Below are 144179 nucleotides of genomic sequence, written 5' to 3' on the forward strand. Positions count from 1 at the left end.
CACTGCCACTGCTGCTAGGAACGGTATGTTCATCCTGGCATCTGGCTTGTTTATTGAAAAGTGCGCAAATTAATGCCTTGCGCGTGTTGTAGGCGAGCGTGTGAGCCTCGCACCCCTGGAATCAAGTTCCCACTCCAATCGCGTGTGGAAATTCCCACGCAGCAGGCATACAGGTGCGCTGACGTACTTGCTTGTGTAAGTGGCCGCGCGCCCCTGAAATACACGTACTTAGGCCAATGGCGCGTACGCGCACTTTTGGCCAATTACACGCGATGAAATACACGTACATAGGCCAATGGCGTGTACGCGCACTTTTGGCCAATTACACGCGATGACACTCTGACGTGCAGTATTTCCACGTGTGCTCCGTCTTCACGTGCTGAGTGGGGAACGCCCGTGCGGATCACGTCAGACGCGCTTACGCGATGAGGGACTCTGGTCCAATAGAATCGCGTATGCGTGCTGACGCACTTACGCGCTAAGGGCCTTTCCTCGGATTTCACGCTGACGTGCAGGAATTTCACGTGCCAAATCACTCCGTATCAAGCTGGCCACCCGAAAACACACGGAACACCACGCTCCTGCCCCGAAGGCCGAGTTACTGCCCCCCCAGTGCCCTGAGCAGCCTCCCACGTGCTATCTGCTGCTGCCTGCCTGCCTGCCTGCCTGCTGCCACCGTGCCCTGCCATTTGGTGCCTGCACATCAGCCATCTGCAGGGGTCCACTTGCTGTGTCCACCCCTGCTGGAACTGAAGACTCCCAACTGGGATTACATCGCTCCACAGCCCAGCCCCAGGACCCAGTTGCCCACCCACACCTGCCTCTGGGGTTGCCATGTCGGGCACTTCTACATCTGGCACCAGTGGCAACCCCAGGCCAGAGGGGCAGAGGGGCACCAGCTTCACTGCCACCGAAGTTGGTGTCCTGGTGGAGCATGTCCTGGGGCAGTATGATGCCCTCTTTGGATCGTCCCGCGCCAGCAAGGAAGGACGGGAGAGGATCTGGGCCGACTGTGTGGTTGCCATCAACGCGGAGGGGGTGGCAACCCGCAACGTCTTGAAGATCAAGAAGCGCTGGGAGGACTTGAGGTCCAGGACCCTTGTGAAGGCCCGGCGCCTCGTGGAGGGGGGCCGGGGCCACATGAGTTCCATCCAGAAGAGGGTCCTGGAACGCGTACGCCCAGCGCTCCACGCCCAGATCCTTGAGAGGGAGACCCGTCTGGAGTTGAGCGGTAAGTGTCCAAGCATCACTGTGTGAGACAGGGCATGTTGCGGTGTGCTGGTTCTATGATACTTGCCTGTATGTGTGCCATGGGCCATGTATGCATGTATGTGTGCTGGGACATCATGGTAATGCATGTGCGACCAGTGATGTGTGACCCACATGGTTGTTGCATGTGTTGAAATGCGGCATGGGGAGCACTATGCAGATTTGGGACATGAGAGCATGCCAGTCTCTGTACCTGGACATGGATGGGGGTGAAGGATGGGTGCTGATGCCAGGTACATATATGGTAGCCATGTCTGTGTGCCTGACCTGCATGTCTGTGACTTGTGCATGCCATGGATGCATGACTCATGTGTGTGACAATGCACAGATTCAGTGACGCACCCAACTTACCCTTGTTTTGCCTGTGTTCGGTGTGATTGGGGCCAGATGGATGTGACTGAGGTGAAGTGTGTGCATGTGATATGCATGAGCCATGATGCATGTGAGTTACATATCATTGAATGTTTCAAGAGTCAATTGGACATGCATGGAAATGTGCATGGCATGCACCATGCCTGTTACTGTGTGTGTTTTGCCTGGACTGACCAATGTGTTGTGGAGGGACATGATGGAAGTGTACTTTGACAGGGGTGCTCATCTGCTATTGCTTCCTGTCTAGGGGACCATTGTACAGTAGCCTGATGCTTGTGTCCTTTGTCTCCCTCTACGCAGCGGCTAGTGAAGAAGAGGGCGGAGACGGCGCTGTGGAGCAAGGCGGCGGGGATGCCCCCACGGCTGCAGCGGAAGGGGTGGGTGAGCCCCCACAGGGGCCTGCTACGGCGGGAGACGGTGAGGAGCCATCCAGGTTGGTGGTTTGCACAGAGGAGGAGGAGGCCGACACTGGTGCACACATGGGGCCTGGTGGGAGCATCCCTGCTGGTGCAAGTGGTGCAGTCCAGGGCCAGGGGCAGGAGGCAGCACAGGTCACCGTGGAGGTGCCTGTGCATGTCGCTGTCCCTGACCCTGTGAGTGCACCACCATGCACCAGCAGGGATGCCCCGTCCCAGGCCCGTCCGCAGGTAGAGGGGATGTCCATGTCAACTGACTCCCCTCCACCTGCGGCCGTGGGAACCCCTGGCCGCGTGGAGCAGGTCCTGATTGGGGTCGCGATGCGCACGGCTGTGATTCGTGATGCCGTGCGTGCTTCCCGGGAGGAGCACGCACGTCATCACGAAGTGCACCGTGCCGACGTGGCCCAATTGGGATCGGCCATGTTCGGGGGGTTCCTGCATGTGTTGGCCAATCTGACGGCCCTCTGCTCCTCTGTGCAGGCTATCCACCGGTCGTTCTCCTTGCCGTCTTCCGGCCCAGATGCCACCATGGCCCCCTGTGGACCTGCCCCGACCAATGCAGCGAGCTCGGTGGGGATCCCATCCCTGCCGCAGTTGGGAGTCGGAGGTCCAGCAGGGGTGGACGACACAGCAAGTGGACCCCAGCAGATGGAAGATGTGCCGGCATCATCGGGCAGGGCACGTGCACGACGGCGTCGGTGGTTACCATCAGCCTGGATGCCGTCGTGCTGGCAGAGGCAGTGGCGTCGGAGGCAGCAGCGGGCTCGACGTGGGAGGCATCATGGCTCAGGGCCATCAAGATCGGAGGGGCAGGCATCGGCCGGAGGGCAGGGCAACCCTGGCATGGCAGTGTGTTCCGTGTGGGAGGAGTTTGGCCAGCGGATAGGTGCGGAGCGGCAGCGGGCGGAAGAGGAGCGGCTCGCCATGGCCAGGGCGGAGATCTCCATGCATCAGGCATTGAGGCGGGCTGAGTGCCTCGAGGAGGCTCGCAGGGAATTTGGTGAGCACATGGGGTTGTCCCTGCGAGACCTCGGGGCCAGGACTGAGTCCCGCCTCCAGGACATTGACATGGAGTTCGAGGATGCCCTGGCCAGCATCACCAAGTGAGCCGCAGGACTAGCCCGCTGCCTTTGTATATAGTTTTTTAGTTAGTTAGTGCTAGGTTTCCTTTATTTCTTTTTATTATTTTGGACCGCTTGGACAATGGCCACTTCTTTGTACATATTTTTTTAATTAGTTAGTATTAGGTTTCATTAGTGGTGTTGGGCTCATGGACCCTTGAACAATCCTGTATATATTGTTATTTTTTGGGAGGTACATTTTTTTACTTTCATATTGTTTACACCATGTCGTAATGGTTTTTCTTTCATTTCATACTACATGTGTTTACTTTGGACAAAATCTATTGCATTCACTATGTGGGTGCATGCAATCCTTGCCTGGGTGTTTGTGCTGGGTATGCTGGCCATTACTGCCATTATTGTGTATCGTCAGGACCAGGGGCCAGGGGGACATGGGTGGGGGCATGGTGGAGGGTGCCCCTGGTGGATGGGGGGTGGGGGGTGGTGGGAGACATGGGTGGGGGCCTGGTGGAGGGTGTCCCTGGTGGATGGGGGGTGGGGGTGGTGGGAGACATGGGTTGGACATGGGTGGGGGCCTGCTGGCAGGTTCCCCACAGTGCTGGGGGTGGGGGTGGTGGGAGACATGGGTGGGGGCCTGGTGGAGGGTGTCCCTGGTGGATGGGGGTTGGGGGTGGTGGGAGACATGGGTTGGACATGGGTGGGGGCCTGCTGGCAGGTTCCCCACAGTGCTGGGGGTGGGGGTGGTGGGAGACATGGGTGGGGGCCTGGTGGAGGGTGTCCCTGGTGGATGGGGGGTGGGGGGTGGTGGGAGACATGGGTGGGGGCCTGGTGGAGGGTGTCCCTGGTGGATGGGGGTTGGGGGTGGTGGGAGACATGGGTTGGACATGGGTGGGGGCCTGCTGGCAGGTTCCCCACAGTGCTGGGGGTGGGGGTGGTGGGAGACATGGGTGGGGGCCTGGTGGAGGGTGTACAGGTAATGCCTGGGAGCACACAGCCATTTCGCGTGTGCAACTTCACGCGCACCCCTGCAATCCACGTACCCGGCCATATCGCGTGTGGAACTTCACGCGCACCCCTGGAATCCACGTAGCCGGCCATATCGCGTGTGGAACTTCCCGCGCACCCCTGGAATCCACGTAGCCGGCCATATCGCGTGTGGAACTTCCCGCGCACCCCTGCAATCCACGTACCCTGCCATATCGCGTGTGGAACTTCACGCGCACCCCTGGAATCCACGTAGCCGGACATATCGCGTGTGCAACTTCCCGCGCACCCCTGAAATCCACGTAGCCGGCCATTTCGCGTGTGGAACTTCCCGCGCACCCCTGTAATCCACGTAGCCGGCCTTTTCGCGTGTGCAACTTCCCGCGCACCCCTGCAATCCACGTACCCTGCCATATCACGTGTGGAACTTCCCGCGCACCCCTGGAATCCACGTAGCCGGCCATATCGCATGTGCAACTTCCCGCGCACCCCTGAAATCCACGTAGCCGGCCTTTTCGCGTGTGCTACTTCCCTCGCACCCCTGTAATCCACGTACCCTGCCATATCGCGTGTGGAACTTCCCGCGCACCCCTGTAATCCACGTAGCCGGCCATATCGCGTGTGCAACTTCCCGCGCACCCCTGAAATCCACGTAGCCGGCCTTTTCGCGTGTGCTACTTCCCTCGCACCCCTGTAATCCACGTACCCGGCCATATCGCGTGTGGAACTTCCCGCGCACCCCTGCAATCCACGTACCCGGCCATATCGCGTGTGGAACTTCACGCGCACCCCTGGAATCCACGTAGCCGGCCATATCGCGTGTGGAACTTCCCGCGCACCCCTGGAATCCACGTAGCCGGCCATTTCGCGTGTGGAACTTCCCGCGCACCCCTGTAATCCACGTAGCCGGCCTTTTCGCGTGTGCAACTTCCCGCGCACCCCTGCAATCCACGTACCCTGCCATATCGCGTGTGGAACTTCCCGCACACCCCTGGAATCCACGTAGCCGGCCATATCGTGTGTGCAACTTCCCGCGCACCCCTGAAATCCACGTAGCCGGCCTTTTCGCGTGTGCTACTTCCCTCGCACCCCTGTAATCCACGTACCCTGCCATATCGCGTGTGGAACTTCCCGCGCACCCCTGTAATCCACGTAGCCGGCCATATCGCGTGTGCAACTTCCCGCGCACCCCTGAAATCCACGTAGCCGGCCTTTTCGCGTGTGCTACTTCCCTCGCACCCCTGTAATCCACGTACCCTGCCATATCGCGTGTGGAACTTCCCGCGCACCCCTGTAATCCACGTAGCCGGCCATATCGCGTGTGGAACTTCCCGCGCACCCCTGTAATCCACGTACCCGGCCATATCGCGTGTGCAACTTCCCGCGCACCCCTGAAATCCACGTAGCCGGCCTTTTCGCGTGTGCTACTTCCCTCGCACCCCTGTAATCCACGTACCCTGCCATATCGCGTGTGGAACTTCCCGCGCACCCCTGTAATCCACGTAGCCGGCCATATCGCGTGTGGAACTTCCCGCGCACCCCTGAAATCCACGTACCCGGCCATATCGCGTGTGCAATTTACCGCGCACCCCGGTATGCACGCACACGTTTATTTTTTCTCTCTGCGCGTGTGTGTGTTTGTGGGTACCCCTTTGTACGTCTTTTGTCCTGGAGGGCCACAGTATTGGACATTGATCATGTCTGTATATAGGTGCTATTTGTTGGCGCACCTTTTAGCGCACATTTCTTGCAGGCGCAGAGACGCTACCGCCTGCTTTCTTGTGGCGGTCGTGTTTGTGCCTGTTTGTGCCTGTGCGCTGCTTTGAGCGTGCGCTTTTTTGCCCTATTCTATTCCATGAATACGTGTTGTATGCGAGCGTGTGGGCGTTCCGCGCACTTGCCTCCTAAACTTTCCCCGTGCCGCCCACATTCTTCCCCATTGCGAGTGTTGTGCCCCATTTTATTCCCCATTCCGAGTGTCCCGCCCTGTGTCCCGCCTACTTTAGAGCTGTGCGCTGCGCTCGGAGTGATGGCGCAGTGGCCGTGGCGCACGACGTTGGTTGACCTGTGCGCCGGCCTGCGCCGCGCGTTTTTTCCGCGCACGTCCTCTGCTTTTCTTGCGCAGGGACTTCCATGAATCGACGTGCGCTGGTTTCCCTGCGCTTTGCGCTGATTTTCGGCGCAGCGCACGTATTGGCCCCTCTGCGCCGGGATTTTCGGGGAAATTTATTCCATGAATCGGCCTGTGTATGTTCTTTTTTTGTAACTAAATGTCTTTTCTTAATGTGAAAACATTATTTTATTAATGCATTTCACAATAGACAATACACAAAATTACATTGCCTAAATCCCTTTTTGATATTTAATTAAAGTGTAATATTACAACATTGAAAGTTACAGATGCATGTTACATAGATCCTGGAATGCACTCAAGACTGCGCCAAATGCCTCACACTACAACGTAGGTGTGAAGGTAGCTGTGAGACAACAGCACCAACTCATACGTCTAAATAGCAAGGCATCCGTTTCTATCAGAGACAAATTCCCTAAAATTAGGGAATTGCCTGGTGATGCGTTACCAACATTATGGATTTTTGGTGCAGGGTACAATATTGACATTCTCGGATGTCAAACATTCTAATAATCATACTTCTCGTTTGTAAAAAATAACTCTAATATCTCATCAAAAATGCTTACAGTTGTAGTGAACTTGCGAATGGTTGCTAGATAGTGTCTTGGAGCACTGTATGTAACATCATTATTGTGTTTTTTCTTTATCATAATCCCTTCTATTCAAAATCACCCTTGTCTGATTCTCTGTTGACAATTGTGTGATTTACTTGTAACTGTGGCAACACCATCACGTGTGTTCCAGTCACATTATCACGTAAGTATTTTATGTAAAATAGTGGGGACTAAGGATGGTAGACTTGCATATATCATGACATATTGCACATGAACAAAAAAAGAGCAGTCTTCCATTTCTTTTTTTGGGGGGGGCAGGGAGGCAGGAGCGTGGGGGTTGGGGAGATAGGGGCATTTCCTTTTAAAAGGCATCCCTCATTCTTTGATACACTATCGTGACGAACCTTCGAGCTCCACATGGCTTGAAAGTACACATGCAATTCTTGCCATTAATGTAGAGTCGTGTAGGGCAATGATGTGCATGTTATTTATGGGATGCAATGTGACACGCCGGTGCTTTGTTAAGGGGAAAAATAGAACACCAGCGAACGAACGAAGCCTGCACGTGTTCGGGAACTCTTGCAGTGCATATCCTCCAAAAATGATAAGGCATGACCAATAGATTTGGAGCTGACAGCAGGGGCGTTGCTAGGGGGGGGCTAAGGGGGCTGTAGCCCCTGATCTTTTGGTTGTAGCCCCGGATAGAATCTCAGGAGCTACAGCCAAAAGACCAGCTAGCCCCCAGTCCCAACAGTTCCGACATCAGCTTAGCCCCGGGTCTTTTCCAGACCTAGCAACTCCCCTGGCTGACAGCCTCGTGACTGCCTGGATCAGTAAACATCCAAATAAGGCAATGTGACAATACAATACCCCATTAGAAAAAAATGATGTATGTAGTTGACTCACACCTGCATGGCATGTTTTGAAATCATCACACGTCCTTTAGTGGTACGTTTCCCTCGCCCAAAGGACGTGATTCGAGGACCATATTAATCCATTCCATTGCTTTCAAATCCAAGCGAATATCTCCATATCACCTGATCGCCCCCATTACTGTCTATTAAATTGCAATTCACAGTTTCCCACATTCGCCAGTAAATGCTGCCATAAAATGCATTTGAAAGTGACGTGCCTTATATACAGGCATTGCAATGCATTATTAAAACCAGTTCTATCAACGCTGCAAAATCTTCAGTCTCATTAACTTCTGCCTCAAGGGTGTGTTCAAATTATTTTATGAAATATGTCTACAGTTACGCTGGTGAATTTATGCCAGTAGAATTAAGCAATTAAAAACGAGCAACTTGCACAATGTTTACTTTTTGAGGACACAGTGATCTGAAAGTTAAAAGAAGCCAGACAAGGCAGGAGCGTTGTTTACCATTCGAGACACAGCGTGAGTCCTTTCGACGGGGCAACAGCTACTGTAAATGCTATTGGATGGCCTCGCGAAGCTGGGTAATAGACGCGCTCTATAATCAATATCACACAGTGATGAGTTTTTCTGGCATTCTAGAAAGGATGCGGTGTTCCCAATATCCATTCTTTGTTTTTTTTTAGCTTTTGTTTTTTATTCTGCATGCTCATCTCATCCCACCAACACACGGTTTTACAGTGGCAAAAAAGGAGGAACAAACATGATGTGTCCTTTTTACACCTAGGAAATGAACAAACGGTGTCTAACCTCGAAAAGCCACATTTTCGGTCAATTTGCCCCAAAACTGTTACTTTTTAATTTACTTTCCTCCCTGGTAGCGTGAGGAAGATTAAAATGCTGGTGAGTTGGCACTGTGTACACTCTACTTTCTACGTAAACGTAAGCTCATTTAAAGAATGACTATTGCTTTGTGTTGACGTATTTGCCATTTAAGCACACATACAGTGCAACCCGCACAATACAATATTTACAAATGTAAAATATATAATAAAAATAACTTAAAACACATGAGTATTCCTAAAAAAGCATCAACCATTAAATAACCCTTCGGTTTTCCTGTCTCAGCTTGTCAGTGTTGATATTCATAGGTAATATGATAGTGAAAAAACGATGTCATTACATCTTGAGGACCAACAAATACATTCCGCATGGCCACACTTACATATTGTATACTTTGGGAGACAGGGCTCATTTTCAGTATAGTCCTGTAAAGTGGAACAAAGAAATAAAACGTGTTTTAGGCATATTTTCATATTGGAACAAAATGTACAGCCATCCCGTGCAGCTGTCCCATTCCTCAGTAACCACTCTAAAGGGTAAAATGCCCAGATGCAGTAGAGACAGCACCCACAAGGACGTAGAATCAAATCTAGAGTTTGTCTAAAACCAAAGTCCTGCTCGATCATAAGAAAGTTATTTAATAAAGCGTTATCTGGATTTATCATTATCCCTGATTGAGGTAACCCAAGATGTTTAAATACTGCTTTTACATGTTAAACCCAGGGTAAACTTGCCCCACATTGATTTAACACCCTCTATCATGCCTTCCCTATATTTGATCAGTGATGAGCAAGACCATTATAATGTCCAGAATGAAGGTCGTTTATATTAAATGAATTCTGAAATGCCAACCCAAGACAACTTCAAATACATTACTGAAGTAGGGCATTTAATGGTAGGCCAAGATTCCAGTTTAGCAATGTGTTCTTTGTTGTTTCCAGTAGGCGCCATGTACCATGGACCCACATTTCTGCTCTGCATAGCAATGCTGGCCAGCCCTTCATTGTAAAGACTTCATTGTATGCAATTCTAAAGTCAGAGCAATAGTGCCATTCCCAAAGGCAGACATAAAGCCATTAAGCACAGAGGAACACCTTTTGAGTGAAATAGTACCTTTGTTAATACGGTAATTCCAATGTCGACATTTCGAGAAGTCCAATCTCAAATTATCAAAAAAGACCACCTTGTCAATGCATTCATTGTTGATGGCAAGACGTGATAAGCTCAGTTAAATCGTGCAGATCTTCTGGGAGTGGGCAAAAGACCCACTTGGATAGACAGGAATTGAAATGATACCGAGTTACCATTGTGTATTGAAATGTCATTCATTGTTTTTTTATAACATTCCTAATACCATACCTGAGTTTGGTTTCTACGAGTGGATCCAGGATTCAAACTTGTGTTGCCCTGCATGGTCTTGGCGTTGCCCCTGTGCTATCCTACGCTCACATTTAGCGGCCGATTCATGCAATTATCCTTGTTTAACAGATGGGGATTTGCGGGCAGAAAGGCGCACAAATGCCCGTTTTTTGGCGCAGAAATTCCATAAATCAGCCCCATAGTGTATTTGTAAAGAACAACAATCATCTGTGAGCAAATTTCTCACATGATCAAAACAACCAATTTTTTAAAAGAATTGCTAAAGAGTGCTTCCAAAAAAATGAGTGCCCATTTAACTATTTGGTATATTATATCTACAACAATGATTATCTATTGTCACAACCTATATCCATATAAATGCTTTCTATATTTCTATTATATGAAAACAAGACACACTGGTTTTGGCTAAAGCTTTTGAGAAGATATTTGTGCAGGTGCTCACAACATAATAGAAGCCACAAAAGTGAAATTGTGAACCTTTTATTTTATTTTTTTCAGACAAATGTAGATGAATTATAAGCCGGAAAAAGGCTTCTTTTCCTTCCTGAAGAACTGTCTGACATTATACAAAAAGACAGTGAAACACGTGTCGAAGGCACATGAATAAGGGCACATGACTGTTTATTTTTTAAAACAAATAACAAATAAAAAACCACGGACAAATTAAGCAAACTTGATTTTCTCTCCTTATTACTATAATAATAAAGTGTGCTGAGGGCGCAATCTAGTAGGTTTCGTCCTTTCAAAGGACCACTTATTGATTGTGAGCAAGGGAGCTTGCCACATGGAAGCGATACATATAGATTGAAAATATTTGTTCAGGTTGTATGGAAGAAAGAGCAGATTATAGCAAGCATGAAAACATTGGAGATGGACAATGGGTTCCTGGCTCGACGGAAGAAACTTTACAAAAATGAAAAGATGTACAGATAGATCCACTTAAACAACCGTCTCCTCTAACCCTCTTATGGGCAATGCTGCATGGGCATCCCACAAGCGAGGCAGGGTAACTGCTGTTACCATCGGCAGCTGGGAGAGGGGCAGCCCCAACCCCCCGCGCCTGCTCCTCTCCTTCCCCCCAGCTACGGAGACACGCAGTCTCGGCAGCACAAAACAGCAAACAGCAAGGTGCTAAAGTGCCACAAGGAAACAACCATCAGCCAGGGCCCAGGTTCAAAGATCTGCCCCCACCAGGGGGTCAGACAGTCAGCTATCCGGCCAGGGGCTGCGACAACAGCGGCCCCCATCACATACACAACAAAGACCCAGGGCCTCCCTGGGTCCTATAAATGAGAGCAGCATGCTCAGAGTAAACACAATGGCCCTCATTACGACCTTGGCGGAGAACCATGGTGCTATTTGCACCATGGTCCATGGCGCTAAGCTGCCAACTCCGCCATGGTGGTTGGCGGACTTACCACCCCATTCCGACCTTGGCGGGGCGGTAAGTCCCCAATCCCCATTTACCCTTCCCCATTCCCATTTTTGCCCCATAGGGCATAATGGGAGTGGGGAAGGCGTTAATTACGCCACCGTAAATTACGGTGGCGTAATTAACAACAAGGTCCCTTAGCGCCATGGATTTTAACGCCTGCAAAAAGCAGGCGTTAAAATCACCATGGCGCTACGGGAACTCGTACTCAGGCGGTAAGGGTCGGCGAAGTTTACGCCGGCGTAAACCCCTTTCCGCCTGGGTCGTAATGAGGGCCAATCTGTTTGTGGACCCTGAACGGGGACCCAAGCAAACAGGAGGTTCACTGTTTACTCAGTGTCTTCCAAAAATATAAAAATACCTCAAGGAAGGATATTTGCCAGAAGCCTGGAGTTTCAAAATCAAATCACTCACCAAACCACACTTGCATATCCGGCTAGGCAGAGAGGTGAAACAAGACCTGGAAACATGAGGAAAATTCCTCAGAGATTTCAACGGGGTTTTACTTTGGCGAACGCCTCTAAATACCCGGTCAAACAGGGTCCTATACACCGACGCAGCTGGGAGCAAGGGGTTTGGAGCCATACTAGACTCTGAATGGGTGGCAGGACACTGGCCCAATTCATGGCAAACAGCAGGGTGGACAAGAAACATCACCCTACTAGAAATATTCCCCATCTGGCTAACATTACACATCTGGGGCAGGCGACTAGCGAATATGGAACTTTTGATCTGGTGCGATAACATGGCTGTAGTGGGATCCATAAACAGAAGGTCTACAAAATGCCCTCTAGTACTAAAAGTACTACGAGCCATTACAACAGTCACACTACAAGTAAACGTTGTACTCAAAGCGAAGCACATTTCAGGGGCAGATAATAACATTGCTGATGCCTTATCTCGTTTCCAGTGGACAAGATTCAGAGAGCTAGCGCCGCACGCCCAAGAACAGATGACGCCAATATCAGCAGAATGCTGGACAATAATGGGAAGACAAGAATAATGTCATCAACGCCAACGCCAGAGAGCACAGGCCGGGATGCCCAACGAAAACCAGGCACCTCCAAAACGGGTGCCAACAACACATTGGCATCAACGCCAGCACCAGAGATTGCAGGCCGGGATGACCAATACAAAGCAGGGACCTCTAAAACGGGTGCCAACAATACATTGGCATCAACGCCTGCGCCAGAGAGCCCAGGCCGGGATGCCCAACGAGAATCAGGCACATCAACAACGGGTGCCAACAACCTCACAGGCTTCCTAACAGAGATGGCAGAGAGGGCGGTGACAAGCACCACTGCAACGCAGTACAGTAAGTGTTTGCAAACAGTATTTAAGGCCACAGGTGTAAACCACGTAGAATTCATAACGATTAAAGATATAGAAGTATTTTTAAAATGGGCCCGGGAACAAGGTTTCAAAAGGGATTGGGCAAAAAGACACCTGGTGGCAATTTCATACTTTACAAAAATTCGGTGCGATTCAGACCCCACCCAGAACGCCCTCATCTCTTACGCATTGAAGGGATGGGGAAGAATAGAGGGTCCACAAGTGGACACCCGCCGACCCCTTGATTTCAGCAAACTGGTGCAGATAGCAAGCCATTTGGAAGCCATATGTTGGCACCCATACAAGATAACGTTATTTAAAACAGCTTTTTTCCTAGCCTACTTCGGGGCTTTCCGGGTGGGGGAACTCATCGCTTCCAGCACCAAGGCCACAAACGGCCTGGGTGTCATGGAAATCAGGGTGAGGCAAGAGAGTGTTAACATAGAAATGCAACAGTCGAAAACGGGTGCGAAAAGAACCATCAATATTTGTTGCATCGACGAGGCAACAAACTGCCCAGTTTGTATCACCAACCTCTATTACGCGCAACGACCCAAAGTAGGGGGGAGCTTTTTACCAATTTAAAGGAGTGCTGATAAAAGTAATCAGCAGAGCAGGGTGGGATCCCAAACAATTCGGCACTCACTCCTTCAGGATAGGTGCAGCCACTGCAGCCTGGCAAGGAGGTTTAGCACCGCAACTACTGAAAAACATAGGGGGATGGAAGTCAGACTGTTATAAAAGATATATCAGACCAAAATTGATATAGCCTTCCGCCCAAAATGTTTCCTTTCTTTTCCCCTCCTCCCACCACCACAGAAAATACAGGTGAATCGAGGACCACACTACGATCAGCATGGATAGTTGGCCACTCTTTCGTTTTCAGGACAGGCAGATGGGCTGAAGAGACCAAAGAAGGGCCCCCGTTCAGAAACACCATTATTTTATGGTGGGGGTACAGAGGCCTACGCTGGGATGATGTCCACGAAACACTAGCAGAACTGGTGGCATACAGGGACCCCCCAGAATTCCTGATCATCCATCTAGGGGGCAACGATCTAGTTAACACAGCTAGACGCATCCTATGCAAAGAAATCTGCTCCTCCCTAGCAGGCATTTCACACAACTGGAGGGGGGCGGAAATATACTTCTCAGCCATCTTACCAAGAAAGATATGGCTAGGGGCCAACTGCTACAAATCTATAGACATATCTAGAAGAAAACTGAACAGGACGATAGAGAGATTCTGTATGACAAGAGGACCGGGTTTCATAAAACACCCAGCCATTACACTAGGCAACCCAGACCTTTTTCTCCATGACGGCACCCATCTGTCTAACCAGGGCATAGAGCATTTCTTTCGGGAAATCAATACAACGCTTGCTCACAGGGGCTGTCTGTAGGGCATACTCTTGGGGGAACACGGTCAGCCAGGAACCTGCCTGTGTGTAGCGGCACGGGTCCGAGGGGGTAACCTCAGGACCCGGTGCCCAAAAGTATGATACCATCATGATATGTGATATTGTTATTGTCATAACCCATATCTGTACAATACAATCCTACAGGCTTTTTATTGCCAACACTTGAAACAAGTTGTGAGCCTATCATTATGGGTGAAGGTTTGGGGTTCGGCCATTACTAATGCATGCATATGGGTTCAGCAGTTATGGGCAATGCTGCATGGGCATCCCACAAACGAGGCAGGGTAACTGCTGTTACCATCGGCAGCTGGGAGAGGGGCAGCACCAACCCCACGCGCCTGCTCCTCTCCTTCCCCCCAGCTACAGAGACATGCAGTCTCGGCAGCACAAAAGCCACGGAAGGGTAAGGTGCGAACAGTCATCGCACCATTCCTCCAAACAGCAAGGTGCTAAAGCGCCACAAGGAAACAACCATCAGGCAGGGCCCAGGTTCAAAGATCTGCCCACACCAGGGGGTCAGACAGTCGGCTATCCGGCCGGGGGCTGCGATAACAGCGGCCCCCATCACATACACAACAAAGACCCAGGGCCTCCCTGGGTCCTATAAATGAGAGCAGCATGCTCAGAGTAAACACAATCTGTTTGTGGACCCTGAACGGGGACCCAAGCAAACAGGAGGTTCAATGTTTACTCAGTATCTTCCAAATCTTCTTGCTTCTTTACCACAGAACCCACCCACCCTACAAAAGGGGAGAAGAACAAAAAGAAGTACAAGGCACTGTACGGTGCCCACAACAAGTCGTGGGACACAAGAAGGCGGCACGGGTACGAGGGGGTAACCTCAGGACCCGGTGCCCAAAAGTATGATCCCATCATGATATGTGATATTGTTATTGTCATAACCCATAACTGTACAATAAAATCCTACAGCCTTTTTATTGCCAACACTTGAAACAAGTTGTGAGCCTATCATTATGGGTGAGGGTTTGGGGTTCCGCCATTACTAATGCATGCATATGGGTTCAGCAGTTATGAGGAGAAGGAATCCTCTAGAAATTAAAAATGCCCAACAGTGGTGAAGGCAGAAAGTTTTAAGGACATCTTAAATACGGACTGCTTCCGTTACAAAAGGTGAAAACTACACTGGGAATTCTGTTCATAGATTGAACAGTATTATTTTAAAATAGGGTGTAGTCAAAATATATTATTACATGCATTGCAGGGTCTGCGGGTGCAGCCCTGTATTTATGGTTAAGTTGCTCAACACAAAGGAAGAGCAGTTTTTGGGTGGCTTATATCGTTTTTGCTGTTCAATGAATCCTCAAACTGCAAAAAAAGTATACAGCCAGAAAAAAAATATAGATGGGATGCAAACATTTGGAAATTTGGATCGCAAACTTAATAACAAACTTGTGTGAGGAGAAGTGGCCTGGTCCTGACAGCATGCTTTTGCAAATTTGGTGTTAATCCACATGTAAGATTTTTTTTAAATGGGCAAAACGTAGGTACAAAAATTAGTGATATTTCCATTTGGTCTGCAGACTTACTGATTTGATGTCCGCGGACGCTTCTGAGCCAATCAGGGATCGGTGTGAACATTCGTAGACATTGTATGTGCCCACTGATAACGTGAGGTGCATCAAAACATTGGAAAAGGATGCCATGTTGAATTTGGTAACTGTGACTGTAGTCCACGAACATTACGGTAAACTCATATTCAAAAATACAACATTACACTTGTCAACAGATGAAACTATCTCTGGGGATGCGAAGGTGATAAGGATGGAATATACCCAGAAAAAGAACGGAAATGGTGTCAGCTGTTCAGGGACATTGCTGTGATGTTTTCGAATTTGACAAATCTTGGAGGACATCCATTCATATTTCTGCATTGCAGGGTCGATGAGGAGAAGTTTTTGGATGGCTTATAACTTTGGTGCCTTTAAACCAAACGGCACAACATTTTGCAATTAAATTATTGACCCAACTTTGAATGCTTTTGAAAGGCTTGTTGCTGGTTTGCAAAGGTGGGTCAAAATTGGAGGGCGGGTCCCAACATGTTTGGACAGCTTAGTCATTTGGTGCCGTTTGATGAATCTGCAAAAAGGTTTGCAAACATGTTATAGACCCAACTTTCAATGTTTTTGCACAGTGTAGTGGGATTTTGTCAAGAGGAGGCCAAATTAGAGGGTTGTCCCAAATGTTTTAGATGCCTTATAACTTTGGTGCCACCTGACGAATCTGCACAAAAATGTGGCAATTGATTATAGACCCAACTTTGAATGTTTGCACAACGTTTGAAGGGAAACAATATCGGAATAAGCTTGAATGGGAAAAAATTATTCTGCTTGAAGCTACATCCCAAAGTGCTGGACAGATCCGCAGGAAACTTGTGCGAGGAGCATTGGCAAGATCCCGAAAAGCATGCTTTTGCAACTCTGTCCTGTGTTTTATTTTTTGGAAAGTTCAAAATGTAGGTACAAAGAATAGAGATATTATAACTTTGGTGCTTGAGGCATAGCCTTCAGCCATGCCCCAGACAATCTAGCCACTGTCCCTGGCCACCAGGGATAGGCAATGGGGTTAAAGTGGGCATGGCCACCAGTGACTGTCTATGTGGTAACATTTTCAAAATCGGGATAGGCTTGAATGTGAAAAGACATCTCTATTGGCTACAGTCCGAAGTGCTAGACGGGTTTTCAGCAAACTTGAACAAACATCAGCATGGACCTGACAGCATGATTTTTCAAATCTGCTCTGTGTTTTATTTTTTCCAAAGTGTCCAAATGTATGTACATAAAATAGTGATATAACTTTGGGGTCTGGCCAGTGCGCCTGGCCCTCGGCAAGGACAAATGTCTACTCTGATTTGCTTATTGGGTCCTGTGGCATGACCAAAGCCCATGCCCCCATTGATTGTGAAGACTGCCCAAGGCTGCAAGCCATGATCACTGGCCATTGGTCACATTATGGGGCTATAGTGGACACTGGACCAGGATGCCGGCTAGGTGCAGTGGATAACAAGGTGGTCTGGTGGGACTGGGGTCATGATTGAGCCTCATGCTCTTGTAATTTCAACCATTACTTGCCTCCTCAGCATGCACTGCTGAAAATGACACACATCATTATGAGCTGCAGAAATATGTTTGTTAAAGGAAGTTTATCGTCCATGTTAAAAGAGGAATTATTAATAACGTGTATACTTTGCTGCAACATCATGAAACATTTTCACTTATACAAACCGTTGAAATTCAGTGAACAAAATTTGTTAAAGGGATGTTATGGTTAAATTGCACTAATACAAATCTGTGAAATTCACTGAAAAAACTTTGCTAAAACCGAAAAACCAAATAATTCACTAGGTATGGTAAGCTAGGCAACCATAACTTGTGCCACCACCATGCAATGCTAGGACTAACACGCAGGACATCAAAGATGACATCACCAATGGCATAGTTGATGACATCACAATTGCATCACTAATGACACCACTCCTCTGTAACAATCCTGATGAAAGGTCCCAACAAGGCGTTTTCTTTAGAGTGTTGCTAGAAACATATAAAGGGTAATCAGTAGACCACTCATGAACTTCCCCTTGTATCACCAAATGTACTTAGTGAACTAGAAATCCACAAGTTATGGTTGCATAGTTTACCATAACTGGCACATTTCTTTGTTTTTTTTTATTTTACCTTGCAAACACAATGTCCCTTTAACATGTTTTATTCAATGAATAATTAATACACAGCAAAATATAGCAAGTGCTTACTAATGAGTAATACAGTAAACACATGTGCAGCAACATTTCAGTAACTCAGAACAAATAGTTATTGTACAAACTTGACATCATTACTTGCTCTGGGACGATAATATACAGAATATGTGATTCATCAGGGAGTCCCACTTAGTTGTGTCTACTGTGCACAGTTCAAACCTCCAATGATTCCCTTTAATGCTTGTCTGTTATAACATTTATATTTCCCAACTGTGAAATGTGCCACTGACACCAAGTCTGGACCAGCAAAACCAGAGTAGAGGTCCCAGTTATACTTAGGAAATTAATACAAATTTTAATAATGACAATAAAGGTTTGTATTGTAATGAAACATGTAGGTTACACGAAAAACCTTCCACACGAAACGTGTTTAAATTGCATACAAAAAATGCAGCAATGAAAATGAAGCACAAAGACATTAGTAACATGCCTGAAGTTTATAATAAAAGCATAGTAAATCAGCACCGAAAAACCAATCAGTAAATGACACCAGATGTGCAACAACACCCACTGAAATGTTCAACGTGTATTTAAAAAATAAGACATACAAAGAACTAGAATCCGGTAAAAAAGTTACACCTCAAGCCACAATTATGTGCTGGCTCAGCACCTATTTATTTTCTGTGTGCTAAGTTTACTCAAACAGTTGGGTAGATGTCAAAAAATATGCTTCTATCCCACAAAGAAGGATACATAATATTAAGCCAAACAAGTACAAGGAGAGCCTACTCAGGTTTTGGGTATCAGGGGGCAGTCAACTCTTAGGGTCTAGATTTCTTCAGGGCAAACAAAGATATAGGGGGTCATTATGACCCTGGAGGTAGCCATGCTGCTATTTGTGGCATGGCTACCCCCATTCCGTGTACCGGGTCCAGGTTCCTGGAATGGGGAAATACCAGGCCATTCAGACATTGGAGGGCCCAGTAAAAACAGGTGTCCTTAGTGGATGCCGCGAGGAGACCTCATAATGAGGCGTTAGGGGGTTAACAGGGCCGGCAGCTCTACTGGCCCCTTTAACCCCCTACCACCAGGGTCATAATGATGACCCCCCATAGTCAAGACCGTCAAATGCCTGTGTGTGGTGTCTACTGGTGAAAGTTATGAGGTAACATGCAAGTACAATGGAACCCCATAACACAGTCAATTCGAAGTGAAGCAAAAAAGTAACCAAGGTAAACTTAATCATACCTATTTGTGTGTGAGACAATTCCGCAATCTGCAGAAGACATTCCAATTTCATAGAAAACTCCATCCAATAGCCAGTGCCCAGCAAATCACAATGGAATGGTCTAAAACAAATGTGACCCAACAATTAGGTCTGCTTACATGTTAGAAGTATAAACAACAAACACATGCAAATAAGATAGATCCTACGGGAGGATAAAAAGAACTGACATAATTCAAACAAAGAGGCTTGAGCGGTGCGAACACCGGATTTAATTTGCCAAGCGGCTTGTTCAATGAGGTGAATTTGTAAGGTGGGAAGCTGAGAAAGCCAAATAGACAATTGGCAAACATGAGTTCTGAGTGGAATTGCAAATAGCCCCAGTGCACGCTGAAATCCTGTGGTCAACAAGACCTTGCTGGAAAGTTACCTGAATGGATGGTGGGGATGCAAAATGCTGCTCACTCAATGTGCAGGATCTCAAACCCGATGGTGTGAGAGTGATGTCAAGGTGCAGCCATATTAAAGATGAAAGCTCAAGTCACATGAATAGGTCTCTCAAACGAGGCAATATGCAAAGTGAAATAAGCAGCTAACTTGTCGAGGTAAACAGATGAAAAATCACATATGTAAGTGGAAGTTGTGAGGAGAGTTGTGGAGTCTGCAGGAGTCTCTACAGTTTACAGTCTTTCTACTCTGCCTACTACCACCCGAGTGTGGGAGGACTTAAAAACTCCCCACCTGAGCAAAGCTCTGAGCGGAGTTGTGAGGAGAGTTGTGGAGTCTGCAGGAGTCTCTACAGTTTACAGTCTTTCTACTCTGCCTAATACCACCAGAGTGTGGGAGGACTTAAAAACTCCACACCTGAGCGAAGCGGTGAGCAGAGTTGTGAGGAGAGTTGTGGAGTCTGCAGGAGTCTCTACAGTTTACAGTCTTTCTACTCTGCCTACTACCACCAGAGTGTGGGAGGACTTAAAAACTCCACACCTGAGCGAAGCGGTGAGCGGAGTTGTGAGGAGAGTTGTGGAGTCTGCAGGAGTCTCTACAGTTTACAGTCTTTCTACTCTGCCTACTACCACCAGAGTGTGGGAGGACTTAAAAACTCCACACCTGAGCGAAGCGGTGAGCGGAGTTGTGAGGAGAGTTGTGGAGTATGCAGGAGTCCGCGGGATCCGCGAGGATAAAGTGAGGAATGGACTCAAACGAAAAATCATCAAGGCAAGCTCCGCTCTTACAGACGCAAATGGTAAGAAAGGACCGACCACAAGCACAATCTGAGGCTACTGTGATAGCTACAGCTACAGCTTCAGACGCAGCTACAGACGGAGACATGGACACGGACTTAGATATGGACCATGACCTGAGTCCCCGTCGTCTCAGGAGCACCAAACACACCAAAAGCACCCAAAACATCAAAAACGCAAATGCAACCGTGAGATGGAAGGCACGCACCTCGAAGGACTGCCATAGCGAACTCAGCAGTTTAGGGGAGCCCCTAAAGAATCTGCTTAAGAATCCACCTTCGGGAATGCTAACGGCGGACGAGGACGAAATCAAAACACAACAACAAAGAAACCGAAGCCTCGTCCAGCGAAATTTCACAGAAAGCCACAAAGGAAGCACTGGGGCTCAAACCAACTCACCGGACCTGACACAGGAGGCGGACGACCTGGCTTGCAGCGCGCAGCTAACCACCGACATGGCGAGCGGGTTTCCAACAGCGGCGGCCGGAGGGCGGCTCCTGTCGGACCCTGAGCGGCGCGGCACGTCTGTCTGGGACGCCAGCGGGGGGCCAGGTGGGGGGCCAGGTGCAGCGGTCCTCGCGGCACAGGCAGCACCAAGCACCCCGAGAGGTGTGTCGACGCTGGTGCCGTCGGCTGCCGGCTCAGCTCCCAGGTGGGCGGGCCGGCCCCTTGCGAAGGCATCAGCCCCCTTGATGCTGCGCTGCAGGAAGGCGGAGGACAAAGCGAAAGCTGGCGAGAGAGTGCGACACAGCCCGGGGAGCTGGCCAAAGCAGGCCCGACCACTGACGGGTCCCAGCAAAGTGAGAGGACCAGGACGAGCACCATCGCAATAGTGCATGGGGACCCTGGCACGTGCTATGAGCCACTCAAGTCCCTACCTGAAAAATGCAGTAAAACAGCAAGGCAAAAGCCGGCTAGTGGAACAGAAGTAAATACTAAAGGGTCACACGCCGCAATAATCGAGGAAAGTGACGATGCCTTTGTAACTGATGAGGACGCATCGAACGAAGAGAAAAACTCAGAGTCGGGTTCAGACCCGGAAGCCAAACAGTTGCTGACAAATGAGAAAACAAAAAATATAGACAAACCCATGAAAAAAAGAAAGGTTCAAGCAGCCACGATAACGTCAAAATCACAAAAAAATAAAAAACTAGCCGCAATCAGGCAGCAAAAACCTTTGAAAAGAAGCGCGGTGCACCCAAAATGGCTCCCCACACCGCTAATGTCGGGCACCTTAAAGGCCTTCTTTTGTGGACATCAGAAAAGAAAGCTAGACACGGAAGCAGAACTGTCCGACGCTGAAATTTTAGAAGCTGTGCAGGACATCACGCCAGTCAGCAAAGCCCGCAAAACTGACCTGCCATCTGGAAAAGTAGTGTCCCCATCGACAAGCAAACCCCACCTATCCCAAAAACCACCAGGTATTGGGGACAATGCAGAGCATAACCAAGCACAAAAGACATCACTTTGCTAGAGGCCCCTTTAGGAAAGCAAAGGTATGGAGGGAAACAAGCTGAAGAGAACACTGCAGCAAAAAATACAACAGCACACACAGAACAGGATCAGTCAAGAGAAAGCAACAAATCCACACAAGAGGAGGAAAGAGATAGACAAGGCAATTCATCAATCGTAGAGAGGCACCCAGCAACACAGGCGGACCGCCCAAAAGCCCGTCAGAGAGAGGACCATCGGCTGGAATGGACCAAAATTCATATGAACAGGAGCCAAGACTCTTTGACCCCGGCTAGACGAGGAGCTGAGGACATAAACAACCATCTAGGGCAAAGCAATAGAGGACCCTCGAAAACGAATAACTCAGAAAATGACCAACCTGGAATGCATCCAAAGGACTATATACCGATGGAGGGGTCCCGAAACGCCGGAAGAGTAGAGCCATCGATTCCATCATCGAAATCCAGACGCCTCAGTGAAACACCTTCACTAATCTTAAAAGAAGCAACACCTAAAAACCCAGACATGGTTACTGTCATGTCAGCTATTACGATTGCCCTAGCCCCCTTCTGTAAATTGTATGAGGCGATAAAAGAAGGAGTATACGACAACATGGCTATCTTAGCAAACCTAACAACAAAAATGACTTACATTGAAGGTTATATCACTGCCCTTGAAGAAAGAAACAACAACCAACAAAAATGCTGGGAGAACAAAGTAGAAGATCTGAAAAAAGAACTTAAGAAACTAGTAGACTCACTGCAAGCGGAAAAGAAAAGGCAAATGGGAACAGACCAAATGCAACGGAACCAAATTGAGATCAGAGAAAGGTTGAAAGAATTGGATCTACTACAGGAGGCAAAAGGAAACACCAATGAGAAATCCAGGGACACTCCAACTACCAGTGCCCCGTCGATAGTAAAACCGGGAGAACCAAGTCTCCTAGATACAAGCAACCCAAGGGCACTTAGAACAGCAGTCAATGACCCGGAGTGTACACCTTCACGAACACTGAGCGGAGGTATCCATAAATCGAAGAAGCTTCACCCAAAGACCGCGACCCAAGACAAGGAAGGCCTTGAATTTGTGGGACCAATGAAAAGGAAACCCAACAGCACGGCCTCCCCAAAATCAATGGAAGAGTTTTGGAAAGATTCAGTCTTGATGAACCTCTCGCAACACTGGGATGATAACCCTGGGGACAAAGATCAGGAGGGGTTCATTGTTGAAGAGGTGGAGGAAAAAAAAACCTCAGTCCTAGAACACCGGGTAAGCAGAAAAGAAGCGGGGGAAGAACACGAAAACATGGAAGATACAAGCCCTAAAAAGTGTAAAGACCAAACCGCTAAGACAAATGAAATTAAGACATGCTACGGTAGTATAACACACGGCATAGTGGACAAGTACAGATCGAGAAGAAAAGAAACTCCAGAGCTCAGAAGAGCGGTCAAAACCGTAAGCAGACATCAGAGCAAAGACATAAGAACTGACGAAGTGGAACGCGTCTTTTAAATTGAACAAACAAAAAGAATTAAAGACTACATAGTCTTGAACAGGAGAACTATTCTAGAAATAATAAGCAAAACAACGACGTTAAAAAGCATCAAGTCGGAAGACATCAAACTAGTGGAGCCTTACCACAGAGGTAACACAGCAAAGGCATATCTCCACATAAAGGTGGTTGGAATTCAATACATAAACCCCATTGCAGGCAGTGAACTGGAGAAAAGCGGTTTCACATTATCAGAAATAAAAACCATAACCAACACCGAAGAAAAAAGGAGCAAGGAAAAACCCAGAGGAGAACAAACACAGCGATACTTATCTAGAACAGAAGAGCGATATAAATCAAACCGCCTGGGAAAGAGTGGCGGGAAAAGAGGTATCCCAGCCCATCAAGACACAGATATCAGGAAGACCTGGAGCAACGGCATAGCCACTGCACCAGCACAATTGAAAACAGGAAGATCGGCGAATTTAGCGAAAAAACAGAGAAAGAAAGAGTCATGAAGGACCAGCAAAAGTACAACACTCAGTCTAACCCAGAGGAGACGAAAAGGGTAAGAAACCGAAGCCCAAGAAGATCCACACGCAGGAAAGCATCAGAGGCAAACGAAGAGAGAAACTGGGACCAAACAAAGGTCCCCTCAAAACCACAAGGTCCATGGGCATGGTTAAAATCAAACCTGAACCCGAACTTTCGGAGATAGCAGCGAACTACAAGCCCGGCACAATCGCACACAGGATCGGTGAACATAATGATTGATGCAGGTGCTGAACGATTAACCCTAGGCTCATGGAACACGCGAGGGCACGCTCACCTGACAACGGTGAGTGACGTAGACCTAACCAGTATGGACAGTGTGTGTCTCCAAGAGACATGGCTGCTAGAGACACCGACCCTAGATGGATTTGAAGTAGAAATATCACCTGCCACAAAAGGCCTTCTGGGTCGCCCATCTTCAGGGTTGTTGACAGCCATAAAAATGAGCTCCGGCTTCTCCTCGCCAAAGAAAATAATGGAATCCTATGAGATGCTGGTGATACTTACATCCTGGAGCAAACAATCCACAATGGGGGAACAGGAAGATATTAGCCAACTAGTAATAATAAATACATATTGGAACCCCCAACGGACCAACACAAAAACATACTGTGTGAAAATGGGGGAAACAATAGACTGGATTTACACGGAGTTTGAAACTGACATCATCCTGTGTGGCGATTTGAACGCGGATTGTGGTGAATCCCATTCGATCATAAAAGACAAGGCCCCACAAGGAAACGCAACTAAACGGGGCAAGGCCTGGAAGTCGGTGACCAAGCCGAGAAATGTATACAACATCGAATCTCTATTCCCCAACCAAGCAAACATCCCTACATGGAAAAATCTGAACGCCAAAGCCACCTTGGATTACATCTACGCTTCCCAAGGCCTCCTGACAAGGATCCTGGAATTTAAAGTCCAAAGAACCTCGCACAGTGACCATAACCTCCTGAGGTGCGCATGGAAAGGTAATCACCCGGTTAATCCAACATACAAGTTGCAAGTGGAGGTAAATAACCAGCAAACGCGTATACGTCTAACGGAAGCAGACATCATAAAGATAACCAGGAACTATAGTAAGACCACGGAAGAAGACGACCCAGTGGGGGGGGCTGAGCGTCCAAATTATCTACCAATGCTGCTCCCTTTCAGAAGACCAGTCACTGGAAAACAAAGACAGGCAGTTTGTCCGAAACATATCTACGACAAACAGATAGTCGAAAAGAGGAAAACAGTCCGGAAATTGAAGGGGTTTGCAAAGAAAAGGAACACCAAAGAAGCATGGGAGCAGTGGCAAAAGGAACTAAAATCCTACAAACACTGGCTAAAACATCACAAATTCCAACTCTATCAGCAAGACGCCGAGCAAATGATGAGCGCTCTCAACATAAAAAAGGCTAGTGATTTTTGGGCACTGATTAAAACAACGAACTCGAACATGGCTACAGAAATGGCAAACTCAGTGTCAGAGGAAAAATGGATGTCGTACCTAACGGCCCAATTTGACCTACCGCAAGAGGAAGTACTGGAGGAGGGAAAAGAGGCCACGACAGAATGGGTTGAAGTATCAAATGTAGAGGAAATCGAAAACGCCATTCTTAAATTAAAAACTTCAAGAGCCCCGGGTCCGGATGGGCTGACCAATATCGACTTGAAAAAATCACCAAAAGCATGGGCATACGTGATCAGCAAAATTTTCACCCATTGTAAGAACACTAAGATGATTCCCAAAACGTGGCAGAAGGCGATAATTGTCCCCATCTATAAGAAATGGGGCAGAGACGACCCAGAAAGCTACAGGCCGATAGCCGACATCGTGGGGAAGATATTTGCATCCCAGCTACTAGTCCATCTTCGAAACTGGGCCAAAACCGCTCAATGCTATGACACCTTCCAAACAGGCTTTCAAAAAAACAGAAGCACTTCAATAAACATCTTACTAATCAACATCCTAAAGGCCAAAGTGAGAGAAGGAGCCCCAAAAGTGTACCTTACATTTGTAGACCTGTCGAAAGCCTTCGACAAAATCGAGAGGGCAAAACTGTGGGCTAAGCTAAAACTCTGGGACTGTCCACCGCCAATTCTGAACCCGATAAAAGCCCTGCATGCAGACACGAAAATCAGGGTGAAACTGAACAAACAAGGAGGCCTGTCTAAGGAGATCCCGGTAAAGCGAGGCGTCAAACAAGGATGCCCCTTAGCTCCGGCCTTGTTTATCGCTTTTCTAGGGGACTATCAAACTGACAAAGAACAAATCAGAGCCTTTCCACCTAAAATCGGAAATGGTCAAATATCGCGATTACTATATGCAGATGATGTAATTATCATCGACCAGACCCAAATCGGACTCCAACGCAGACTAACTAACTTGGTGAAATACATAGAATTGAACCATCTAGAAATTAATACAGCAAAAACAAAAATGCTAGTATTAGAAAAAACTACAAAGAAATCGATGGGACCGCCAAAATGCTTTCTGAACAAAACAAAAATTGAGGTTGTGAACGAGTTCAAATACCTGGGGGTGATTATAGACGGATCGGCCAGAGATAAAGCAATGCAAGAGCATCTATGGACCAAGGTCAGAACACTAACAGCACAGACAAGAGCGGTCGATAGGAAATTTGGCAAATTCTCCATGCTGCCGGCCATTAACTTCTATAAAGGGAAGGTGGTCCCAGCGATCATTTATGGCATGGAAGCATCATTAAACATTCCAAGAACTGTGTGGCAGAAGTTGGAAAGTCATGTTTGGAAGTCGGTTTTGGGTCTACCATGCTCAACCTCCATGCCTGCGATTAGGCGAGAACTGGGCCTTGTTTCCCTAGCTTCACTGGTAGACCAAAGCAAAATGAGGTTATGGAGAAAAATCCTAATGACGGACTCACTACCAATCTTCAAAATCATCGCAGAAGAACTCAAGACTGGCTCATGCAAGGCTTTCAAGAACTGGGCGGCAAGCCTCCAAAGCATTCTAATAGAAATAGCCTGCACAGAGGAAGATCTGATATCCAACCCAGACCGGGTTAAACTAAAAATGGAATGGAGAGACTGGATCGAAACAACCAAAAAACCAGTGCCAACAAACTACTGGCCCACCTCCCACCAACATTTAATGAAGTGAAAAAAATGCAAAATTACCTCCTGAAATTTCCGAACAAAGCGATGCGAAACATGATCCTGAGGGCCAGACTCAACTTGCTGAGGACAAAGGAAATTCTAGCCATACGTAATCAGGCAACAGACAACAGCTGTCGGCTATGTAAGAACATTGACCAAGTGGAAGCCTTGAAACATTTGACCCTGCAATGCCCGAATACCAAACAAGGCAGAGTCACATATCTCCAACCTCGTCTGCAATGTGCAACGCTGGTAGAAGAAGAGGTGCTGTGGCACAGACTAATTTCAGGAGAGACAACACGTTGGTCCCTGTCATTGGTGAAGCTAATAGAAACAGCCTTTAAGAGGATAAACCAGACAGGCACCATTGAGACGGCATCCGAAAACCAGGGAATAGCTTGATCTTAACCCGATTACCGAAGAGGGAGACGCCTCCTGCAGCTAAACAAAAAAAAAAAAAAGGAATATAACCAGATAGGATCAAAGGACTCCAGAGTCAATAGTTCATTTCCGCACTTTGGGACTCCTTAAGTTGGGAAAAACCCTTGTAAAAATTGAAAATTTATTTTTTAATTAAAATTCAAGTAAAAAAAAAAAAAAAAAAAAATATGTAAGTGGAACCTTTCCCCAAGGAAACAATGTCTCACAAGTGGTTAAAGAGACTCCGTAAGAATACGGAAAGTGTCAAATTGGGGTAAAAAGTTTAACTAACTGGGATGTCCACCAGGAAAGTGTGTGCCCGGTCTAGGAGACTGGTGCACACTACTCAACCCAAAAGGCCAAAAAGATAGCGGCTCATAGGAAGGCTGACCATTGAATGTCCCATCATCTGATGATCATAATATTAGCTTGGATGCTAGAATCATCCTTGAAGGAATAATTGTGCCTAATTCTGAGGAACTGCCATAAGTTAAGTTCTCTCTTAAAGCTCTTGGGTGTTGACTGATGAACCATAGGGTGATGTTCCTATCTGTCACCTCCCTTTAAAGATGGGTGTAAAATCTACCATTGACATGCATGATCAAAAGGTCTAGAAAGTTAATCTCTTTTCTATCCAGGAGGTGGGTGAACTGTATGCTAGTATTGCTGTTGTTTAACCAATCAATGAATAGCTAGAGTTCTTCCACAATTCCATGCCATATAAACAAGCCATCGTCAATATACCTCTTCCAGTTTTTAATGCTGGGCAAAAAGGATTTTTGAAAAAGATATATTTGTTTTCAAATTCAACCATGTAAAGGTTTGCAAGGCAGGGGACAAAGGCTACCCACATAACAATGCCTTTTTTCTGTATGTACAGGTCATTTCCAAAATTGAAAATGTCATCTCAGTACGATGCAGAGCAACTCCACCAGAAAATTGGTGGGCACTCCATGAGGGACCAGAAGCAGATTTAGTTTATTTTCAATTACTCAAATAGCGTCTTCCTGTGGGATATTGGTATATAACAAGGTAATGTCACAAGTGAAAAACATTGCACAGTGGTTGTTGTACTCCATACCTTCCAGGAGTTTGATCGTAGCAGTGTTGTCTTTTAAATATGATATGGAATCTGCTACCAGCGGTTGCAGGATCGTGTCTATATATTTTCTGCATGTCTCAGGAATAGAGCAGCATAGAGAAACAATGGGACGCCTTGGGAGATTGCGCATGATTCTGTGAATTTTAGGCAGCACATACCACACCAGATTATATACATCATTTGGTGTGAGGAACATGGCCTTCTTTTGGGTGAAGAAACCCTTGTCAAAGCTGGCAGTGCAGAGATCCTGTAACCGTGTCAAAATGGTCTCTGTAGGATCTACCCCTATTAATGAATTGTTGTCAGAGTTGTTAATTAAAGTTTTGACCATATGAGTGTATTTTGAAATATCCGAAATGACAATCCCTCCTCCTTTATCAGCAGGTTTTATTACAATGGAGTGCTTTTCCCAAAATTGTTTAAGTGGCTTACTTTCCTGGATGCTCATGTTTTTATAGCTACATTGGGAGCTCTTGGCAATGATATCCGGGAGGTCTTGAAGGATCATCTTTTCAAATGTAAGAATTGTGGGTGGTTTCTTAGTCAAAATGAGCAAATGCTGATGGTGGTCTAAATGCAACATACACCAGATCGTGAGTCTCTTGCCTTTTGGGAAAGAAGGCAGCTAGCCTACTTTGCCTAAAAAACCATGTAGTTCCAATTCCACAGAGTCCCTATAGACTCTTTGTGTAGGGACAAGGCTTAACCCTCATGAAAGAGCACGGATTTGGGCTTTCGTGATGTTAATGGAGTTATACATTGAAAATCAGAAGATCTAACAAGGATAATTCCTCTGGTTTGTGCTGATTCTGCTGATCTCGGTTGGATGGGCGGCATCCGTGAGATTGACCTCTCCCAAAAAAGGCCATTTGGAGGTCTCTGGTTGGTACTGAGTAGTGGCGTCACGTCTTTCTTCGTTGGAGGAACTGATGTATCCGAAAAAGAAACCCACTTACATCTGGGACCTTTCAGAGGTCTTGATGCCTGATCAAAATTGAATGCCGGATGCTTGTAGTCTGGTAGAAGATAAAGTTAGCAATGTCCGTCTTAAGCTTATTCAGTTTTTGTGTAGATTGAAGTAGCTTAAATGTGTTTTGTATGTCAGGCTTGTTCATGTACCTACACTTTTCATTACAATTAAAACGTTTATTACCACTATTAAATTTCATTGCCAGAACATGTGTATTCATTTTCTAAGTGTAACAGGGACCTCCACTCTGGTTATTATTTATTTTGTTCCCACTCTTTAGGTCCCTGTTTACTAAATAGGTGCATGTGGGATGCCTCCTTTGCATGTTTTGTACCAATTGTGTACTATACATAAACATGGAATTGGGATCCTTTAGGGTCTCAGCCTTGATGCTACCCTGCAAAATTTCCCATTTATCACTGGTGAATGAGAGTTGACTCACTCTATCTGAACAGAATGAGTTCCAGATAGTGTATTTATGCATACATTACAGAACAGTTAGTATTTACTTATTACAAAACAGTCATTACACTTCTGTTGCATATTAATTGTACATTACTTTTTGTATTAAACAGTAGAACAAGGTGGTCCAGAAGGCCCCTAAGAACAACCAGCGCTAATGCCAATAGTTATGAATATAAAAGGCAGCGTTCAACATGAATTTTTGAGGGTACCTAGACCAAGTGCCCTCAGTAAGAAACAAGGTGAATATAATCAGTGAACTGTGCCAATTTACAATAATACATCAACCAGTTGAGTTATATTTTTAATTCCATTCCACAGCCTGACACGTGTTTCGAGCAGAGCTCTTCTTCAAAGGCTGTGCATCAAATTACAATTTAAAACCATTAATATGTTGACCATTATATACGCATCATACCAATTGGGCAAACACATAGGGGTTGAAAAGTGGAAAGTTGGCCAAAATCATAAATGTATGATACATAACAGCATTGTTTAGATCATTACAGTGTTACATAATCAGTATGATTGGATAACCATAATTGATAAAGAGAAAATAAAAATTGGATAATAAATTACCGTTTCCAAAAGACATCCATCCGGTTCCGAAACCAATAAGAAGGATGACAAAACAACATCATAAGAAAATAAGTGCGGTGCGGTGACTAAGCAACCCTGGATGATAAAATTGGCTGAATTACCAATAATAATTAAATTATCAAGGTATAATTACCGTTGATGCTTGTCGAAGGCGAATAATCTGTGCAACAAGAATTAGTGTCCAAAGTCACAATTATTGCAAAGTACCATGATGTTTCCAAAATTAATGTGACAAAAACCGAAATCCAAGATTAGCAATATATTGCACTTACCAATAGTACGGTTAATTCTAGGGAACAATTCCAGGACTAGACAGGATTAAATTAAATATAACAATAATTATTAAAGCTCATAGCCCATTATAAGAGTTTTTAATTTTTCGCAACACATTATTTAATGGAAGTGAAAGAATTACCTTAATGTAAATTGCAATTGCAATGACTAATTGTAGTAGACCGCAAAGATCGCAATGGAGGGGGGAATGTTGCCCACGAAGATACAATATCTCAGCCAATTCAAGGTAGCCACGATAATCCGATGTCAGTTGACAATTGAGCAATTAGCAGAAAAAAACAGAGAGTCAAAGCACGGAATTAGGTGAATGAATAGTAAACGAACATGATTAAGTATCAGGGGCCGTGTCGAAGGAACAGCATCTCACTTACCAGCCTTCCGGCAACAACTGTATCCAAGGGAGAGTGCGCGCGTGCGAGATGCAGCTGGTGTAATTAAACAAGAAATCAAGGACACGAAAGCAAGACTGTAACGAACCATCCAGCGGCAGCCATGTTGGGTGAGGAAACCGTTGGCTGCCAATCAATTCTCGATGGAGACAAAATAATACGCCTATATTGGCAGTCGAACCTACACGCAATTACATATAGTATTGACGTTGTATTATGAATTAGAAATAACGCACTAAAGTTGACATGCATCCTGGTTGTGTAATCTGCCGCACACACTTGTTGACAAATCACGACACATAAATCACGGTAAAGTTACCTCCCATTAACATATGGCATTAAAAACAAGGTAATGGTGTGTAGCCATCCACGGTGTCATCTGCACTAGCAAATTGTGAAATGCAGATGGAAACATGAAAAAACAGAAATTGTCTAAAATACAAGTTGAATCATAAAAAAACGTGAAATTCATGATCAGAATTTAATCCACAAATGACCAATCTATGTTTACAGATAAGCGTTGCTTCCAGTTGTCTGAGTCTGAGTTTTATATTGCGACCTCTTTTAGAAGGACGAATCTGAGCCAAACCAATAAATCTTAAATCCTTGAAATCATCCAATTGATGTGGAGTCTGCCAATGCAGTGCCAAAGGATATTTAGCATCCTGTTTGTTCAAAGAGGCCAAATGTTCGCGAATCCGAATTTTAAGAGGCCTGTTGGTACTCCCAATATAGAATAGTCCACACACACAAATGATACAGTACACTACAAACTTTGCATTGCAGTTAATAAATGAATTAATGACATGCTTGCCTGTGGACCCAAAATCTAAAGATTCAGACTCAAATGTATATGAACACATATTGCAACTCCCGCATTTGTGAAAACCATTAAGCCGCCCTTGGTCTAACCATGTTTTAGCAATCAGTGCTTGTGCCATAAAAGACGGGCATAAAAGATTTTTAAGAGTGGGGGCTCTACTGAATACTATTGATGGATGTGAATCCAATAGTTTAGTTAGATCATTGTCGAGATGGAGCAAGTGCCAATGACGTTTGAGTATAGCATACACATCATTACTATCACTATTGTACCGAGTGATCAGTCTAATTTTGTTAAAAGGCATATTAGCTGAAGATGATCTAGTTTTAGGTTTAAGTAAATTGCCTCTCTCCATACTAGACACTTCACGTTCAACCTTGGTGAGCAGATTTGGTTGATACCCACGTTGTACAAATTGATCATGTATAAATGATTTTTCCGCATCAAAGTCAGCATTGAGAGAACAATTCCTTTTTGCTCGAATATATTCTCCTTTCAGAATATTATTAATAACAGAACGTTTATGAGAGCTGGATGAATGTAAAACTGCATTAACCGAAGTGGGTTTGAGAAAAGTTTTAGTGATAAAACCAGTAGGAGACACAGAGACGTTTAAATCAAGAAAGTCTACAGAATCATTAGAGTAGTGATGTATAAATTGCAAACCCCTGTTGTTAAGATTCAAAAAATTAACAAACTCGCTTAGTTCTTGTTCATTACCAGTCCAAATCATGAAAACATCATCAATGTATCTCTTCCAAAGATGTATAAATTGAAAAAAATCCTTGTTCTGAAACACATACTGTTCTTCAAATTGGTGCATGAATATATTCGCCACAGATGGAGCAAAACTAGTTCCCATGGCAATCCCAATCAGTTGTTGGTAATATGTATCATTAAAAAGGAAAACATTGTTTTGCAGAGCACAGAAAAGAAATTCTTTGATCATTTCAATATGAAGATGATACGATGCTGATTTGTGTCGGAAAATATAAGTAATACTGTCAATTGCTTTCTGATGATCAATAGAAGTGTATAGAGATTTAACATCGAGTGTGACCAATAATACTTCACTGATATATGGCAATTGTGCAAGGATGTCAAGAATATGCATGGTATCACGTATATATGTAGGTGTGGAGTGAACCAGTGGTGAGATGCATTCATTAACATAGATTGAGATTGGTTCCAAAATTCCATTCGTGGATTAAATTCTGATCATGAATTTAACGTTTTTTTATGATTCAACTTGTATTTTAGACAATTTCTGTTTTTTCATGTTTCCATCTGCATTTCACAATTTGCTAGTGCAGATGACACCGTGGATGGCTACACACCATTACCTTGTTTTTAATGCCATATGTTAATGGGAGGTAACTTTACCGTGATTTATGTGTCGTGATGAGTCAACAAGTGTGTGCGGCAGATTACACAACCAGGATGCATGTCAACTTTAGTGCGTTATTTCTAATTCATAATACAACGTCAATACTATATGTAATTGCGTGTAGGTTCGACTGCCAATATAGGCGTATTATTTTGTCTCCATCGAGAATTGATTGGGAGCCAACGGTTTCCTCACCCAACATGGCTGCCGCTGGATGGTTCGTTACGGTCTTGCTTTCGTGTCCTTGATTTCTTGTTTAACTACACCAGCTGCATCTCGCGCGCGCGCACTCTCCCTTGGATACAGTTGTTGCTGGAAGGCTGGTAAGTGAGATGCTGTTCCTTCGACACGGTCCCTGATACTTAATCATGTTCGTTTACTATTCATTCACCTAATTCCGTGCTTTGGCTCTCTGTTTTTTTCTGCTAATTGCTCAATTGTCAACTGACATCGGATTATCGTGGCTACCTTGAATTGGCTGATATATTGTATCTTCGTGGGCAACATTCCCCCCTCCATTGCGATCTTTGCGGTCTACTACAATTAGTCATTGCAATTGCAATTTACATTAAGGTAATTCTTTCACTTCCATTAAATAATGTGTTGCGAAAAATTAAAAACTCTTAAAATGGGCTATGAGCTTTAATAATTATTGTTATATTTAATTTAATCCTGTCTAGTCCTGGAATTGTTCCCTAGAATTAACCGTACTATTGGTAAGTGCAATATATTGCTAATCTTGGATTTCGGTTTTTGTCACATTAATTTTGGAAACATCATGGTACTTTGCAATAATTGTGACTTTGGACACTAATTCTTTTTGCACAGATTATTCGCCTTCGACAAGCATCAACGGTAATTATACCTTGATAATTTAATTATTATTGGTAATTCAGCCAATTTTATCATCCAGGGTTGCTTAGTCACCGCACCGCACTTATTTTCTTATGATGTTGTTTTGTCATCCTTCTTATTGGTTTCGGAACCGGATGGATGTCTTTTGGAAACGGTAATTTATTATCCAATTTTTATTTTCTCTTTATCAATTATGGTTATCCAATCATACTGATTATGTAACACTGTAATGATCTAAACAATGCTGTTATGTATCATACATTAATGATTTTCGCCAACTTTCCACTTTTCAACCCCTATGTGTTTGCCCAATTGGTATGATGCGTATATAATGGTCAACATATTAATGGTTTTAAATTGTAATTTGATGCACAGCCTTTGAAGAAGAGCTCTGCTCGAAACACGTGTCAGGCTGTGGAATGGAATTAAAAATATAACTCAACTGGTTGATGTATTATTGTAAATTGGCGCAGTTCACTGATTATATTCACCTTGTTACTTTTTGTATTAGTATGACACCTTATTAAATATCAGATGTCCTCTTTAAGATATACTATTTGATGATTGTATACCCTCATTTGGAGTATTGATCGCATTTTATTTATTAATAGTTTGCTTGTTAGGCGCTTATACAGCAACTAAAACACGGTTTCAAAGCGCCCACAGAGCAAAGGGAGGGAGCAAGTGAGTGAAACACAATAACACAATATTAAAAGTAGAGGAGGAGAAAAGGGAAAAAAAGACAAACCTACTATGCCTTGTGAGTATTCAGAACGTGCAAGTGCAAAAAGGAAGATGGTAGAGGGGGTAGGTGCTGGGGCGTCTTGGCTCATGGGTAAGGCACAGATGAAGTGTGTATATTTTGAGTGCTATATGGCCGGAACTGCGTTAGGTCTAAGTGCGGGCCTCTGGGGCGGAAGTTGTGCCGAGGCAAGTACTGAGTGTAGACAGGAGCTGGGGCGATTGGGTGTGGGAGGTCTGGGACCCGAGGATGCATATGGCCCAGGACACCAATCACAGCAATTGTGAGATTAGTAGACGAGAGAAGAAGGGCTTAGGAGGAAAAGAGGAAAGACTTGAGTCGCTTCCAGAATTTAAGAAAGTCCTGCTCATTTCGTAGTGGGAGAGGGAGGCTTTTCCATAAGAGGGAGCCAGCTAAGGAAAGTGATTGCCCACCTTTGGCAAAACGCTTTACACACAATGAGTTGGTGTCAGAGGAACGTAGTGTTCTAGAGGGACAGTATTTAGAGAGCTAAAGTTGAAGATAGGGTGATCCCCGGGCCCAGACAGCCTTGTGGATTATGCAGAAGGATTTGAATTTAATCTGTGTTGCAACTGGGAGCCAGTGAAGACTTTTTAGGGCAGGAGAGATGTGGTCCCCGTGCTTATGGACAAAGATAGATCTTGCTGCCCTATTCTGGATAGACTAGAGAGATCACAGAGTGGAAGAAGGTAGATTCAGGAGGAGGCTTTTGCAATAGTCAAAACTAGAGAGAACCAAGGATTGGGTAACATTGATCCTCTGGGGGAGGTGGGGGAGGTGAGAAAAGAGAGAATTCCTTTGAGAAGGAAGAGCTGAAAGTGGGTCTTCTTGGCAGTGTCCTGAGTGTGAGTGTGAGGGAGGAAGGAGAGTGAGGAGCAGGCTCGGACTGGCCTACAGTGCAATAGGCCCATGGGCGAACAAAAAGTGTAAAAAGCTGGTGTGGGACAGTTTTTTTTGGTCAAAGTGGGCCACATTTTTGGCCAATGTGGGCCAATTTGATGAGCTACTTCAGTATGTGTTTAGTAGTTTTGACCCGTTTACTGAATAAATATTCTTTAAAATGCACAATTTGCATCACATTTAATTAAAATAACTCCCCCTTGGGTGCTATTCAAACAGTGTCACAAAAGAAATGAATTGCCATTTGCAAGTGGGCCACTTTTTCATTAGTGCCCAAGACAGTTTTGTGGCCCAGTCTGACCCTGGAGAGGAGTCAAAGATGACTCCAATGTTTCTGGCTTCAGACAAAGGAGCAGGGGGAGAGCCCAAAGATGAAGGCCAGAGTGAAGGGAAGAAGGAGAGAGCAGGGCTCCCAATGCGAAGTATCTCAGTTTGACAGGCGCTGAGGCAGAGATTGTTGGAAGTGTACGAAGACTGGATGGAAGATAGGCAGTCAGGGATGATGGAAGGTGTGAGAGGGTCAGCAGGAAGTTTGAAAAAGAGTTATGTGTCATCTGTATAACAGTGGAAGTTGGAGAAGAAGGAGGAGATGAGGCGTGCAAGCAGAGCAAGAAAGATGTTAAAGATCCAAGGGGAGAGGATAGAACCCTGGGGGACACCACAGGTGGAGAAGGAAGTAGGAGAGGAAAAAGTGCCCATGATGAGTTGGGAAGAGCGGTCAGAAAGGAAGGTTGTCAGCCAGTCCCGTGCTCGTTCCGAGATATGAAGGATATCGTGGAGCCTTTGCATGAGGATGGAATGGTTGACTGTGTCAAAGGCAGCGGAGAGGTCACTTAGGCCACTGTTCACTTAGGCCAGTCTGTCAACTTTAGCTGACAGAGGCTTGTTTGATAACTTGTATTTGAATAACATATTATGTTCTGTTTCCTTATAGAAATGGTAAGTGAGATTCACTAGAAACCAATATGCCAGTAAATGGAAAAGTATCAATGGTCAAATAAAACAAAACTGAAAGAATGTGGTGGCATGCATTTGTTTTGTTATTATGCATATGGAATGTTAATATTGGTGATATGTGCATTATTATTATTATTATTATTATTATTATTATTATTATTATTATTATTATTATTATTATTATTATTACTATTATTATGATTATTATCATCAGCTTCTGCTTATAATTCATTGTAATTATTGTTACACAGCAGCAATTTTAGAACTGTTAGGTTTATTGTTGTTGATACTACTATTAGTAGTAGTATTAGTGATCATAATAGTAGTAATATTAGTTGCTGTAAGCTGAGTGATCGATTAGTGCCTATGGTAAATAACTGAAGGATCAGAGTCCATGTTTGAGGAATTACCAGTCGGAGGCAACTTGAAAATTGAGGTATAATTCAGATTTTTAATATGTGCTCGCTTTTTCACACCTCCATGTATTTAAACATTTCCAAGTTGTATTTCTTTATATGCCCTTCTGATTGTTCATTGATTCCCATTTTCCAAACATGGTGCACATCCAAAACAAAAATTAAATAAAGCAAGGACAAAAAAACATATTTGTGATACAAAATTCGTACAACTCTTTAAATATATACATATATATATATATATATATATATATATATATATATAGATATATATATATATATATATTGTGAAGTTCATTTTCCAACACGCCTGCAAACCCTGAGTCACTAAATCACCAGATCATTCTCACATATGCTTATTCTATCTCTTAATCCATTTCCATGAGACAACCCCAGCATGTATTTTTCTTTTATAGAAAATGTATCTAAAATAATCAGAAAAGGCAGTTACTGCAACCACTCATCAAACATTCTCAGGCATCAGGATTTCACTCCTTTTGCTGACCAGGGAACATGTGAACGTTTTTGAGGGATTGGATGTGCTCATATGTTTATTTATTTAACTCCATGTGCTCCTATGTGAATAACTAACTTGCACATAAAATGATAATTGGAACCATTACACTTCCACACTCAAAGTTCCTATACATTTTGCAGCCAATGCACGTTCATACATTTCCAACAAGCCTAATAACATACACCCTCAAACAGATATCGAGTGAGCAATGTATGCTCAAATACAACACACATATTTTACAGCGAGGGATAGCAAAAACAGCAATTTATCATAACACCAACTTTCTAGCACAAATATTGGTATTACATAAACATTGCACCACTAGTGCAAGTGCAATTAGCACCATGACAAGGATTGCCACAGTATTTAAAACACGTGAAAGCGTATTAAGATCAGCATATGAAGGGAAAAGGGAGAAAGGGAGAGAGAGAGAGAGAGAGAGAGAGAGAGAGAGAGAGAGAGAGAGAGAGAGAGAGAGAGAGAGAGAGAGAGAAGGAAATGGAGGTTAGAGATAGAGAGAGGAGAGTAGAGAGAGAAAACTTAGGGGGTGGAAAGAAGAGCAGTAGAACAGCCCAATAAGTTCAGGGAGAAGGAGGGTGAAAAAGGCGAGGAGGAGCTTTTGTGTGGAGAGTAGTTTTGGAGCCAAACATTGAGTGTGGGAAGAATTGGAGTTTCTGGGAACTGTGAGACCCATACAAAATCCGAAAAGGAGTCTGGTAGAGAAGGATATGCCCTTTTGGCCCTGTGTCAGAACCAGGAAAGTTATAGACAGAAGGGTTTACCTGGCAGTGATGTTTCACAATACAATTCTTTTGGGGATTGGGATGCGTGAGGGTATGGAGTTGGAAGTGTGCATGCTGGCATAGCCAAGACTTAGGGGGCATCTTAGATTGTCCACTCCAACTCACTCAAGAGGTGGCCAATTTATTTTCAAACAAATCAGAGAAAGCATATTCCCTGGTTGCCACAAAGGGTTCATAACGTGATAGATGTGATCCCTGGGTGGCGGGTACAGTTTTTTGCACATTATCCGGGAGGCAAAAGGCACAGCATGTATAATACTCTTGAGCCATCTTCAAAAAATCAGGGCAGACCATGACTTATTCAGGGACTTCCCCAATCCTTCCCTTCTGACCTGGGCTTGTCTATGGTACATCCTGACAATGTCTGACAGATTCTTTTTGGGAGCCACTAATCAACCTTAGTCGTCTCCCCACAGGGAGTCATCATGTAATCGACAACCATATATATATATATATATATATGTTATGTGACTTGTAATGAAATGATAGAGTATTGTGAATAATGACAGCCTTAAATATGCTTGTCGGCATACTCTCCGCTCACCCATTATGCAGAAACTAACAACCTACTCAACCCCACTCAATCTGGTTTCCGACCGCACCATGGAACTGAAACAATGCTCCCATGGCCCTGTTCCCTCTGCATTCCCCCGCCTACCTCCAACATTGTCAAAAGCCTTGGCTGTGCAATGGACTCAGGCCTAACCCTGTCCCACCAGATCGATAATGTATCCAAATCCTGTCACTACCACCTCAGACTCCTGAGACACGTCTTGCCTTACCTCACCTACCCCAACAGACTGGCTGCCATTATGTCTGTTGTCATCTCCAGACTAGGCAATGCGAACCCCATTTATCTGGGTGCACCATCCTACAAACATAACAAACTGCAAAGAGTGCACAACGCAGACACCAGACTCCTTCTTGCACTGGGACGAAGGGACAGCATGTCACCTGCTCTCCACACCCTTCACTGGCTCCCAATTGGACAAAGGGCCACTTTCAAAATCCTAAGCATCATCCACCGAGCAGTACACAAGACCTGTCCGACATACCTACAAGAAAAGATTATACACTACTGCCCATAACCCCCCCCCAAAGATTTAGCTTGGCCCACATACTTATGATTCCTGCATCCAATTCAACAAGGATTAGAGGGTCATCCTTCTCTACCTTGGCGCCAACACTGTGGATCTCCCCAAGAGATGAAATCCTCTGTCATACTGCCAAATCCGCAGCACCGCACCGCTGCACTCCCAAGCAAAATCTGCCTCACCAATTGCAATTGAGACTGGGCCTGCCCTTAGCAAATTTACCCATCTGGATTTAATTTGCAAAACCAAAAGTCGCCGGACTCCCTGGTCATTCAACCATGATCTGCCACCACTTGTCATGCTCTAGCAACCCGGATTCTACCCATAGAGTCACTTCTGCAGAGCCTGATTGCTCAATAGCAATGACAAGAACAAAACTGTATCATATAATATCCCAATATGCACCCAACTACCTAACCCAAAATACCCACAGTGACCCTGAAAATGGGCCCTCCAAGTACAATTACAAAGTGTCACAAAAGGACCACCCATGGCCATATACCCATCCACTTATGGCCACTGTCCTGTGATAATCAGCACTAACCTGAAACAAAACATCATTGCAGAATTTCCCAAGAACCGTCCAACAACCCATCTCAAAATCCCTACAGGGACCCAACCTGAAACAAAACATCACAGTAGAATATACCAAGAAGCAGACAACAACCCACCAAAAAATCCTGTAAAGGACCCTGAAAATGATCCTCCAAGTCCAACCACAGAGCGTCTCGGAAATGACTGCCCATCCAAATAATTGATCTTACCCTCACTGGCCAGGAGCCACCCGCCAATAACCACAGACAGTCATTTATACCATTATGCTCACTATTCGCTTTAAATCAACAAACAATAGAACGCAGCTACATCCCTCAAACAATTCAGCCTAGCTGCACACATACCTACATCGCTCATAAAACACCTCAAAAGTCTGGTAGAATGCAGCTATACCCCACGAAAAAAAACAGCCTTGCGGCACACATATTCTCCCACACATGCCTCACAGCAGCGAGAATGCAGACTCCGAAACCACCCTCCTTGCTGCATACATTACACTCATCTCTCAAATCTACTGCACCACACTTAGCAATAGAATGCAGGCAACCTGCAAAAACCACTCCATTTGCACACATGCCAAGAGCACCCAAGCACTATATGCTACACTACTCTTTCAACTGAAATGGACAGTGGTCCCCAAGGGCTTTCAATCAACAGTGCTTTGAGATAATAGAAAGGGTACATAAAGTGCTATACAAATACACTATAACATAACATAACATAACATAACATATGAGAACATGTTTGCTTACAGATTATTTTTGCATGGTCATGTAATTCAGTGGTGCACAAAATGTGGACTACTGGCCAGATTCAACCCTTCTGGGCAGGATGTATGATTACTCTCTGAAACCTTGATGTTTCACAGTGTATTCTAATTGTTTGTATTCAAAACTCTTGTTAGCAAAACAATTTGGGGATTATTTTCACACAAAATCATTGCAGTAAAAAATATTAAACAACTCCTTCAAAGGGCTGTAATATGGTTAATGTGATGATAGTTAAATCATCCAGTTGTTACAAATACTACCTGTTTTAACAATTGTCACATTACAGGATTGAGGGTATGTATTTCCAGTGGTGTTGAAAGAAGTACCTCCATCAGTAGTAAGTGCCTTATTGTGAAATACCACCAACAGAAATCTCCAATTTTACTGTAGAAGATCCTCTGAAGATGTGTACCTTTACTGCAAAAAGGTTAAATATGGGACAGATTCAAATTTCTTCCAGAAAAAATGGTATCACCAGTCCTGATTATGTAGCAATTCAATTCCAGTATATTTTTTTATTTTTTATTTTTTAGTTTATTTAGGTGTTTGATTTTACAGAAAAGAAACTTTACACATTCTAACTATTAAAACATATTACAACAAAATTGTCCTCCTCTGAAATTCATAACCATTGTCATTTTTGGCCACTGATCAATATCAGTTGCCCAGTATGAAGTACCCCAGTCTTGGACTTATTTCCTTCAATCCAAGAGAAAATCTCTTTCAGAAGCATAACCAAGGCCCAGGTCATGGAAATCTGTTCTTCCTGCGTTAACGTCATCCACCAGAAAGGTCAGCTGTCATCGATCAGTCTACCCAGGATATTGGTCCTTATGTCTCTTAAGTGTGGGCAAAATAGTATCGGATTCCTTCACATCTTTTTTTAAGCACATTCTGCATGATGTATTGCACTCCCTGTCACCTACTCTTGGTCTTGGTATTTGTTTTGTGAGGAACAGATCTAGACGAAAGTGCATGAATTGTGCTCTGAAATGATGGTTGTGGAATTTCTGCAGGTATTTTGGTAGCGTGATCAGTTGCCTGGCTTCTTGTAAGGGCTTTCCGTAAAGTTTGTAGGTTTGTCTCTCTTGCTGTGTGTTGATCCAATCTTGCATGCTCAGCTTTCGTTTAGTTCCATATGGATTATTCATCAAGCAATTTTCTGTTTTTTGCAAGTCTGCCAAAATTGCCTAGCAGTTTTCTTTTCCAAGTTCTCCTGTAGGGCTTTGCTTAGCACCGCAAAAACCACCCAGAGGTTTAGGCAGTACACACTTGTGGTATAAGGAAAGAGATTTCCACACCACTATTGTGTATAGCCACCACTTTTCCCACCAAATGTCAGGATCCTGCATTTATTTGGGTTGATTTTAAGTCCATTCTTTAACACACAATCTTGCAGAGTTACGCTGTCTTTGTAAACCTATGGGTGTTTGGCCCATTAGCATGACATCGTCCGCATACAGCAGTCTTCCAATGAATTTGTTGGCAAGTTTCTCAGGGGGAAGCATCTGATATTGACCAAGACTTTCTTTAAATCTGAAATGAACAAATTGAACAGCTCAGGTGCAAGGGGGCAACCTTGTTTGAGACCTTTGCTATTTCCTGTCTAGCCTGAACATTAAAGTTGTTCCTCTCTAAAGATCTTTTACAGAGTCTCTGACATCGCTGGGGCATCCCCATCTCTCTAATTTCTTCCAGAGCTTAGTTTGGCTTATGGAGTCAAAGGCTTGTGCCAAGTCGATGAATGCCATTTAGGTTTTTGCCTCTTTTTCTCTCTCTGCAAAAGCCTTTTGGATGTTAATCAGGAACACATTGAGGGTATTGCTGACACCCTTGACAAAACATGCTTGCCATACGCCCCGATGTCCGGAGGAGATGCTCAATATTGACAAAGCTTTTATAATCAATGATGCAGCAATTAGGTTGATAGTTCTTGGGGTCTAGCCTGTCCCCCTTCTTGTCGATCCAGTCCAACACTAAAGATTTCCATCACAACGGAACTTGTCTAGCCTTTTTCATATGGGCAAAAGGTTTGTGTAAGAATGTGGCCATAACTCTGTTTTCTTTTTTTTTAAGTATGGCATTTGTCATCCTATCAGGGCCCGGGTCTATAGGGTTGCTAGCATGTTTTAACAGTTCCAAGATATCTACGTTGTCCGTAGCAAAGCTCCAAGGGATGTTATGCAGTGGTGCGTCTCGACTATGGTCCTCTTCCTTGCACTCGAAGAGCAGAGCAAAGTGGTCTACCCATTTAAGTGGCTGCTACCGCATTTGTAATTAGGACATCCTGCGAGGCACGCATTGAGTTGATTATTTGCCAAATTTCCCCAGTCTTTTTAGATGCGGTCTTGGTTAGCATCGCTTCAGAATCTAACTGAAGCATCATCTTTTTAAGTGAAAATACCCAGGTCCGATGTTGCTTAAGCATCTTAATAATCAGCTGGGCTTCCACTGTTCCCTCCTTTTTATGTTTATGAATGATATAATGCAGAGTCTTTTTTCTTATAGCCAACTCCAGGTCGTATTTGTGGCAGTAGAAAATGGTATTCTTGTCACTTAAGTTCTTTTGTTCCACAAAATCCATCAACATGATGGAGTAGTTAATGGGTTGCTCCACTAGTTCTTTGTTTGCATGTTCTATTCGGTATCTTAATCTGATGGTCAGAGAGTTGATTCTTTCCTGGTCCATGATCAACCTATTTCTTGCAGGTGTTACTCCTAGCTCACCCGGGTGGAGCTCCTTTCGGTGTTTACTCAGCGAAGAACAGGTACGTTTCATCAGGTTATGGTCACTCATAGTCATGTCCATCCCTTCCAGCCGACTTACTAAGGGTATCCTGTTTCGGGATATAAAGATGTGAGATTTTCCCTTCCCTTCGTCCTTTCTATGTAATATGAGCTGTAATGTCACTCTCAGTGTGACCATTATGTTGATATTTCTCAGGGCAATGATATGTCGCCAATCCAGGCCTCTTTTTGTCGATGTGCCCGCCGATTTATATGCATTCTGAATGAGCATATGGCTTTGGTTGAAGCAATGAATGTTCAGGTCTCCAATGCCGATGAACCAGGGATCTTGTCACCGCTCTGTCTGCCGATCAAGTGTGTCTGTTATGGTGTCCGGAAAATGCCTGGTTTCAGGTACTTCAGGATTCCAGCATACAGTAAAGACTGTCAGAATCCTCTGCCTTGCCCCTCTAGTGTTATCACCTGAATATAGGGGTTTGGGTTTTCTATTAACAATGGTGTAAAGTTAATCTTGTTTTTTATATCCATTAGTAAACCTGAACTAGCCTTGCCTTTTATCCTTTTATTGCCGGATTTAGATAGATAGTGTAACCTTCAAGTACAGGAGTATGCTGCAACCACATTTCTTGGAGGAAGATTATGTTGAATGATTCAAAGTGTATTTCGCCAGGGCTAAACAGATGGGGAAAGCCATGTGTGTTCCAACTACCGAAAACAAGCTTTTTGCGAGTGATGGGTTCATGGCGCTATGACTTACTGATTTTGTCCGCCAGCATCCCTGCCAGCCATTTCCAGTTTTCTTAATCTCCCTTCTGGTTCTTTACAGTTAAGCCAGCCTTAAATTCTGTCACTTTCCTGTAGCTCCCACTGTGATTGACATTTTTGGAAGGTTGGTCTTGTTGAGGTCTTGTCGCCTGTCATCCTCCTTCAAAGCTTTATCTCTGGATCCCCAAGTTACCCGGCTTTCATTTAAAGCATCCTGTGACAATACAATTGGATTCTCAATGATCATCAGGTCAAAGCCCATAGGTAACAAACGAGGGAACTCTTCCAATAGGAATTGTTTGACTAATGGTGAAGCAAGGTAGATGATCACCTTACCTAAACTCTCCTCCCCTGGAAACTCAATAATGTCCAGGTCATAAATTGTCAGCAATCTTAAACTATGCACATGATGGAATAATCACAGGACGTTTGCTTGATTCAAGATCAAGCCATCTTTCAGGTGTTATACTCTTTCCAGAAGCAGGCTATTCCTTGCTTGGTAATCTAACTGTACTGTGGGCTTATATTCCACTGCACTGAACCCCCTCTTAATCAATTGAACTGCTTATCTGTTAACCCTGTCACTAGTAGGTTGCAAAGAATGGGGTAAGTGGGTGGCTTGCAGGGAGCATTGCAGGGGGAAATCTTAACTAAATCGCTATCTACCCGAAAAGTAATATTGCGCCCATTTATTTGTGCTTTGTGTATGTTATATTAGAAGGTCAAACGAAGTGTATTCTATCACTTTACAGTGTTATTCCCACCCCATTGGTGATTGCTGCCCAATATTAAATGTGTGTGATTTTAGTTGGATTTTCAAAATAAATAAATATTGTATTACCACCCACCGGCCTGGTTCTTGGTCCATTGTGGCCCAGGGTATTTGTAAAAGGGGGTGTGAGATGGGTTGGGTGCCATCTCAATTTGAATTCTTCGTAAAATAAAGTAAAAGTGTTTTAATTGTGCGCTACAGCCTATTCCAGTATCAAGAGTCCTCGTCTCGTGTGTGACGCCCCATTAGAATCCTTAACATTAGAAAGGTGAGAATGTGTAGCTATTAGTGAATTTGCTTTTAACTAAAATAAAGTGACCCATACATATACAGAAACAAAAAGCTTATATGGCTTAGGATACAACAGGTATTTTTAGGCTTTGAGGGCGTTTGTACATTCAACCAATTGATATATAGTACGGTTTTATAAAGCTCAGGCCGCAGTAAGTGAGAAATATGGGGCTATATGTTAACATCCCTGGTTCAAATTATTGAACACAAATCTGCAATATACTTTGAAATTACCAGAGTGCAGCAATATATGCTGTCCACCTTGAATCAGGTCTGAATTACATTAAGGATAAGACTGATCTTGCACTTTTATTATTATGGCTGATTACATGGGCAAAGTCACATGCTTCACATTTCAAAGGTAACTATTGTTGATGTCAATAAATGCCAAGGAGCTCTGTCACTACCATGGTTGTCTGCTATAGGAGAGTCGTACTACCCTTTGACTCTGTAGGATAGTTGAATAAGCATAAACGTATCCATTTTAACATTAAAGAGGTGTTTTTGACAACATTAATGAGTTCGACCTACTAATCTTACACATTAAAGGATTACCAACTTTATTACTTCTGAACTGGGATCTAACTGTACACACTTTATATTTTCACTTGTTTTAGTTTGTATGTTCAGCTTTAAAATACTGTAGTGGGAAAACACCATAAGGTGGGGTTTCATGAGTATTGATGTACCTTCTGCCCAACTGAAGCAGAAACACAAATACATTAAACCTATCTTGCCCAAAGTGTAATGTCCTAACAAGGAAAACATTATTGTGAGTTCTTAAGAATCATTAACACTGAAATGCAATGTTTACTGGCTTTTGATCGATTAGGTTTTACATTAGGCTTTAGAAAGTGGTTATGATATAGTATATAATATATGGTGGGAACATGAAGACATTTTAACCCATATTTTGATAATTACAATTATGTTATTATGTGTGTGCATATGTTTTATACATGCAATCCTTACATTAAGATAAATGTACTGTAGTTGCTTGCTTCAGTCTGTGCAGCTGGGACAGTCTGTTTGCTGTGTTTGTGCTGAAGGAGGAGGAGCTAACCTTCAGTCTTCAAAAACATTATACTGTCGTGGAGTGACTGCAGAGTTGCTGGAGAGTTGCTGCAGTCTGTGCAGCTGGGACAGCCTGTTTGCTGTGTTTGTGCTGAGGGAGGAGGAGCTAACAGTCAGTCTTCAAAAACCTTATCCTGCCACGGAGCAGCCGCAGAGTTGCTGGAGAGTTGCTGCAGTCTGTGCAGCTGGGACAGTCTGTTTGCTGTGTTTGTGCTGAGGGAGGAGGACCTAAACTTCAGTCTTCAAAAGCCTTATCCTGCCACGGAGTGGCCACAGAGTTGCTGGAGAATTGCTGCAGTCTGTGCAGTCTGTGTCAGGCAGTGGCTGGTGCCCCCATGGTCACGCAAGGACTAATGGCCACAGATGCTCATAGCAACTCTGAGGTATCCGCTGAGAGGAAAGAGATGTAGCCTTGACTGGTTTGGAGAACACTGGAAGCGGGAGACACAGAGCATTGCAATCCCTGAGGTAAGTGTTCTTTCGAACATCAACAGTGGGTCTTATAATGATTGTCAATAGCCCATTCAAGAGCATGTGGGCTCGGGTGAGCCTGTTTGCCCATTTGACGTTTGTGTGAGTATATGGGCTAGCACAGGACTCCTCATTGATAATCGGAATGCCGCCCTCAGCATGGAAGAGAACGCTCTGTCATCAAAGGCTATTACAGACACAGTGTATGACCTCCATCCTCATGGGCTGCCTATGCTTACTGCTTGTGCGGAGCCATTTACTATTACTGATTCACTCCTGTTAAGCATTGAGAGTATGCCCTCCCACTTCTCTGCTCAAATCCCAAGAACAGGGGGTGCTAAATCGCCTTCCTATGGAGGAGGTGAGATTGGTAGACTCAACAAAGTTATGACTTCTGTGCCTCCCTCCTCTTTTATCTATCTCTTTAATGATTTAAATAGAGGCAATAACACCTTGGAATCTGTGCCGGCAGCCTATAACCGCCCGGATTTGATGGACCCCGTTGAAAGGCCGGCATCACAGAAAAGACTGAAATGTCACTATGTATCTCCTCAATTGCCAAGCAACTTAAAGCAAATAGAGGACCAATAGAAGGGTGCAGTAATGAAAATCCCATTTAATAAATCTGCGAAAGAAACTCCACTAATCAATCATCAGAAAACATCTGGAAACCGTTGGGTTTGACATTCACAACAATGTTAGCCAACCAACACTTCTTCTATATGAAAAACACCCACACACGTCCAACAAGGACCTTTGGTGCTATCCAATTGTGTCAGTGAAGAGTCTGGTCGCTGGAGCCAAGTTTCAGACCATGCATTATTAGCGAGCACCGTGTCCATTGACCCAGGAGCTGTCTCCCCCAAGGGCATAGGCACCATGGACCCTGCAAACCTCCCTCAAACTCCACATGACTGAATTCTGGGTTGATAGGAAGGGGTAGCAATTTGCGGTTGAATGAATAAGGTAGCAATGAGCATGACTGGATCAGCGAAGTCAGAACACTTGTAAACTACAAGGCAATGTACTAGCAACGGGCATACGGTTCAGGAAATCACTTTGGAAGGAACACACAGTGCAGCAAATCACACTATATTTTCTTGACTAGATTATCAATAAGAGAAACAGTACCTGTGGGAAAGGTCAAGTTGCAGTCTTGGCCCCTCTCACGCCGCACATCTCCATATGGGGGAATTCATTATTTTATTCCAAATATTACTAAGGGGTTATGCAATGAATCAAAACGATGTACAAGAATAGCGCTAACACTTGGAGATCACTACATATTGTCCTAAAACAAGGTACACAGAGGATTCTGACAGTTTCTAAGGATTTTTGCTAGGGCAGTTATGAAATCTCAGTGGAATAGGACCTAAGACACGGTAACACAGCAAGAGATGCAGTTTGTGGTTGCTGGGGGAAGGAAATACTCACAACAAGCACTTGAATGGGATAGCTTGGGCAACAGACCAGGTTTCTGCACAGCGAGATAAGGTCTGGTCACTGTACACCACGGCAGGCTTTCCTAGAAGGGAACAGCTATGCCTGGTCTGGTCACTAGACAGTGAGGTGGATCAGCTGGGCAAGCAGGCAGCAGGGTAAGCAGGTAGGGCTGGATAATCCCAATGAGGATTCAGCCACCTTTCCATTTTCTCCCTGAATTAGTGGGATTGTGGTGGGGTTTAGTTCTGAAGGGTGGTTCTGCCTGGATAGGAGGGTCCAGATCAGCTATCCCTTTCTTGGCACTGGAATTTGGAATCTTGCAGGGTGAGTATGAAGTGTCCGTATCTCGGGATGTTGAAGCTGGAAATCAGAAGTCAGTCAGTCAGTCAGTCAGTCAGTCCTTTGTCTCCCTGAGACTCCACCTTATATAAGGTGGATGACATCACAGGATTATACTGTGGGGGCAGGCTTTGGCTGGACATGCCTCTAACAACTGGATTGTTCAGGGGTGGCTGTCACCGCCTTCCTGTCAGCCGATTGGATTTCAGGGACAGGACATCAGTCTTATGGTGTGTGATTACAGTGCATATGGCCCTCCCATAGTTAATTATGCCACAAATCAGTTATGACATAAATTCTACATTTTTACAGTTGTGGCACTTTTGCATATCACATAGGCAAATGACATATTTCACACATGGCATGGCATTCCAACTCCCATGTTTGTACGGTGTAATTTAGCCCTTCTAATAACCTTTCGCAATTTGAGTGGTAACCGTGTCCCCTAAAAATGTATCTATAAAGAGGTGCACTGAAGCAGATCAATGTGGGTCATATTTACATCCAACTCTCATAACGGGGTCCTTTTTACTTTTCCCAGAAATGTCCTTTTTCTGGAATTTGCATCCACAACCTGTCTGAAAGGTCTACGTCGTCTTTTTTTTTTACCAACTTTATTTTCTTCACATGGATTCAAGTTACAAACATATGTATGAGCAACAGTGTAGACTATTCATGTCATTGTTCTCCTTTTCCAATTCTCATCTCAGTCCTACAGGAGATCCATGAGTTTTAACATTTATCACTCCCCCCCACCCTGTGTTTACCATAGAACTAGTAACAAATATCCCTTTTCATCCCTCCCTTCCCCCAACTGGGCTGGTTCGTTTTCTATGCCATTAGTTGATGCAGATTCAGTTTGGGCATTATCTGCCTGTTTTAGCGATTGCTATGGGCCTGTTCAGGCTTCCGTCCTTCCAGGAAGTTTTAGTTCAAAATCGTTCTCATCAAGTTTGGTCTATTAAAATATGCTTCCCTATCTGCTACAAAGTCTATGACTGGGTCCCATACTTCCCTGAATTTCAGGTATCTGTTGTCTTTTATGGCCCCCACCTTTTCCATTGCCAATATGTGCCATCGTCTTGTTTTAAAAGCATACAATTTACATTCATACTGTCAACATTTCACATTATTACGTTTTCAGGTTACAGAAATGACAGTTTTAAGCAGAAATGTCTTTAAAACCAAGTGGGCCGGCTTTACCCCCAAAGAGGCGCAGTCTTCCAGCCCTCCAAGCCAAATGTCTTTCTCTGGCCCACTGGCACAGAGGTTGTCATGACGATTTCTTTGAATTTCTTCAGTTTGAATTGAGAGGTGTCACCAGGACTTTGCACCTATGTGTCCTGGAAATCCTTTGTCTCCGGCTGGAGCAATGCCGCTCCGTCTGACGAGGGTGTTACATTCTCCCCTTGGTCCATTCATAGTTAGAGGGGGAGATTCCTGTCCCAGGAAAGGCAGGGCCCTTTGAAGTCAGGGACTGTCAAACCTGTTTCTTGCTGTTTCTGTTTCTTGCTGTTTCTGTTTCTTGCTGTTTCTTGCTGGCCTCACAGCACATTTATTTTTGTATGTATGTATTTATTTCCTGAACCAGAAAGCGAGTCTGTTGGAATTAAATATCCTATATATGTTTTAGAACAAACCCCCATCACATTTCTATGCAAGGACATGGTCCGAATTCAACATTTTCACTTTCAAACGGACATTGGCCCTCATTACGACCCTGGCGGAAATCAACCGACCGGACCGCCATAGCGTAAATAGCGTTTCCGCCATTGCACGATGGAGCAAAGTGCGGCTCATTCCGACCCATCGGGCACGAGCACCACGCCATGGCGGAAGTGCAAAGTCCGCGATGGCGGAAATGACCCCAAAACGGCCCACACCGCCGCCGTACGGCGCCCTAGGTGCAATACCGCCCCCCTTCTCAGCGGACACCGCAGTGAGCGCCAACCGGAAAGTACGGTGACCGTAAATATACGGAAACGGAAGTAAAAGCATGGTCCCGGAACGGGAAACATCACACCGTACACCTATAAAACCACAAATCCCACACAACCATTAAAAATACTACCCTGAGACACATCCCAACCCGTCATCCACCCTAGTGAAACCAAGAAAAATGGGAAAAGTAGCGAAGAAAGCGTGCGACCGCAAGCGGCAGGTCCACTTCTCCCGTGAGGAACTCACCGTGCTCACAGAGACCCTCCAGGAGAATGCTGCCGCCGTCTTCTCCACGCAAATGACCAGGACGGCACTTGCGAACAAGAAGGCCATATGGGCCCTGGTGGCACAGCGGGTAAGTGCGGTGGGGACCGCAACCCACAGCAATGCAGAAAGCGATGGGACGACCTGCGGATACGCGTCCGTAGCATACTTTCTGCCAACCGCAACATTGCCACAGCCACCGGGGGAGGATCGGAATCACCCATCAAGTTGACCCCCTGGGAAGAAATCTGTGCCTCCACCATTGGAATGGAGAGCATAGAGGGAGTCGGAGAAAGGAGTGCAGACATCCGAAGAATCAGGTAGGTGTCCCAAATAAAACAATGCCAAAACCACAATGTCCAATCATGTGAAGTACCACGTGCCCACATAGTGCAACAGTAACACATGTCCAGGAGAACGTCCACATACATAGGCCTGATAGCACACTTTAAAACTCACATCAAATACATAAATAATTAAAAATCCTAAAAACACCCTCTACACGTGCAGCAGGCACACCCTAACTGCAGGCTGCCAAACAACTGCACCCTCACTCCACACACAAATGAAACCACCTCCAAGGCCCCGACCCAAATCACCCTCAGGTACCACCCCAATGCATGTGATACATTGCCATTCCAATTCCCACAGACCCATTAATAACGCTCGCCCTCCTTTACTCCACCACAGGGTCCGATCCAAACGACGAGCTCCAGGACACCCCTACCAGCACACCTGCAAAGAGGGCCAAGACCAACGGCCAAAGACCCTCCACCTCAGCTGCACGCATCAAGACACAGAAGCAGCACAAATCAAGTGGCAGCACAGAGGAGGGAACTCCAACAGGCACCCCAGCAGCCAGCATGCCCACAACACCACCACCACAGGTCCCCCCAATGGATGCCACAGTAGGCACTGCTTCTGGTGGCAGCAGCACCATAGGTGACACTGCATTAATGGCAGCATGCTCCGACACAGAAAACGGGGATGTCGAAGTCAGATCCATCCATGACCTGTCCCAATCCCCCTGTCTGTTCCATCCCGTACACCATGAGGATACCACGCAGGGGCACCCACAAGACGACTGGCCATCCCCCACAAGCCCTGTGGCAAGGCAACATTAGGTGAACAGCCACTCTGTGACACCACCGCAAATGGCCATGGCACAGCAGAGGCAACAGTCCCTCGACCAGTTAATCGTGCAACAGCAGCAACTGGCCACGCTCCTCAAGGACCATGCCGATGAATGTGGGGGCACTAAGGCAGACATAGAAACATCAACTGAGACACTTAGGGCAGAAATGGAGAGAAGTACAGAGACACTAAGGGCACAAATGGAGAGTAGCACCGAGAGCCTGAGAGTACAAATGGAGAGAAGCACTGAGAGCCTGAGGGGGGAACTGCATGCGACGTCCAAAGACGTATGTGCCGAACTTGCCGCAGTGCGCCGTGTGCTCACTGAGCTCTCACAAACCCTTAGGGACATGCATGGACGTGAGCAGGCAGAGACATCATCCGTTGCAAGTTCCGTCCAGGGCAGCCCCCAACGTAGATCTGGGAGGAACCTGCGCTCCACAGGCAGGGGTGCCCCTGATACCCGCAGAGGGGGCTTGCAATAGCGACAGCCCACTGACAATGAGCATCTTTGGACACTGGTGTTCGGGGGGGAGGTAGGAGGGTGGAGGGGGTGTGTTGGGCTCACTTGGGTGGCGGGTCGATAGGGTGTTTAACATGATATCACATATGCCATAAACAATGCACGATCATCCAATGAGATGTGTGGACATTGATCTTTGTGTACGAGGCCATTATAGGCGTACAGTCCATATTGTGCATGTTCCAGACACACACAGTGCCACGAGTCCCGTGTCCATGTATCAGCCACCAGGCGTGAGTGCTAGAAGCATGCATCTATGAGATGCTGCCGAATGTCACGGCCCTCCTGTGCCTCGCAGACTCCCTGAGGTGCTGCCACATCCCCACCCTCATCATGACCATCTTCAGGTGCTTGCAGTTCTGCGTCAGGGGGCATGGGCACATTTCTACGTACGCACATGTTGTGGAGCATGACACATGCCATCACCATCTTTGCAACCTTCACATGGCGGTACAGGAGTGCCCCGCCAGACCTGCTGAGGCAGCGGAAACGAGTCTTCAGTAGGCCGAATGCCTGTTCTATGACTACACGGGTACGTGAGTGGGCATGGTTGTAGTCCTCCTCATGCTGGTCCCGTGGGTTCCGGACTGGTGTGAGGAGCCATCTCTTCAGTGGATACCCGGCATCACCTGTATGTGGACAATAAAGGAATTTTGAGGAATGCCATTGCTACGTACGCACCCCCCCCCCTTCCTGCCAGGTCATTGCCGCATCACATACCCCAGATCATCATGCATGAAATGAGACTCACCGAGTAGCCAGGATCTGTTCCCTGCGTGTCGCTCCATGTAGCGTGGTATTGTAGAGTTCCTCAAGACCATAGAATCATGGGTTGATCCAGGGAATCGGGCACAACAATGTGTAATGATCCTGTTGGAGTCACACACCATTTGTACATTCAGAGAATGAAATTGTTTTCGGTTGCGGTACTGGGCCTCCATGGCATGTGGGACGACCAATTCCACATGGGTGCAGTCGATGGCACCAATGCAACCCGGTATGCCGGCAAGTGCATGGAATCCCACTTTTGTGTTGGTAATTTCCTGCTCCGAGCGTGGTAGAGAGATGTAGTCGTCTGCGTGCTGCAGGAGGGCATCGAGCACTTGCAATAGTGTCCGTGAGAACAGTGGCTGTGATATGCCATGCAACTGTCCGACTGTGTGCTGGTAGGTGCCTGTGGCCAGGAAGTGGAGTACAGACACCACCTTCAGTAGGGGTGGGATGGCGGTTGGGCTATCTATCATGCTGACAAGGTCAGCCTGTGTCATGTCCACAATGGCGGTTATGGTGTCCCGGTCCAAACGGTAGAGGGTGTGGATCTGCTCATCCGTGAGGTTGAACGGATGTGCTCGGAGGCGTGGGATTGCGGGCTGCCTGCGTGGTGGTAGTGGCTGTGCTGGCGGCCCTTGCTGGCCCTGCCTTGCCCTCCTCCTCCTCCTGCGTCTCCTCCGTGCGGCCGGTTGTAGTTGGTGTTTGTCTTCTTCTTGAAGTTGGAGTACTTGCAGTGCTATCAGGTCCCCCAGGGCCAACATAGCTAGTCCTGCCGGTAGCATTTCGGAGTGGGTGTGGTTGTGGGAGGAGACTGGGTGTGCAATTTATGTGTTTTCAGGCTGTATGGCCTCCACCTGTGGTGATTCATTCCACCTGTGCAAGCTGCTCTCCCCTTTGGGCGAGCACGTCCCGCACACAACGCTGCAATTCGACGAATGGCATCTTGCTATTACAATCATGTATTTGTACCCGATGGCAGTGTAACATTGGTTGATATGTTCATTCGGCTATGGTCCCATTGTTTCACATGCTATCTTTGCAGTCGCGAACAGACTTGTGAAGGGTCAGTGGAACGTAGTACTCGAGTAACGGTGGACCCTCATGCAACACTGTACCGAGGTTCACCGACGGCCGGGGCGTCCCATTTGTGAGTGAAGGCAGTTGCCATTTTCACACACAGCCGCACTAGATGGATTAATTTGTGATTTCAAGCGGCCACAGATGCCTTTTCGACGTGATGTTGCAAATGAGGAATTCGAAGGGCGGCGCTTTCGGTTTTCAGCTAGCGGCGAGGAGATGCCCACAGGTCTGACTGCAGATAGAAAGTTCTATTGTTTAATGTCCTTGGGACAGGGGCCATGGCGAGGATGCAATGATTGATATGAATAGTTTGGGATGCGCAATAGCGAAGTGGGCGATGAGGCCGGACGTTCCCAAATACATGTTACTTCACAACACTGGAATTACGGGCTGGGGCACAGTGGATTTTGCAGGCTGCATAACGCACAGACTCAATGGAAAATTCACATGTTATGTGAGTATGGAAACAGGCGTTTTCATTACTGGATGAGGGAATGATGTATGGATGCATGGACAGATGATTTGATACAGAGTTTGCCATGTACAGGGCTTCTTGGTATCTATCCGCCTCCCCTGCGCTATGTGATGCAGGGCTGCCATAGTGGGACCATCGTCTATCTGGCCTTGTTGAGCCCTCCCTGTCTCGACGCGCCTTCAGACACTTGTGTCTATGCACGTTACCAATCCCATCTGATGGATTCTGTTTTAACAGACGCATGCACAGGTACACTCGTTTGTGATGGTGTTTTCACCTCGATATAGATAGTTATGATTCGCAAGTGGTTTTTGGGTGGTGATGATCCTTTGGAGTGGGCTAGCATGCATATGGCTGTGGATTTGGTGTGATCATTGAAGTGAGTAATTCAAATGTAGTTCTGATGGCCATGCTATTCTTTTTCATTTCATTTGGTTGACAGGTATCTCCTCCCCTTTTGCCACTGCCATCTGTATGCCACTCCTGCAGATGGATTTTACTCCTGACACCTGCTGCTTCGTGTTAATCAGTGGAGCAGCATTACGATCTTATGGGACGATCGCCAATGGGCCACATGCCCTTACGCAGTACTAGTGGCTAGGAGCAACATTTCGGCCTTTCAGCTGGACTAGTGCCTCCCTATTGGGACGGCCCTGCGGTTCTAGGCGCTTCCATGTTTCCTTTTCGTACGAGAATGTAGCCCCTGTGTACCATGAAGGAACAGGGCGTCACACAAGAAGTAGCTAGTCATTTGTTGCGGATGCAGCCCACAATGGTGAAATGTGTTTTGGAGTTCATGGCCTAATGGCTGTATGGGCTTGGTGAATTTGTTGTGCATTAAATTTCTATTCTGATATGAACCGTGTAGCGTTCTTCTTTGCAAGTGATGTGGCATATTCCTATTTGGGGAGCGATGTATTGTGAGTAGATCTGCATTGGGTTCCAGCTTCGGAGTATAGTTGCGTGGTACTGTGCTGGGCGCGTTTGTCTACGAAGCCCAGTGAGGTCAGGGATAAGGGCTGCCAATATGACTGTTTTGATGATGTCATGCTCAGGGGCGGGGGATTAGCTTTTGTGTAACAGATGCCGGTCAGCCAGTTGGATTGGTGGAATGATGTGATTATCGGAATATTGCTGGTCACAGGTGCCTGTGTTTGCATGCGTTTCTTGGTGGGAGACTGAGGTCATGTCCATTTGTATGGCTTCTGTATTCGTGCCATCTGTGCCCTGCAGCTCCCATTGGCCCCTCTTGAGATTCATTTGTTCGTTGGCAGGCATGGATGACTAGTACATTTCACTGGTTGCATTGTGACTTCATTGCACCTATGGGGAGTTGTACAATGTGGCCAGGGAGCGGTGTACAGGCACTCAGTGGGGCCGTTTACGGTTGGTTCGCGATGCCGTACTTCTCACCATGGCGGAATGGTACTTTCCGCCGTGCTTGATGGCGTTAGGTGCATGTCCGCTAGGGTCAGAATTCGCGTACCGTTGCGCCATGGTGGTAATTACGGTTTGGCATGGCGCGCGCGCGCGTACTTGGTGCAGTTAGCGTTGGCGTTCACTACGGTGTCGCTAATGGCATCGTACTTTGCGGTGACGGGTCATAATCGCACCGAGCGCTATTCGATGGCGGTATTGCATTTCCGCCATCGTTTTTCGATTTCCGCCAGGGTCGTAATGAGGCCCATTGTCTTGTTTTTTAAAGCACAATTTTACACATGGTTAATTTACATATAATAACAGGATTTACATTAATAAATCTGCAGCATCTAGATCAAACAGCAGGGACACATGGGGATGCATATGAGACCTGGCTAATGCATTTATTTTATTTTTATTTCATTTATTTATGTATTTATTTTTTATATACTGGAGGAGCAATGCTCTTTTGATCCAAAAAGAACATACATACATAAGAAATCATATTTGATGGGATGCAGTGACCAGTCACAAGGGACACTACATAAGTAGACATACATAGATTAAGGACAATGAAGATAGTGGAGCAAGAAGAGAGAAGGAGTGAAAGCGAGAGGAAGCACAGGGAGTGCAACTAGCCACATTAGTAGTTGAGGAGGCACTCAATAATAAAAACAATAATAATAATAATACATAGCATAGTTTAACAGAAGGCGTGTACAGTTGGATAGAGAAGGATAGATACAGTGGCGCCTTACCATGGATCCATTTGTGAACCACGAGAAGGCATTTAAATACCAGCCATCCATCTTTGTGATGGTACAAGGAAGTAGGTGTGAAATTAGGTATTTAAGAGAGAGTCCTTTTAGAGAAGTTAATGATCTTCTCGAGAGGACAGAAAGCTTAGTTTGGGAGACCAAAAATGATGCGGGCACAAGTAGACCAGTTTAGAGAAAACAAGAGTGGTTAAGAAATGCTTGGTGGTGTTGAAAGGAAGGATGTGCCTGATTTTCGTAATAATTTGGAGAGTGAGGTGAGCTGCTGTTCCAGTTTTGGAGAAGAAAGTAGAAAAGGTCTGAGAAGGGTCAACGATGACGCTGAGGTTTCTAGCTGAAGAATAGTAGGGGAGTGTGTCAGGTGGTAACTGGATAGGCAGAGGAACAGAGAATGACAACACCTCAGTTTTGGTAGAGTTTAACATTAGATAGTGCAAATCCATCCAATATTTAATAACAGAGAGATCAGAGGAGAGTTCAGGAAAAGAGAAGAAGATTTGTGTGTCGCCCACAAAAGTTGGTAGGAGAACCCAAAGGAGGAGATTAGTGCCCAAAGAACAAAGGTGTAGAGTGTAAAGAGGAGCGGACCCAAGATAGAGCTTTGTGGATCAACAACAGTTAGAGGTGTGAGATTAGAAGTTTTATAGCTTCAGGCAAAAGATAATTGGAAATGTGCATGGTATGATTCAATCCAGGCAAGGACTTGACTGCAAATCCCAAGAAGAAAGAAAACATTCTTGAGATCAGAGTGGTCGACAGTGTGAAAGGCAGCAGGCAGGTGAAATAGAATTAGGATAGAGGATATGTTGGAGAACTTAGCAGAGGCTATGAAGTTAGACACATTCATGAGAGCACTTTCTGTGGAGTGACAGGAGCAAACACTAACTTGTAGAGGGTCTCGAAAGTTGTGGATGTTTAATAAATTGGTAAAATGGTTGAAGAAAACCCTTTCAAGCACTTTAGAGTGGTGTGGAAGAAGAGACACAGAGCAAAGGCTAGCCGGTACGATCAAGTCAGCACCTTGCTTTTTTTAGAAGAGGGATGACCATGGCTGTCTTGAAAACAGAGAGAAAGCAAGCAGAGTCAAAGGACAGGTTGAAACGTTCAGCTTTGTGAGAGCCACTAAATAGGCAATATGCTGGACTAACTGAGGTGCAAAAGAGTCTGATGGGGCACTGAAGGGGTTAGCCTTCATCAGGCGAGATTGTACTATGTCAGTATTAGTGTGACTAAAGAGGTAGATAGAGGCAGGGGATGATGGTTGAGTAGGCTGAGTGTACAATTTAGGAGGGGGAGTGTGAGGAAGGTCAGAAATGAATCTCTAATTTTTGAATGTTTTGATGCAAAGTATTCAGCTAGGTTATTAGCTGTGAGAATGGAGTTAATAGGCATAGACTTATGAGGAGTGAGATGTGAGTTTAGGGTGCCCTGGAGCCATCGAGGATGGCTGGAGTAAGAGTTGATGAGGGTTAGGTAGAATTCCCTTTCGGCTCAGTTTGAACTTGAGAGAGTTCAGGGCATAGAGGTACAGTTGCAGGTCCTCATGCAAATGGGTATACCTCCATTTGCGCAGAAGTCAACACATGTCTGTGTGGAGAGAACATATGAATGGTGTAACCCATGGCTGAGGATGCTGAGACGTAGGCGATCTGAAAAGAGAATGAGTAATATGGTAGGGATTGGAAGCTGGAGAAGGCACTCTTGGTGGAAGAAGCAACAGGAGTGAAGGAGGAGCAAACTGTAGGTTGGAGAGAAAGGGAGAATGGCAGAAGATTTATATTTCCTTTCAGTAATAGGTGAAGCAACTGGTGAAGAAAGGTCTGAGGGTAGAAAGGAGATGGTGGTGGAAAGAATTGAGTCATCAGATATGAATGGTGTGGCAGTAGTATTAGTGGCTGAGAGTGAGGTGGCGATGTATAAGAGATAAAAAGAGTTACTCCCTTTGTCGGTAGGTAGGTAGACTGGAGAGTGTGGTCGCTAAGAACAGACTGAAGTTCAGATTTCTGAGAAGTGGTTGGAGAGGGAAGGTTAAAGTCACCTAAGAGAATGCTGTTTAGTGGAATATGTATCAAGAAGTTGGCTAAGATCATGAAAGGCTGGCCCAGTGGGACCAGGAGGGAGATAGATAGAGATACCGTGAACCTGTTTAGTGGAACATGTATCAAGGAGTTGGCTAAGATCATGAAGATAACGTGAACCGAGTAAGGCAGAGCAATAGTAGGGATGGCGAATTCAAGGGAGGTAGCAGCGGACATGGCATTGGATATTTGTGGGGCATTTCCTGAGAATATGTGATAGGTGCTGGTCAGAGAATATGCAACGTGAATCAGGCTCAGCACGAACATAGAGCTCATCAATATGGATGATAATATTAAGTTGTAGCATTGGGAATTTGCTTCAAGGTCAAATGTACAACAATAGGCATTGGCAAATCCAGAATGTTTGGGTTTTAACATTTTTGAAATAATTATGTTTTGCCCCATGTGGCTTCCTTCAATATTCATATGGTGAGACTTATAAGCTTTGCTTCTTCTTACTTGTAATTTGGAATCTAATAATTGTATGCTTTCAACAAATTGTGGAGCAATTGTAAAGGTTGTTTACTCTTCCTCTAGATTCACTCTTTCTATGTATTAATTGTACAATGTTGATACTATTTATAACCTGTAATGCCATGTTTCCAATTTCTTCTCTTTCTGTTCCGTAATCCTCATTGTACAACCAATATCTCTGAACATTTCTACAGATTTGTGAGTTCTCAACAATGTGCAGGTTGTTTTTAGTTTTGGCTCAAAGGTGTTATTTTCACATACAAAATATTGCTTAAAAGGATACCACTCTCTGTTAGCGTTTGAGTAGGAATAAAGTACTTTGAAACAGTTTATTCAACATAAGTTATGTCAATTACGTGATACATTTGATTGGTTTGTTATAATTGGGTACTCATTGGGCAGGCTGTGATATCTCTATCCCTTGTTGTATTGGCAGTCCACGATTTCACAGTGATGTATGCCTGTAATGAAATGGTGCATGAACAATTTTTGGTTGATTCAAGCAGCCAATCAGCAGCTCTGTATCTAGATGAGTGCCAACGTTCTTCTTGAAAAACTGACCTTCAAAAATGTATTAGGTTATATGCAGCTGTCAAGCAACTCTGGTGTAGTAGAACCATGTAACATATTTGGCCTATGCTTTTTTCACAACCCAACACACAGCCCTAAAATAAAGTACATTCTTTTCTTTTCCATAGAACATTTGAATACTGGTATTCATTTACCATTATTTGTTTGTTTATTTATTTATTTATATTTGCTTTATCAATAAAAGGAAAAAAAAATAGTAACATGCAGTTAACTCCATTGTGTCTTTTTCTGCAACTAAGTAAGCCTTCTTGTAACAGCACCACGATGCCCAAGGGCTGCTTTGTGCACTTTATAAATGTAAAATAAAATAAAAAAAATGTAAAAAGTTGGGTTCATTTGCAAAAATGCATACCATTTAAGAAGGTGCATGTAAAAGAAAAGGTAAACGTGGGAACTTGACTGCCTATAGAAAAAACAAAACTGTTGACTTTGCCCATGTGTGCTTACATACTGATCGCTACACTTGGTGAACTCTTCAAAATATGAAACAAATCTTTTTGGGAAGATGCATCCCTACCACTGGAATGGTGCTTCTTATTGGTGTCTGATGAATCGTAGGTGAGACTATAGTCGTACATCTAGGACATCTAATCATGAGCCTCCGATCTCAGGTAGAACCAATGGTTTATTGATCATGTTCATCTATCTAAAAAGAGCCCTATACAGTTGTTTCATTTAGTTTGTTTGGGTTTGTTCACATAGAGCTTTAGAATCTCATAAAGAACGTGTGTCTTCCCGTACAAGATCAGCTAACATCAGGTTCTTGCGTGGATGTTGCTAGGCTATGACGGCACAGGGCAGGACAGGGCAGGCTCACGCTTGGAGGTTGTTCAGAAGAGTTTCGGAGCACTGGGGCAAGCTTTTGTGGAACTCTTTGGAGTTTTAGCTATTTGGTATTGGTACGTTGTTCATTTTGTATGTTTTTGTGGCAAATATGTGTGCCTCAGTTTATTTTTGACAGGTGCGTGGGAATGTTTTGTTAGTTCCCTCCATACAAAAAAGTCTCTTCTTCTTTTGACTTTTCCCTTTTGTGCCTCCTTTTAAAATCTAAAATGCCCAAACAAATATGCTTCTGCCCATACCATACGCCAATTTGTTTTTAAACTTGCCCAGTTTTATCTTGTGTGAGGTTTTACTCACCTGATCTCTTCACTTGCTGATCTGTTTGCTTTATTAGTCTGTGGATATCTATTTGTGCAGATTTTGCAAGCTTGTGATTGTGCTTTGGTTCTTCAGGCTAGTTTTGTGTTTCAAACTATTCGTTCCCTTGGTATGATTACACATGATTCTCTACTGTGCCGTTTGTGGGTCTCATGATGTATGCTTGGTGCAAAGGGGGGAAGGGCAATAATGATGCCGCCGGGCAGCTGGAGGAGGAGTAAATGAATTTCTGCTCACATTATAAGGAGGATTAGCACATGATAGGTGTGGTGGGGGTTCTCGTGTTGCTTTTGGGTGCTGCTTTGTGGGCTCTGGTCACACAGCATTGCAGTTCCTTCAAGTTTGTGGCAGAGGCAGGTCCATGCAGGGCCTCATGAAAAGGAGATGAGAAAATGGCAGGGCTATTGAAGGAAACACAGAGTAGTTGCAAAAATACAGGGGTGGAAAGGCCATGTGTGGCCTTTTGTAGACACCCCATGGAGGCACAGGAAGCAGAACCTCTTATGGATGGATGTCCGTACAAAGGCAGGGGGGGGGGGGGCAGGGCCACTTGTGCATATCACCAAGGAGGCAGGCTCTCTGGAGCAGTAAAAGGGCATGATCCTCACATGGGAGGATGTGCAGTTGCAGCAAGCATCTTGCAACCATGCAGTGGCTCCTATCTGGAGGGGCTGCATTGCGTAGGAAGTGGTCTTCACCCAGAAGAGTGAGGCTAAAGATGAAGACAAGGTGAAGGATTGTCAGGAGAAGGTACAAGGTGAGGAACATATTGTGGAGGTTCCACTTGAAGTGCTTTGAAACACATTGTCTATAGGCGCTACATAAATAAACTATCATATCATATATCTTATCACAAGATCTTTTGACCTACCAGAAGAGAGACAGCTGAGGGAATCAGGAAAGCGGTGGATGTCTAGTTTCTTCCTTCTCCTGCTTTGGATTGGGGATAAAAGCCATGCACAGGCGTAGCCCCAGAGAGTTTTGATCACTAACCTCACTACACTGAGGAAGTGATTCTGGTTTTGGGACTATTATGCTGTGTCAATTGGGAAGACTGTCATAGGGATAGCCTGAGGACTTCTGCAGGGTTTGACAGAAGGGCTTGGGCAAGACCTTCACCCTAGGCATAATGGTCAGGAAGAACGGTGATTGGTGCTGGCACACGAAAGTATACCAGGTGGACATGTTCTTTGCCTCTGCAAACCACACCAGTAAACTGGATGCCACCTCCACCCAGTGGTGGTGTGGAGATGGGAGAATGCCCTAATGTTTCTCACAGCCAGGGTATTGGTTGTTAATGGCATTGGTATGACAAGAACATACATCTGCAGCTTCCATCATTTCCAATAATTGCCACTTTCACCGAAAACAATTGCTGCAGCAGGTCCCTTTTGCCAGTGCTTCCCGAACAAGTGGTTGTTGATGGTGCACCAAAAGTAGCCCCTGTCTTGGGGCAGGACCCACTCAAATCTATAATGAGGAATCTACTTACCTTTACTGTGGGGAGGTATTTAGGTGTGGGATCTAGAATGTGTATTTATTTTCTTCATTTATTGTTTGCTTGTGAGGCCCTTATACAGCAAGATACTACTGTTTCAAAGCAACCACAGGGTGAGGGGAGGGAACAAGGGAGTGGAACACATTACAAATACAATATGTGAATCACTGGAGGGAAAAAGAGAACAAACCTACTATGCCTTATGAGTATTCAGAATGTGCAAGTTAGGTAAGGAAGAGGGTAGAGGAGGTAAGTGCTGGGGAGTCTGAGCTCATGAGAAAGCAATATATGAAGTGCTTGGAATGTTGAGTGCTACACGGCCTGGAGCCATGTTGGGTGTAAGTGCGAACCTCCAGGGCAGAGGGTGTGCCAAGGCAAGTGCTGAGGGTAGACAGGAGCTCAGTGATTGGCTGTGGGAGGACAGGGGCCCTGAGGATGCATAAGGGTCCCGGACACCAATCACAGCAACTGTGACATTAACAGAGGAGGGAAGAAGGGAAGGAGGATGTAAAGAATAAAGTTTTGAGGAGCTTACTGAATTTAAGAAAGTCCTGCTCAAGGTGTAGGGGGGGGGGCTGTTCGATAGGAGGGAGCCAACTGACGAAAGTGATCAACCACCTATGAAACGCTGTACACACAAAGATTTGGAGGCAGAGGAACGTTCTGGTCTAGAGGGAGAGTATTTAGTCAAATGAGCTTGAAGATAGTGAGGTCCCTGGGCCCAGACAGCCTTGTGGATGAAACAAATCATTTCAATTTATTCCATGCAGCAACCAGGAGTCAGTGGAGAATTTTTAGGGCAGGAGAGATGCGGTACCTGTGCTTAATGCCAATGATAAGTCGTGCTGCTCTATTCTGGATTTGCTAGAGGGGCTGCAGAGTGGAAGAATGTAGGTTCAGGAGGAGGATATTGCAATAGTCAAGCCTAGAGAGAACCAAGGCTCAGGTAACATGGAGTGTCTGGGGGGAAGTGAGAAAAGAGAGAATTCCTTTGAGAAGGAAGAGCTGAAAGTGGCACTTCTTTGCAATGTCCTGAGGATGAGGGAGGAAGGGGAGAGAGGAGTTGAAGATGACTCCAAGGTTTCTGGCTTCAGAGGAAGGATCAGGGGGAGAGCCCAAGGAAGAAGGCTAGAGTGAAGGCAATAAGGAAGCAGCAACCAACCAGAAGAGGTATGTGGATCTCAACCTGCTTTCCATACTGTATGGTGCTGTGGGGATGGGCAGAATGCAGAAGTCATGGGGAAGAGACTGGCCTCACAGGAAGAGTCCTTTAATGTAAAAGAGGGAGTGATATGCAGGAGTACTGGAGAATGTTTGGAAACTATTTGTGAGAGATCTTAAGATTTCTAATGGGCGTTTGCTTTTTGTGAAAATGGTGAGAACTTTGGTGGGGGGCTGCAACCTGTGAAAGAGCCTGAGAACTTTAGTCAGCTGATGGAAACTTCAAAAAAAACATGGTCACCATAATGGGTGGCTGCACCTTCTGAGAGAATGTGACATTCTTAAGGGCTGGCTACACCTGCACCTGACCCCATAGTGGGTGGTTGTGCCCCCTGTGAGTTGAGAAAAAACATATTGGGTACCTGCACCTTGTGGTCTAACTCAATAACCCTGTTGAATGACTTTCCCTTTCACAGAACCCTAAAACTTTGAAAAATGGATGCACCCTGTGGAACATTTCAAGACCCATAGTGGTTGACTGCACAATTTGAGACAACCTGAGAAATTAAATGGGAGGCTGCACTATGCGAAAGGGCTTGAGAAATATAGTGGATAGCTCTGTGCTGTGAGTAAAACCAACAATATCCTTAGTCAGTGGCTGCTCCTTGAGGGAGAAAATGAGAACCTTTGCAAATAGTTTCATCATCATCATCAGACAATACATGGAAACAAGCATATTACTAACACAATAGGCAAAAGCATGTGTAAGAAATCTACTGGTTAGAGCCTCTCGGCCAATGATAAAGCTGTCCATTTCTCAAACACACAAACACATACCACAAATTAACTTTGCTCTACTTTCAAACTGAGGTGTACCAGAACAAATCATCTTAATGATCAAAACTGATGTATTGGCTATGGTTATATGTCATTCCATAGTCTTCCAAATTCAAGTGACTGTTCATTTTTATAGATATCAATTGTTCAAAAAGCAGCATTGCAAGTCTTTTCCTAAAGTTAGGGATATTAGCCCCAGCCACAATACAAATGTTCTCACAGTGCAGAGTGGTGCGTGTTAGCAGCTTAGCAAATAAACAATTGCTCACAGTAATGTTGCTGGTCTGATGGGCCATTTGCTCTAACAATACTCCAATATGTTTTCACACTGTATCCTATCTGATATTAATTTCAGGTTAAATACCTGTTTCTCATGTGTATAATTAAACACAACAATTCAGAATATGTATTCATTGCTTGATAAAAATGTATCCTAGAATGGATTTGATGAAATATAATCAAATATAACAGGTTAATTTCCATTCAATGTTAAGTCCCTTTGGTTCTAACGCATCCCTTTTCTTAATCCGAAAAAGCTCTCTCTTGTCCAATATTGAATGCAAATTGCCTGCTCTTCTTGGTAAACTCATTTGCTCAGCGATAATAAACTATATTTGTTCCAATAAATGTCTTTTTTGAGTAAAGTGTACTGCAGCTGCTGACTTTTCATTACCTGTACACAAATTGATTCCATCCAAAGTGCTTTAGCTTTTCTCTTCGTTAATCCTACATAATAGACAACACCAGGGCACCTAATACTATAGATTTCGTTTTGTGCATCACATGCTGCTGAGTGATTTAAACTCTGCCTTGAGCCATCCTACTACTGATAATATTTGATAATATTTTGAATGCATGATTACGGGGACAGTTAATTGGTTGACGTCGTCCATCATAGTTTGTCTCGCACAAAGGCAGCTTTTCATTGGTTGGTATCTAACTTACCAACCTTGGACATTTTGACAATGCGTCAAGATAGGTGCGAGACACCCGTGGGGGGATCCGGCTCCATTCTCTACCACAATTGAAATTAAAGAATACTTCCTAATCATCCCAAGGCCATGAGGCATTGTCTCTCCTTTAAACTCAGCCTTGTGTTCTATCTGGTGTCTACATGTGCTCTGATGGAGTTCTACATGTGGTTTATCAGTGTTTGGTTTGCAAAGAATAGTTAGTGCTATTATGTCCGGATCACATGTTAAGGTACAGTGTTTGAGAGTAGATTTTCATTTTTTATTAAGATTTTGCATAATTGTGCATGTTGTGTTCTTCTTGATCACTTGGGACACCCTTTCCCTATTCTCTATAGAGTATCTTGGCATAGTATTCCCTTGCACCTGGACATCAAGGGCTGGTTGTTTCTATGAATTCATTTAAGTTGGAAGGCTTCTGCTTTGTCTCTTGGTAACTGTTATCTCGTCTTTGTGCTCGGGCTATACATCTACTACTCCTTTCTTTGTTTAACCTTGGTGCGTTCTGCGAGTGCTGTTCTGAGCAACTTCACAGCTTCTCAAATAAATGAGTTTTTGCAAGTTCAGCACGTGTCTGAATCCCTGTTACTTCTGGTTCTACTGTGGCCTCTGTGATAGGAAAATGGATGCACCTTGGTTCATTCTCGTTTACGTTGTGCTTTGCATCACTTACATGTGGAGATTCTTCAGGCTATTGATATCTATATTCATAAAAGCGAAAACGTGTATGTTTATTTGTGACATGATGAATAGTTGTTCCTTATACAATTCCACACGTTTCACCAATCTGCCCAAAATTCTGCATAGTTACCTGTTAGGATCCTCAGGACAACACTGGCAACATGGCAGTTGGACACCTCACCCCATTCCCTAGATTTCAGTAAAAATCTAAATTTGTTGACACTCACCCTGCACCTTTCCACATAAAACGGCTTCCTGAAATCGGCAAAACATGGATATGGTCATAGAAGGACCATTACTCAACCCTAGAAAGCATGGTTTCTGGGATATTTGCACCACATCAGGGTGAGGCAACAGGTAGGGAGGGAGCAAAGCAGCACACCAACCCTAGACTCCCCTCAACGTCTTCTCCGGGGTATGTCACCCAGCCACAAATGCCCATTCTCAGTGCAGTTTTCTCAAGAGTGCAAAGTACATCAAGTAATAAGTGACTCAGAACAGCGACCTACAGGATCATTGATTTTCAACTATTTATGAGAGTGTTGTGATGTCTGTCCACAGAACCTGTTAGGAGAACGGGTACCTTTTGCTACTATATATATATATATATATTTCTATATATATATATGTCTTTTTTGTCTGTGTGTAAATGTCTTTTCATGTCTTCGTAAATGTGTATGTTGTTCATGTTTATGGGTGAATTTTATTAATGTCTCCATGTACTCGTGTTTACTATGTGTACTTTGTGTGTATGCATTTAGCCACCTAGTTATTCTTTATCTACATTTATAGTCACAACTACCCATTTCTCTACCTATCACAACATATGTTCTATATTCTTAATGCCACCTTCATGGTCTTAGTTTGTTTCATTTTCTACCCCAAGTCTTTTGGGGCAGTAGGGCTGTCTCAGCTTATAACGTTTCTCCCATGGACGATACTTGCGAAGGGCAGAGTTGGGAAACAGTACTTGTATACTCATCTGTGTCAGGGCAGTAGGTGGGACTTGAATATTTGCCTGCCCGATTACAGGTTGTATTACTTTCCAATTCCCAATGACTCCCAGTGACTTCTCTACATATACACCATGTTTGGCAGGAACACCAGTGAGAGATCCTCCCTCAGGAATGTATTGTGGAGATTAACCCACTTGATGGCCTCCTCAAATTGTAAAAGTGCCTACCAGATTCTGGGCATCAGCTACCATCTACAACCATCAACAACACATTTAAAACGCCCTTTAAGGATCTGTTGTGAGTGTTGCAGTAACCTGCGAAGCATTCCACTGCTCACATACCCTGCCCAGTGTGTTCAAAGTAGAGTTGCAATAAGTGGCAATGAAGGTCTGCAGATTTTGCATTAGAATTGTGTGGCAATCCTCGAGCTGGTGCAGTGCATTTCTTTATAGTAAATCTGGCTGAAATAGGAGCTTGTTTTCTAAGCCATAATGGTGATGTATTTCAAAGAAACACAATTGTTGGAACCTGCATTGTCTTGCAAATTCACAAAGCAGCAAAGGGATTTATCTCATTTTCTGCTGCAACAAAACACAAACACATTCTATAGAGCCCTAGCCACTGTGCCTCGTCCCCTTCCCTCTTCCCTCTTCCCTCTTCCCTCTTCTCCCAGATGTCAAATCCCCCGTGGCTTCTACCATGGAAATCTGGCATGTACAACATTTGCTGGTCCTGAATTGGATGCAGTGCTACCCCTTGTGTTACTTTGTGGTGCCACTTGGTTGGCAGGAAAGGCCACCAGTGTGCTCTGACATCGATGTAGCCAATGCTCTACTTACTGTTACATATGTCCCCTTTTTTTCAAGTGGCTTGCTGTAATGCCCAGATGACTGTAGCCATAATCGCATTGTACAATTCCAGTACCATCTTCCACAGGAAACAACATCAGCCAAGAACATCCTAGCAGTGACTGGCCTTTTCCCTAATCCAGGACTTTCCACAAAAGAGTTGGCCAATAGGTTGCTTGCCTTCATTGTAGCCATGTTAGCAGGCCCTGTAATGATGCTGGTGGTGTTCTGGATACCCCATGTTCAATTGATGTGTTTTCTGATCAGCTGTTCAGGCTGTTTCTAGAGGAGACTGTATACAGTAGTTAAGTTAGCCCCTGTGAACACTACACACTTTGAATCTGTGGTGCCATTCTCATCCTTAACCTCTTAAGTATGTCTACTTTACAAAAGAAAATATAATTTCCTTCTAGACTATGATGAATTATAATCTTTGTCCCTATCTTCTGCAAACTCATCATCATCATTATTATTGTCTGAATGATCTGTGATTGGTATGGCATAGATAGAGACCTGAAATGTTCATTCTCCTTCCACTGTTCAACTACTTCATGTGTTGTTCTTCACTGCTCTTTGGTAGATAGGATCTACACAGCCCCCCACTTTTGACACTGAGTTATTAGACAAAATTAAATGTGCAACAGCCTCTGATAGCCTCAGTGGATGCTCATCATCATGGTGCAATTCCATTGCATTTAATTGTAAAGAGGAAAGTACCCCCAAGTGTCTTGTGCCAGGTGGTATGGAACATGTGTTGGAGGATACCTTCAATTGACCAAGTGCATTCTGTTCTCTTCACTGCGCACAGCAAGTGCTGCTGCCGGAGTGAACATACTTATTTAGTTCATTTTATTTGAATTTGTGTTCAGTACTGCCCCTACCCACAGGGTCTCAGAGCACCTGTATAGTTTCAAAAGTTCAAATGGTTGGAGATTAAACTGACATCACAAAATGTTTTCAGGATAGGATAGGAAGATTAGGATAGACAAGTAGTAGCAGGAAAGATGGAGGGGCTAGAATGTGTGTGGGGAAACAGGTATGTTTTGAGTGGTGATAGAGGGTGCAGTGCAGATGTTTTGTGGTAGGGAGTTCCATGTTCTTGGTTCCAATTCGGTAAATGTTTTTTTTTTAGCGCATGTTTGTTTGCAGAGTGAAATGTACAGAAGATGCTGGCTTGATTGTCTGGTATTTGTGTGGGGATGCGTTTCAGTTTGTTCTGAAGTTAAGAATTCGTTCTGAGATGCTTTGCTTTCAATACAATGCAGGGTAATTCAGAAGCAATTTTCAGGGGTACAGCAAGCCCCTTGAGCTGGGAGGGAGCTGGGGTGTTGTGTGAATTTTTGGGTAGATGATGGATGAGGCTCACTGCTGCATTTTGTATGGCTTGCAGGGAGGCAAGGATGCAGCTTTGCAAGTCCAGTTAGGCAATCATGAGAGAAAAGACCACAACATGATGTTTCCCCTGTACTTGCCTTGTTTTGGAGTTGATATATTGGTGCTAATGTGTCACAATGTACTGACCATTGTGACACTTTGACAAGAAGCCTTCAGGGATTCCCAGCTTTTATCCATCCTCCTACCAAATGCCAACCAATCATACATATCTTGTCCACTTGGTTCAAGAGACAGACATTGACCAGTGTGCCACCATCTCCGAGAAACTCTGCTGCTCCATACAAAAAAAAATCAGTAGAGGATCACTCTGCCGCAGATTGTCTTCAGGGATTCCCAGCTTTGCCCACCACTCCTCCACTGGGTCGCCTTATGGCACAAGCCTTCTCCCCTTGCTTCATGAGATGGACACTGACTAGTGTGTTGCCCACCTCCTACAATTGAAGCTACTCCTTCCCAGCAAAACCAGATAGCATGCCCTTTCAACAAGCTACCTTAATGTATTCCTGTCTCTTTCTACACTCCCAGGGGTTGCCCAATGGCAAATGTCTCATCCACTGTCAGGAGAAGTACACTAGTGTTTGTGTACCTGAATGCATCACACAACACTGTGTATGATTCACTGATCCTAGATGTCACTTCCTGACAGGGACTTTGTCACTGACTACCTCTCACAACTCAACATAATGAACTCCAGTATACTAGCCATTCCCCAAATTCCCTAAGCATGCCTCCAGCAGTGACCACCTTCGACTCTGAAAGTTGCCTGAAACTGAAAAGGAGCTCCAGCCATGTGTCTCCCTTTAAGCCATGTGTACTGGGCATCTGACAATCCTCTCAAACATTCGATATTTTCAAATCACCTGAAATTCTAACCCAGGCTTACTGATGTCAATTGTCCAACTTAAATGCCTGAAGTCCACCCACATCATAGCAAGTTAAAATGGACATGTGTAAGCAATCTTTTGCTTGTTGAACTAGACGAGGTATGACCTGGCCTTTAGCAAGCTCATAAACCTGGAGACATTTCACTGTGCAAGTCACATGAAATAAATAATTGAACTTTTAAAGAAAGCATGTATTTGTGACTGATTCTATTTGAGAAATCATATTGTCAAATCAAAACTGGATTAATCAAAGCAGAATTAATTCAGTTAGACTGTAAATATTACATAATCGAACATAAGCATTACACTGCAAAAACTTTGGAGTATTTGATAACAAAGAAAATGATGCCAATCTCATATAAGTATATGGTATTTGTATATGAGAAGGCTAGTTTGAGGGAACATCTATCAACAAAGATGCTATAATATGTTGTCATATATCTGGATTCATATAGTTTAGCAATACATTGAATGTCTGAGATCAAACCGTTTAAGTATCCAATAAAAATAGAAGAAATATTGTTTGCAATTAAAGATTGACCGTTGAATCTGCTTAGAAAGACACTTTGAAAATTCAGGTAAAACAGGTGTATGATATGTAACAAAAGAATCATTTCTTTTCATGTGTTTTGATGTTATCATCAAATATGCGAGATCTATATGGTGCACTGTATCTTTGTTTGTGTTGAACCTAAAGCAATCATCCTTAAGATATTAAGACAAAGCTTTCAATTTGACGAGTTATGTCCTGGTAGTTTTATGTGTGTGAATCTATTTGGGTTCTGTCTTCGATAGGAGGAAGAGTATCTTGCCTCTGCTGTGGGGATCAGCAATGTGCTTAATACCCAAATAGACAACTGATCAGGTATCCTTATCTTTGTGTTTAAATTTGATAAGTGAAGTAAGGAAGTTTTACTGGTCCAGTACAGTAAATTGACACATGTTTTGATTTTATTTTTGTCTCACGCGGCCAGTGGTTGCACCGCGCTGCCTATCAGTAGTGTGTCCCAACACTGCCCCTCCCACCATCCCATAAAGTATTCATTTTGACTTGTATGCACATTGGCAGGAATGGCTTCTCTACAAAGTGGAAACTCACACCTTCAAGGTGAATACCCCATATCTTGCCATAGCTTGATGAGTGTCTGTCATAATCCGCATCTTCAGTAAAACTCAACACTCTGACGTTTCAGCAGAGCTACAGAATGAGGGCCAGAAAGACCATTGCAGATGTAGCATGTGTGCACATCAATGATCATTTAATTTGATTGCTCTAATGTCTGCTAATGTTACGGCTCTCCTTGTTATGCTTAGAACTGAGGGAGAGGTAACAATTGCTACCATTAAACAATGTTCAACTGTGAAAACAGTAATTGCCAAGAATCCATCTTTTGTGTGCCCAAACTTTACATTCAGGCCTAGGAGTTCTACACTATGTGGACCGTTAGGTGCCCACCTAGAACAGGAGGAAAACTTTAAGAAGGTTCTAGTGCATAGGAGGAAGAACAATGTACTCATCATTGCCCGTTGTGAGTAAATGTGCTGCACATTGTTTCCCGTTCGCGTCTGTTCCCCAGTGCATGTTCTATGGCGATTGGAGGAGTTTGATATAATGGTATAGTACTATATGCATGTATTCTTTACCCAGCGTGAACCCACTCAACCAAGTCCCAAGTTAGGTGTCTTCATTTGAGAGAGTATCACTGACTTTGTTTTAGATGCAACTCTCCCAACATGTGCCATGATGTTCAATGTGGAATCATTCTACCAGCAAACCTGCATAAAAATCCAAAGACGCGTTCATTTCCATTGAGTTAAACGGTGACAAACCTTGAGATATACAGTGTATCAATGAGGAAATTCAGAGAAGAAATATCTCATATAATTTAGCTTAGACTTCCGTGACTTCTATTTCAGCACCCACACAGTTTACTTCCCCTCTGAATCTGCGACCCCTTTTTAAATTTTCCCTATGGTGCCCATTCATCCTTAGACATCCTCCTCACCCGATACTGCCCATTAATAGCATTGCCCATTCCCTTTGCCCTCTCAATGCAACTCCTAGGGGACATGGGCATGCTGGACACCTACATTCGGTCTTGGACTACCCTTTCCAAGTTGCTACCCGTGGTAGCATAGCTCTCTCATTAACCTATTCTTCCAATGAAGAAGGATGCATCGAGCATACTATGTTATTGCTTTTATGGAAGACAAGCTGGTCATTCATAGAATCTGGAAACACATTTTGCCAGTGAATTCTCCTGCATTCTGTGCAAGCGTTTGGTCAGTTTGGAACAGTATCGGCTTGGTTTCAAAAGGTTCACTTTGCTGAGACAGACACACATGCATCCCTACCACCCGTGGTAGCATAGCTCTTTAATGATTATTATCCTATTGTTCTAATTAAGAAGGAACCAAATGCCTTCATAGGTAACTACCTATTAACAGACTCTATTACAGAAGACACGCAAGTCATTGAGAGCATCTGCAAGCACATGTTGCCAATGAGTTCTCATGCATTAGTGCAAACACTTGCAAACATTTAGTCAGTTTTAAACAGTATCATCTTTGGTTTAAAAAATGTTCCCTTTGGCGTGACAGACACATGCATTCCTGCCTTTAAATCATAAAGTCATATTACTGTCATTTGTCCACTTTTCATTCATAGGCGATCACGTCCAGAACTGTGAAAATAAGGTGAGTGTAGTTTTGAGGATGGACCATTAACATGATTTCCCTAATAGAGCACAAAAAAGGATCCCCCACTGAACACTTCACTGACTGATTTCAAAGAACACAACATTTTATATACATTCATTTACTGCAAAATCTACGTTGAGTCAGGAGAAGGAAATGCAATGTTAAACAAACATAGTTGCCAAGTATAACCCATGTTAAAAAAATAAATTAAAAAAAGGTATCTAAGCATGGATGCTGTATCCTATTCGCCTGTGCTCAACTAATCCAAGGTCTCTCCAAGCAAAGTTCCCTGCCTGTCCACCTCAAACTGCTATAACGAGGATGACTACCATGCACCTGCAGTCTGCATTAAATACAGTGTTTTCACAATGGCAAAGTAATAGTCTTGATGAACTTAACATGAAGAGCTCTGAGGAAGAACAGTATTTGCCCATTCAATGCATGGATGGTCAATGCGTGTTCAATCGGCATTTACTCAACGAAACTCTGAGTGTTACACACCATCAGCAGGTGTAAAACTGATGCAACATAGTCATAAGGCGAGTTCATATCTAGAAAATACAAATGTTTCCATCAGTGTACAGAATTAGGGTTCTATATCGTTTACCTTTCATATAGTAGACACGTTTGTGATGTCTTACACAGTATACCACGAAAGAATTGCTAGAGTGGGCATGCCATTTCAGATATCACATGAGAAAAGATAAGACGGTCGGGTACAATTGAACAAAGTTTTAGTTTGAACCTCTTAGCAGAGTCAAACCTTCTGCAGACTCAGTGTCAATTCGCCACTGTATTTAGCCCATGTAACCCAGTACATACATGAATGCAAAAGCAACAGAGGTAGCATAGTTCATCAATTTCACAAGAAAATAGTGTATGCAGGAGAGTGTCCACAACACCATTCACTATGTTGGAGTGACTCACCAAGGCCTTTGTACATTATTATTTATTTACTTAGTACCTCCACAAACACAACACAGTATTGCCACTGTAATGTGGTTGAGGCCACACGATTGACATGGATAATGAGTGCTGGTTATAGGAGAGCCCTATTACAAGGCTGTATTATGTAATGGTTCCAGCCATCAAAGTAAAAACATGCGTGTCAATAGCACAGTTGTCTTGTTTCTATGATATAAACACCCCACATAATTAATAGTATGTCTTTTATTATTTTGTTATAAAAAAAAAACATACCAGGTAAAAGTAATTACTGATAAAGGGGGTAACTCTGTGTGGTTAATCAAGTGCAACAAACAACTGTTCATGTGCCCCTATTTACATACCATATGACTTGCTGCTACCAGAATACAATGTTGCAAGACTGTGTGGCCGATTTATAGAAATGTCACAACGTTGGAGCAAATTACTTTGAGTGTAAAAGAACTTTGTGTATAGTAAAATATTATCGGCAGTGTAAAGTATTACCTGTTGAACAAAGAACACAACCAGCACGCCCCCACACAAGCAAAATGTAATGCAATCAAACAACCTTTGCACATGTCAAAAATAAACCTGTACCTCCAACACAAAGTTGCACCTCAGCAAAACTGCAGAATGTCCCCCGTAACTTGAACCAGCACCCTGGCGAAACTGCAGCCTTGTTTCCCATAATTCAAACCGGCACCCTGGCAAAACTGTGCCACGTCCCCCGTAACTGAGACCAGCATCCGGCAAAACTGCAGCCAGTACCCCAAAACTCAAACCAGCATCTTCAAAACTGTGGCCCCTACCCTGTAACTCAAACCAGCACCCGGCAAAACCGTGGCCAGTCCCCCATATCGCAAACCAGCAGATTCAAAACTGTGGCCCCTAAACTGTAACTCAAACCAGCACACCGGCAAAACTGTGACCCGTACCGCATAACTCAAACCAGCACCCTAGCAAAACTGCAGCCCATTCCCCATAACGCAAACCAGCAGTCCAGCAAAACTGTTGGCCTGTCCCCCATAACTCAAACCAGCAAGAACCCTGTCGAAATTGTGTTCAACCCAAGATGAACCAAGATTAACCAAGTAGGAAAAATGATCATGTCGATTGCAGGGAGACAGATAGACAGGCTGCCCTGCCGTTCCGTTGCAAGTCATCTGAGGTTCTTTTTTATTTTATTTTTTATGTATTGGTCCTTTAGCTAATAAAATAACTTTTGACCACAAAAACACAATTAAAGTACATAATTAATTCAACATTTCCATTTTTTTTTATCCATTAACCCATTTTTTAATCCATTAACCAAAACCAATCATTCTCACACTAAAACAAAGTTCAATGAAATAAATACATTACATTGAAATACCTTACAATAAAGTGCATTTACATAAAGTGCATCTGCGTAAAGTGCATTAAGTCAAAGTGCATTTTAATAAATTGCATAAAGATAGGAATCATATGTTATGAAGGTTTGACCAATTGCATGCTGTCCAAAACGGCAACCATCAAGACAACTATTGAGGTCGTATGGCCAGACAAACAGTCTTTCCAAAATTCTCCACCATTACAGTCAAATATCCTTCTCCCCTCAATACATGTATTAAGCTACGAGAAGCTTTTTCCCCCAAGAGATGGACAACCTACGACCAAATTGTGCAGCATTTCCTTCACATCCACTTGAGCACAAAATTGACAAAACAATTGTATCTTTTGAAAGCTGATGGTATTTTCCACAGATCTCTCTTGTCAAGTACAAATTAACTCTACATTTTAAAAAGGATCTTCTGAAATGTCTATTCAGATACCTGAACACATAGGGAGAAATCACACCTAGTTTTTTTGTGATTCATATTCAAATGCTGAACGGATTGATAGGAGGGAATCTCCTCAATAGTTTGCATCCAGTCATCAGCAGACAGCATCTTTTTAACCTTTCTAGATTGTTCACATGGTCTGTTTCGGACAAACCAATTTTAAGAAATATTAATGAGCAAAATTGTGAAAACTTGTTTAGGTAGCAGATGCTCTGACCTGTCTTTTCAAATTCAAATCACAGAATAAGTCATTTTCTATAAAATGATAAAGGTCTCCACTGTGCTTTTAATAAATTGCATAAAGATAGGAATTATATGTTATGAAGGTTTGACCAATTGCATGCTGTCCAAAACGGCAACCATCAAGACAACCATTGAGGTTGTATGGCCAGACAAACAGTCTTTCCAAAATTCTCCACCATTACAGTCAAATATCCTTCTCCCCTCAATAAATGTATTAAGCTACGAGAAGCTTTTTCCCCCAAGAGATGGACAACCCACGACCAAATTGTGCAGCATTTCCTTCACATCCACTTGAGCACAAAATTGACAAAACAATTGTATCTTTTGAAAGCTGATGGTATTTTCCACAGATCTCTCTTGTCAAGTACAAATTAACTCTACATTTTAAAAAGGATCTTCTGAAATGTCTATTCAGATACCTGAACACATAGGGAGAAATCACACCTAGTTTTTTTGTGATTCATATTCAAATGCTGAACGGATTGATAGGAGGGAAACTCCTCAATAGTTTGCATCCAGTCATCAGCATACAGCATCTTTTTAACCTTTCTAGATTGTTCACATGGTCTGTTTCGGACAAACCAATTTTAAGAAATATCAATGAGCAAAATGGTGAAAACTTGTTTAGGTAGCAGATGCTCTGACCTGTCTTTTCAAATTCAAATCACTGAATAAGTCATTTTCTATAAAATGATAAAGGTCTCCACTGTGCTTTGACTTCAAGTGAACACAGTCCAAGTTCATAACGTACAATAGAAATGGGAACAGACTTTTGTAGACTCAAACCAGCTTTCCAGATGAGACCTTCCTAACCTTTAAAAAGCTTTAAAATGCATAGACAAAATGTTTCAATTCCATATAAAAGTCTGGGTAAAAGATTTACTTCATATAATGTAACTAGCGGTCTCACCGAGGAGTTCCCAAATTTTGTTTCAACATGCTTCATTTCATTTATCATTGCAACCGCACATGCTTTAACCCATTCCTGAACTTTAAAAATATTCGGTTTTGAATACACTGGAAAGCCAAGATAAATATAATTGACTACCTTTTCTAGAACCTCAGCTACTAGTCTTGCCCGAACACTGCATAATTTCCATTTTCTATGAATTAATAATCAGGGAATTTGCACTGGCATAGCTGTTACATGCATCCATCAAATATTAGAGACCCCATTCAGTACAATCAAATAGGAGGACATCATCTGCGCTGCTAAGCCACGTTACTTTCAAATGGGTTAGTTTAGGTGAAGCAAATATTACATTTGTCAGATGTTCCCTTATATCTGGGTGTATAAATTAAAAAGGCATGGAGCAAGGACACAGCCTTATCTAAATCCTTGTGGAATGGGTATCCTACGTGAGAGAGCACCATCTTGATTCAATCTCACTTGCACAACAGAATTATCATGCAAACCAATGAACAGCCTTAAAAGACCCAAAGGAATTCCCCAACCCTGCAGCTTCTTCCATAGAAGGTCCTATTAGCTCTGTTGAAAGCTTTGGTTAGGTCAACTGATGCAATGAATATAGAGGAATATTTTTTAGACCATGCGGTTGACTGGATACATTTTAATAAAAGGCCATTTAATGCTGTTCCCATCATCATTCTAAAACCAGTTTGCCATTGTTGAATTCTCCCTGTTTCCTGTGCCCAATTCTCAACATGACTCAGGAGCAATGCAGCAAACACTGTGGTGTCTGCCTCAAGGATGAAGATCAGTTGATAAGTCCTTGGATCAAATTTAGGGAATTTTGTATGAATAGGGAACACATGGGTGGAATGCCAGGTGACCGGAGAGCAGTTTGTATCCATTTTTTTATTTTTTTATTTCACCGAAATTAAAAAAACATCTGTAATATTTCTAGGCCTATCACAAAAACAAGAAGTAATTTTGACAGTCAGCCTATATGGTAACACCAACAATACCAAAATGGACCCACTGAAAGTAAGGATATAGCAACAAAATATGTACAAATATCCACTAAGGGTGAGTTATCCTTTATCATGGAAAAATGCATAACTATTTATGTTATAAAGCCAGACTCAGTGCTCTTTTGAGTTGTAGTATTTAAACCACACTACGTGTATTTTTCACTCGTGTTTTTTTTTTCAATTTCCTTATGAATGGAAATAAATTGATAATGTTAGAAAACTTCCTGATGATTCAATGGATCCATAGTGGAGAAACACACATAGAGGTCACAAATTGTCAGAAAGCGTGGGCATAAAGGGGTTACTGGCATGGTAGGGGCCACTTTATCTTTGCCCCCATTGTAGGTGTGATTGGTGCAACAAACTGAAGTGGAAGCCAGGGGAAGGCAGAACCAGGAAAATAATACATTTCCCAGCATGCTTGGCCCAAATAACTACAGCCCAGGCAGCCAAGCAACCTCTACTAGAACAATCAGGCACACGTAGCCTGCAAAGGTGCAAGCCGATGCCCAGACCAACACCCAAGCTTACGTGCAAGGGCGCAGAGACTTCTGCACATGCGCAAGCCTCATAAACCCGTACGCGCTCATTCCCTCCTCCGAGCGGACGCAATTCAGAGGACCTCCAGCCTATACATCATACACAGAGCCAGTTACGGCCCTGTGAGACAAAAGATAAGTACTCCTTGACTTGCTATAGCGATCGAAGCTTGCAATGCATGAACCTATGTGGGAGGGACCCCGGTTTACCACGTAGTGACAGTTCAGGGAGATCAAAGGGGATTCTCGCATGAGGGATATCCGATGCCCCAGACTCAACCAGGATACTAACCGCATGTAGCGCAACACGTTCGGCATCAACACCACTTCCGGTGCCCTGCGGCTGAAAGGCTCCGAATTCAGAACCTTTCCACACTTTGACATGGACATGAGCACCCAGAGCTAAGTGCTACCTTTTTGTTTATGTATTTGAGTTTACTCTAACAGTGTAAATGAATCATTTGGGAAGCACAACATAGCACATTAATGATGTCATACACTCATGTTAATGCAAATGGTTTTAACAGTGGTATTGCTGGTGTGGACGCTCACACCACGTTTATCTGAGAAGGGCAATAGTGAAGGGGCAAACTCAGTGCTGATTTCCAACTGAGTGCAGTGCCTCAAACTGAACAAGGTGTGGTATGTAAGTATAAAAAAGTGTATGGGCAAAACAAGAGTGTTATTAGCAACCCAAAGCAACCAGCAAGAGATGCTCACAGGACAAGAGCTTAGGAACATGTTTTCCCTATAATCCCCCTGCCTATCCCTCACCAATTTCCTAACCCTCTACCCGGTGTTCCTATCTACCCGAAACACATCCAATCCAAGGTCCCTAACCCTCTTTCCCCGAGGTGGTCACGGTGGCCTGTGCTTTGTATAATCCAGGTGCCTAGAACGCCAAGTGGAGGTAGGTATTCATGCTGCTTCTGCGCTGGAGGAAACAGAACTCTGACAGTAGCGCAAACCTAAGTATTGTATAGCACCTAAGCCGCACGAACACACCGCTATAGAGGAAATAGCCCAAGCCCTGCATGAGCTAAAAACTGAATTAGCTGCTACCAGGCAGGATTATGCCACATTGGCTACCCGGGTCCAGGTACTTACGGCCCAGGGGAGTCCACTTCCTGAAGTGGGTCTGGCTCTGATTCAGCTACAAGTAACCACTGAACCACCAATGCCTGTAGCTAGAAAGATATGGTGGAGATCCACAGAAATATAACATTTTTATTACACAGTGTCAATTACACTTCCTCACTAAACCCACAATATTTAGCTCTAATCAGTTTCCACAGCCTTTGTCATCTCATATCTCATGGGGGACGTTGTGGCTTAGGCTACCCCTTTAGTTCAGAAAGATGACGCAGTCCTATATGATTGGGGGAGTTTCCAAGAAGAATTTGGAAAGATATTTACCTGGAGGGCTGCTTCTCTAGTCAGGGATCATGAGTTGCTCACTCTTCGACAAGGCAACAAGGACTTGATCACGTCTGTTACTGATTTCAACTGCCTAGTGGTGGAAGCAGACTGGCCATGTGAAAAGAGCATGGCACTATTTTACCAGGGGCTCAGAGAAGAGCTGAAAGACCTCATAGCCCAGATGGATCCGCAACCTGATAACTGCACGCAAATGAACGATTTGGCCTTACGCTTCGATCACCGTCAGGGTGAAAGAAGACAACAAAGGAAAAAATGGGAGAATAAGCCGGGCCCACTGAGGTTTGAATACCACAAACCCGCGATTGCCATGGGGAGAAGAGACAAGGTATCGGAATCAGAGCCCAAGCAGATAGGGACAGTATGGGGGACCATTAGAAAGGAAGAAACAGAAAAACATCGGTAGCAGAAATTATGTATGTACTGTGGTATGTCTGGGCACTTCATGAAAGAGTGTGAAGCAAAGCCTAAAAGCACACCACCGCTGGGAAATGTTGGTGCTCGCCAGTGAGAGGGATGGATCTGCTGCGCCAAATCCCATGTGACGCCCGTAGACATATGCTAGCCAATAAAAGACATATGCTAGAGACTCCCATCACTGTGAGTGGAATCTTACACATGCGTCAAGGAGATCATACAGTAACCCTGATGGTGGACTCTGGAGCTACAGAAAATTTTGTAGACAAACTATATGCTCAGAAATTAGGCTTACCCATGAGCCCCAAAAAGAATCATGAAGCGGTATGTTCAGTAGATGGAACACCATTGAAATCTGGACCTGTGACGCAGCATACTGAAGAGATGGTGTTGGACATTCAGGGGCACACAGAATGTATCCAGTTCGATGTCATAGCAGCCCCTCAGTTTGGACTGATACTCGGTCGCCCGTGGTTTACTCTCCATAACCATGTTATCAACTGGACGTGTGGCACAGTACAATTCTCCCATTTTTGTAACAGTCATTGTATCAAAGAAAACGTACGTACCGTCCAAATCTTAGGGGCCACACAAGCAGGAAGTTTAGATGGGTTACCCTCAGAATACCGGGAATACCATGATGTTTTCAGCTTGTCAGCAGTGGAAACGCTACCCCCCATCGGTCTTTTGACTGCAGAATTGATTTACAACCAGGGGCTACACTACTGTGCAGCAGGATTTATGCACTGATGGAGGCAGAAAACTAGCATCACAAAGACTACATAGATACTAATCTCCAAAATGGGTTCATCCGCCATTCCACCTCACCAGTTTGTTTGCTGTTGTTTTTTGTACCCAAGAAAAGTGGAGACCTCCGAACATTTATTGATTATTGCGCCATAAATCACATCACCATAAAAAATCGTTATCCTCTACCCCTCATACCTGCGTTGTTGGACCAAGTCCGTGGAACCACAATCTATACCAAGTTGGACCTAAGAGGGGCCTACCATCTGGTGCGGATGCGTGAAGGAGACAAATGGAAGACTGCCTTTAGAACAAAATTTAGACTGTACGAATATCAAGTTCGGTCTCTGCAATGCACCTGCCGCCTTTCAACACTTCCTATAGGAGGTCCTTTGTGCTTTCCTAGATATCTTTGTCGTGGTCTACATCGATGACATTCTGATTTACTCCCAGAATATGGATGAGTATGTACACCATGTGAAATCCGTTCTGCAGCAGTTACAAGGACACCATCTGTGTGCCAAATTAGAGAAATGTTTGTTCCATTGCACAACAGTGGAATTACTCAGATTTATCCTGTCCCCAGAAGGAGTCAAAATGGACATACAAAAGTCCAAGCCATCCTGGATTGGCTGCCCCAAGGAACATTAAAGAAGTGCAATCTGTGTTGGGATTCGCAAACTTCTATAGGAGATTTATTAAAGGGTTCTCCCAAAAAGTGCTAGCCATAACGTGACTTCTTCGGAAAGGAACGCCCTTCGTGTGGAGTGCGGAAGCAGAACACAGTTTCAAGCAGCTAAAAAAGGCCTTCACTTCAGCACCAGTCCTCCTACACCCAGTCTCGATGCAACTTTTCCTGGTGGAGACAGATGCTTCCAGTTATGTACTGGGGGCCATTCTCTCCCAAGGAGATCAGTCTGGTCAGTTGCACTCTGTGGCATACTATTCTAGGAAACTAAACCCAGCCGAGCAAAACCATACAATCGCAGACCATGAATTGCTTGCCATCAAGGCTGCCCTCGCTGAATGGAGACATCGGAGGTCATTACGACATTGACGGTAAGGGGTTAATGGCGCCAGTAAAGGTGCCGAAGCCGTCAACCCCTTATGGCCCCATTATGAGTTTGCTTGTGGGAACCTGCTAAGGATGCCTGGTAAAGCCAGGCGTTCTTAGCGGGTCCCGCGAGCAGACCAGGATGCTTAAAACTGGCCTGTTATCAATGGGCCCATTGTTAGCATCCTCCCCATTCCCATTGAGCCCTATGGGCACTCAAATGGGAATGGGGATGTACCGGGTCTGGGCTCCTTGAATGAGGAATTACTGGGCCCTCCAAGGTCAGAATGGCCCAGTAATTCCTCATTCAAGGAACCCGGACCCGGTACCCAGTATGGGGGTAGCCATGCCGCTAATAGCAGTATGGTTACCTCCATACTCGGAATGACCACCTTTATCTCCTAGGAGCACAACATACTGTCACAGTACTGACAGATCACTGAAATCTCCAGTTTTTAAAGTCAGCACCCGCACTCACCCCACGCCAGCTGCAGTGGGCCATGTATTTCACGGATTTATATTTCGTGGTCACGTATCTTCCAGGTCAAGATAACAGAAAGCTGATATAGTGTCCAGGTATTCGGATCCACCGGTCTCTGTCAACACTGAAGCAACTCCTATTGTGTCTCCAGCAAGGATTATAGGCAGTGTAACTAACACCCTATTTGAACAAATCAGGAACGGTATGACCTCAAAGGAATTGCTGCACTGGGAAGATCCTAAGAAGGAGTGTCAGGTGCTTGACGGCTTGCCATATCAAGGAACTGCAGTGTATCTACCCACTAACGACCTGCATACAAAAGGACTCGAATGGTATCATGATTTACCGTTAGCAGTGCAACCAGGGGTGAACAAAACCCAAGGCTTAATCCAAGGACATTACTGGTGGCCAAATCTCCACAAAAAAGTCCAAGAGTACATTAAAAACTGTGAAGTTTGCTCTCATAACAAAGCAGACCACGGAGACCTATGGGTCTTCTTGGACCTTTACCCACTCCAACACAACCCTGGCATACAATCTTTTTAGATTTCGTTAATGAGTTACCTCTAGATCAAGAGTACACCACAATATCAGTAGTTGTTGACTCTTTCTCTAAGTTGGCTCATTTCATCCCTAGTAAAGGTATACCAACTGCAAGTGAGTTAGTTTGCAGATCTCTTCCTGCAACACATAGTTTGTCTGCATGGAATACAACAGCATATTGTTTCTGACTGAAGATCCCAATTTACATCCAGGTTTTGGTGTCTATTCTGAAAGAAGATAGGCATCACTTTGCAAATGTCCAGTAGCTATCATCCGAAACCGATGGACAAACAGAGTGGCTGAACCAAACTCTCGAACAGTACCTACGTTGTTTCACTCATAAAACCGAAGGAACTTCGGTGAAAACCCTTTGGCTGGCAGAACTAGCATATAACAATTCCAAGCACATCTTCGCAGGCTACTCCCCATTTTACATAACATATGGTTACAACCCACATATCCAGCCCACCTTCACTCACATTCCTGATGTTTTACCATCCGTCCAAGCTAAAGTAGAATTGTTAACACAAACTTGAAAACAAGCACACCAGAATTTTCTAATTGCAAAAGACACCAGTAAACGGTACGCAGATAAGAAACGTCGAGCCAGTCCAAACTATAAAACAGGCAATAAAGTCTGGCTGTCAGCCTGACACATGCAATTACCCGGGTCACAAAAACTGGGACCATTTTGTATTGTACAAATTGTGAATCCTGTGGCTATGAAACTTCAGCTGACCCGGCACATGAAAGTCCACCCGGTGTTTCACATGTCTCTCTTGAAACCATCTGCTCCCCACACACGAATGGAAAGGCCACCACCTGTCATAGTGAAAGGTTATCCTGAGTATGAAGTTTGAGCCATATTGAATTCACGGGTGAGGCGTGGCCAGCTCCCATATTTGATTGATTGGGCAGGTTTTGGTCCAGAAGATCAATCTTGGGAGCCCGCCAGCAATATACATTCTTCTCGGCTCTTGCGCCTATGCCACCCGAATTATCCCACTAAACCCGATCCTTCAGGGAATGTGAAAGAACATAGAAATATCGAGGCTGAGTACCACAAATGAAATACACCAATCACGGGCTGAAAAGATACAATTATCTTTTATTACTGTACAGTTTACAAAGAAACAGAAAGCTATCTGGCCCCAACACCTCACTGTGTGTACCAACCGACATAGTGAGGAGAGTGAGGGACTGGACATCTAAACACTTGCATTTTTATACATTTTCAACAATATTGTCCAGCCTCCCTTCACGTTAATGATTCGTGTCTAGAGTTTGTGCCTAGTTCATATTACAGACTTTACAATATTATGCAAAGGGTTACATGAACTTACATTTCCAATACAATGGTGGTGTAGGTTCTCGGATCTGCTGTAAGCCTTGTCTCAAGAATCTTTCGCAATGTAGTTCAGTTAAAACATACGATTGTCGTTTACTCTTCATCGTTTCAGTGTTTATACAAGGATGAGGCTTGTGAGCGCGGACAACACTCAAATAGCAGTTCATATGAAGCAAGGTTTCTTTGCTTTGCTTAAACAGTCAGCTCGCAGACAACCTAAACATTAACAGACCTCAAAGGTCGATCCGCTCAACTGCAAGACAAAAACACAGACCACCATTTTAGAATATGGAACACAAGTGGAAATCAAAATGGCAGACAAATCTAAAAATGGCGGTGAAGTAGAAACTCAAAAATCGGAACTTTGCAAAGCGGTTTTCCGTGTAACGCGATTGGGCTTAGGCCAATATTAAATATAAGGAGGCACTATATAATTACAGTTTAACAAGGGGATGTACTGTCAGAAAGCTGTGGCATAAAGGCGTTACTGGCATGGTAGAGGCCACATTATACAGTAGATGTCATCTTTGCTCCCATTGCAGGTGTGATTGGTGTAACAAACTGAAGTGGAAGACAGGGGAAGGCAGAACCAGGAAAAGACTACACTTCCCAGAATGCTAAGCCCACAAAACTACAGCCCCGGCAGCCCAGCAACCTCTACTAGAACAATCAGGCACACATGGCCTGCAAAGGCGCGGGCCAAAGCCCAGACCAATGCCCAAGCTTACGCGCATGCCCTCAGAGACTTCTGCGCATGCGCGAGCCTCACAAACTCGTTCGCGCTCATTCCTTCCTCCGAACGGATGCAATTAGAGGACCTCCAGCCTATACATCATACGCGGGGCAAGAACTCACCTGCAACTTCCAATTACGGCCCGCGAGCCAAAAGATAAGTACTCCTTGACTTGCTAGAGCGATCGAAGCTTGCAATGCATGAACCTATGTGGAAGGGACCCCAGTTTACCCCGCTGTGACAGTTCAGGGAGATCTAAGGGGATTATCGCATGAGGGATATCTGATGCCCCAGATTCAACCAGGATACTAACCACCTGTGGCGCAACACGTCCTGCATCAACGCTGCTTCCGGTCCCCTGTGGCTGCAAGACTCCAACTTCAGAACCTTTCCACACTTTGACATGGACACGAGCACCCAGAGCTAAGTGCTACCTTTTGTTTATGTATTTGAGTTTACTTTAACAGTGTAAAGGAATCATTTGGGAAGCGCAACATAGCACATTAATGCTGTCATACACTCATGTTATGCAAATGGTTTTAACAGTGGTATTGCTGGTGTGGACACTCACATAACTTTTATTTGAGAAGGGCAATAGTGAAGGGGCAAGCTCAGTGCTGATTTCCAACTGAGTGCAGTGCCTCAATCTGAACAAGGTGTTGTATGTAAGTGTAAAAGAGTATATGGGCAAAACAAGAGTGCCATTAGCAACCCAAAGTGACCAGCAAGAGAGACAAGAGCCTAGGAGCATGTTTTCCCTATAATCCCCCTGCCTATCCCTCCCCAATTTCCTAACCTTCTACCGGGTGTTCCTATCTACCCGAAACCCATCCAATCCAAGGACCCTAACCTTCTTTCCCCGAGGGGCTCACGGTGGCCTGTGCTTTGTATAATCCAGGTGCCTAGACTGCCAAGGGGAGGTAGGTGTTCATGCTGCTTCTGCACTGGAGGAAACAGAACTATAACACAAATAGATGTTGATACTATTTATGTGAGTAAGAGACCCAACATTTGGAACACATCACTTTATGAACAAGAGCCACCAATGCGGCAAACAACTCTTGAATTAAATGGATTTAAATCCCCCTTATGATTGCAAGTGTTTTTTTTCTTCAATGAATTGCAAGCTGGCAATTACATTGTGCCTCCTCTTAGATACAGCAGGAGTATATTTCATATTGCAGCCTATCCAAACTTCCTGAGCAGGCCAGCCCTCTGGACATACCATGCATTACTAAGGTCGACCATCATCTGACTGGCCATGGAGAGTGGACAACTGGTAGTTCCAAGGATCGCAATGGGCCCAGCTGGCCCATACCCTTCTTCTGCTAGCAAAGACCCCCCACGCAGTGTGGCCGTGGGAGGCCAGGCATAGGAGTAGAGGGGTGGGCGGAAAATCGCTTTGTTGGGTAGCCAACAGCTAAACACATGGGAGTATAGTTTTTCCGAGGGACCTCCCCAGGCAAGCATAGTGCACTGTTGGGTACACCATTGCTGTCAAGCCACCCTGTTCCATGCAAGACCCATTGGGAAAGTCATGAGTTAATTGTGCACAGCATGGCCATGGGAGCTGGTGGAGAGGTCTCATACAACCTGCTTGGGCACTTATACATACAATAAAATATAGCAATATGCAACCCTGACAGTTTGACTTGAAAGAATGCAACACACACAGCAACACATTGCTGAGTTGAAAGCAGCAATGCTGTTGCTCCCAGCCCAAACAAATGCCATGATGACACCTCATGTCTGACCACTCATGCAGTGGTCTGACAAATCACAATGGGGTTCCTGAGAGTTGAATGCACCAACATATCAGTATTTGCTGCTGAGAGTGGATTATACAATCATTTTCAAATGGGAACCCCAGAGAAGTGTCATGCATGCATGTCCGTCACATGCCCCCAGCACCTTAATCTGGCATCTCAACCTGTCTAAGTACTTGCTGTCATCAACTCACACTGCATGTACATGAGTGCACTTACTTATCGAAAAGTGACAGTGGCCATACCTATGCCTGTTCACTTCACAGATTTCTGCCATCACATACGCACAGCATCGGCATGAGGCTGTATGCCAGTGGACATTACTGCAACACACATGCTGTATACATAAGGTATTACATGGAATCATGAATACCCATGCAGAACACACAAACACGGTTGAGCAGTGCACCCCGTGGGTACTCACCAGCAACTTGAATCCATGACTGCAAGTCAAAGATCTGGGTAGGGAGCACTGGGTAGAATCTCTTCAGGACACACATGTGAAGGGGTTTTAAGCAATAGAGGCATGCATGGTGCACGTCCACAGTGGCACCTGCCTCAAGACCCTACTTTGCCTTGTCCTTCCACCAGTGCTTGAGGACATCCCAGTGTTCTTTACATTTTCAATGGTAGAAACTGACACCCCCTCTGTGTTGATGGCAGCCATGATTAGTTCCCAGATCCTTAGATGTCTCGAGTTCCCAGATCCTTAGACGTCCAGATTGTCCAAGCTGCATCTCTGGGTTAAAGAGGGCACCATTGTTCACCAGGACCATATGGACCAGGATCCCAACTTCGGTGGAAGTGAAATTCGCCATCTGTTTCACCTTTTGGATGCTGGTTGATGGAGAGGATGATGGAGCAGACACAGCACCCCTTGAGATCGGCAGGTGTGGTGAAGTTGGGCACTGATAATGTTCTGTGGAGCTGTGGTGGTGGTGGTACAGAGAGGTGGAAGTCCCAAGATGGGAGATGAGGTGGTCACAGAGACTTAGAGGTGAGCCACAGGTGAACATGCAATGGGGGGAACAGCAGGCACTCCAAGTCAATGCTAGCAGTCCACAGGCACTCTTACATTCCCAGCAGCAGCAGATGGTGAGGTGTGGAGGTAATAGGGGGCAGGTGAAGGCTATAAATCACACGAGGCAGGAGGAATTGGTGTGGCTATTACTCATGGGAAATCAGCAGAGAGGAGATAAGACTAATGGGCCCTAGCACATAATTTACTCGTATTGCACTGCACGCCTATGCAGCCAGACACAGTGAAAGAGGCATTTAAGGATTGCAACACGTTTTGCTAGTTGTGCACAAGAAGGTGCAGAGGATTTTCAAAATCAGACACGCATTTCCAAGTGCATATTCTTTGGGGTACCTCACGAGCCGTTTAGGGTAGGCATCGCGTAACATTTTGTTGGGGGGTGCCTTACAAGCATTTCCTCTTAAGTTAGGCATTGTGCACCTTATTTTTGGAGGGGGTGCCTTATTGCTTCACAGAGCCTTGTGGAACCACTTGTTTACATTGTGCATAACACAGCCTATTTTTTCTGAGGGGGCATTTCAGACTGACTGCACCATGAGTGGGAAGTCTCAGCAGAAAGGCAAAGGACGAGAATGAGAGTGGAAGAGTGGTGAGCCCACAGGTGCCCCTGCACCACCAAGATCCACTAGATCCAAGAGGAGACAGCCTGCAGTAGAGGAGGCAGCCCCTCTTATAGAGACACAGGCAAAGGAGAAGGGGCAACTGAGGAATAATTGCTTCACAGACGTGGAGCTGGTAATCCTTGCAGAATTTGCAGACGAGAATTATGAGGAGCTCTACCCTTCAGCTGGCAGTACCCTTACCCCTACCCAGTAGATGAGAATGAGGCAGGAGGTCACAGACCTTATCAATACCTGTGGCATGGAGAGTCACACTGCAAGGCATGTCCAGAAGAGGATGGGGGACCTCTTGCTACATAACAATGATAAGGTTGCTCAGAATCTGGCCTTTGCCTGGGCCACTGGAGGAGGTTCGCCACAGGAGAAGGAGCTGATTCCATTTGAAACGGTCACAAGGGGATGCATCAGCAATGAGCAGGTGCTTGACATGGGAGGCATGGACACTCATGCAGCCAAGCCAGGTGAGTGCCATGTGTGCATCTCATATGTGCTTCCATGTTTGCATGATATGCTCACAAATGGTATTTTAGAGCTGGCTGGAGTCCTCCTCAGCTATCCATGGGCAATGCAGAAATACTACCATGTACACTTTAATTACATGATCTGCGTTCAGGGACATGGTTACATGGTGTCTGTGTGTGGTTCATGTTGATCTCACAGTACACATAACTGTATTCTGGATTTCACTGCTGTCCCAATACACTGTGGACCATGACTTTGTACAATTAGCACGCAAAACACCTTTCAGCGATTCATGGCAAGGACATTGTGTGCCTTTCTGTGGCTTTGGGTGGGCCTGTCATGTCTTTGTGTGCAGTTGAGCACTGTGCATGACACTCCAGCAGAGTGTGGAAGAGGCCTATGCAAAAAAATAAATAGTGGGCGGAACATGCATATGACCCATTCTCCCAGCTAAATGAGGAGGAGCAAGGAAAAACTTGGGCATGTTGAAGGACCGGCCACACAAAGAAACCACATGCCCATTCAAGCGCAAACATAACCGAATGTATGGATTTCATTGCACAATATCACGTCGGGAAAGGTCACTTGCAACCTCTGGATCTCACTGCTACATTATAGTACACGCAAAGTACAATTGCACACAGGAAACAATGTGTATAAAGCATGCAATGCACACCAATCCAACGTCCGTCAGCCACAATGAATGCAGAAATACTGCGAGCCATTGTACAGGGCACACAAGTAGGAGGAGGATGCAGAGACCTCGTATTTTCACAACACGGACCATGCTGTTTGCCAGATAACCAGGTGTATGCAAGGTACTGGTTCCCACCCCATGTCATACTAGAACTGGTCAGAGAGTGGGAACAAGACCTTGCTTCCCACACCATCTCCTCCAATGCTCTCACCACCCTGAAATGAGTGCTGACCGCACACCATTTCATAGCCACAGCCTTCTTTCAGCACACAGCAGCTATTGTTGGTGGCATATCTGAGGCCACACAATCCCACTGCTCCACCAGGTGTTGGCCTGCATAACATCACATGCATGTGTGCATCAATGAGGTTGCACACTTCCCACGTGTACTTGGAGCCATTGATTGTACATATGTTGCGCTATTACTGCAACTGGAAGCATTGGTATTCCATCAATATTCAGGTAATCTGTGATGCAAATGGAGTCATCATGCAAGTCAATGCCAATTTTCCTGGAAGCACACATGATAGCTACATTTACCGCCGGTCACCACACTTCCGGGCCTTGGCATTGTGAACCTTTGGCAACTTCTGACTCATTGGTGCGTATCAACTGTCACACACAAGCATGCATTTGTGTGACACACTGAACAGCACTAGATCATGACAATAAATGCCAATAACAACCATTTACCCATTTGCAGGGGACAGTGCATACCCGCTATCAAGATACCTCTGCACACCATTCAGGAATCTTGCCACACCAGCGTGGTAAGGTACAATGCAGCAAATATAGCCAATAGGGGCATACTGGAGTGAACATTTGAGGTGCTCAAGTCACATTTCCATTCCCTTGACCACTCTGGTGGTGTATTGCTATATGCCCCACAAGTGCTGTGTAAAATAATTGTGGCAGCATGTGTCTTGCCTAATGTTGCCACACAGGAGGTTCATTCACCTCAGCCACAGGCACCGCCCATGCCCTTGGTTGGTCAAAGGGCACAGGGAGAGGCTGAACACAATCAGCTTGTGCAAACATATGCCACATGAAAATCTGTCCCTGTGGAGTACCCACAGCGAAGCCAGATCCCTGGTGCCATTCAATGATGAATTGGAGCAATCCTACGTGCCCATAACAGCACCCTGAGAATGTGTGTCTGGGAGAGGCAAACTGTGCGTGGCCATAGCCATACAATCAACTGCAACAAAGACTGACACAGTAATAGCAACTCTAAACAATCGTGTCCATGTTGGACAGACCGAAGCACACAACAAAAGCACCAAAATCCCTGACCACTTTTACATGGCCACCACCAACAATAGTGCATGCAGACCCCCAATAACACACAGGAGAACACAAGTGGGAAGGTACAGCACAAATTGAAAACCACAACCAGCAACTGTGTGGATTGTCCTGGTTACGGTAGACGTGACTCACAACAAAATACATTTTGAGTGTCCAACCGATTCCTTCACAACAATTATGCCCAAAATACACGTCTTCATAAAAATAGTCATAGACAATGAGAACATTACTGGTTCATTACAAGAAATATGCACATCTCACCTCAAAACCTTCTCCCTTGTGAGCCTGTTGCAGGTTTACCTTGAAATGTATCCATCCTCCCTTCTGTAGGTTTACAAACAAGCCACTCTACTGATGTGTTGCGTGCATGTATCCAACTACACTGTTCTCCAGAATATCAGCAACCATCTTCCTTCACAGAAGGCCTCACTATTCCAAATAAAAACCACAAGGTCAGAGCAGGTAACACATACATGACCCCAATGACACTGCAATAGGTGCCCACCTGAGTGCCATGCAATAAATGCAATACATCTCCAGCTACCCATCACCATGTGTCACTGCACGCATGCAGCCGGACCTGCTCACCTTAGGTCAATGGAATTAAAACACCCCACACATTGACACCTTCCCAACCCACATTACCTGAACTGCATGCCCTCATGAGTGCCATGCAGTGAAGGGTCAAGTCGTAATGACCCCTTGTTCTGGTAAGGGTTCATTCTAAACACTCAGATCCAGCTGGAGTCAGAATGACACTGAGAGGACTCCCAAATAGAGATCACTGAGAGGTTGGACACCCAGGATCCCCTTGGAAGCACTCTGAATACAATGATATGGCATTCCCTGATTGACATGGCATCAGGGCAGTGCAGTAAACACTGGCAGGGGGGCCAATGATGGAATGTTCAAGACAACGGAATGCAAACGTCTCACCAATTGCAATGAAGACAGGATCCGGCAGAAGGCAGCTGGGCAAACCAGCAGAAGTCATAGAGGAGTGCAGGGCACAGAGGCAACTGGCATAAAAAAGACAAGCAGACAAGAGGAAGGAAAGAGAAACAGAGGTCAAGGAGACTGGCAGACAAAAGAGAGCAGGGAACAGGCAAGAGGAAGTAAAGGCAGAGTTCAGAGGGACAGTACTGAACAGGGACCAATGAGCCTGGAACTGAAGGGAGCACTGAGATGTACCGCTGTCATGGTCATGAAGTCAGGGGCACAGGCATGCAGGGGTCACATGCAAAGGAGACCTGGTGGACGCTGTCCTGGCACCGTTGGCGCCAGGCTCATGCACAAAAGTAAACAAGAACATCCATTCAACACCAAAAAGCTTTTCTTATGGACATAGCACTTCAGATGCATTAAGCTTGAACATTGCATCCATTAAGCAGGATGCATTAACCTTGAACATTCCATGAATTAAGCAGCCCCAAGTGTATTCTTGGGTGTGGCTGCTAATGGATTGCCTTCGCACATGCTCACTTTCTCGGAGTGGCAGGGTCTGGCTGGTAAGTCGGCCCTAGTGGGCGTGCCCACAATCTCAGCTATATAAGCTGCCCCAATCCTCAAGACAGACGCTTCACATTATTCTGCACTTGCAAGCAGCGTAACGCTCACCGTCTCCTGAGGTCAGACTTACCTTTGAAGATCCTGCTCCTGGACATCCTGCTTCCTGCCAGCATACTTACCAACTGGGGGAAGCTGTTCTTACCTGTACATCTCTTTGGTGAACTAAGTATTCATCTTTACACTTTCCGGAACGCTGAAATCTTCATCTTTGCACCACAGCACAACACTCTCCATCGTCGACAGCAGCGCCTGCAAGGAAAAACAGAAGACAAGGTTAGACATTGATAAAACAGTACGTTTAAGGTTGTGCTTCACCATACTTCGGCTTTTCCTTAAACCATCACTTACCTGCTGTCGAACATTGCAATAGCATCCATCTTCCATCCGGCCGCGTCTCGCGTCTCATAGCTGCATTGAGGCCGCATTTTTTATATAAGGGAAGAAAACAGAAGAGAGACATTATTGCGGACATAAATAGGAGCAACATATAAAGACATTAAACAGAACAAACAGCATCACAAGAGCTCAAGAAAGACTTTCCAATCATAAGGAGAAGCATAGTCGCAGCTGGACTGGACTAATCCTTATCAGGGATCAGTGAAGGAACTACATCCCATTCTACGCGCCCCTGCCAGACGTAGCAGGATGGAGAGCTTATCTTCCATGATTCACAGGTGAGCTTTATGGGCCGGTGTATGCTCACTTAAACCATACTTTGGGTTGAAGTGTTCGAGAGGTACAACGATTACAGATTGTTGCACTCATACACTCTAATCTCCATGCAGGAGCAGTATCACCACATACCACTGCTCACAGCTTTTCTACTGAGGGAGAGGCCTGTAGGGGGTGATTCAAGTTCAGGGAGGGCTGCAACCATGCCCCAACGCCTCAGCAGAGACCAAGTGAGCGTAACAACCAAGCAGCTGTCAACAGGTAGCAAAATATCAGCTGGTGTGCCATGTATGTTACATGTCGCCATGGCAAACAATATGACCAGGCCAATGGTGTGTGCCTGGTGTCTGGGGTGAACATGGCATCCCCCAAATAGCTTGAAATGCTGTGCTGTGTTTTGATTTGTCTTGGGACAGCATACCCAGAAGGGGCTGCAGTGCCAGGAGTGGGCTGCTAGCCTGGGTAGAACAGCTGAGTGAATGGGATGCTGCGTGGCAGGCAAGACACCTACAAAAACCTCAAGCAATCACCAACTAGACTCCCATCACCATGTGTCCCTGCTCCCATGGACCTGCGCACCTCAGGATAACTCAACAATAAACACCCACAGTGACAGCCTCCCTCACAACAATCACCCCACACCCAGTGCCCCCCTGATTGCCATGCTAAAACAGAAAGCATAAACTTGCCAGCCTAACCATTACCATGAGTACTGACCCCATGAAGCTGGACCTGCTCACCTCAGTCCAATGCAATAAAAAATCACCCCACACAGTGCCAGACTCCATGCAACCAATTACACCACAACATGTGCCCTCCTGAGTTTCTCAAACTTACCTACACAAGCTACCCAGTATCTTGAAAGAAAAGGTGGCATGGTCTGAGAGCATGGAGTGCACATTAATGGAAATATAGCACCTGTTGGGGGCCAAGAAGGACAATAGGGGGTTAGTGAGAAGGGCAGACTGTGAAACAAAGGCCACCTGTGAAAGGGCAATCCTACGCTCCTCATCACAAAAACAACATGCTCAACCCACAATAGCACGTAAACCAGAAACAGACCCATATCCACAACATCAAAGCAAATAAGAACCTTCAACCACAATTCCAGACTCTGCACCAACCACCAACCCCCTTGTCAGACACCACAGTAAAAGGACATGACAACAATCCCCAGCTGTTGTCTCACCAACCAACAGACCACACACAATGGACGAGACATTACCAGGAAGGGGGTGGGGATCATAGGGTGCACTGACAACACCTACAGGGACAGCAAATGAACAGAAGCTGGGGGAGCAGATGGTGTACCACATGCATGTGCTCACAATGCACACACATAACATGCATTCACTCACAATGCTGGATGAGAACAACAAGTAGTGGAAAGAAAAGTCATGCAATACATTCAGGAGGAGAGAACATACAGAAAACAACAATGAACAACAAGTGGCTTGCTTTGGGAACATAGGTAAAGTCCGTCAGGGGTCTACATGTTCAAAAGTGTCCTGTAGAATCAATGAGAAAAAATTGCCAGATTTGTGTTTCCAGAGCAAGGCCATGAAGGAGGGCTGCCGAGGTCATGTAGACCGTGAATGGACGTGTGTGTACGATGTTGCAGGTCATGGGAGTAGATAATGGTGTGGAGTGGAGTCTGGCAAAGGTCAAAGAGTAGTGTGGACAGGGAGCATACCTGCAGAGCCCAGTAGGACACATGGGGCAGGGAGGAGAAGGGTGGCAGTAAGAAGTCATATTGATGGTCAGGGATGCAAGAGGTGAACAAACACAAAACAGAATCCGGATGTACAGAGAATTCAGGACATGAATGAGGATGTTGATGTAGAATGGGGCAAATACTGCCAATGGCTCAAGTGTGATAAGTGATGCACATTACCATTATCTTGCTGTTCATTGTGGAAGTGCAACCTGAAAACCAATGCACACACATGGATGTTCACGGGTACATACACACACATGCATGTGGACAAACACAAATCTGCACTGACATTCACTGTGACAAAATGATGAAACCCTGAATATCAAATGTGTGAGAATGCATGCAAAGATTGTGGTGGTCACTAATACAGACATTACACGATTGACAGTGCACAACCTTACATGCTGACAGAGCTGCCCTGAAGTGATTCCCTCGTCACCTCCACCGGAAACTGTACTTCCACATCTGTGAGTGCCTGGCAGAGGGCAGGGTGACTAGGGAGCTGAACGGTTGCAGGGTGGACCTCTGTTGGAGTGCAGTCACAGAATGTATCATGATCACTACAACAACACAGGACATTGTATGTCACCAGCCATAGTAGAAAATCATGCACACTGCATATGAGTTCAAAAAGTCTATTAACCCATTGTTACCTGCACATGTGATTCTGTTGTAATGAAGACAACCATGGGAGTTCACAGCACTGTGCATGGCTACATGACCAGTACTTAATGCATCACTTCCTTGAGAGAGCAACAGCACATTTCTCAAATTCGGACAACAAATTCAAAACAGTTGATCGCGGACAGGGGAAAAAACAACATATGCCTCCATTCTTTATAGGGGTAAAAAAAATCAGAAGAATGTGTCCATCCCAGACAAGGGGGTGATAATAAAAATGGAGAACACCCGGTCAGGTTCAAAACCAAAAGAAATGTCCACCCTGGAGGGGGGAAGGCGAGGCTCTGTGTCCATTTCCACATGAGTGGACAACAAAAATCTACACCAAAACAAAATAAAACAAAATAATACCCCCATGGGCTCATGGACATCATGGCAGAGGTGGGTGAGGTGGCATGGGTGTGCTGAGACCGCCATCCTCCAGTGGATCGTCAGGTGGTTGTGGGAGTGGCGGTGGATCAAGTCCACACAGTGCTAATGCCTGGTCTTCATTGGCTAGGGCCATCCATTACATGGATGCATGCACCAGCTCCTCAAAGGTGGTGAAGTCACGATGCACTTCTTTCCAAAGCGCATCTTGAATGGCCAAAGAGTTGTATCTGCGCTCACTTGTGACGCCTCAAATTACTGGGACAGTGTCTGCCTCAAGCCGTCCCTCTCTTTGTGGAGCTGGGTCCTAGTGACTGAGAGTTCATCAAGCAGTGAAGCCCTCAAGCTCTCCATCTCACAGCAATTGAATTTATGAGATATCAATATCTTCTGCTTCAGGGCCCCTCTATGTGCCTTAGCATCTGCATGCAGGTAGTCCTGCAGACACTTCATATCATCCTTTCTCCCTTGATGTTAGCCTCCATGCCCAGTCTCTGTGAGAGCCTTGAGGACCGCATGGTTCTCTGCTGTTGTGCATCCCAGGTCACTGGTGTGGACATGTTCTCGGCCAGGCTATCCATGCCCTCTGCAACATCATATTGTTGCCATATTGCCATGTTGGATGCTGTCATGCAACATTTGCTGCTCCCACACTGTCTCTCCAGCATGTGCACATCCACCATGTCTGCGGGGTCCACAGTGGTGTGATGCAAGGGACCAGGCCCATTGCTGCAAGGCCACAGTCATTGGCTGCAGGTCTGCAAACCTCTTTTGGACATCAGCCCCAGAACCTGACACCAACTCATGGGAGGGAGATCTTGCATCTGTAACCACCGTAGACATGGGGCTCAACACTGACATCCTTGTGAAGCCTGGTGCACCGCTGCAGCCCCCTCCCCTCCAATCTGCCCATTGGGGCACTCACCTTATCCCTCAGTGAGTCATCCACTTCTGGTTCTGCATCTGAATCTGCAGATTCAGAAGAGTCTGTGAAGCAGGAGCACAACTGATGATCACCTGTAGCACCTGTGGATTTTCATGGCGAATGACAGACACTACAGCCTCCACTGGTGGACTGACATGCCAACTCATCGTCTTCCTCCTCCTCCTCTACATTTGCTGAATCACCAGCTTCACATTGATAGGCAATGACATTTTGAGTCATGTTTATCCTGAAGAAATGCACATGTGCATAAAAGCGCATTTAACGTGAATATGGCTGTACACCCATACATCAGACTTTGTGACCTGACACAATGTGAGCAGTACGCTGTAGATCTACGGCCTTTGTCAACATAGCCCCCTTCCATGTTTCTTGCCCATTTAGTTAGTGTGGACATACCCATACTAATGTGGCCTACTCACGACTGATGTGACATGCAACAAGCATGTGAGCACATAACCCAGGGAGAAGTACTGCACATGGTGCACTGTAATGCTGAAGGCCAGCACATGGCATCAGTTAGTCCGCTAAATCCACATATACTACCAAGAGCAATATATGACAGACAGCATGTGAGTACAACTGTGTACTTGATAACCATGTTATGTTGAGTTCCACATGAAGACCATTCATATATTTCGCTACATTGCCACACTGCTGCATGCCTGAGAAAGGCAAACTGTGATGTAGTTGCCTCTTTCTAATGTTTGTATTGTCTAATGAGCTAATTGTTAAGTGCTGCTTATCCAGTGGCATTTACACAGGACATTGTTGACAGCTTGGCAAGATAGCTCAGACAGCTACTGCCTAGACTGCGTAGACTGCAGAGACCTAGATGTATATGTTTGGTCCCATCTTAAAATGGACATTAACTGCATATAAAATGGGCACTTAAAAAATATGCATTAAAAGGTATCTGAATTATATTTATAAATAAATGATATTCTATATATATGCATTATTATATTTGCTATGTGGCACGGTGTTCCCAGTAGTCTTGGCAAGAAGGCATGTGTTTTTAGAATGAAGAGGATGCAGCACTTTACTTAAATAGTATAAATGTCCACGGGCATGTAGCTCGTCCACCTAGTGTTGACAGAAAGCCAGGGTTCTCGGCACTGGGCGATATTTTCTCTATGCCATGAAATTGAAATCTCAGCACTACCGGATCCACATGGAACCGTTACCCACTAGGTAGCGGTTATCGATTTATTCTGAATCTGTAACTTGGGAAAGAAAAACAACGGGCTGGAAATAAAAAGCCTTGTGTGAACGCGTGTTCGCAGAATACATTCCTTGTACCTCTGAAGATAGTAGAATGGCCCATCCTGCAAAGCCATTCCTTGGCGTGATCGGACTCTACCCGCACGGCAGGCAGACTTTCCCGTCCCAGGCAGTTTATTTGAATTTCCTGCCCATGCCTCTGCTCTTTTCATGGCATGCTCTTAATGCAAATAAAAATCTCACGCCTGCCAGGCTCCTCTCATGCGCACACTCACACACACACAGCCATCAACCAGGCCGAGTATGTCCTTGCGCACTAATAATTAAAGCTTTTGTAATAGTTATCATTACATCTGCTTGGTATTCCAATAAAAGCCTGCTTCAGTGAGACGGGGCGAACCACTCAGAAAAGTCGCTTTCGCGTTCGTTGCCCACAAGGCACAGACTGGCTTTCAGTGCAGAGGAACCATTCCAAAATACTGCCACTGGAAGACTTACAGACCAAGGCCCACAATGCCATGCAGAAACCGGAATGCAATGTACGTCAACACTGGAAAACCTACTCACCAGCCTGCCTCAGTGCACGAGCATGGGAACAGCAGCAAGTGTCCTATTCCACAAATGCATGATCAAGTATAGAACACAGCGGGATGATCTCTCCCCATGTTCTTTTGTCTAGCCATAGGTATCTCTACAAACCCGCTCACCAGATGCCTGCCTCAGACGGCCTGCTGTCCTGGTGTCCTGTGTACACCACTTAAGGGGTCAGAGCCAGAAGAGCACTCATGGCAGCAATGAGCTGCTCCATCCCCCTACTCCATGCCGTTGCGGGTACTTTTTATTTTCATGTTTATTTTTATTTTATTTTTTATTTCTCGCTCAAGCAAACTGGCCGAGGCGTGGGAGTGGGCAGAAACAGGCCTCCAGGGAGTATTTCGGCCTGGCCACGGGCCGAGTGGCCAATGGGCCAATCCAACCCTGGGTGTGATCCCATTGCACTGTGCACACCCCTACCACCTCTCATCCACTCTGTTGGGTAGGTGTTGCATGAGTGTGTGTGTGACAGGACCGAAGACATAGTGCAATATGCCTGGGGACCAAAGACATAGTGCAATATGCCTGGGCTGGGGACCAAAGACATAGTACAATATACCTGGGCTCGGTGGAGCAAGAGGGTAGCATGGTGGAGGTCCATAGCGGTCCTGCCATGATAATCATTAATCCAACCTGGGGATAGCTGCAGGGAACCAAACAAATCATGTAGTGTCTGGTTCCCTCTGATGTTAAACTCAGTATGACTAGTGCTCAGAAACCCCAATTTCATCTGGTGAGGCAAATGATTTGTGGTCTTGGTGCCAAATCAATCTAGAACTGTTCTCAGTATTGATATGGATGAGGAGCCAATTGGGCCAAGAGTCCATCTGTGGGATTATTAGTGCATGCCTTTAAGTCACTATCCACCCTAAAATGTGATGGCAACACAGCAATGTGAGGCCTTGGTTCACCAAAGATAGCCAGACTGTGTGCCGTGCATAGTTCTGCTTGCCTCAGGACTTGAATGTGGACATAAAGGGGCAACCTCTGATAACCATAGTGCATATCGTGGATGTGTGGAATGTGGTGAATCATCATTTGTAGACAACTTGATTCTAGGTCAGGAGTTTGAAGGTAGCAGAGAAGTTACCTCACTACAATCTATTGGGAGGCATCCTCTGAGGCATGTTTTTGTCAAAGACGCTGCCATAGTACTGGTGCCACAACGGCCAGGTCCTTCCTCCACCTGCTGCTCCACAGTGTGCACCAAAATCTCCAACACATCCTGGGTGATCCTGAAGGGATGCAGGCTGAGCGGTGAGCACTCATCTCCCTTTACAGAGTACCTAGCACACCAGAGGGCCTTGGCCCAGCCAGTGGCAGAGTGGCCACATCCCGACCATGGTAGTCAGGGAGGAGAGGCTGGGCCTTCTTTGCAGATGGCATCTTAAACCCCAGACCCTGGATGTGGGCCTTATGGCAGGCATTACCACATGCTCATACACCATATAGTGGTGCAGGACCATTCCGGGTCGTTTGGTCCTTCAGCTAGGCCCAACTTGACATTTCGCCACTGTGGTCAGACCAAATAGCCTGAGTCGCAGCTGGTACAGGTGTCTTCTAAATTTTCTGCCTCTGGGGTCCATGATAGTTGCTGGGTAGGTTCTCCCTGTGGGACAGACATGTGTCACAGGAGCTGGACAGGCTCCTCCATGCTTGGACTGGGTCCCCAGAGAAGGTGTAGACCAATGTGCCTGGCAGCTGATAGCCCAGGTGGAAGGCAGGATCCAGTAGGTTTCCAAAGGAAATGCTACTGGAGCTGGCCCAGGCTGTCAGGGATCCAGGCCGTTCCAAGGGGCATGGCTCAAAGGTGTGCCAACCAGATCATGGTGCATGGGTGCTAACCCAGCCATGTGCACCAGCCTCTGATGCAGTACATCAGCCACATTACACAGCAGTGTCCTCATGGGGGCTCCAGCCCACTCTCAAGGGCAATGCTCAAAGGCATCGAGGGCGGGGCCCAAGACAGCCAGGTGTGCAACCCCACCCTTGGCTGCCACTGGGTGGTCTACATTGCTTGTTCCATACAAGACACCTCAAGGCTGTCCAGTTGTTCCTGATTCATGTACTCTATAAATCTGCGATCTGCCAAGATGCACACTGTATGGTGTAATTGGGTGCAGGGATGTGCTACCCGCTCAAATCTTGTGTTTTCCTTTCTTCTGAGGCATTCTGCAAGGGGATATGATTGCTGATGAGCTAAGTCTGAGGGCCGTGGAATGCCGGAAAACCACATCCCAGGCAGTCTGGGTGGTTTTGGCACTGCCAGAGAAGTACATTGCTCAATGACTGAGGACAGCTGGAGCAGGCTCTCAAAGCCAAAAGCTTCCATGTGATGGAGACATTCTTCTTCAACACAACTTTGCAGTTTTCTCTGTCTGTATTGCTCCTTATATGTGGTATTGTTTTCTGAGCTGGATTATTGACGAAGAATGGTATAGCCACTCCACCTAGGGTGAGACACATGTAGGATAGGCAGAGCTGTCCTCCAAGGCATTGTTTCCTGCTAACATTATATGCTGTGGATGTCTACTTCTGGTCTCCTGTGTGTTACTGTGTGTCTGAGTGCATGATTTATGGTGTGGAGCAGGAGGAACTGGTGGCAGAATGTATTGATTATGTTGTGTGATTGTGTGTCAGCGACAGGGATACTGTTTCGACTCATTATTACTTTGTTGTGGTTTTTGCACTTGATGTGATGGATGTGGGGCACACACAGTTTGCCTCTGACATACACACATTGTCAGGTTTTTTTTTATGGCTAAGCTGGTTTGGCCCCATTTCATCATTGAAGGGCATCAGGGATTTGGCTTCACTGTGTGCTCTCCACAGGGGCAGGAATTCAGGCAAAGTAGGTTTGTACGAACTGATTGCATGTCTCCTTTCCCTGTGCCCTTTAGCCTGCCAAGGGGATGGGTGGTGCCTGTGGATTAGCGTGATTCCCTCCTGCAGCTGTACTGTTATGCCACGTGTGGCGATATTGCGGAGGACACAACATGCTGCGATGATCTCGCATACTACTTGCAGGCCATATAGCAATATGCCACCTGCATGGTCAAAGGAGCAAAATAATGATTTTAGCACCCACAACATGTACTTCACTGTGCCCCTTCTGGTTATCTGTGCTGCATTATACCTTAACTCACCTGTGGTGGCTGAATTCCTGAAGAGTGTGAGCAGGAATGGTGAAAGTGGGTAGGGACTGCCTCTGCAAAGGTAGCAAGGTGTAATTGTTTACATTGGTTATCATGGCTTGTGTTTCTGTGTGTCATGTTACTGCTTGCAAGTGCATGATAGTTGATGCTCACCGATAAGGGTGATGTTGCCAAAGGCTCCAACATGCCAGGGCCTGGTATAGGGGAGAAAATTACGAATAGCTTTTTATTTATTTATTTATTAATTTTAATTTGCATAAAGCGCCACGCGCCCACAGGCCACAGAGCGCACAAAGCTATCATGCATGCTGCTCATGTAATTGGCATTCACATGTGTGATGACTCCCTTGGCATCACAGATCATCTGTGCATTGATGGAATACAAATGTTTCGGGTTGCAGAAGATGTGCTTGCTCTACATGGGTGCAGTCCATGGCCCAGAATACCTGTGGGAATTGTGCAATGGCACAGAACTGCTGACACACTCTATGTCTTGCCTGCAGTGAGTGTTGCATTTATATATGCATGTGCACACATGCCAACATGCAGTGCAATGCCTGATGTATGCAATAGGATTTTGTGGGCTGTGATATTCCACCAACAAGGGCAGTTGTACGCTGGAATGAGTCTGTTGCTAGAACATGTTCGGCTGTGAACACCATCTCCAGGGGTGTTAGTGCATGGGAGCAGTTGGCGGGTGATGCAAGGTCATTCTCATACTCCCTGACGAGGCCGAGGGTGACATGAGAAGGGAATCTGTACCTTGCATAAACCTCCTCATCTGGCAGCCCAAATAGCTTTGTGTGCGGATGGAAAATTCTGGCCGTCCTCATCATCCTCATCATCCTCCTCCTCCTTCCATGATGCATTGCACACTTTTATACTTGAGCTTTCTGTGTCGTGTATCATATGGCAGTAAGAACATATGATTTGTGTCCTGTTTTGTACTCTGGGCAATTGCACGATGAATTCCATGAATGGGGTTTTGTTTGCTCTTGATAAGGCGTGTTTGTAGTTTGTGTGGTGCATCACTCAACACGCCCACATGTGCCTCGTTCTTCCTCATTATGCATGTTCTGCCCCCTATTTATTTCTTGGTGCTGGCCATTCCCACACTTTGTGCAGTGTGTCGTGCAAAGTGCACAGCACACCATGAATTCGGTATTGCCCAGCGCAAAGTTGGTGAAGTCCTGCGCAAAGTCTGATCTGTGAATCAGCAACTTAAGTTTTGCGCAGCACAAAATGTACTTTTTCCCTTTACAGGGCGCAAACATTTCTGTAAATCGAGCCTTTATATTTTGTTTAAAAAATTCATGCATTGTGGGAGCTGCAGTCTTCACTAACCTGGGCAAATGTGCAAAAGACATGCATTTGTCAGAGCACATACAGCAATTTGCACTTCCATATTCTGAAGGGTGAATTACAGTACTCTAGTTAGGTGATAGCACATTCACTGTTTGTCATTCGAAAATTGGGTGTTTTAACAACATGTTATCACTCTTTTGCACCTTAAAATATTTCTGAACTCTGGCCATTCAATGCAATCAGTAGGGACGGCTTGCATGTTGGCATTATTGTTATTGTAAGGTGTAAGTTGGAAAGTGATGTAAGGTTGACTCTACTGCATCCAGTTGGCGTCATTTGGCCTCTTGTCCTGTGTGGGTGACGTAGGAAGGAGCGGACGTTTGAAGACCAATAGAACCCATGTCTGCTGATGTAACATTCCTTGAAGACTTGACATAACATTTTATGTATTATTTGTATTTAGTTGGCAAAACGTGCGTTAAGAAGGAAAAGTTCACAATTCGAGAAAACCTTTCTGTCGAGGTCAAAGGGTGACAGGATGGAAGGTCCATTACCTTGATGGTTATCCAGACTCACATGTTCAGCATGGTCTATTCCGTTTCATGATAACTGTAAGCATATTTCTCACACGGCCTTCTACACTGAAAAACTACAAAAAATAGCTCCTGTGTGTGGGGAATGTACCACATCTAAGGTTCCACCAAATCTTTACCAACAAATAGTGCATGGAAAAATTCAAACAGACTTTGTAAACATGACACTAAAACATGATATCTTTAATACATAAAACATACACGTTAAAAACATTATCATAAAATCAATCCCAAACAGTGACAAGTGCTTATTAAAGTGTCCCGTGCCTATCACCACATTGGTGATTACAAGTGCAAATACACTTCAGAATCTTTCTGCACTCTATAAAGTGCAAACATGCATTAAGTATTAAACTTTTTTTGCTATTCAAGAGCATACAATTGGTTAAAAAACACAAATATTTTAACGCAGTGCAGAGTTCTTGAGATGTATGTAACAACGACAGTGCCTATATTACATATGATATAAACTCTCTGTCCATCACAACACTTGGCCTCGTGCTGTAGTAAAACCCAACATGTTTTTTTCCTGTGAACACTAAGGATTTCTTTAGGAACTTCTTCAGGGGCAGAACGTCAATTAAATTAACCCAAACGGTCAGGCATGTGGTGGTTTCAACACAATGCTCATAAAGACTAATAGGTGACCAGAACATAGCTTCCAGTGCAGTGGATTTATTTCCCTACTCTCCCTCCACTTAATGGAATCTGGGAGCCTAGACCAAACCATATCTCAATGTCGGTAATGCATCCATATAGACTGCAAAATTTTCAGTGTAGCGGTCAAAATATCCTTTGAGTGCATATTGGTGTCTTCAATAATTTCAGACAATCGAAGGCAATGGTTGATGCAAAAGACTTGAAACAGGTGTATGAAATCCGTCTAGACGAGATGTCGGTCGTCGCAGTGACGAGAGCGTTACCGAACACTGAACTGGTGCCTTTGAAATGCACACCAAAACAAAACTATTTAAGGCAACTCAGCAGCACAGCCATGCTTAGAGGTTTGTTTGGAAATCCAGACACTTAAAACAACTCCTGACCTGTAATCAGAATAGTTTTTTTCATATGAGGATCCGGCAACACAGGCAGGTGCTGACCTAACTCAGGCCCTGTATATTCATGATGTTCCCAGCTGAAAAGCGTGTTGGGCCATTTTCTGTTGTTATGAAGGGGACTTGGATATCATGCAGAACATTCCTTTTTTTTCAAATCTACACAGACAATGTTCTCACTAAAAAAGCCTGCTAACAGTTGTCCTTCAATGATTACTGTGTCCTGGGCCATGCTTGGAGACACCCCAAACATGGATTTACGTGGTATTTTTCACCTGACGTTTTATAGACCGGCATCTTCTCTTCTGCAACACCACCTTCTTGAACTATGTAAGTGTGATCGGTGTTTCATTGGTACAGAGCATGCCTGTGAATTCCTTCCATGTAGTGTCCCAGTGTTTGGTACACAACCACCCTTTACCCTTATTCTCATCACATATCATCAATTAGAGATAAGGACATCCCCCATACCCTATTACTGTACTCTAAATAACCACTACACAAAAACAGTGCATATGAAATGCAGTTTTCCCCCACTCATGCTGCAATCTCCTCTCAGTCCAAATGAGCTGCAGGTAGATCCGCCAGCTTTCTGACAAATTTCTGCGGCATTTCCACAGCAGCATTACCACCAGAATAATTCCACCAAAAAAAAAAAGACATAGGCCCTCATTACGACCCTGGCGGATTTTTTCCGCCATCGACGGACTTTCCGGCCATGGCGCAAAGTCCCTTTACGCCATGGCGGATGGCGGACTTACCGCCCCATTCCGAGGTCGGCGGGGCGGTAAGTCCCCATTGACCCATTTACCCTTCCCCATTCCCATTTCGGCCCCATAGGGCTCAATGGGAGTGGGGAAGGAGTTAATTACGCCACCGTAAAATACGGTGGCGTAATTAACACCAAGGTCCCAGAGCGCCATGGATTTTTCCGCCCGCAAAAAGCGGGCGGAAAAATGACCATGGCGCTCCAGGAACTCGTAGTTGGCGGTAAGGGGTCCGCGCAGCTAACGCTGGCGCAGACCCCTTAGCGCCAGGGTCGTAATGAGGCCCATAGAGTCCTATGGACTGAAACAAAATGGGGACTGACACTGCTGCAATCATTTGTAATCTGTTGGTAATATTGCCAAACCAAATGGAAGTAACGGTCATACAGCTTGGTCGTATATGGACGGTAAATCCACCCTGCTGTTTTCCATGATTACATACCATGTTTCAAAATGAACCCCATCGCATATAGTAGGTGCAATATGTTTGATAAGCCCGTGTCATGGGCAATGACCCAAAGATAGCAAAAATAACCCACTACACACTGTGACAATGTCCTACAAACCCAAATAACATAATTCATTGGGTAAGGTAAAAGAGAATTGACTGTTATTAATGATGAACTTGGATTCTTCAGACTGTTTATTTCAGAACAAAGAGGCCACTCGCACCTTAATAGCTCTTCCATTCACTATTCTTTTGGATGGGTTAGTCTTCCATGAGAGAAAAAAAATACTTCTTTCATCCTCTGTCACACTTGCCTGAAAGTGGACTGGAGCATTGGACATCGTTTCCCCAGAGTGTGGCAATTAGTTTAATTTCACTATCGTGGTTGTAGCAAGCCTCAAGTAGATGTTTGGCATGTTTAACAAAGAATTAATATTGTCTCCCCAAATTCATCTATTTGAAATAAAATAATTAGCTAATGTCCTTTTACTTCATAAACTTGGACTAATTATTCACTTTTATCAAAGATTTGCAACAACACATTCTGTTTTTTCCTCAGTCTCTACATACAACTCTCACTCTGTATTGTTAAATAATTGATTGCACTTACTTCCCTCTGAGTAATTAATTGACTTGTGACAAATTATTCTCTCTTGGCCTTTCATACATTGAAAAAAAGATCCAGTTTCTCTCCCTGTCTTATCAGGGATTAGAACCAATGGTATTTCTTTCTCTTAGTCGTTTATATAATTTGAATGGATTGATACATGGTTTCTCAGCATGTCAAAAACAATCCAACTTCTCTCAGTTATTCATAGAGTAGGGCTGATGTTAGAACGTATTTGGAAAAAGTTCAACAAAGGATTATGCAAACAATGATTCACTTTCACATTGAGCTTTTCATAGACTTGGGCTGGGAGTGAGTCCTGTTTCCAAGCATGGAACAAATGATTTTGCAACAGACGCTGCTCCTTTGCTCTCAATTATTCAAGACATGAACTTGCCATGAGGCATCCTTTCTCAATATGCAATAAATTATCTAAGTATCTGCTTTTAATCTTTGCTCAACTTGCGCTAGGTATTTTATTTGTTCCCAGCACGTGACATGTGATAGAACTCCTTTCTCCCATTCTTTGTTTGTCTTGTGCTCGGATTTGGACTTTTTTTTCCCAGCGTGTAACATTGTTTAGCATTCTCCTGCAGTCTTTGTTAGACTTCAAGTGTGTGTGTGATTTTACACCTTGTTGTGCACCAAGTAATATCGGTCCTCTACCACAGTTGTCAGCTTTGCACTGGGTGCTAGACTGACTATCATCTTTATTATAGTTGTGAAGAGTTGTATACTTTACACAATGTTTTCTTAGCCTCAGTCTGCGGTATTGCACTTTGTTTCAAAGTTCTTGTTAGACTTGCGTTGTGTGATGTATTTAATTACTAATCATGCAAGAAATGATTAAGGTTTGTTTGGGGGTGGGAGCGGCCTATTCCTATAGAATATCCCGCTTCTGCATCATCCCCTCCTTCCTTCACTTATGTTCCTCATGCATCCTTATTCTTTCCTTGTCATAGTTTTCCATTCTTAGTTGTCTCATTACTACTTGCTCCCATTTTGGATCATCTCCAAGAATCATTATCCTCTTCCAACACCTATGCACAACTCCTCCTCACTTTAGGTTTGCCATAGTGTTTTCAGCTTCTTCCTCTACCTGCTCTCTGTTTTTCCTCAATGTCTTATTCTCAGACCCAGTGTAAAGATCTGTCAGCCTAGAGTCTTACTCTGTGATCTCATTGTTGAAATTAGTCTGGTTAGTGGCTCTTATGTAGTGACTTTTTACTTCCACTTACATTTTACTGCACCATTTTTAACGCAGAGCTCACTTAGCACAGAATATAACTCATTTCTTGTTTTGCGTAAACCCATTGATTGAGGGCTACTAAGATTCCATCTGTGATATACTTATTTCATCATCACCCTGAAAAAGTTAGTAATGATCTCACATGGTTATTTGAAGGTACAGTAAGAAAAAGTGAAAGAGAATGTTAGTGTACAGAACAAAGCAAGACCTTAGATTCCTCATGTGCAGTACAGCAGTGCACCCTCACTCACTATCAAACACCAGACAGAACTTGCATGTGTAAATGTGTAATTAACCTATTTTGTGAGTGTGCTTCCCGACCCACTCTGGTGCCTTAGTAGATAGCATACTGTTTGACACCATCTAGGACAGTTAAGAGCCGGTGTTCAATGCATGTCATAATATAGCCATCATTAAAAAGCTCTGTTGACGTTGTGCAGTACCAGAAAACTGGTACAATCGGGTTCAGATGGTATGTGTTTTGGTTGTTTTATGATGATGGTGAAAGAGTGCTGGTTGTTGTAGAAACCATAGCTGCAAAAGTTTTTTTTTTTTTTTTGTGTGTGCACTGAAACCACAACATCCTTTTAAGCATGTGTTTAATTGAATTGTAATTTGTGTTTTTGGAAACCCCTAACCATATTATCCATTTAGCTAAAGATTGTTCATGTATTGTATTATTTGTGTTTAACAATATATAGGCAGTATTGCATCTATATTACACAAAGGGCATGGCCTAAGGCCTCGCCTACTGGGACTTCATTTGGGAAAGCCTTAAGCCATACCTCAGACACAGATTGGAATGGGTCATGTTGGGAAGTATGTGCCCATGCCTAGTGACTGGTGCAGGGCCTAGAGATCTTTGGCCGTATCACACTTTGGCACAAGAGCATTCATGTGTCCGTCCAGGCAACCACAAAACAACCCATAGTGTACACTTGACATGGCCATTTACTTTGACTTGAGTGTCAGGCTCATTGTCTACACTGACCCTTCTAGTTTACTGCACACCGCCTGCTGTGTCCAGCAGGCCCATGGCGATGCGGTGCACAGGTTACGTCCTGGGACTAAAACGTGTCTGTAGACTGTGAAACTAGTGGTGGACTGCGGCCTACTAGTGGTCTGTGGCTCACATAGCACAATGGCTGAAAGAACATTTTTATTTTACTTTAGAGGCATAATCCTCACCTCTGTGCCAATCATTTCCACTGCCTCATAAATGTTGAGGTAAAAACAAGAGGGTAACATATTCCCAATTTAAAAATGTTTTTATTGCAGAGTTTATTGAACCACCCAAATAATCTGTGGGCTACAAGGAGGACCTCGCCAAAAATATTGCACCTCCAATAAACAAGTGAAATGTGTCCGTGCACCTAGAAGATGATCCAGGGATTCAGAAGTAGGTACCCAGCGATTCAGCCCATAATAGCTAAACCGGTCTGCAGATTATGCGAGGCAAACCAAAATGTAGCTGTTTGACTTTTGCCTTTTTTCCTTCATTGGGGCAGATAAAATAAAATAAAATGTGGGATGTTCTGACCCACTAGGCTCTGCCCTGCGGCATCACTGTGTGCTGGTGGCACCAGAATAAACAAAATGGCCTTGAAAATCCCACGTGCGCCAAAACCTAAGGAAGTTGCGCTCCACCACGCACAAAAAGATGGCTGCCAAATCTACCATGCATGTTGTCAATGGTGAAATGGAGACCACACTTCTGAAACATGTTATTGGGCTGTCCAACATGTACAAATGGAGCACAGATGGAAAGCAGTGCTTTATTGAAAGAAATCCGAAATCTGCTTTTAAATCTTTTCTTGGTTACTAACAAATTACAGAATGCTGGTCCCAAACACCCGCAAACATCCAACCCTCTTGTTGGGTGTCCATGCTATGGAATACAAGGAATTATTGTGCATTTGCAATATCCAGGAAAGTTAAATTGGTCATAAGAACATCCACAGTCAGTTTGCCTGCCTGGGAAAGCTGTCAAAATCTGGACGCAGTACCAGCAGCCGCCTGTGACTGTTTCAAAAGCCTGTTTTAGAACTAAAAAAGTTGTTCCATCAAGATCTAATGTCTCAAATATAAGTGAATTGTTATCAAGAGCAAACTAGGTTGTCACTATTTAAACTCCATGATTTAGAGCCTAGAATCAGTGTCCTAGATGTTTGTTTTAAAATTGTAAGTTTATTTTCAACAAAATGTAACAAATTTACTTTTAAAGTAAGCCTGATTCAGCCAAAACTACAAATAAGCTTCCCCCACTGGGAAAGACTCCTCCCTTCTGCTTCCCACCAAAAGGCCAGGAAATCACAATCAAGCGTTGATGAAGAGGGGAGGAGATTTTGACTGCTGCTCCTGGGAGAGGCAAAGGACCTCCCTGGGCTGAAAGGATATGCAGATTAAGGTGTCAACAGTGCTCTCTGCCAGAAGGAAGAAGGCAGGGATTGCTCTTGAGCTACAAGAAACCTTTGGAGGTGGGGATAGACCATTTTGTTGATTCACAAATAGACAAAAATCAGATTTCTAATAAGACTGATAATTTCTTGAGGACAATTGTTCAAAATTTAGAAACCCCGGACTTCTGAATCTAAATTTTGGGTGCACATTTCAAGAGGTGCCAGAACTCTGTGCTATGTTCTGGGACATATTTTTAGAAATTGTGGTTTTATAGCAAATGCATTGATGTCAGAAATATGAAACTTCACACACGTATGCCCCTTTGCAATGCGCACATGTGTACCAAGTTTGGTCAAAATAGATATTGTATCCCGGACAAAAAGTGTAAAAAATGGTCAAATCCAGACCCAAGATCCCACAGAGACGGGGCTTGGATGAATACTTGCACCACAAAATATGTGATCTAGATATGCTGTTGCTCTCAAATTTGTAAAATTGTAAATATGTATTATATGAAAAGTAGATTTCATGTGCAAAAACAAAGGGGAGGGTTTTCCTGCCTCATAAACCACATTGTCATGATGACACTCTGTTTCTTCTCCAATCAAGGGAGAGGAAAGATCCTAGCCAATAGAATACCTAGGGGGTGTGCTTGGGATAATTCAGCATACCCACCCCTTTAGTAAATACATAAATAGAGACAGCTGAGGGCTCACAAACACACACACACATTCACCCACCAATCGATTGCTGGCAGAGCACTTTGCAAGAGAAATCCATATTCCAGACTCCAGAATCCAGAAACTCTGAAAGCAGAAAGGCCATTTCCAAAGCTGAACCATTCTCAGCTTGGCCTTTAAAAATCCAGAAACCATATTTTACCCCAGACATCCAAGGGGAACCAAAGAACAGCCTGGCTGTGCTGTAGCTGCTTTCCTGCTAAGAATTATTGCCAGAATCCAGAGATCCAGTCCAGTCCCACCCAGAGCACCTTGCTGATCGTTGACCCGACCAGTCCGGTGTACCCAGCAGTCTGTCCCAGAAAGTATCCCTGACCAGATCTCTGACGGATCCATTCAAAACATTGGTAGTGAGTATCCATAGTACAGGATGGTCCCTAGCCTATGTACTATCTATATTCATCTCTATCCAGATCAAATCTATCTCTATCCAGAACTGTATTGTTAGAAATCCTTTTTGTCTTGCCTGAACTCTCTCTCTCTTATCCTATAGTCCTTCTGTAATAATATTGTTAAAATCATCTTTGCGCTGATATATTTTATATGAAGAAATGAAAGCGTCTCGGTGGGCAAAAACCATCTGGTGATGTCCTGGTATGGTGGCTGTGCTGTCGTGTAGTTTGCATCTTTATAGTCTACCCCTAGGTTAAAGAAAACCTTTCTTTCAATTTTAAACACACATTCTTGTTTTGCTTTTTTGCCTCTATCTGAAAAAAACGACCTCCACACTAACCTCCATAACATCTTCACCGTTTATGCTAGAAACAAATGTGTCTACTTGAAGCTAACATCCTAAGCTTTCCAATGAACCCAAAACCGCATCAATATAGATTTCCGTAATCGTGCTCACCGTGTGCGGTAAAGTTTGCGTGAATTTTTCGTTTGGCTCAAATCTATAACGTGTGAAATAGCTGTACATTGCACCCGACCTCAAAATTAAGTTTTCTACTTGCTTGTTACTCTACTCATTGCTATTGTTTGTCTGAACCCATACAAAGTGGCTCCCAGTAGTATTCCAACAATGTTAGTGATTAAGACCATTTTTAGTGTTTTTACCATTCCATTCAAGCCAACTTTAAAACCATTTTAACAAGTTTGCAATCATTCCTTTTTCTCGCTCTGTGTTTGCTGGGGGAAATTGGGGTTGATATATTTGCTTGAATTCTGCATTCCTGAAACCTGTTCTCTCTCCTTCTATTTCTTATATTGTATAATGGGGGATTGAGGAGCGTGCAGGGGGAAATATTAACCACATTGCCATTTGATTGAACACACACAAAAGTATTATTTCTATGCTGCATTATTTTTCCCATCATTACTCTTTGTGATTAAAGAGATTGTTTAGTTTAACCTCACCCCATTGGTGATCATTGTTTAACCATCAAAAATAGTGTGATATATATATTGTGCGATACATAATAAATAATTTTAACTTTGCAAACCAGCCTGATTCCTGGTTTAGTGTGACTGGGGGCGTTAAAAAGAGAGGGGCGTGATATAAGTGGTACATCATTCAGAAATAAAAGAACTTATAGACACAAATAATTAATTAAGGGTTTCAGCTGTGCATCACACGCTAGGTATTGACTTAGGCGAAGTGCCGGGTTGAAATCACTTACTAGATTAGGGGCTCGTCCGGGATTTCTGAATTAGACATACCACTTGTGACAGCTTAATACAGTGTGCTAACTAACGCGGGGTACATAAACCCTGTCGGGCTACCACACTGTGTTACACTGTGAAAAGCACCCTTGATTAGGAACACTCTAAGGAATTAGTCTGTTTTGCAAAAATAAAATAAACTCCTGGCAGTTAGAAAGGAAATTAATATTTCCGGAATGGCGACCTTGGTAGAAATCAATATGGCAAAAGAACACCTGCTGCACAAATTATTTGTCGGGGGTGAATGGACAGAACAGGATCAGAATGTTGGGTTGCAGGGAATTAAGGAACACGCCACTGCAACAGGATTAAATATATGGCAGGATCAGGGTCCTTTACATATGGCACTGAGTGTTAAGTATATGGCCCTTAAGGTAAAAGAAGAGCAAAGTAAGATTGCCAAAATATCTGTGCCTCCACATTAGAGTAAAACAGGACAAATATGCCGAGAACCTAGATCTGGCAAACAAGCAACTACAATCATTACAAAAAGCCCAAACTGATCTGGACTCTGCAGAGCAAAGGCTACAAAAGAGCCATGAATCAGAACATTAAATCAGGCAGTACCTGATAAAAATAAAAGAAGATATGGATATCCTGCAGCAGGAGAAGGTAGAGCAGGATACCAAAGTGCTGGCCCTGCAGAAGGAGTGCCAAGAAAACTTGGACTCTCTACTACAGAGCCAGAAAAATCTGGAACAGCAAATACATTTTAGCAGAGCATGCACAGAGCAGCTAGTCACCCTACAAAACCACCTAGACCAAGAAAAAGAAGTGACTAATAAATTAATCTTGAAAGACCTTGACCCCCAGTCAGAATTCGATGAGGAGCGCCAGAAAGTTGATGCACTCCAAAAGCAAAGGGGCAACCTGGCTGCACAGAGGGGTACTCCTATTCAGGAAAGGGACACCTTAGGCCAGGAGGTCAATTATTTAAAAGATAAGATGGAGGAAAATCACCTGGCTCTCCAGGGACTGGGTGAGCTCCAAAAATATTACACAAAACTGTTAGAGCACTCCAGGAGGATGAAAGATGCTCTGGCAAAAAGTGACCAGGCCAGTAAGGACAGGACTCAGGAGGTAATCCCCCTGCAGCAAAAATTAGCCTAGACCTCTAAAATGATACAGGAAGCACAGAGAGACCATGAGGCTCTCTGTGAGAAAAATGAAAGGCTCCACAGACAGGCAGCTATGCAAGAACAATTGATAGAGACTAGCAAGGCCTTGATAGAGGAACAGAAAGGTCAGATTCTTCCATGGCAACAGGGAGCAGGGGCTGAGAGAGATGAAGTCTGCTGGGAAAGGGAAACACCTGAGCATAACCCCACGAACCCTAGTACCAGAGGCTTTCATCTCTTCAACCCCATGGACTCTGCTACCCCCATGTCCACTGGCGCACATGAGCCAAGGGCCACAGGGATTGCAGACTTCAATCCAATGAGGAATATGGGGCTCATAGATCAGCATCTCCCAGGAATGGATAGGCGGGCATCTGGGTATGGGTTCCCAAGTGCTGTAAAATTGCCCAGCTAGGACAGTGGGGGGGTATTCAGAAAATCCTGGGAGCAAGGAGGAATCAGAAGACTCCTCTGAGCACCACAAGACTCAAGAAACTAGGCCCCCACATTCTGACAGCCATTCCCAAGCTCGCAGAATCCGGGAGAGCCTAGAAGACCAGACAGGCACCTCTGGTAGCAGTGCCTCTGAGTCAGAGGATGAGTTGACCAGGGTTACCCGAACCAAAAAAGCCAACAAGGTCAAGAGAGTCTTGCTCAAGGATCCCCTAAAACAAATAAAGGCCATTAGGAGCGTCATCATGCCCTATCATAAGAAAACAAAATATTCAGTTTGGGAGCACCTTGGGCTCTTTGAACAAATGATGGGAACTTTCCATTTGAAGGACAGCCAAAGCTGTATTCAATATGTGAAATGGATCTTCTCTCCCGAGTACTCCAGCTTCTTTGCAGGGCTGGAGGACCAGAATCATTCAAGATGGTCCACCTATAGGGCGGCCATCTTGAAACACTTTTCTGTGCACAGGAATCCTCAGGAGGCTCGCAAGGCAGCCTATAACTTGCAATGTGGGGAAGATCAGGCCCCACAAGAATTTGTTCAAGAATTGAAGCTTGCCTTTGCACAGACTACTAGGAGGATGCGCACTGACAGCAAAGAGTTTGTAAATACTTTCTTCCGTGCTCTCCCCAAGTAAATCATGACCCAGCTAGTGAGAGACTTTCACGAGAAAAGATCACTGGACTGTGTCATTGAACAAGCCACACACATTTATGAGGTGCAAAAGCCTGTGGAAAACAAAAATAATCCAAAAAGCCCCAAAACAACCAACACCCCTGCTGCTGCCTAAGTGGCGGAGGTGAAGGTTGCCCCCATTTTAGATTTGGAGATCGGGGCCTAAAAACCTGTCTGCAGTGAATCAAAGCAACCCCAAGCCCAGAGGGCCCTCGGGCCAATCCCAAAAAGGGAGCCAGGGAGGCAACCCCACCAATGGGACCATTAACTCCCCTGACTACATCAGCCCTCGCTACAAGCGCAATAGACCCATCCTGGGTTATGTGTGGAATCCTCCAGCCCAAGGGGAGGATCCAACCAGACCGCAGCTAACACAGGGAACTTCCCTCCTCACTTCCCCCAGGAGGGCAGTAATCCCCCAAATACTCGACAGAATTTCTTCCCAAGGTACCCGCCAAACTTTAACCCCCAAAACAATCCATCCTTCTTTCCCCACTTTCTCAAGCCCAGACAACCCAATCTGGGAGAGGGGAGGCCAAGGGTGGAGGGGTACCCACATTTTCCTAACCTGGGGTATTTTGGGATAAGGCATAGCTACCCTTCCCGGGATCAGCCCAGGGGAGACATGAGGACCCTGTACCAGCCAGAGTGGGTGTCCCAACTAGACAGCCAGGTCCAAAACATGGCACAGGATCTGGGTCACATTTTGCGGGCTCAACAGAACCCTCAGATGAGCATGGCAGCGCAGAATGCCTCCAATCCAGGACTTGGTGCTCCAGAGCAATGATGGGGGAAAGAACCCTGACAATGTGTTCAATGACCTTGGCCGTGAAGCCAACGGTGCGGGCTGCACTCCTATAGCCACTAGTAAGTGGAGTCTTTAAACTTCAGATACGTAATCTTTCAAAAAACAAACAAAAAGAATCTCTTTTCAAGTGTGGCTGTATTTTATTCTTAACTCTCACAAGATCTTAGGTCTCTTGTTCCTGCAGGTGCCTATACGGGTGGCCAGTGCATTTCGGAATAAATTCCTTCATCAGGGCCTAACACCCATTTAGGTTGAAAAATCACCAAAGAGTTAAAGAGAACCCCCATTTAAGACCCAATGTTGTGTATCCATTATGCACCAGATTGCAACGAACCCCATACATTTCACATATAAGAGCACAATTCAGAAATGCGCATGTGTATTATTATATCAGCATGTAAGTAAAAAAGAAAAGTACATACGGTTACCAATGGAAGTGTGTGAAGACAGCCCAGCGGTTTGGAAACAATAAGCAAGATCAGAAAAAACAAAACGAAAGGAAATCAAGAGTTAGCAATCGCTCTTTACATAGAACGCTCTCTGTGTTTATCCTCCGTTCTAGCACAAGGAAAATGGAATCTGACCTGGTTTCCCTGTAAACTTGTATGTCAGCGTTTGTTTCGTTGGTCGTGTAATCACTCGGCTTAATCTAGTCTGTGCGTACGTGGTAGACTCATGCTCATCACAAATCCTATAAAAGACATAAGAACGAGTATCTTTAGCCTGTCTAATAGCTCAGCGTTACAGAACAACGCGGAGCGTTGTACTTCGCTTCCCTTGTGTCAAATCACAGTGCCACGAAACTTACAGAGAATCGCGGTTGCGCGCGTTCCTCTGCGTGCTCTGTTGTTAAAAGTTACCATGGTAACTTGATCATGTTGAACAAGGAGGAACCGCTGGTACACTCGGCGGCCATGTTGGAATGGACTCGATCACTTAAACGGTCAATAAAACAATTGAGCACAGCAGCCTAGTGATTACCTTTCCACTATTACAGGTTGCTCTAAATTTAAATGCAAGTATGCAACTTGTCATTACCATGAATATAGTGACCGGTACTGTGATTAATTTCTCTAAACAACTTCTGTTAACAATATCTATGTCTACAATTTTTACGTTAATTTATGTCACAAATCCTGCTTCAAACCTTTAGTTTATCTGGTAAATTCGGTTCAAGCATATACGGAATCAAAATACCCTATATTTGACACGTGGTCTACTCCATTATTGTGTAGAATGCGGTTCTGCATAATCTGTCATATGAATGTACATAATGAAAGAAAAATTAGTCATGGATACAATTTCAAAAAACAACTCAAATCAAACTCTTCATGAATTCCATCCGGTGCTAGGGAATCCAGTTTATCAATCCAAAAAGCTTCCTGTTGAGCCCTCCATTTCTTCATATCCTTGTCACACTTCCTGGTGGATTGTAGCTCTAGTACTGCAAATTTCATTTGCATCACAGAGTGCCCTTGTTCTTTAAAATGTCTTGCTACTGCTGAAGTCAAGTTGTTGTTTCGAATGCAGGACTTGTGTTCGTTTATCCTCACTCTTATTTTCCGTGATGTCTCCCACATAATATATACCGCATGGGCACTTAATTGTATATATTACGTTTTCTGATAAACAAGTAGCATGGTACCTAAGCTTAATTTTGGCTCCAGTTTTGGGATGCGTAATGTAGTTGCCTTTGATCACATTATTGCAATTGCTGCAACTCATGCAGGGATAAGTGCCCGGATGTTTGTCTGGTTTTCTATTAGAGTTCTTGTCTCTCGTATTCACCAACATGTTGTATAGGTTGTTGCTTCTCATGTAGGCGAAGACTGGTGGTAGGGGAAACAGATCCTTGGTTCGTGCATCGCTTGTGAGTATACTCCATCTATTCCTGATAATATCTTTGATTTTATTGCTTTGTATCGCATATGTGGTGATAAACACCAGATCTGGATTTTTTAGTTTGGTTCTTTTAGTGAGCAGTTGTTCTCTTGTCCGTGTACTAGTCTTTTCTCTTGCTGTTTGTAAATCAATTTGAGGATAACCTCTTACTTTCAACCTTTCTTGTAGTAGTTCCAATTGCCTTTCACAGTCTTCTGTATCACTAACGATCCGCTTTATTATCAGCATCTGCCCAAATGGTAAATTACGTAACAGATTCGGCGGGTGAAAGCTCATGCGGTGTAGTAGGTTGTTTCGATCCGTTGCTTTGTATACAGTGTGGTATTTATCCTGTTTCCATTGATTACTGTTTGCACATCTAAATAATGTACATTAGGGTCACCAACTTCTAGGGTGAATTGTAACCGTGCATCTATCCCATTCAGGTATATCAAAAACACATCCAATTCTTCTCTTTCTCCAGACCATACTCCAAAGATGTCATCAATGTGCCTCACCCATGTTTTCAAGTGAGGCTTCCATCTGGCATTTTCCAGGATATATTTACTTTCAAAAATGTACATAAAGCTGTTGGCGTACGCGGGTGCCATGGTAGCTCCCATCGCTGTCCCGGATATTTGTTTGTAATACTTCTGACCGTACTCGAAAATAGAGTGTGTGGCGATAAATTTCAGTAGGATCATTAGAAACTCCTTATTTGCTCCAATCTCTCCAGTTTGTAATAGGATGGTTTCTACTGCCTCTTGACCTTGTTCGTGAGGTATACTTGTGTAGAGGCTTACTACGTCTATAGTGAACAAAATATCATGTTCCTCCTGTACGATTTGATTCAAAATTTGTAAAAAGTGTGTGGTGTCCTTAACAAAGGTAGATGTTTTTTGTACAATGGGTTGCAAGAAGTAATCAATGTACGTCCCTAGTGGTTGAAGTATACTCTCAGTTGCTGCCACTATTGGTCTTCCTGATGGTTTCTCCATCCTTGTGTGTATTTTGGGAAGGATGTATAGGTGTGGCATTTTGGGAAATATTGTAAAAAGATATGACTTTGTTTTTTTTCTGTAATCCAATGGTTTTCTAATGCTTCATCAAGAAGTGATTCTAACTCCTTCTTGATCTCCATTGTAGGATTGTGTGTTAACTCCTTATAAGTGTTACAATCAGCCAATTGCCTTAAACATTCGGTGTGGTAATCCTCGGTGTCTTGTATAACAATCGCGCCACCCTTATCCGCTGGTCTAATAGTAATGGAATCATCTGAAAACAGATTTTTAATCTGAGAAAGTTCCCCTCTGTTCAAATTATATCTCTTAGAATTTTTAAACTGAATTTGTGATACATCTTTCATGACCATCTTTTCAAAAATGTCTATAGCTGGTACGTGCACGGGTGCACAGAAGGTGCTCTTGGGTTTGAACTCAACGTATTTACTTGTTGCCTCTGGAACTAGTGCGTTGGATATTTCAGCAAAGTAAGTCTTAAGCTTAAGTAATCCCCCAAATACTCGACAGAATTTCTTCCCAAGGTACCCGCCAAACTTTAACCCCCAAAACAATCCATCCTTCTTTCCCCACTTTCCCAAGCCCAGACAACCCAATCTGGGAGAGGGGAGGCCAAGGGTGGAGGGGTACCCACATTTTCCTAACCCAGGGTATTTTGGGATAAGGCATAGCTACCCTTCCCGGGATCAGCCCAGGGGAGACATGAGGACCCCGTACCAGCGAGAGTGGGTGTCCCAACTAGAGAGCCAGGTCCAAAACATGGCACAGGATCTGGGTCACATTTTGCGGGCTCAACAGAACCCTCAGATGAGCATGGCAGCGCAGAATGCCTCCAACCCAGGACTTGGTGCTCCAGAGCAATGATGGGGGAAGAACCCTGACAACCCACCGGTTCCCAGGGAGGAGGCACAAGGGGAAGGGGGGTGTAAAGCATTGGAGGAAGCTTCCTTTCGCCACTTGTCAAAAGCCCCTGGAAACCCAGGTACCGGAACCAAAATCTCCTGCCCCTGAAAGTCTGCCACCCAAGGAGCAGAGGGGGGTAGGAGGAATAAAGAGCCCAAAAAGACCCATTTTGAGGAGGAGGTACAAATCTTCCAGTTTGAAGCAGAGGGATCCTCAGAGGATCCTGGGAAAATTATCTTCTTCTTCAGAGATGGGGGAACTTCTCCCAAAGAAAAATGGGTCCCAAAGGATCCAAATCCACACTGGGTAGATGTGGTGACTGAGTTAGCACCGCCCATCATCGAACCCCAGAATCATCAGCAACAAAATACCCTGGTTCAAACCCATCCTGGTGACTGCCTCCAAAAAGGGAGGGGCGGCCCAGAACCAGAGCCAGGGGAACACAAAACTTCCCCCATATCTAACTGTCACCTTTTTCTTTCAGATTCCCAAGATTCCAAACAGGATCCTGCCCAAATCACCTTCCTGTCAGTGTCCAAAACCAAGAAACTAACCCACCAGTTGTCCAAAAATATACATTATCTTTGCCCCCTTGAGGAGAAGGAGGGAAGATTCTATGTCCCGGTCCGAATACAGGGGTAGTGTACAATTTTGGCACTGGTGGACACTGGATCCCAAGCTACGCTTCTGTGAAAAAGGGCCTTTGATAAACTGAATTCAGGAAGGGGGGAGAATTACCAAATTCCTCTCACACCCTCTTCCTGGACAACTTCAGAACTTCGATGGGAAGGAAATTCCCGTTGAGGGGGCTGCGGATTTGAACATTAAAATTGGGCGACACAAGGTGAAGCACCCGGTCATAGTTGTGACTCCAGAGGGCACACCTTGTTTACTAGGGAATGACATCCTGCAAAGGTTGTCACCCCTCATAGATTGTGTAAAAAAGGTCCTCTGGACCCAGACTAGCCGACCAATAAAATTGAAACAGAGTGTCAACCATGTTAGTTTAAACGGCACATGCCACATTGTTGAACAAAAACCTGACCAAATAGAATTTCACTTCCAGAACAACCAAATCCCAGACGTGACAGTAATAGCAGTAGGGCAACAGACTGGTGATGACGGGTCCTCTCTATTTCTGAAAATCAACCTTCCTTCCAGTCAAAGGTTCCATTCCACACTGGAAGGAAACACTCTGAAATTCTTTACAAATTCACAATCAGAAAATCCCACTCCTATAGTCCAGAAAGATGAAGAATCAGCTCAAAGACTGGTTGATATTCAGAAAATTGGAGAGCAGTTGTTCATCCCTATTCAGATAAATGAAGGGAAGGACTGTTCTCGCCCGAGTGTGTGTGAACAACAGTAAGAGCTTCATCAGCGAAGCCATGTTCCGCAAACTCCCAAAAGATCCAGCTATTCCCACATTCAAACTGATAGACAAATGGGAAATGGACCTGGAAACGCCCAATTCCAAACATCTCCTGCCTAGCAGGTGTATGCTCAAAATTTCCATAGGCAACAAGAGCATAGTCCATAATTGTTGGGTCGTGCGAGAAGTCCCTGCTGCATTTTACTTTGGCAGTGACATTCTCAATCGCTTTTCCATTAGTTTGGACCTAATAAACTTCAAAGCTTGGTCCCGATTAGCGGTTAATTCCATGGTCTTTGATGATCCAGAGAAAGCATTTAGGTCAGCTCAGCTGCTGCCTTATGCAGTTGAAATTCAGATTGGAGAGGAAGCCACCATCCCAGAAAGGACCCGACAATTCTCACTGGAAGTGAAAGCTAAAAGAGGACAGAAACTGAAAATCCCTGACACCTATTTCCATCTTAATGCTGATTTCCAACAGCAAGGGTTGGGGGTAAACCCAACACCATTAGTCAATATAGAACGTGACACTATTCCAATAGAGGTGGATAACAGCGACTTAAAGAGTATCACTCTTGTCGGGGGGAAATTCTGCCGGGGTCGGCCGGACCGTCCGCAGACCTCCGGGCAGGGAGGCCCCAACGCCTCCCGTATATCCCAAAAGAGATAGAGTATGAGACACACGCAAGAAGCAAGGTGACTCTGCTGTTTATTAGACAAAACGGCAGGGATGGGTCAAGGAGCGTACGTGTCCGTCCTGACACACACACAATCGTGGGGCACGCAGGCCCTTTTTACCTTAGTATGACGCGCTACTTGCGTCATCTTACAAAGTTTAGTAAAAAACCTATTTCCATCTGGATTGGTTACTCGAGTGGTAGGGTTAGTATAGCGCACATATAGAGAACGGTGTCAGTGGCTGAGGGTTAGTCAGGTGGTATACCTGGGCTGTCCCTTCAATTTGATACATGAAAATTGTTACATGAAGACCTCTGAGGATTGGTCAATGTTAATGGCGTCAGTGATAAGAGCCCCATGTTCTGATTGGTCCGCTCGCGAGCCTCCCAGTCTGGGACTATCGCTGTTCCCAGCTCGAGGTGCATCTTTCATTTGCAACAATGTTTTAATATGGGTAGGTGTAAAAAATGTGAGGATTTATTCATATGTTGGGAGGTCGACTACTCCCACTGCTGCAGATGTCCAATGAGTCTTTTAATTGTATCTGCATGTGTCTTGAAACGTGGGATTCAGGCGTCTCCTTCCTCCTGGGCTTGGCATTTTGTCAGGTTTGGCTTTGTCACGTGAGGTGGGACCGTGTTTGAGGCAAAATTCAACATAATTAATATTGTTTTTCCTACTGTGTGCCTGGTTTATCTTGCAGGTGCGACCTTGGCGTTGGCTTGCAGCGTGCGAGATTGCAACATCGTGCCCTTGGCGTTGTGCTTTTGCCGGGCTCATTTTGCAGGGTCAGCAACCCAGTTCTTGCTCATTCAATGTTCATGGAAGCTTTTGCCTGCGGCCTACTTGGGCCTGGTGCATAGGTGGAACCGTTTGATGCAGAGCGATTTAGGTTACGGTATCATATTGCTTTATCCTCAGTATCGTGTCCCCGTTATATTCTTCATTATGGTACATGGCTCTTAGAAGAAGCGTGAGCAAGCCTTTTTAGATAAGTTCATGATGCGTCTTGAGTTTCTGCATTTTGAGAGCCTATGTGGAAAATAATAAAGATGCACGTCCGTGAGTATGTCTGTCGCCTACGTCATAGCACTGAGTATATTCTTCGTGTGGATTGGTGTGGGAGTGTCCAGTGTGTATATTTGCACAGGAGTGCTGACCGTTGGCTAGGTCGTCATAGCATCTCTAACGACGTGTAGGTTTAGTCGAGTTGATCCGTGCCACAGGTGTCGGCATGGACAGGGCGGGCTGCTGGGCAGGTAGATGGGCACATCCATATGTTCCTGTACCAGGGTATTTGGTCGTCTGGTAGATAGGCAAACTCCTCTCGTGGCGGGTGTCTAGGCCGTGATCCTCTAGGCCAAGCGCGAGGGGGGAATGGCGGGAGCCTGGTCTTCCATTCTCCCACTTCACTCTTGCCGCAGGCACCATTATTGGAATGGTGGTTGATGACTGACATTTTTCCATAGATTTAGGTCAAGGACTGTTTTGACAGTGATAGCAACGATGACACAACACCAGACAGGATATTCACCCGGCAGGGGAGGAATTTCCTGGTGTACACTTCCTGCCCTTATGGTTAGGAAGATGTGACCTGTTGAGATAGCAAAACTGGAAGTCTTTCCAGGCTTCATGCAGATGGTTGAAGAGAAAGTCCACCTAGCTGATGTCTGTGAGACTCTTGAGCAAAGGCAACAATTGAAACAAGTTTTCTTAGATTTCCAAGATCTCTTTGCAGTGGACTCATATGACTGTGGTCACACCGACATGCACACAACAACAATTCCCACGGACCCTGGCATGACTCCAGTGTTTGTGAAGCAATATCGCTTGCCTCTCACATTAATGGAGTCCCTTACGGAAATAATTAAGAACCTTGAGTCCCGTGGGATAATTTGTCCAGTCCACAGCACCTTCAATAATCCGGTTCTGCGGATTTTGAAGCCAAACGGGCAGTGGAGACTCTGCGCTGACCTTCGGGAGCTCAACAAACAGGTCTATACTTCCTGATGGCCTCTTCCCTACATTGATCAAGGGCTGGCCCAGATCCAAGGGTCACAGTTGTTTACTGCCATCGACCTGACCAATGGGTACTGCACTGTACCTGTCACTAGGGAGAACCAATACAAGCTGGCTTTCACCTTCGAGGGGCAGCAGTACACATGGACCCAGACTACCTTCAGATACATCAACTCTGGCAATGAATTTAACATTTTTCTACACAAGGCCATGCCCGACCTCGGTGAGAGGGGTAACCTGGCCTATGTAGATGATGTTTTAGTCAAAAGCTCAACTGTGGAGGAACACATAGCGCAGATCTGTTATGTTCTGACACAGTTGAGGGCTGCCGGAGCAAAACTCTCCTTTCAAAAGGCACAGTGGTGCAGAACCTGTGTCAATTTCTTGGGGCATGAGATTACTCCTCAGGGTCTCTGTCCCCAGGAAAAGAAAGTGGAAGCACTTCAGAAATTAAAAGACCCCACAACTCTGCAGGAACTAAGGAGCCTCCTTGGACTAACTAATTACAGCATGAAGTTCATCGAGGACTACGCAGAGATCACAAGACCCCTGATCCATCTTTTGAAGGGGGGTCAAGTGGGAGTGCGGTCCAGAACAAGCCGAGGCAGTGATAAAACTAAAAAGAAGCCTCTCACAAGCGCCTTACCTAGCTTACCATTTGAAAAACAAGGAGTTCTCCTTAGAGACAGGGTTCTCAAATACATGCTTGACTACAGTATTATATCAAAAGCATGACAAGGTCAATAAAGTAATCTCCTACGCGAGTAACACTTTATCCTCTGTGGAGGAACAATTCAACGATTGTGAGAAGGCACTCCTGGCAACGGTGTGGGCATTGAAGAATTACCACCCGCTTATCCAGGGGGAATACATCATAGTGGAGACTTCACAATAGCCTCTGCAATATCTCCAAAGTGACAGAATCCGGGCCGGAAAAATCCGAATTACTTCCTAGATTCTGTCAATGCAAGGATTTCCTGTGGAGGTCAGATATGGCCAAAACAAGAAGAGTCCCTTCGCGCAAGGTCTGGCTGACTTGCATGATTGTGCCAGAGAAAACTGTCTCGAGGACGAAAGTCTTAAAATCAAGGACACCATGGAGGAATACCTTAATTCCCCACACAAAGTCTATGAAGAAGACCAGTGTGAGGGAATGCCCACTGTCTATGTGGATGGATGCTCCTACCATGTTGACAACAACGTGGAAAAAATTCTTGTTGCCGGCGGTGGGAATGCATGGGTGAATGATGCCCCAGAACCCTCCCCTGGGTACAAAATAGGTCCCCGAAGTAGTCAAGTGGGAGAGTTGATGGCTGTGCATCAAGCCATCCTCACTGCTGTCCAACTCCACAAACTGGTCATAATCACTGATTCGGATTATGTACGGAACGGGTTCGTGGAGCACCTGGTTAACTGGAAAACCAGAGGCATGCTATGTGCTAATAACAAACCATTGAAACATGGAAAATTATTCCAAAATATTGATGATCTGGTCACCTCGAATGGGATGAACATCTACTGGAAAAAGATCAAGGGTCATTCTAAAGTAGAGGGACCAGTCAAAACTGGAAATGACCTCGCTGATCAGCTGGCCAAAACCAGAGCCATCAAGCGGATCTACTTGAGATCAAGTCCCTGTTCGGGGAAATCCAGGTCACTAGGTCCCGGACAAATGCTCACAACAAACTCTCAACTGCACAGTGGAGTAAGGAAACCCCAGATGCTGATTTGATTATGGCTCAAAAAGGGGATCCAATAATTGGTAAGGTTTATCAACACACTGAGGACCCTGAGAACTTTCCCCTGATGGATACTGATTACATAGGGAAAGAGGACCTCAGAGTGTTGATGAAATATGCCAAAATGTTCCAAATACAAGACGGTTTGTTGGTGAGGAGATCCTAGCTGGCCATGATCAGTGGGTGATCCCAACCTCATTCAGAAGCCTGACGCTAAGTCACGGCCATGATGCGGCCACAGCCGGTCATAGGGGGGTCATACAACACTTAAAATCTTAAGAGAGGTTGCATACTGGCCACACATGGGGCAGGACCTCGACCAATACTTGAACGGTTGTCTTGTGTGTGCACAATTTCAGCCAACATCCCTCGCACTTAAAATCTTAAGAGAGGTTGCATACTGGCCATACTGGCATACTGGCCACACATGGGGCAGGACCTCGACCAATACTTGAACGGTTGTCTTGTGTGTGCACAATTTCAGCCAACATCCCTCGCACACCATGCACCTCTCCAAAAGAGGGGGGTGACACTGCCTTGGTCAGATTTACAAGTCGATTTTATCGGGCCCGTGATTCGCTCCTCTAGGGGGAACAAGTACATGTCGACCGTGACATGCTTGTTCACTAAATGGATGGAATGTCTCCCGGCCACAAATTGCAAGGCAGAAACAGCAGCTGCCCTGATGATCAACCACATCTTCTTGCATTTTGGACTACCCCAAAGGATCGAGTCAGACCGAGGTAGCCACTTCACTAGCGAAGTGATGAAAAAGATGTGGGAGATTCTTGGGGTCAAAAGGAAACTACAGATTGCCTACTGGCTAGGCTTTAGTGGTTCAGTGGAGAGATACAACAAGACATTTGTGACCATATTAAAAAAGTTTTTGGCAGATTCTGGGCCAAGTTGGGATATTTGATTACCTCTTGTCCCGATGGCCATCAGATCTACCCCTTCATCTGCAACTAAAATGTCACCGTTTGAGCTGATGACTGGACGAAGAATGGTACTTCCCCAGCATCTGCTCTACAGAACCCAAGAGCAGACACTGACAAATGCCTCCACAACTCATGAGTATGTTGAAAATCTGAGAAAACACCTTCAACATGCGTTTGCCTATGCTCAGCGAAATCTAGAAAGATCTGCAGACAGTTTGAAGACCCACTATGACTTGAAGACCACTAGAAAAAAATACCAAGTAGGAGACCAGGTCTACTTATTCAATTTCCAAAGGAACCAGGCCAAACCGCGCAATTTTTCCCTAGCTTGAGGGGTCCTTTTGAAATTGTAGACAAAATCCCACCAGTCGCCTACAAATCCGTATCCCCAAAGGCAGTTTGGCAGAGGGGGAAGATAAGTGGGTCCACATCAAACAACTGAAGTGTTGCCATCCTAGGCACACTCTGCAGCAACTAGAAAATTCATCTGGAAACCCAGAGGGGGACATTCCAGCTCCCTAGAATTCCAACCATAAAACTATTCCACCTGTTGAAAATAAGTAATCAATTGCAAATAGAGAAGATCGTTATTAAATGTCAAATGTATGCGTCTGCCCACTACATGAATAGTGGTGGGGAAATGTCTACAAATATGCTCTGTTTTGTCATCCTAGAATTTGAAACCATGGATACTAAAACCAAGGAGGACCACTCGGGGACCAGGAGGAAAGATCCAAGGGGCCCGGGGTTATGCTCCAGACACTTCCATCTGGTACCGACGAGGAGAACCTATCCATCCACCACTGAAGGGAGAAGCAGCAAAGGTTTTTCCACTTAGATGAAAAAGAAAACTGAACATCCCAATCTCGCGACTTCCCCTTGACGGGCAGTCAAAGGCAAATCACAAGGGGGGATTTGTGGGATGTTATGACCCACTAGGCTCTGCCCTGTGGCATCGCTGTGTGCTGGAGGCACCAGAATCAGCAAAATGGCCGCGAAAATCCCACGCGCGCCAAAACCTAAGGAAATTGTGCTCCACCAAGCACAAAAAGATGGCTGCCAAATCTACCATGCATGTTGTCAGTGGTGAAATGGAGACCATACTTCTGAAACATGTCATTGGGCTATCCAACATGTAAAAATGGAGCACAGATGAAAAGCAGTGCTTTATTGAAAGAAATCCAAAATCTGCTTTTAATTCTTTCCTTGGTTGCTAAAAATTACAGAATGCTGGTCCCAAACACCCGCAAACATCCAATCTTCTTGTTGGGTGTCCCATACTATGGAATACAAGGAATTATTGTGCATTTGCAATATCCAGGAAAGTTGAATTGGTCACATAAACATCCACATCCAGTTTGCCTGCATGAGGAAAGCTCTCAAAATCTGGGCACTGTACCAGCGGCCGCCTGTGACTGTTTCAGAAGCCTTTTTAAAACTATAAAAAGTTGTTCCATCAAGATCTAATGTCTCAAATCTAAGTGACTTGTTATCAAGAGCAAAAGTTGTCACTATTTAAACTCCATGATTTACAACCTAGAATCAGTGTCCTAGATTTTTGTTTTAAAATTGTAAGTTTATTTTCAACAAAGAAAAATGTAACAAATATACTTTTAAAGTAAGCCTGATTCAGCCAAAACTACAATTAAGCTTCCCCCACTGGGAAAGACTCCTCCCTTCTGCTTCCCACCAAAAGGCCAGGAAATCACATTCACGTTTTGATGAAGAGGGGAGGAGATTTGGGCTGCTGCTCCTGGGAGAGGTAAAGGACCTTCCTGGGCTGAAAGGATATGCAGATTAAGGTGTCAACAGTGCTCTCTGCCAGAAGGAAGAAGGCAGGGATTGCTTTTGAGCTACAAGAAACCTTTGGAGGTGGGGATAGACCATTTTGTTGATTCACAATGGACACAAATCAGATTTCTAATAAGACTGATAATTTTTTGTGGACAATTGTTCAAAATATAGAAACCCCGGACTTCTGAATCTAAATTTTGGGTGCACATTTCAAGATGTACCAGAACTCTGTGCCATGTTCTTGGACATCACTGTAGAAATTGTGGTTTTATAGCAAATGCATTGATGTCAGAAATATGAAACTTCACACACTTATGCCCCTATGCAATGCAGGCATATGTACCAAGTTTGGACACATAGATATTGTATCCCGGACAAAAAGTGCAAAAAATTGTCAAATCCAGACCAAAGATCCTACAGAGACGGGGCTTGGATGAATACTTGCTGCACAAAATATGTGATCTAATATGCTGTGGCTATCAAGTTTGTGAAATTGTAAATATGTATTATATGAAAAGTAGATTTCATGTGCAAAAACAAAGGGGAGGGTTTTCCTGCCTCATAAACCACATTGTCATGATGACACTCTGTTTCTTCTCCAATCAAGGGAGAGGAAAGACCCTAGCCAATAGAATACCTTGGGGGTGTGCTTGGGATAATTCAGCATACCCACCCCTTTAATAAATACATAAATAGAGACAGCTGAGGGCTCACAAACAAACACAAATTCACCCACCAACTGTTTGCTGGCGGCGCACTTTGCAAGAGAAATCCATATTCCAGACTCTAGAATCCAGAAAATTTGAAAGCAGAAAGGCCCATTTCCAAAGATGAACCATTCTCAGCTTGGCCTCTAAAAATCCAGAAACCAGATTTTACCCCAGACATCCAAGGGAACCAAAGAACAGCCTGGCTGTGCTGTAGCTGCTTTCCTGCTAAGAATTATTGCCAGAATCCAGAGATCCAGTCCTGTCCCACCATGCAGTGTCCTTGCTGATCGCTGACCCATCCTGTTCGGTGTGCCCAGCAGTCTGTCCCAGAAAATATCCCTGATCAGATCCCTGACGGGTCCATTCAAAACATTGGTAGTGAGTATCCATAGTACAGGATTGTCACTAGCCTATGTACTATCTATAGTCATCCCTATCCAGATCAAATCTATCTCTATCCAGAACTGTATTGTTACAAATCCTTTTTGTCTTGCCTGAACTCTCTCTTTTATCCTATAGTCCTTCTGTAATAATATTGTTAAAATCATCTTTGCGCTGATATATTTTATATGAAGAAAGGAAAGCGTCTCGGCGGGCAAAAACCATCCGGTGATGTCCTGGTATGTTGGCTGTGCTGTCGTGTAGTTTGCATCTTCATATTCTACCCCTAGTGTAAAGAAACCATGTTTGGAATTTTAAAAGCGCAGAAAAAAAACTCCACACACACCTCCATAACTTCTTCACTGTTTATGCTAGAAACTAATGTGTCTACTTGAAGCTAACATCCTAAGCTTTCCAATTAACCCAAAACCGCATCACAACTTACTTATATTTTTTCCGTAATCGCGCTTACCACGCACAGAGAAGTTTGCTGCAAATGTTTCATTTGGCTCAAATCTATAATGTGTGAAATAGCTGTACATTGGACCCGACCTCAAAATTAAGTTTCTACTTGCTTGTTAATCTCTTCTCATTGCTACTGTTTGTCTGAACCCATACAAAGTGGCTTCAAGTAGTATGTCAGCAATTTTAGTGATTTAGACCATTTTTAGTGTTTTTACCATTCCATTCCATTCAAGCCAACTTTAAAACCATTTTGACACGTTTGCAATCATTCCTGTTTCTCTCTCTGTGTTTGCTGGGGGAAATTGGGGTTGATATATTTGCTTGAATTCTGCATTCCTGAAACCTGTTCTCTCTCCTTCTATTTCTTATATTGTATATTGAGGCGATTGAGGAGCGTGCAGGGGGAAATATTGACCACATTGCCATTTGATTGAATACACACAAAAGTATTATTTCTATGCTGCATTGTTTTTCCCATCATTACTCCTTGTGATTAAAGAGATTGTTTAGTGTAACCTCACCCCACTGGTGATCACTGTTTAACCATCAAAAATAGTGTGATATATATATTGTGCGATACATAATAAATATTTTTAACTTTGCAAACCAGCCTGATTCCTGGTTCAGTGTGACTGAGGGGGTTAAAAAGAGAGGGGCATAATATAATTGGTACATTGTTCTGAAATTAAAGAACTTATAGACACAAATAATTAATTAAGGGTTTCAGCTGTGCATCACACGCTAGGCATTGACTTAAGTGAAGTGCCGGGTTGAAATCACTTACAAAAATTAAAGTAAATCGTTGATGGATTTTCACCAAATCACAAAAGGATCACAACTCAGATCATAATCGTGGTTCTTGTGAAGTTTTGTCACAAATCCATGAAGGGATTTGGGCTGTAGGTAGGGTGAAATCCTGTACAATTTACATTTTGGAACACCCACTTTAAATATGCCCCAACCCAAACACCTTAACCAAGCTTCACAAAATGTTTATTTTAAAACATCAGTCACATCTTTCATTTATTTGGAAAGTTTTTTGATGATTTTTTGAATGGATGTACACGCCTCTAAACAAGTGTTGTTTCTATGGTTTTTCCAACATAACCATAACTACAAAGATACCATTAGACCACATATATCAAACAACGAGAGATACATGTAGTTTAGGTTCACATACATGTGTTAAGAATGATTACATGTAACTTCTGGTCGAACCACACTTAAATGCCAAAAATGCAGAGTCACATGAAAATACAGCACAGAAATAGGAAATGTTCTGTTCAGTCCCATCCAAGGTTTCAAAAAGTCTCTATGCTTGAAGAGGTGGTAGTTTCTACATGGGTGGGCAAACCATCCCACAGATTGTGCAACCGGATCGCTGACACCCATAACTAAGTGTCTACAGTATGTATATTCTCTGCTGTGCACAGTTACCTGCCACATCAATAGTTTTTTTTTTTTTAATGACTAACATTATACTGTTGTCCATTGACATCTCCGAACTTAGTAGCATCAGCCTATTACAGTGAGAGAGTTATAATACAATTGTGATGACCAGTAGGCCCACAATTGTGCATAAGCAGAATGCGATTTAGTGTAGTAATTCAGCCGTATCGTAAAAATACATTGGAATGTTGTTTATTATGTCATGTCTCGTGGTGGTGATCTAGCAGACTCCAATTTAGGTTTTCAAGAGACATAAACAGCAAGCAGATTTTTACTATGTTGGACACAGCACTTACAACATATCTAATATGTTTGTGTCATTTTAAATTCCTACATCTTTCCTCTACGTGATTAGAGCTGAGCAAATGGGAAGGTGTACTCCTACAAATAGTTTTCACAGATGGCATGATCCCTGGACAGTATACCTTAGTTCTTCGAGTGAGAATGTATCACATATCATCCATATATGAAAGGGGGATCTTTAAGAACGAGGTTGGAGCAATATTCAACCATGAAGGCATGAATGACAACGACTGGTTAGGCAATGTCTTCATAATTTCAATAAGACTTCATGTTACTTTATTGGGCATGACACAGACATGCCAATGTCGGAAATGGCTCCTGGAAAAGAGCAATACTTTTCACCATTTTAGAAACCCAGGGCCTGCTTAGTTACTGCATCAAAGTGACTCATTTAGGAGCAAGGAAATCTGGGCATTGCTGCAAAAGAGGGTGGACACATCACCTTACAATGTCACCATTGAATTCTAGCAGGAGGCTTGGAAGACTGGATGCTAGGATTTGTTTTTCAGTGTGGTACGACCCCCCCAACTCTGTTGATTAGCTGCTGGAATATTTGACACTTCAAAGTGCACATCCATATGGCTAAAAACTGCCGATCAGAGGGACACATAGGAAGCAACAACTGAAGGAATTAGGAGGTTGATTAGCTGATTAAGGAACAGGAGACCAGGACACCCAGATACCTAGTGATCGAGAGTATGACGAGAGGCACCATTGTATATTTAGCCTGAGATGGAAGTTGTGGAAGATAGCTAGAGGTATCTGTGATTCTATTGAAGAGTCCATCAACATTGTAAAGGAATGTGTCAAGTCATTATTGCAGAAAGTGAGCCCACACAAATTGTGGTAAACTAGAAGACAGAGAAAACTGTATTTTCTTACAAGACAATCAACAGTACTACATATGAGCTGACCCACCACCCCCATGCCTGAAAGAAAATTTAAGGGAAGACCTGCTAAACTACAAATCTGTATCCAGCATCTCTGAGTGGCAGCCTGCCTCCTCTGTCCCAGCTTTTCCAGAGTGTTCTGACAGTCAATAACCTAAGTACATAGATGAACTACACTGATCACCTCACCAGAATGCTTCTAGAAACCTGCCATCCAAAAGACAATCAGCATTACCGTTTTCCATATCGCAGGCACTATTACTATTCCATGGATAGCTGCTTAAACCCTGAAGTTGTTTGTGCATATCGCAATCCAGCCATGAAGCCTCACACAGGAATGCTGCATCAGCAGCTTCAACATTTCTCTCTCAGTGAAGCATATTTCTAAATGATTTTAACAATAGTAATACATCAATGTCAATATTATATTAAATTCTGTTTCAATAGCCTCAATAGAAAAGACACGTTAGAGAGCATTTTTTCTATATATTAGTCTCAGAAGAAATGAATAAACAGCTTGAGTAGATCACGTGATTGGAACAAGTATAAGTACATCTTTCCATCTCAAACATCAGGCCATATCAAACCACGTTCATGCTTCAAGAAAACTTCATGAAGATGACCACATACCGGAAATTGACCTAGGCCTGTTGAGCTACCTCCACTTCCTTGTTTAATGCTGTCTATAGTGCAATTGACCATCTTCAGTCACTTGCTAACTTACACACTTCTGGAGCTAACCTTACATGCGGATTGAGATACTAATTGAAAAGATTGTGCCATCTTTACCCAGAATGACCACTGTAGTATGGGAATGCCAGTGATCCATCAAGCCAGCATTTGTCGATCTATACCCCATATTATCTCAATGTGTTTGTATACGGAAGAGCCAACAGGACACCCACAGCCCAACACTTGAATCTATAGGAAGTTCCCTTAAGACCAAACCACTGCTGTGGGCTGGTGCTCCTTCCCAGTGTCCATTCTAGTTTTCCTGATCCTGTGGCCTTACAATTGCACTAAAAGCATGTTACAACCCCATTCCCTTGGCCAATGACAATTAGCTGACTATGTTCTTAATGTGTCACCCATTTACATTCCACAAGGTGTGTTATGTTTTATTATGTTATGTTAGAATATGCAATTGAGATGTATAGTGATACCACTGTGTGCACGGTCTGCAGGCACTTTGGGGGATCTGAATGAGAGAGGTACTAGATAATTGGTAAGAGAAGAAACATACAATGTAGCTCTGGTGTTGTGTTGGTGCATGCAGAGAGGAAATACCCTGAGCTTTGTATGAGGATATGTTTCTAGCTGTCCTGTGTTCAGAGCATAGAGGCATTTCTGTGCAGAAATTAGCCTTGTGCACATCAGGTGCTAAGATCCATTGGCCTTGCCTGTGATACGTATGTTGATTGTAGCAGTATAATATTTCATATCTTTACTCCAATTGTATTTTCTCCATGGGTTTTTCCCAAACATAAAATACATCAGAGTGCTTCCATGGCTGCCCAGTCCCCCTCAACTGAGCTCTCTCAGGTGTCCTCCAACCACCCTCCACTCTACCTCTAGATACCAGGAAGGCGGGTTTGACCCCTTCTTTACCCCCATCCCAATTGTCACCTAGTCACATAACTCATTATCATGATGTGGTTCTGCTTCCTCCTCTTCTGCTCTACATCAATGATGTTTCTTCAGTGCCCTGTCCTGTTTAGTTTTGCCTGCCCGCACCCTCCCTTTCACCTCTCCAATCTTCAATGATTTTTGTCATGCAATAAGTGTGGTGCGGTATTGACCCACATTAAACTTACACCATGGCCAAACATGTCACCATTGAGAGGGTAATTCAACTACCATGTGGGAGAAGCTTAGTTGGTGTAAGTGTATTGTGTTCAAACATAGATGACTGAAAGGTCGGTGAGGAGAGGTTAGTGGACAGAATGGAGGGAAAGTAGGTCAATTTGGAAAATCCACACTTCGGGGGCGGGGGGTGGTAACTCGAGCAGTTCACAGTATGATGCTACCAGTGCTTTTTGATAGTGGGGTAATTTGGGGAGGAGAGGAGAACATGGGGGATCATGTGGCAGTGGTTACTGAGTAAAGAGTGAGTAAGAATAACTCCTTAGATGAGTACAGAATAAGGATTCCATACAGGGCAGAGACCTGGTGGGGGCCTGAGGAACAGATCAGCATGCTACAAGTTCAAGATGCAATCCTTAGGACCCAGTCACATGAATTATACTAGGCACAAAGAAAGAAACAAAACATAGTAAATCACTCATGTATTAAAAGTGCAACTCTTGGTACAACTCTGACCTGGCTGTCCTTAAATGCAAATGTATGGCAGCTGAGCTGAAATTGAATGCGTCAGGTGAATCATCTGACAAACTAGCCAGCCGCCAGCTTCAAAGACATTATCGACTCTGCATCCACACCAAGAAAAGAGTGTTTATTCAAGCCTGCATCTCCGCGACATAAAACAACACAGCCAAACTCTTCAAAGTCTGCAAGGAGCTGGCCAATCCTGCAGATGCATCTTCATCTATCAAAACCACCGAGGAAATTTGCTCGGCCCTGGCTGCACACTTCACTGCAAAAACCCTTGATATCCTTTTCACCATCTCTTCCACACCACAGCATACAGCAACATCGGAGCCTATCTTGGGCCCCCTCCGCTTACCTCTCTTCTCTCACATCTGTCATACCGGATGAGGTTACCAGACAAGTCCGATCTATGAAGGCTTCATCCAAACAGGTGGACCCCTGCCCCTCAAAAAGCTTTAAAGACAATATTGACTCCCTTGCCTCAGCCTTGGCTGATCTCTGCAATTTCTCCTTCTGCACTGGAGTTTTCCAAACTGCACTGAAGCACTCCCTTGTGCACCCTCTGCTCAAAAAACACTCCGCCGACCCCTTCATCCCTGCAAACTACTGCCCTATCTCCATCACTCCCTTCCTGGGCACTGGAGAAACTGACCATCTCTCAGCTGACCCTACACACTGAATGTATTGGTTGCTTCCATGACCATCAATCTTGTTTTAGAGCATCCAGAGGCACAGAAACTGCTCTTCTGTACACCTGTGAAGACCTGCTTTCAAATCTTGACAATAACACACCATCTATCCTCATTCTCCTTGACCTCTCCTCTGCCTTCAACACAGTTAACAACAACATGCTGATCGCACGTCTTCGTGACACCCTGGGAATCACAAGTCAGGCTCTGGCGTGGTTAACCTCCTTCCTCTCTGACCGCCCATCACAGGAGGAACTCTGAGCCTTTCACTCGACTATCACTGTCTCAACCTGTGGTGTTCCCCCGGGATCTAGCCTATCCCCCTGGTTCTTCAACATCTATATGGCTGCTCTGGCACAGGTGATTGCCACCTTCACCTATAACTTCCAGTGCTATGCGGATGACACACAACTATCTTTCAGGCTACCCTCAGCCGCTTCTTCCTCCTCGCTCATATCTGACTGTCCGTCCGCTATTCAGTCAAGGTGTGCTGCAAACAACTTCTGCCTCAACACCACTAAGTCTGAGATTGTGCGCATTGGGACTCTTGATCCGGCTTTCCCACTTTCACTGTGGCCGGCCTCCTTTGGGTCTGCACCTGCACCCACTGCAAAGCAAGAAACCTTGGGGTCATCTTTGATTCCACTCTCTCCTTCTCCTCTCACTTTTCAGACATGTCTAAAAAATCTAACTATCAGTTACACCTCCTCAGAGGTATTCTACCCTTTCTCACTTTTTCCCAGAGGTTCAGTGTCTCCAGAGCCCTGGTTCTCTTCAGGCTGGACTATTGCTATAGCCTCTTCCTCAACCTCCCTTTTTCTGCCCTGTACCCTCTGCAACTCATCCAGAACAGAACTGCAAGACTTATTCTTGATCTCAAGCCCAAGGACTGCATCCCTGCACTGCTGAAATCCCTACAAAGGCTCCCCGTGGCTGCAAGGATAAAATTCAAGACCCTTTCCATTGTACACAAGGGTTTCTGGGGCCTGGGACCTACCCACCTGCAAAGCTGCCTACCTAAATACTGTCCCTCACGAGCGCTCCGCTCATCTACCTCCAACCTTCTGCAGGAGAGACGGTTCTCCAAGCAGAGATTTGGTGGGAGATCCTAATCCTCAGCAGGTGCCTCCCTCTGGACTAGCCTCCCTGCAGCCCTACATCTTGATCTGTATCTCCTGAAATTCCGGAACTCAGCTCAGCCAGCAGTGTTGGCTGCACACCCTAATACCCACTAAGTGGTTTCAAAAGCTTTGACTTGTCAAAAAACAATAATTTGGTTAACAAATAAAAATATAATTCTTGGTTTATTCATTGATCGCAGTAGTATATATAATAGTCAATTTATAGCAGATGTACATTAGACCTATGCATTTCGGACTACTGAGGTCCTTCGACAGGGCCTGTCTCATCATATTAGTGAGTTAGATGTATCAATACCCTGATACATTACATCACCACAATACAATTCATCAGACACTCATAACATCAAAATCGCCAATACAAATGCTTGTACTATGTGCTTGTACTATGTGCAAACCAGGTGTAAAAAAAACATGCGTGTTGGTGACAAGTATCATCACCCCCAAGTGTAGAATGTGCAAATTCACATACCGTTCCAGAAGCGGTAGATTGGAATGAAAATCAATCACGAAAACTTCTGACTGCTCTCAGAGATGAGTGTTCTGCGATGGGTATATACTGTCTGTAATGCAATAGCGTGGTTCACTGTGTAGTTACATGAGTGTATTGATCAACCTAATAACTAGTCTTACCTCAAAGAATGAGTATCTACTCATACGTGCGCCTGAGAGGTGCAAAGCGGAATTTGTGATTGCACTCAGTAAAAGTAACGCTTACTCTGGAATTGACCATATGTCCGCTGTCGATTTGCAAGAATGTACCGATCATGGTGTTAATCAATTTTGAGGTGCTAATGATCGGCATTACTCTCAATGCGTAGTGTTAAGTAGTCGGTTCAAAGGTTCTTACCTTTAGATCCAACAGCAGATATGCAGCGTTCCTCGCGGCTTGTACGTGCCCGGATCTATCGTGTTATAACAATAATACATTGCCATGGTAATCACACTTGGTGCAGATGTGTGATGTAGGAGGTTGCCATCTTGGAAAGCTGCCGCTCCTATAAAGTGTTCATAATGGGCATGTTGACTGAAGGTGGCAGGAGTAGTCTGTGCCAAGTAATTAACCAGATTGTGTATAGCACGTATGAGGCTGCATTGGGACTTACTGATGTCTAATTGACTATTAGTGGAATAAAGTGCATTATTACCTGCTTTGATCACTGCGTTAATAATACCAAGTGTGAATACATAATTACCTTGATGGAATGCTAGCGTAAAAAATATGAGGAATGAAAAAAGTAATCTTGGGAACAATAATTTGTCTCATGCTCATGAGGAAAATAATGAAAAGAAAGCCAACCAGATCATATGGTTGGATTGATTATTGGAACGTGTTCGATGATATGTTCATGTGAATTATAAGGCATCATTAGTCATAGATCAAACGGCATGCAAAATAATAATAATTAAAACACGTAATACTTGAAGTGATCTAATCTCATAAATGATAAATAAACATAGGTATAAATAAAACAAAATTACACATTGCATCAATGCTAAAGTGGCATTGGTCATCTCAATGATTCAACTTGGGTTATAGGTGTAAATAATGCCTGAAGCGATCTAATCTTGTGAGAGATAGATAAAAACCAAAATAACATAAAAATACAATTTGCAGCAATGCTAATTTGGCATTGCTCGTCTCTAGTGTTCAATTTAGGTTACAGGTTAATTCTTTACATGGATTTTCGATCTATTGAACTTTTATTCTTGGTAACTCATTGTGTCTGTGGCCTGCTAAGATGGCTGCACTGTTTTGCCTGGCTCTGCCTGGCTATACACCCTCTCCCAATGGCTGCCTGGCCTTGAAAGGCGAATCAAGGCAACCGGGACACATGAGCAGGCCCACAACAACCAAGGCCCCTGACGAGGCCCATCCTCACTCATTCTTCACCTTTCTAATGCAACGTGGAAGGAGCCATGCTGCCTGGGCTCCTGCAACACTCTACATGCTTACAATCTTCTCTGAAGAGCATGTGCACTGCTTGGGTAAACCCATTGTTATTCTGCTGTGCTTTGTGCTCGCAGCACAATTTCTTCATTTCACCTGGAAATTCTGCATACATTTAAAAGCAGCCTGAGGTTTGCAGGATGCCATATTCCCTGCCCTGCCTCTAATTCTTTACCTGATTTTAGATCTATTTGAAACTTGTATTCTTGGTGCCTCATTGGGTCTGTGGCCTGCTAAAATGGCTGCCCTGTTTTTCTTGGCTCTGCTTGGCTTCACTCCCCCTTCCATTGCCTGCCTGGCCTTGAAAGACCAATCGGGGCAACCGGGAGGAAGGAGCCAGCCCAGGACTTCCAAGAACTATGACAAAAGACCCTGTCTGCTCCCTGTCCGCTACCAGGGCGCTCCAGCACGAGACACCGTTCCCCTAACGTAATCCTGACTGAGTCTTCCTAATGGACTCTTGTGTCTGTTTGCCACAGCCGCCCTGCAACATGGAGTTAGGCTCCATGTATTTTCATTCCTAATTAACTCTTGCACCTGTTTAACACAGCTGCCCTGCTACATGGGATTATGCTCCTTGTATTTGCCATCCTAACTGACTCTTGCTTGTGTGTGCCGCAGCTGCCTTGCAACATGGGGTTAGGCTCCATGTATTTGCCTTCCTAATTGACTCTTGCACTTGTGTGCCGCAGCTGCGCCGCAACATGGTGTTAGGCTCCATGTTTTTGCCTTTGCAATTGACTCTTGCACCTATGTGCCGCAGCCGCCCTGCTACATGGGGTTAGGCTCTATGTATTTGCCTTCCTAATTGACTCTTGCATTTGTTTGCCACAGCCGCCCTACAACATAGAGTTAGGCTCCATGTAGTTGCCTTCCTAATTGACTCTTGCATTTGTTTGCCACAGCTGCCCTACAACATAGAGTTAGGCTCCATGTAGTTGCCTTCCTAATTGACTCTCGCATTTGTGTGCCGCAGCTGCCCTGCAACATGGGGTAAGGCTCCATGTATTAGCTTTGCTAATTGACTTTTGCATTTGTGTGCCGCAGCCACCAAGCAACATGGGGTTAGTCTCCATGTATTTGCCTTCATAATTGACTTCTGCATTTGTGTGCCACAGCCGCCCTTCAACAAGGGGTTAGGCTCCATGAATGTGCCTTCCAAATTGACTCTTGCATCTGTATGACACAGCCACCCTGCTACATGGGGTTAGGCTCTATCTATTTGCCTTCATAAATGACTTCTGCATTTGTGTGCTTCAGCCGGCCTGCAACATGGGGTTAGGCTCTATGTATTTGTCGTCCTAATTGACTCTTGCATCTGTGTGCCGCAGCCACCCTGCAACATGGGGTTAGTCTCCATGTATTTGCCTTCCTATTTGACTTTTGCATCTGTATGCCACAGCCTCCCTGCAACATGGGGTTAAGCTCCATGTATTTGTCTTCATAATTGATTTCTGTATTTGGGTGCCGCAGCTACCCTGCACCATGGATTTAGGCTCCATGTATTTGCCTGCCTATTTGACTTTTGCATTTGTATGCTGCAGCTGCCCTGAAACAAGGGGTTAGGCTCCATGTATTTGCCTTCCGAATTGACTCTTGTATCTATGTGCCACAGCTGCCCTGCAACATGGGGTTAGGCTCCATGCATTTGCTCACCCTCAATTCTCTTTTGCACTTTGCTCTGGGTTTTGTGCACTATATAAATAAATAAATAAATAAAATACAAGGTGTTCAATAGTATAGTTATTGAAAGCAATTGAGGTCCCATTTCTCATATATTCCTCCTGTAGTCAGAGAGTCCAATCTTGCTATCCAAAAGGCTTCTCTCTGGGCTCTTTGACCCCTTTCGTGGAACAATTTCTAAGACTTGGAATCGAAGTTGTGACACAGTGACCGTTTTCTACAGTGTCTGTCTACTGCTGATGTTAGATTGGCATTTCTAATGTAGGATTTATGTTCATTCATTCTTATCCTCACTTTTCTTGCTGTCTCTCCAACATAGTCAATGCCGCAGGGGCATTTGAGTTTGTAGATGGCATTCTCTGATGAGCATGTAGTATGTTGTTGACGTTTGTTTTTTTCACTGGTTCTTAATGTTATTACAATTGGTGCAGTTCAAGTTTTATTAGAACTGTGTTTGTTGGTAGCACCTTTTGGTTTTCACTAACATATTGCAGAGATTGTTGCTTTTTTCATATGTGAACATTGGTGGTTGTGGAAATAAATCTTTAATTCGTTAATTGCTTGTTAGAATGCTCCAATATTTGGTGATACTTTGTTTAATTTGTCTACTCTGTATAGAGTATTTGGAAACAAATATAATTTCTGGGCTAGCTTGTTTCACTCAAAGTTACTCGTGCTGCTTGGTATTAGTTTTCTGTAGCACTTTTTGTAAATGATTTTCAGGATAACCTCTGTGTCTTTTGTTTTTGTTGTAAACTAGCTAGTTGGTCTTCACATGCTTTGGGATCGCTGACTATCCTCTTTATTCTGAGCATTTATCCATATGGTAATTTAAAAAAAAAAGGTTTGGTGAATGGAAACTTAATTAGTGGAGTAAGTTATTCCTGTCAGTTGGCTTGGTGTAAAGGGTGGTTGTTATTTGAGATTCCTTTATTTTACTTGAACGTCTGGGTAATGTACATCAGGATACTAATTTCTAGAGTGAGCTGTATCCGGGCATTAGTGTTGTTCAATTATGTTAAGAATTCTTTGAGCTCATTGACCTCTCCACTCCATAATCCAAAAATATCTTCAATGTATCACATCTATTCTTTTATGTATTTCTTCCACTTTGAATGTTCTAGAATATGTGTTAATTCAAAACCAATACATATAGGTGTTAGCGTAGGCTGGTGCCACAGTTGCTCCCATGGCCGTACCAGATGTTTGAAGGTAAAATATTCCATTATACTCAAAATGAGAACTGAGAGAGATGAAATTGTTTAGCATCATTAGAAACTCTTTGGAGGCTGCAATAGGTCCTTCTAGCAATAATATTCAACCTACTGCTTCTTGTCCAAGGTTATGATGAATGCTTGTGTAAAGACTGTTGACATCTATTGTGAAAAGGATATATTTGTCTGTCATTTCAATCTGTTCCAGAATATGCAAAAAGTGTTTAGTGTTTTTCACACAAGTTTTTGTCTTTTGTATAATTGGTTTTAAGAATCAAAGCCCAGTGAGGAGAATCAGAGTGAGGACCCTCAGAACAATATATTCTAAGGTAAAATGTTGAATGGGAAGAATGTAAGCACGGAGTGCCAGCAAGAGAGCCATATTTAGCAAGGCATAAAATGTTCTACAATGGCATGGTAAGGGAAAGACAAGGCATACAAAACATTAGAACTTGTAGTAAGGCATGCAAAGTGTTTACAAGGGAAAACAGTCTAGATCCCTCCCCACACTCCTTCCACTGGCCTATTGTGAGAAATTTGCCATCTAACACCTTGTGATGCTTTTGGGCACCACAAGGTCAGGTGGGCAGGAAGTCCTGCTACACATCAGCCAGCACCAATCCCAGGTTTGTTCACCCCAGTTCCCCTTAGCGTTCAGTAAGCGGGTCCAGGTCTGCAAGAGCATCATCCATTATTTCATTAGTGGCTGGTACTCCATTAGACACAACCGGGGCTTCCTCTGCCCTGGACCATGCTGCTACCTTTCCTTTGATATGGCTCCCTTGTGCCTGCAACATTTTGCTGTAATTTACTTTCTGTTTGACAATAACGGGCTGTAAACCAATAAAACAAAGACGTGAAACATTCTTCCATTTGGCTCTGTTAAACTGTCTTGTCCTTCTCGTTGTTAAGCTTCTAATTTGTTTCTTGTCATTAAGCCTTGCACCATGATTTTTAGGTTTGCAAGCCATGAGTTTTGCCATTTTCCTTCTTTCTGTAAACCTTTCTCAAACAGCGCCTTACTTGTCCTTGGCCGTAGGCCCTCTCCCTTGCTGAGTGTGATTACTTAACACATCACCACTCATACCTCTTGTCATGTTGGCAATTTTCATTTGCTTTCAGGCTTTTCACCTTGCATGATGGGCGAGGGAGGTGGGTAAGAAGAGCTTGGGCTCTAAACAGCTTGCCACCATCAGGGACACACCTGCCTGATATGCTCCTTGCTCTGGCAGATTGCTGCCTTGTATTTCCCAAAAAACGCCCGAGGCCAGGTCAAGTTGGCCTTTAGGTACCAACTCAGGCTGGATCGTGACACTGTGCAGACCTCCTACCGCCATATTACTTCCTGGGAGAGCTGTCTCCGAAGGTATCTCCGGAGCACAACTTTGAAGACCCCTCCAGTGGTGGGGGGCAATGCAGGCCCATGTCCCTTGTCTTAACAGAAACCATAAACTGTAAGCTACTGCATTTTATGCAACCTAACACCCAGTTGCCTTCAGATTAGGTGTGCTCTAACAATGTCAAAATAAATAAACAAAGTAGAGTTTTTTTATTTTTTGAAATTACTACAATAATGTGGTTAATTCCATCTCAGAAAGGGTGATCTTCTAAGCACATCTCCCTTTTCCTAAACTCCATGGCAAAAGTACTGTAAACACCTTTGCCCTGCTGCTTCAGTCTCCTGATCCGCAGCACCTTATCTCCAGTGTCACAAAGCTGATTCAGGGATCATAGGTGCCCATTTGACATCTGCCGTGGCATCGAAGCCACTTCAATAGAGAGGTTGAATTTAAAGTGTGCACCTTTATATAAAAAAACGCATAGTCATGAGGAATTACAATTCTGGTGACAGTTCAATCTTTTAACATCAATCCACGCCTGAGTTTAAGGTATATTACTATTGATATCAAGCATGTGCCAGCACTGTGATTCCAGGTCAGCTGTGGAATATTGTGTGCATTCTGGTCTGGCATCCTTTCCCTGACACTTGCAGCGTGGGAACCTGAATTGCTGGGTCTCTCCTTTTGATACTTTGTGAGGTCTGAAAACACCTCTCTCTAGCAGGACAGCTTTCCAGCGGCAGCTATCCTGTGAAATAGGAATCAAATGGCACACCCATCCCAAAAGAACTAGCATCAAAGCAGGGTGCAGTATATGAAAAGGACCATCAATGCTATTGACAAGGGAGAAGTTAGTGTAGACAGAGGCATCTCAGCATAGTT

Source organism: Ambystoma mexicanum, chromosome 7q (assembly GCF_040938575.1).
Source record: "Ambystoma mexicanum isolate Mex_15411 chromosome 7q, UKY_AmexF1_1, whole genome shotgun sequence".
Lineage (NCBI taxonomy): Eukaryota > Metazoa > Chordata > Amphibia > Caudata > Ambystomatidae > Ambystoma > Ambystoma mexicanum.